The sequence below is a fragment of the Odontesthes bonariensis genome, chromosome 9, assembly GCF_027942865.1.
Source record: "Odontesthes bonariensis isolate fOdoBon6 chromosome 9, fOdoBon6.hap1, whole genome shotgun sequence".
In the NCBI taxonomy this organism is placed as follows: Eukaryota; Metazoa; Chordata; class Actinopteri; order Atheriniformes; family Atherinopsidae; genus Odontesthes; species Odontesthes bonariensis.
The window spans coordinates 22,358,831-22,463,509 of NC_134514.1; the positions used below are offsets into that span (position 1 = coordinate 22,358,831).

Here is a 104,679-nt window from a genome sequence, read left to right on the forward strand (position 1 = left end):
TACAGTTAGTTGGCTTGTAATGTGCAGACTGCCACTTTAATGTTCTTTCTCCACGACAAGCCGCTGTTGTGTAACTGGCTTTGACCCAAAACTAAAAAAAAAGACTGGGATTTGGAAGAAAGTGCCGAGCTTCCTCCAATTAGAGGTTTCCACTGCGACGGATGCTTGAACTCTTTTCTTTTATTTGACAGTCGAAAATGAGAAGAACCTGAATCCTCGTTTCAGCTTCCAGAGCAAATTATTTCCAGCAGCTGACACTCACAACCCATAATGTTCTGGCGCTGACATGTTGCACCACCCATATACAGGGCATGCAGGGAGTTCGAAATCCCTTTCAAGTTATTGTCTGTGGTCCTCCTAGATGTTTCTACAACTTGAATGCACCTTTTAAATAACTCGATGAACAAAGACTCACAAAGAAGCTAAAAGGCAGACATGACAGTCTGCTGGGTGTTTTGCTAGAAAAAGAGTAATTGTCTCTCTCAGATCACAAACATACAAAATAATTTCATGTGAAACAAAGGTTTAAATTGGCTGGAATTTCCTGTGGGGACAACCAGACACTCAGTGTCACCTCTACTCTTAAACACAGTGGTGGCAGCACCGTTATGAGGGAAGTAGAAGTATTCTACGGAATTACAGACGCTAATATGTGAAGAGTCGGACTGCTTACTGAGCACATGATGGGAATGGGATGTTCTAGCTTTATTTCTTTTCTAAAAAGTGAACAAAAACTGAAATCGGCTTTTGCTGTGTCATTGTGGACAGTTAATGTTCGGCGTCCGAAATCTAGTCAAACTGCAGCAGCACCCTCTGCTCGGTCCTGTCTGGATCAGAGTGATTTAGACTTTTTTTTTCCCCCATCTTCAGACCGTTTAATCTCCCTCAATGTAATGCTCCCATTGATCACAAGAAAACGGCTAATTTTCTGGCACAGCTGCAGGGTTTTCTCCACCGGCACCAACCGCACCAGTCCTCCTTCCCACTCTCCTCCCTTCCTCTTTGAACGCCCAGCCTTAAGTAGATAGTAGGGACGATGCGACTCCAAATGAGGTAGGTTCAGAGCCCCCCCTCCTCAGGTGCTCTGCACAGTGTGGGCTGGTGTGTGCGCACGAGAGAGAAACCTAGAGGAGTGGGCTGGTGTGTGTGTGCTTTTCGTCAGCGATCATCGTCACTGTGACTCGGAGACGGACAAGAGCCAATAGCCCTCCCCTTCTCCTCCCGCATCCCTACCTTCCCTCTCCCAGCTTCCACTCCATCAGCCAGTCATTCTCCCTGCGCACAGCTGAGGCTCTACATCCGAACAACCTGCCGCCTCCTCCTCCTCCTCCTTTCTCTCAAACACTCTCACTCACATCTGAGTTGCTGCTGAGCCCAGCCGGCACCAACAGCAGCTCTGAGCAAAGAGGAGAAAAAGAAAAAAAGAATACACACAACAACAAAAGACGGAGAAAAGAAAAGAGGAGAGAAGAAGCCACTCTGAGAGGATCAGGATGTGGATGAGCGTGCCCGCTGTGCCGGCGGCTGCGTCCTGCCGCCACGCACAGGTTGCGCTGATGAGGCTCGCGCTCCCCCTGCTCCTCCTGCTGCTGGGGTGCAGCGGCGAGGCCGTCCCCTCTGCCTTCCAGCTGGCTCCAGACACACCGGCCCCGGCCGAGCCCACCCCGACCCAGGCCACACCTCGTCCGAACCCCTGCGAAGGCCGACCATGTCTCAACGGGGGGCTCTGCTTGGTCCTCCCCTCCGCCGGCAAGCCGGAGGACGCCTGGGAGTATACGTGCACGTGCGGCCAGGGCTTAACTGGACGCAACTGCGAGGTATGAACCCACTGAGTGTTTGAGTCGCGGGGGCTGACGGAGAACAGCTGGTGTATTATTGCCTGAGAGCATCTCACAGTGGACGGTGAGAGGTGTCACCCCCATGTTTACTTACTTTGTGAAGCGGTAAATAACTTACTTTTTGATGTCACCTGTTTCAGTTTGATGTTTTGTCCTTTTCTTTGTTTGTTCTGTTTTGAGCACATGATTTCCCCCGGAATGCATTGGTCCCTTTTATCGTCATATGTGTGAAAATGGAAAAAGCCACTCTCCATCCTGAGTGATGCTGGCGAACCTGCAGCCCGCCTAGCACATGTGTTTCGACACGTGCACTATGATAAATGAATACGTTCAGCTGTTCGCAAATGGCTTTTTAATGGGAGCATGTGCTGTCAGAGACATGGAGTCGAGTGCTGCGTTGCTGTGGCAACAGGAAGGAAGAGCAGCAGCAGAGATGCAGAATGAAACTGTATGTGTGTCAGACTGTAGCCTATATATCTGTGATTCACATGCCCCCCCCCCCCCCCACCCACACACACGTTATGCATAAACCTAAAGTAGTTCAAAGATACAGTAAATGGTGCATCATTGTTAAATTAATAACTGAAGCATCGGCTCTTACCTGTGTTGTGCACTGTTTTAAAAATGAGCTGCAATCCACAAATTTCCATCTAAGCGCCTGGAAACCCACCCCCAGTGTTGCTAATATTTAGATATCCCATTAATATTCAGTAGTACCTCAAATCTCACAGATATTTGTATTTATATCGGTGGAGTAGGTCTGATGTTTTTTTTTTTTTTTAGCTTATTAGTTTGAAGGACATTGATAGTTCTGTTGCAGTCCTCCTTTATTCTGATTTAGAACTTCATTGATCTTCTCATAAACCTGCTTTACTGCTCCCAATTGTTTGAGCTCCATTTGAGGCTCAAAGTAAATGGAGTGTGTCTGAGCGTCAGAGCCCTATGAGTCATACTGGGGGTGAATGAGAGCATCCGCCCGCAACACGAAGGATAAATGAGTCTACTGCAGCATCAGGGAGGGAAAAGCCAAGGTGACTGGGTGAACATGAGCAGAATCACCAACAGGTGGCAGCCACACCGCCCTCCCACTTTGAGTTTACTGTACATCTGCATACATGTCTCCTCACCTTGTGGGCATGCGAGTATGTCTGGCGGTGGAAGCAGCACCAGCTGAGCCTGCTGGTTGTATGCGGGCAGGACCGAAAGGGTTTAGTGAAGCGTTTAGTCGGCGGCCTGATCACCGTCTCCTTGGCTGTCCTGCTTTTATCTCTCAGAATAGAAAGCAGCTGGGGTTTGCTACCTCTGCAGCCTGCTCTGCTGCGCCCCCTGCAAACCACAGAGGATGGTGTTGTCACCCAGCATCCCATGAACTCTGTGGGCATATTTTCATTCAGCCAGAGCAACCGGCACGGCTTGAGCTCGCTTCCCGCAGCTCTCTCCTGCTGTAAAGCAACAAATTACAACATCCACTCTTGCTTTATCCCTCTCTAGAAGCCCGAGTCTGGCAAAAGCCGCAAGAAGGGACAAGAGAGGAGTCTTTGATTTTTTTTTTTTTGCCTCACTCCCCTCTTGCTGGTTTTGTCCTCTCTGTGGAAACTGGAGCAGCAGTAAGTTAAAGTTTGGTAAATGGCCTGAATGCCTGAGCATGGTGCTGGTTTGCTTGTCCCGTTCTCTCCATGTGTCACAACCCAGATGGTCCAAGAGGCGAGGAGTAGGAGGAGGAGAGACTTATGAGGGAGATAGGGAATTGAGGAGCAGAAAATAGAATGGTGGGGTAGAAGGGAGGATCTATAGATCTCTCCTCAGTGGAGGGTACACTCAGTGTTGGTGCTGGCTCATCACCAGCTCTCTGTGCAAAGTGAGGAGTCAGTGAAAAACCTGAGCGGAAAAGCATGAAAACTATGGTTGGTTCAAACTCAATAAAAGCCTGTTGAGTTGAGGACATTTTTCACCATATTTTGCAAATCCTGCTTTGCGGCTTACCTCCCAGGCTGTGTTTTTTTGTAATGCAGGAATCAAAGCTGCCCGTTGCAAACCACAGCAGCGAGCATCAAGGGGAGAGCAAACCCACACTACTTGTTAAACTCACTAGGTTTTAATAACTGCCGGTCCACCTTTTCTGGATGGCAGCCTGTAAGCTGTCCTGCTGGAATTCAAAGCCGCTGGCCTTTCTGTGAGTTATTAGCTACTCAGGCTTTCGGTTATTCATTATTGAAGGGCCTGTTGTGCGTCCTGATGGATTTGGTTGCTTTATACTACCCAGCAGGGCTGCAGCAGCACAAAGCAGCCATTAGTCCTAAAGCAAGTTCCAGTTTTTTTTTTTTTTTTGGCTAGTTTTGCTCAGCTGGTCAGCGGGCTAGTTCTGTTAAACACGCCTGTGTGACCACATCAGTTCTGTGCAGAGCCGGAAGCTTTTGAATCCCTCTAATGACCCCTGTTAGATCTCAGGAAAGAAGTTTGCTAATTACCAATCCACATCTCTCTCATTCCATCATCTAGTTTTGCTTTCTCATTCACAAGTCCCTCTGTTTCACTGTTACATAAGCATCATTTAAGCCGTCGGGCTTCTTGCCGTGGCTTTTGAATGATTTCCCTCTTCTACCTTTAGTGGTCTTGTGTAACAACATATTTAAGGAACGGTTTGACATTTTGGGAACAATACAGCCTGTTGAACTACAGCCTGCAGATGGTTGGATAAGCTTAGTCTGGCTCTGTCCAAAGGTAACAAAACCTCCCCACCAGCTTTTCTTAAGCTCATAAATTGCAGCATTACTTCCCATTTATTCAGTTTGTACAAAAGTTGCCGTACAAAGAGGAAAAAGGAAGAAAAAAAACAAAAACAAAAAATTGAAAGGCTTTTAACCTTTGGACAGAGCCAGACCAGTAGCTTCCCAAGTACTTTTTATGCTAAGCTAAACTAAGCTAATCTCCCATTTCTAAAGCAGCACATTTAGCTAACAGACATAAGTATGTTTTATCTTGTTTGGTTACACAGGACAAAGCCAAGATTACAAATTGTGTGCTTTATCGGGGGTTTGTACTGCAACATGGACCCAGCCTAATCTCTACACTCATGGACTCGCATGAGACCCGATGGCATGCTGCTAAATCCATGAGGGTTTAATGTTCCCCACTGTGAAATCATCTATAGCAAACCCTGCTTTGATGTAGACTTTACTACACTTCCATGCTTCCTTTTTTTGAGCTCACCCTTTCCCCACAGTTCATAGCAAAATTGGTGACGTATAAATGTGTTATTTTTGTGTGTGTGTGCGTTCTAATTGTTCCTCTGCAATTTGAGTAGGTAGCACCAGTTCTACAAATTTTGTCATCCTGGGAAGACACTTTTCCATGATGAAGGCACATTTTATCTAGCTGGTTGCTAGTCCAAGGCTAATATATCTAGTAGACCCATTTATAGAATTTGAGTGTTAGGGATGGGGTTGGCTTTTTCTCTCTTTAAAAACTCAATCCTACTGCGCCATGGAATTGTGATTTAAGACCTAACCTAAAAAATTGCTGAAAGACTTAAACAGCCCAAATCCATAATTCACGGTAATTAATTTCAGAAAAACACTGTTCTTGACCTTTTTCCAAGTTTTAAGCGTCTCTCTGGATTACTCATCCACTCACAAATACACCCAGTTAGGAGTTCCTGTATCCTTTATAAGATTACTTTTTTTCCCCACACATCTGGAAAATAGTTGGCCATATTTGTTTCCAAAGAGAGAGAAAAAAGTTTTGTAGACTTGGTAAACAACATACATCCTCCTAAAATGTCGCTTCAGTTTCAATGTGTTGTAATGAGATCTATGCACTTCAGCAAGATTATTCAAATGATTTTATTTGCATTTGAAACCAGTGAGCTTAAATCATCTCACATTTTGCAGCTTTTTTTTTTTTTTTTTTGGCTCCCTCAAAAATTTCAGAAGCAGACTCGGGTTGAATGGATGTTAATACTGGGTGACAGTGAGAAACTTTCCATCTAAGATTCATTTTCTTGCAACCTCCAATTAAGTGACGCCCGGATGTTAATGACAAAAAGAATACTTTCTTTTCCAGTGAAGCAAGATGACAGTCCAGTGCAGAAGTTGCGCTAAAGAAACGCTCCCTCCTGACAAGAGTCTGAATATAAACAAAGCTGAATTCTGAAGTTCATCATAATTGTCAGAAAGTGTGTGTGTGTGTGTGTGTGTGCGTGTGTGTGTGTGGCAGTTGGCTCTGGTCTCCAAGGACCATCCACTTTGGAGCTACAGCCAATTAAGCAGAGCTCAGAGCTCATCACCAGCCTTTGGTCTCTTTGATATCTTGGCTTGTTAGTCAGAGCAAAGTTAAAAGCCGCAAGGAATATAGTTTTATTTAATAATACACTGAAGAATACAGTATTTGTGTTTCAATAGACTTCTGTATCTCGTCTTTATCAATTGACGCACTTCTGCGGCTTTAGGCTTTTGCCACGATGCTTTCTGAATGGTAACAAAATCAGGCCAGGCTGCAAAATAGCACAATGATAGAAAGAAATATCAATAGAATTCTAGCTGGATCTTCTGTTGCTGCGTGAGATACAGATTCAAGAAGATAATTGGATATTGTACTAAAAATCAAAAAGTCTAGATGTTTACAAGTAAGTTTTTGGAAGGAATTATTGTGGCTCCAAACTCTGCTTTTTCACCAAAAATAGCATTGATGTACAGTCCAAATTGAACAGAATTAAAGCATTTTACACTTTAACTATAGAAGCAACAACCTACAACAAGATACAATGTCTTGTAAAACAGAATGTCCCCTAAATAAATATCTGTCTTTATAACTTTGACCTTTTTTTTATATTCTTACTTGATTTATTATTTTCATTCCATCTTTGCTGCTTCGTTTCTCTTCTTCTGAACAAGGATACATTATTGAATAGAAGTAATTCTCTCCCTCGTTGTTGCATTTCAAAATGCTCACCAGGCTGAAACTGGAGTCTATGTTAAGAAACTGACAACTGCAGCTACATTGGCAACTCCAAGAAGCTGCAACGTTCAGAATGTTTCACACTGTAAATTCCTTGAATAGAACATTTATTATCATATTTTGCAGATAGAAATTGCAGAAAATACATTTTCAACTCATATGAAAGCTGCATTAATACGAAAGGTAATTCAATTCAAAAATACTTTATTTATCCCAGAGGGAAATTAAATGTTGATGTAGCTCAATTAAATCAAGGAGTTATTATAGATGCTGATAGCTGTGGGCAGGAATGATTTCCTGTAGCGGTCTGTTTTGCATCCAAACTGAAGAAGCCTTTGACTGAAGAGACTCTGTTTTCCGATAACAGTCTCATGGAGAGGATGTTCAGGGTTGTCCATAATTCTCTTGATTTTATGCAAAATCCTTCTTTGCATTATTGTCTCCAGAGGTTCCACAGTTGTCCCCAGAACAGAACCAGCCTTCTTTATCAGGTTGTTGAGTCTTTTTAGGTCCCTGGTTCTGATGCTGCTGCCCCAACAGATGACGCTCTCAACAACAGACTTGTAGAATATCTGCAACATCTTGTTGCAAACTTTGAAGGACCTTAGCTTCCTCAAGAAGTACAGTCTGCTCTGTCCTTTCTTGTAGATTGCTTCACTGTTGTGTCTCCAGTCCAGTCTGTTGTCCACATGAACACCAAGATATTTATATTCCTCAACCACCTCCACTTCTTCTCCCATGATAGAAACAGGGTTTGATCTGACCCTGTTTCTCCTGAAATCTACAATCATCTCCTTTGTTTTGTTAACATTCAAGATGAGATGATTGTTCCCACACCATGCCACAAAGCGGTCCACCAGCTCTCTGTACTCAGCTTCTTGTCCATCTCTGATACACCCGACTACTGCAGAGTCATCTGAATATTTCTGTAGATGACAGGAGTCTGACTTGTACTGGAAGTCTGAAGTGTACAGAGTGAAAAGGAATGGTGAGAGTACAGTCCCCTGTGGTGCTCCTGTGCTGCTGATCACCTGGTTAGACACACAATTCTTCAGTCTGACAAACTGTGGTCTGTTTGTCAGGTAGTCATTAATCCAGGTGATTGTTGAGGCCTCCACCTGAGTCTTCTGGAGTTTCAGACTAAGCAGATCAGGCTGGATTGTGTTAAATGCACTGAAGAAATCAAAGAACATGATCCTCACAGTGCTGCCTGCTTTGTCCAGATGACAGTGGGTTTGTTGAAGCAGGTGTATTATAGCGTCTTCAACTCCAACTCCATGGCGATAAGCAAACTGCAGGGGGTCCTGATATGTGCTGGTTTGCTTACACAGGTGGGTCAACAGGAGTCTCTCCAGGACCTTCATGATGTGGGATGTCAGGGCAACAGGTCTGTAGTCATTGATGTCTGAAGGATGAGTTTTCTTTGGTACCGGAACCAGACAGGATGTCTTCCACAACAGTGGTACCTTCTCTTGGGTCAAGCTAAGGTTGAAAAGGTGTTGCAGAATCCCACAGAGCTGCTCTGCACAGGCCTTCAGGACTCGGGGGCTGACACCATCTGGACCTGCAGCCTTGTTCCGGTTCAGTCTCTCCAACTGCCTCTTCACCTGACTTCTAGAAACAGAAAAGTGGGAGGGGGAGGCAAAGGGGACAGCAGCATCTCCTGATTTGGTTGAAGACAAACTAGTGGAAGCAGAAGAATCCATGACTGAGGTGGAGGTGGAGATGTTACAGGAAAGCTGTGGGTCAGAGGAGGGTGGGATGTCTCTTTGGCTGGGAACAGGAGGGGAGGATGGTGAGCTTGTTCCTGAACTGAACCTGTTGAAGAATGTGTTCAGCTCATTTGCTCTGTCCAGACTTGCATCCATCCGATCCTCTCTCTGTTTGAGGCCTGTGATCTTCTTCATTCCTGACCACACATCTCTGATATTGTTCCTCTGCAGTTTACTCTCAAGCTTCTTTCTATACACCTCCTTGCTCTCTCTGATCTTGACTTTGAGCTGCTTCTGTATACTCCTCAGTAACTCCCTGTCTCGCTCCCTAAAGGCTCCTTTTTTCTTGTTCAATAGTTCCTTTAGCTCACTGGTGATCCAGGGTTTGTTATTAGGGAAGCATCTCACTGTTCTGGTGGGGATGGTGTTGTCCACACAGAAGTTTATATAGTCAGTCACACACTCAGTCATGGCATTAATGTCCTCTCCATGTGGCTTACAAAGAGAAATCCAATCGGTTGCATCAAAACAACCCTGTAAGGCTTCTTCAGCTTCCTGTGACCACTTTCTAACAGTCCTTTTTGTGACAGGTAGTCTCTGGACAAGGGGTTTATATGCTGAACAGAGAAAAACAAGGTTGTGATCTGATTTACCCAGGGGAGGTCTTGATTTGGAAATGTATGAATCCTTGACATTTGTGTAAAACAAATCCAATGTCTTGTTTTCTCTGGTAAAGCAGCTGACAAACTGTTGAAAAGTTGGCAGTGTAGCAGAGAGTGAGGCATGATTAAAATCACCAGATATTGCCACAAAAGAATTGGGGTGTTGTGTCTGTATCTGAGCAACAACGGAACTGATGACATCACATGCAGTGTCGGCAACAGCTGAGGGTGGAATGTAAACAGCCACCAAAACAACACTGGTGAACTCTCTTGGCAAATAATATGGACGAAAACTTACTGCCAATAGTTCAATGTCAGGACTGCAGAGACGATCTTCACAGTAACATGTCCTGGGTGACACCATCTGTTGTTGACAAGCACTGCCAATCCACCCCCTTTCCTTTTCCTGCTACTCTTTAAATCTTGATCTGCTCGTACAGTCAGGAAGCCCGGCAGAGAGACGCTGGAGTCGGGGATATGATCCTGCAGCCATGTCTCAGTAAAACACATAATGCTACATTCCTGATATTCTTCCTGAGTCCTTGTCAAGGCTAGAAGTTCATCCAACTTGTTAGCTAATGATCTTACATTGCCCATGATGACGGATGGCAGAGATGGTTTGAACTTCTTCTTTCTTTCTCTTCTCTTTGCTCCTGCTCTGCATCCATGACGCCTCCTTTTCAATTCCAGTGGGATTTCTGGCTTCAGTTGTCGAATTATTTCTGCTTTTCCAATGTTAATCAGCTGCTCCCTGTTGTAAACCACCTTGTTGCTATGGTTATGCATCATAACAAAAGAGCAAAATAAACAAAAGTATTGGGAAAAATCAATCCAGCTGCACAGCATCCAAGGCAGGAAGGAACAGTTGTCCAAAAAATGCAATTTCTTCCAAGAAAAAACAGGAATGAAATTTAGAAAAAACAATAAATCTCAATGTGAGGTACAGAGCTAATCCAACGTGCTGCCACCCTCAGCAGCGCATTCTAGAACATACATAAACATACATTTTCAACTCATATGATAGCTGGTGAACAGCAGCAGAAAGCTGCATTAATACGAAAGGTAATGCGCACTCTTGTGAATTATGGTTTGATGAATGCAGCAGCGACGTGAGAAAACTGTTTCTTACCCTGCCGATAGCTTTGCTTTAGCAGCTGCCCCTCAGCTTTTGGGACTTTCTTTGCCCAATTATCACCCAGGTTTCACTGCTTTTCATGTTGATGTCCCTAGACCTTTCAAGGCGGACCTTTCTGCCTTTAAACTGAGGTGTTTATGGCTAAAGACATGGGTCATTTCCATATCACACATCACCTGGTCTTTTGATCTGTGCAAAGCGAATAATTGCTGTGCAGGTGCTGGTGTGATGGGTTAGAGAGGCCAGATACCAGTCCCAATTGCAACAGCTGTACGTATTGGATGATACCAGGTAGCTTACTCAATAGCACTCTCATTCTGTGCAGTCTATTTGCTTTTCTGGCACTCTGGTCCAGACTCAAAGAATAATGCAGGTTTAAGGACCTAAACGACCCGATTGTTTATATGCAAAGGTTAGGTCCATCTTTTACATGGTGTGTCTGGCTCCATCATAAGGCTACAATTTAAATATACAATGCTGTGTTTCAACACCCCCTGAGCCTCAGCCCTGCTTTCTGAGTTTATGCTAACTAGCAGACATTAGCTTCAAACATGTTAACATGGTAAGCAAAGATGTTAGCATTATACCCAGTTAAAAGCAGCAGAGGAATATCTAAGCATACTGATGTTAGACGTTTTAAAGCCCACTGAGCTGTTTATTGTGTCACATATCATCAATAACTAAGGGAAGAAGTATGGAGCTTCACTAAATGGTGCAAGGAAAACAACACCCAAAATAAAGCTAAGAGATATATGTGTCCAGCCAGCATCCCACAGGACATAACCTATTTACTGCTGCCATCTGGGAAATGCCACAGGTCTGTCTGCCTGTATAACCAGACTGAAAGACGGGTTTCTCCCCTAGTGTTATGGTACCAATTTAGCATTATCTAAGATATTTCTTCATATTCGCATTGTATGATATGTAAAAACCAATTTAGATTTTTGTAAATCATTTCAAATGTTTATAAACTCTAGGCAGCCTTAAGATATACCTATATGTTGTACAGTCTCTGTGTGCCAGGGAACTTTCTGCAGCTCTTTTGCCTTTAAAAAAAAAGAAAAAGAAAAAGGTTTTTATATCAAACATAAATCTTACCATTTCCCTTTTACCAGCCATAAATCCCACCCAAATGCCACGTGTATTAAAAGATATCATTACAATTCAAAAGACAGTGGGTTCCAGAACAAGAACGGAATTAATTTTCAAGAAGAAGCACCCAAACAGCCCTGCCAGCAGTGATTTAAAGATAATAAAATCTGTCAGACTATGGTCACGTTTCCTCTTTGTTTCTTTTAAAATACAGTCTAATCAGCCGCTGCTGTTGAGCATTTTTCAACCACTCCCAACTGCCCCCATATCTGGAGCCACTTGTCTTTATATCGCTGACGCTCATCATGGGCACAGCTCTCATCTCTGCGCCTCTGACTCTTTAACATTCCTCGATTCTAGGAGTGAAACGTCTGCTTCTGGCCTGGTTAGAAAACTACTCATTTAACTTCTTTTAGTGGTTTACTGAAGCCATTTTTTTTTTGTTCATTTGCATTTAGTCTGCCCTCATTCATGTTTTTCTCTTTGATGGGGCAGTAAGTTGTGTCACTGCTTACTGTATAATGTAGGAAAAGAAAGGGCAGAGCACCCCTCACGCAGCACTTCTGCACCCTGATAATAATAACCTTCCTCTGCAGCATGATCGTAGAGCTGTCTCTTCTAATTATTAGCTTTGTTGTTGCTGCTGTCGACGTGACAGGTGTGTGAGATGGGAGCGAGGCGTGGGAATGTGTTTGGAGCGGTGTCACACGCATTGTTTTTTTTTTTGTGTGTGAACTTGTAGATGCTCTCACTGTCCTCCTTATCCCCCAAGTGGCAGCACACACTTACACGTACGTGTATGTGCGTGCTCGGATTTCTTTTGTGCTCCACACAAAAATGCTCGATAGAATAAATGAATGCAGAAGCGGTGACATGAGTTCAGTGCAGTTTGTCTTGTTTATAATAAAAAAACACTGAGTTGATCGCTCTGGGCGTCTGTCAGCCGAGTGCGACGACAGCTGGATGGATATGTCACTCGGTTTCGAGTAGGTTAGGGCAAAAGAGAAGAAAAATAGCACCATTTCGCAAACGAAAGTGACTAAGATGAACACAGTGTAGCCTAAGGGAGGATTAATGATTGGGGAGTTGAAGAATATCAAACTGCTCCCTTCTTATTTGAACATTTTCTCTTCTGCAAACCACAGATATTACACCAAGTGAATGATGGCTTCAAAGACATTCTAAGAAAAAATATAACAAGCCAATTTGAATCTGTGTTAAAGTGCGATTTGTATTTAAAATCTCTTCATCCTCCCTTTGTTGGGGTATTGGTTTGCAGAGATAACACGACTAAGGCTCTGATCCATACAAATTTGTTGGACGAGGGCCTGACAGCTGAGCCGGTGCACAAATCGTCCTCCGCTCTGGTGCCCGCTCTCTTCCCAAGAAGACTCGGAAACAGATGTAGAACTGACTCCTGCTGTCTCCCTCTAAGACACTCATAACTTGGCTGTTACGTTTATGTGACAATATGTTATTTAATGGGGTCCAGCTGGGAGACGAGCCAGAACACTGTGGCGCATCTATACGTGTGTGTGTGTGTGTGTGTGTGTGTGTGTGTGTGTGTACTGGTGCGCATCACAAACAGCGTCTCTCAACTGCAGACGATAAATGCCAGTTTAATCCAAAGAAATCCCAGAGACGGAGACAGTCACCAGTCTTGGGCGCTGAACACCGAGATGAGCTCGCATTAGAAGCTAGGCTTGCTTTCAAGTTGATTGGAGAGACAACGGGGCCAGTTTGGTTGTCTGTTTGGGGAATTTCTTTCATCAAAATGTACAAAAAAGAAGATGTAATTCCAGTGGAAGGAGAGCTTGATCTTCAGCACATTATTAAGCTCAAAATGTATACGAATAAAGTAGTTTCTCCCTTTAAATTAGTTTTTTTTATCACAAACAACAAGTTGGTTTTAAACTAGATCGAGTTTTTTTTTCATCCTTAAATCTAATATCCAAGGTGGTTTTCAGTCTCAAACTGCTCTTTTTTTCAGTTTGATGTGGCCTGCCTTTGTCTCCATTCAAATCTTGACTTAAAAGATGAGACCATGAAATAAGGATTCATACGATCTCAAGTTGTTTTTCGGTAACTACAGGCTGAAGTTCATGATACTTGGTAAAGGAAAAACGTGGATGGTCTATGTTCACTAAGTCCCCTTTTAGTTTGAAACCATATATTCTGTGTTTGGTTGCCATTGAGCAGTGCAGAGTGTTCAACTTGAGTTTGAGTGGTGGAGGGGAATTGAGCTCTCTGCAGGGAGGAATCAATCCTGTCTGGACCTTTGTCTCCGCCTGACTCGCCCACCTCCAGCTGCAACACTCTGATCAAGTCCAACCTCATTGATTAGCAGTCAGGCGCTGGTTATCAGTGGGGTTTATCAGTGTGTGTTTGCCACAGCTCATTCAAATAGTGGAACTTTTACAAATAATGTTCGTCTACTTGTGCGTTTTTGGCCAATCTTAAGAACACAAAATCCTGATTCTTTGTGACGATCAAACATCCAGCTGTGTGGTAAGAGGCTGAGTCAATCGTGTCAATTCTCCAGAGCATTTACAGAGACTTGTGTTCATCAGGTGCCATTCTGCTATTAAAACAAGAAGAGCAATTTCCACAGCCATCATGTCCTGCCTCTTGTGCCACCCAGGCACCACTGAGATGTATTTCTTGTTGTGGGAATGCATGTCCAGTAGAGAATGTCAAGCTGGCTGATTGCGTTTGACCCATGGTTTCCTCTGGTGTTCATGTATGAAAACAACTTATGAATGAACATACAGTAATTAATCTAATCCCTGAAAACAGCTGGATTTGGAGACAGAACTAGAAAGCAGGCAGAGAGCCTATACCAAAACCAAGACTGTGTAATAGAAATGGAGAAAAGAAATAGAAAACATTCTGGATATTCATAAGAAATAATACTACTAATAATAATAATTAAAAAAGTAAAAATACATGTAATTCTATACAAGCTATACATAGCTCAAGAGAGTATGTACAAAGTCCTGAAACTTCTCCATGTTAAGCCCTTCTACATCCTCTCTGGGTCTTAGTTGTCCTCACTGGCTTCGTTGGCTGGCCCTGTGAAGGTGGGAATAAGGCTCGTCTGCTGTTGCTTGCAGGGAGATCACCGCTCTTGCTGCTGTGCGCATTGGTTTTCCTTAAACCCACTTTGTTGGTAGTGTTGTTTTATGATACATTTCCTTACTTTTTCCCAAACCTGCGTGTTCAGTCTCCATCTTATGCGACCCGGGTCGCTATTTCGGACATAGCCTCCTCTGTCACAGCTGGGGCCAGAAACATTAGCTCCCTGCTGAGGGCAGTGCTTTGGGTTGTGATTCACTGAGAATCAGTCCCACACATGTACACCATCTGTTACACTGAATATTCTTTCTTTGGGGAAACATTGACTAAAATGTGAAAGTACATTTCTCACTGATTGATTTCCACATGACGGATGTAAATTGTTGTTGTGAGAATCTATGAGCTGAGATCAATAGGGTGGGAAAGTCCCCCAAAAAATGAAACAAACATACCTTAAACATGGTTTCTAACACTGCAGGCTCTGACGTGACATAAAATGAGCTTTGGGGAACGATGCCGCCATGTTTTTTGCATCAACAAAAGTCACTGCTCCTTTTTAATATGGACAAGCTGAACATTTCTGTCAACCTCAGTTCTTTGATAACGTCATCCAAATCCAGCTCTGTTCAGAGACAAAATCCCCTGGATCATATTTGGAAAAGTCAGTTTAGAGCTTCCTTCCCGTCACTATTCCCTCTGCCTCCGTCGTCAGTCGAACATGTTTTGTAGATGTGCCTTTGTAACTGTCAGATGCTCAAACTGACACGAGAAACCACGTCTTCACTGCTTCAAACAGCATTTACTCGCTCTTTCAGGGACAGAGTCAGTGGGAGAAGAGCGATGATACATGTCCAGTGTCACCTCCTACTCTGAGGCCCAGTTTTCTCAAGTTTCTATGGCAACCGAGCAGAGATGAGGGGAACGAAATGATCAACAGGTGGAAGAATATGTTAAACTAAACAAAAAAAAATGTTGAGACCACTTACTGTGTACAGCAGCCTCCCTGCTCGTTCACCGGCAGCCTGAAAATCACTTGTGATCATTCACATTTGAATTGTCATGACAATGGGAACAGGATGTTCCACTTCCACAGTTCCTCTGACTAATTCCCCCTTGGCAGCAGGACGAGCTCCAGATCCAGTTTTAGCATCACATGACACAAAGAGGGATTTCATGCATTCTAACATCTGCTAAATAGCTCTTTGAAACAATAAGATGTGACCTTAAAATCACATGCGCAGTTTCTAAAACGACAAATGCCTCAGGACATTGTCTCCGATTCAGCTTCAGAAAGCGTTTCGCTTTTAAGCCAGCACCAGTTTTAATCATGTCAGCGGTAGGTGTCACCCTTTTTTCAGAGGGTGGATATCTTACTTTGTGAGGAGCCCTCTGTGTATGTAGGTCAGAGTAAGCAGTGGGCTTGTAGATGACTGCATGGAATGGCATCCATCTTGACCAGTTGTGGCCTGAGAGAGACACACAGCTTTGTGTTGCACCTTGTTGCGTTTCTCCTGCAAAAGAAGAAGTTTTTATTTGAGGTTGCATTTATGTTTTTTAAAGGCCTGGTAAAGACTCGTTGTTTATCACATCCTGCTACGTAAAACTTAAGAAAATGACTGTAAGTACATCCAGATCTAATGCACTGATCTACCATAATGTGGGGTAGTGTTTTCCTGCTACTCAGAAAGTTGGCTTACTGTTGGTAGTAACTTTTTAAGCAGAGGCTCCCAAAGAAACCATACATTTAAGCGCCTAATAAACCTGTAGATGGGTTTCTATCCGGATCCAAAGGTCTTCTTTGTTACACATCAAAGACTCCATCTGACGCAGAGCTGCAACAAAGGGACTGGAGATGAAGCTGCTGATGCACTGGTGTTATGCTTGAATGCCCTTGATACCCAAATACGGTACCTCCACTGTGCTGTGAGGAGAGATGAATCTTTCTCATTTCTTGTACTGACAAAACACTTCTGCGGTCCAATCATCTCCGGGATCGAGATTCAAATAAACATGCTTAAATGATGCACGGATGCTGCGAGCATACTGATATACCGATCCTCTTCCCTCACTCCAAGAATACAAATTATTATCTTTCTTTTGCCACCTTTCATGGGATGATCTAAAAACCTGCACAATTTACATGGTCTATAAAAGGCAGGATGTGACTGTGCAGAATCCAAGTGAAGGTAGGAGTGGACTCTAGCTGTGTTGCTGTCGATCAAATGGAGCACTGGGAGCTGCGGTGTTACAGTTGGAGTCGAAACTAAGAGCCACGTATGAAAGTGTGCTTGATGTTGCTGGGAGTCTGCTTTTGGTTCTGAAGCAGCCAGGACGCCTCCGGAGAACTGCGGTCGAATAGCCTGAGAAACCTTCTCTCCCAACGCCTTGCAAACATTATTTCGGCTCTGACTATGAAAGGATGTGACAAGTCAAAACAAACAGTTCACTTGAATCAGATGTAATCTATGTAAACTTGGCAAACGCAAAGCAATGTCGTAGAATGGGTGTTAGCAAAATCAGCAAGCAATGCCAAGATGTGTGATTTATTTTTTTTAACATATTCATGCCACTCTGTTTTATCAAGCAACAAACAAGGGCCGTTTGAGAGGCAGGTGGGGTGTCAGCTGCCCCTAAAACACTGACTGAGTTCAACTCCTTGAAAGTCCCCCACTCTTTTGCCTTGGATATCACTGCTTCGCTCATAGGTTAGTTCCGTAGCTGTGCTTTTTCTCCTCTTTTCTAAATACACAGTTAGGGATAGGAATTAGAATAGCTGGTTAGCGTACTTGCACTACAAATGTCTCACCGACCGTCAGTACTGGTCAGGTGGCGGCAGAGACCTCGGGCTCCATATTTATAACGCAACATGAGGCATAAAGTGCTTTGAAGTTGTTTTTTTGTGGAACCCATTTCACAAACCAGTTAAACACGGGAGTCTGGAGAAACACATTCACACTAATCAATATCTCTTTTGCCCCGTAGCCGAACAATACATCAAAGTGATAAACCGAGTTAGTGTTCGTCACTCTGTCATGTAATGGCATGATGAAAATGGCAACATAAAAAAAGAAGCCTTGGACTGTAAGATAATACATCACACACTTAAGAAGAAAGAGGAGTCGCTGCTGGGAAGGACAGCTGTAAAGCTTCAGCAGTTCAAAAGGACTTTCATGTGTGTTTGTGAGTGTGTGTGACTGCATAAACCAACACGAAAAAGTTAGAAGAGGAATAATCTGCACACAGAAGAAATATTTCACTCTTCATCGAAGTGCCTATTTGTTTAAGTGTTTGGCTTTACTAGTCGCGACAGCGAAAAAATCGTGCCGGTCTCAACACTGACACAGAGCCGATATTAAAGTCACAGCTAATCAAGAGAAGTGGTGTCGGGCCTGTGAAGTGTTTTCACTTCAGAACTTATCTGTCAAGCAGACCGACTGTCACTGCAATGTGGAAAAGCTGCACATGGGAAATGTTTCACCAAACAAAGACTCGTCTATCTGTCAACGAATCCTCCGCACGAGAAGCTTCAGATAATTTCACAAAGAGCCTCAAGCGACTGATCCATTTTAGCTCTCGTCTGATGGAATCAGAGGACGGACAACAGTGCCCCAGTCCTCAAGAAGGCACGCCTCAGTCCCCTGCAGCCTCACTTCTAAACAGAGCTTTGCAGCACCTCCTCTCTTCCACCACCCTCATCACACTTAGTATTCTCCTTCTCTGCTCCTCCTTGCCATCTTGGTCTCATCTGTCACTCTGTCTGGTTTGGCAGTTGGTAAAATCGAGCGGTAATTGTCTTTTGGGGGATGATGTCAGACAATCATTGCAGCTCATTTAGTGCCATTTGCATGGAAAACCTAATGGGCCTAAGAGACTGTCATCCTGCCGTGAGTTTCCTTTTGAGAGACACATATGCAGAAGTAAAGATGTGTGGAGATGGAAGAGTGTTACGTTTGACAGGAAGAAAGATGTGTAGTGATGTAAAACATATGCTTCAGATGGGAATTCATGAGCACGAATGGCAGTTTCACCTCATTAGCTTGTCTCCGTTCCAGCTTTCCTCTGCGTCTGCATTTGCATCTATTTATGCATCAGTGCAAGACTGAAATTTATCAAGGTGCTCGGCCATGTTTGTGTGGGCCTCACGGATCCAAATTTTAGGAGAGGAATTGCTCTTTGAAGCCCCGGGGCCAGGAAGTGATGGGGAAGTTTGTAAGAGAGGGAGGGATGGCAGTGCTTTGATGTGCAGAAATAGATACCATTAAAGGCCCGCTGACAAAAAAACAACACCCTTTCTGGCTTCAGCATAAGCTGCTTCCCTTTTCATTGATGGTGCAACAACTTGGATGATTATGAAGCAAGATGGCTGCAGATGGTTTTTATCCCAGAATAATCTGGGATAGATTATTTTGGAAAACGTAGATGTACTGTGTATGCAAGGACAATAATATTCAGGAAGCTAGAGTTTTTGAGAAATTACTAATCCTCTTTTGAACTGAATCACATGTATCAGAGATGAGAGTGAACTTGTGTTGTCATTGCATGTTTTCGGTCACAGAGATGTCACTCAATTGGTAAGTGATATCAGTAAAATGTGTCATATGGCCAAATGTCATAAAGCCAGAATGTGTATATCAACAAAAAAGGGGTCTAGATCATGCCCATACAATAACGTGTAATTGGGATGCAAGTACCATATAGTTCTCTTTAGATTGAGAGAATAAGTATTATCTGTAGCACACTTTCATTGTCTTGTATGTATATAAATACAACTATAATGAATTTGGCTCATTTGGATGGAACTGGACATTGATTGGATAAAATTGGACTACAATTAGAATTATTTGAACTTGCTTATTGTCAGATTAAATTGATTTGATATGAATATATTTGAATGAGATAATATTATGTTTTTTTCAGAGGTTGCATGAAGGTCTGCGTGAACTTAATGGGAGTTTGGCTTGTTTTGTTTGTAGTGTTTGGTTTCACTCTGATTGGTTTTCCTCACCTTTCTGTAGGCCACCTGCAAAGGTAAAGCCCTTTTTTTATTTAAAACATTGAATAACCAACATTCATTGACTTGATCCTAAGAAAGAAAAGCTTTTTTTTTTTTCATTCAGACATTGGTCACATTTATGTTAATGCTCATCGCTGCTTAATTGTAAAATACCAATGATGGAGACAGGATGAGCCACGGTGTACATTCAATATTTGCAATCCACCTATAGCCCTAACAAGCCTGTGGTCATGAAAAATGAAAGCTTTAATAATGTCTCCAGTTATGCACATGACAAGCTATCAAAAATATATAGATTTTTACAAGCTTTAAGCACGTTGAAGAGATGGTGCAATGAAGGACTCTCATTGGCTTCTTACTCATGGAGGTTTTACTGCACTTGCAGTAATGAGTGTAGTATGTTTCCTCCCAAATGAAAAAGCCATCCTATCTTTTTAATTCCCCAGAGTTCCCCAGCTTCTCGCTGTGTGTCGGTCACACGAAGAGGAGAGGCTGTAGCATGACTCAGCCTCCATACAAAAGCATCATACAGACAAACAAACAGATTTTTTTTTTAAATCTGCAATGTAAAAGCCTAATTTGGGAGTCAATAGCAAAAATGCTTACATCCCATGATTTCCAAAAAACTATTTTCTCACACTGTACTTTGCTGCACTTTTTGTATCCCTCTGTTTGAGAGTTTTTTTTTTTTTTTTTATCTCCTGGAGAGGCGCACTTTGCTGACTCTGCTCTGTTCTCATCCAGCACAAATTTAGAGTGCAAGGCAGGTGCTCATTCTTGGTTTGAGGTGTGCCAAACTGGCCTCAAGACAGGCATTATGCAAAGATTTATCACAGTGATGTTGCTGCGTGAAGGAAGAAAAAGCCTGGAAGGTGTTTCTGTCAGCTCTGGAGGAGAAGGTATCATCTGTAGAGGACAATAACTGCCTTTAGTCTATACTTTGGGATTTGTGACTGTAGATCTCTTTCATACACAATAAAAATATGATATACTTTCACACTGAAGGTAAAGGGGAAACCAAAAAAGCTTAAAATGACCTCTTCAACTGATGGTTAATCAAGATAAGCAATAGATGGCACTAATACTTCAGTGGTGAGCGCAAGATGACATAATAAAGAGCACCAGTCAATCCTCAATGACAGCAAAACAAAACAAATTAGTGGAGAACTTAGCAGCTATATAAAGTGAAAGCCTGTTGAGCTGGTGGAAATCCAAACAGGGCTAAAAGGAGACAATGACTTAAAATTAATAATATTTTTATAGTGCGTAGGTGTTCACCATAATGCAAGTTTTAGGCTAAATCTGTTGATGGTTTGACCACTTAGAGGCAGCTGTGCCAGCCAAAAAGTTCTCCAACTGAAAGAGTCACATGAGCATTCCCACATCAGACAACACTTCCTTCCCAAGTCTTTCATTGAAGAAACCACAGAATCCTCACAAGGAGGAAGGAATGGTGGTATACGGAACAGTTAAATACTTTAAACCGTTGAATAACTTGACATAGAGACCAACATTTGTTCAGTTAATAACTCAACTACACTTTACTAAAACACTTTTGTCACTTCCTGGTCAGACTTTTTTTTTTTTTTACAAAGTGACCATTGTTATCATGTTTGCCGTTTTGCTGACTTTAGAAATAAGCACAACTTGGGTAGGGTTAGAAAATGATCATGGCTGGGACTAAAAACATTCACAATGCGACCGTGATCACCATGGACGCAGTTCCTGTTAACCTCACAATCACTGCAGGTCAGATATATGTTTAAACAGGCCTTATTGACCATATCTGCCTGTATGACCTATCGCCACATGGGCATGTTATTTGGACGATCATCTTATTTACTTGATACAATAGTCACAAGAGCACAAGCATTAGATATTGAAATATTTATTTAAAAAAGGCTTCAAGGTCAAAGAACAGGAAATGACAATAACCATTTTTTATCTATAAAGCCAATAAATGTAGCTTAATTATCTCACATATCAGTTGCCTTTGGTATCAGTGAAGTCACCATCTTTTCCTGCTTTAGCTCAGTCAGAGGCTTGTCAATCATCCCACTGAGAGCAGGACTGACAGCTCACACCCTTCATTTCAGTTTAACCTCAGACCCAAAATGGCTCACATCATAAAAAAAAAAACCCTGATGAAATGCATAATGAAACAAGCCGATGACGACTGCGGCCTCATTGAACCACGAACAGATGAAGATGTGCTGTGCTGCACATCCGTTCTCTCTGAGGAGAGGAAAACAGTGTTTATATAAGATCAATGCTTGCTGGGTTGATGGTTTGTGGCGTTGAAGCAGAAGAGCTGGATTTTCACAGGAAGTAAGGCTGCTGCTCAGCTGGAATATCTGAGCACTTGTAAAAACGGCTGTGTTTGAGCCCCCGTAAGAAGAAAGTCTTGTTAGAGTTTATTAAGCTCATCTATGACACTATACTCACACCAAAAAAAGGGACCTTGTTTTTAAAAAAAAGCTTTTCATCTTCATGCTCCATCCCCCGTTTCCCATTGGAGATCATTAAGCTTGCATTAACTTCATTTGTCAGACGCTGCATTTCACCAGGAACGTCTGTTTCCTTTAGTTAAGTCTCCTTTAATTACAATATTCATTATACCACTTTGATCCTGTCTTCATCCGGTTGAACTTTTTTTTTTAGCCCAACAGTCTCATTTGCACCTCAGCTCTAATATCGTTTGACAGCTGTCACTCCCTTCTAAGCTGAGGATTTGATCCATGTCTGCCTGCTTCGCATTAAACAAGCAACGGCCTCAAGATTTGCGCTTTGTTCTTCACACTGTTCTGTTTTCTGTTGCGCCTCCATCTGACAAAAGTTTAATATATCTCAACGAGCCCAAAACGCCATCTTGATTATTTAGTTTCATTGAAAGGCTTAAAAGATGAAAATGTTGTTTTGTTTCCGTAGAAAAAAGACTGAAGGTGAGGGTGTCTGTACGCTCGCTCTTACAAAAAAAATTACTAAAAAAGAAGCATTAAAAAGGTGCTTTTGGCCATTGCTAAGTACTTATAAAGTTCAGTGTTGATGGTGGTAGACGTTTGATGTTGGCCCTGATTAGAGAATTAAAAAAAAACTCTGAAAACTGAGCTTGTACTAATCAGATACTGACTATCCATGAAAAAGAAAATGTCTTTAAACACCTTTAAAGACAATGATTTTGGGTCTCGTTGCTTGCAGTTTTCCCAGGGTTGCTATGCCTCATTTTTTGAGAAGAAAATCTGAAGTGCGACTTCACTCTGGGTCTCTGTCTCAAAAGCTCTTTTTGTCTGGCCTCAACCTCTCCTCTGCTTTGTTCCTGTTACACTCCAGTTTTTGGTTTTGTTCATGCGTCATTCGGCCTGTTTCCTCTCCTCAGCTTTATTCTGTCGGCCACTCCACTCGAAGAGGACTCGTTTTTGGGACTAACTATGTGAACAGCATTATGTAACTCAAAAAAAGAAGAAGGAGCTGAACATTTGGCACCTGATTAGTTAATTATGTACTGGCAACAATTTCTATGATTGCACGTTTGGATCTTCTTAGTGTTTATATGCTGTGTGTATATATATATATAACCATATACACTAAAACCTCATGAGAGAAGAAGGAACAGGAGAGAATGTTGCAGAGGGAAATGACTCCACTGAGGGATGACTTCTGAGTATTATTTTGTCCCTATCATGAATTAAATATTTTGTTTTAGCTGAATTGCGGGCGCTCATTACGCACTGCACTTTTCAGATAAGAATTACTGCCGGCTATATGAAAGTTTAATTTGGTTCATCTAGCTAATTGCTGTGTGATTGATGATATAATTACACAGTGTTTGTTCACTGGTTGTTATAGTCCCTTAGTTGAGGTTGTAATTCCCAAACTGTGGCGATCGCAGCGGGTTTAACAGCTGCCGTTAAGTGCTCCAGCTTTGTGCGTGCGTGCGTGCGTGCGTGCGTGCGTTCGTTTGGGATGCAAGGTGCACATCCTGTATGTTACAGGGTTGTTTTTTCTCTTCAGCCTCATGCTTCCTGATATTTGTTCGGCTCCTCTGAGATCATGCACAGTGATGCTCCAGTTTCTCTCTCAATTCAGCAAACAGTGAGTCCCTGGAAAAAAAAAAAACCACACATGCAGCCTTAAAAAGCAGGTGGATGTACACCAAGTTCATACATTTTTTAACCGCATCTCTCATTAGTAAATCATGAAATATAAGAATCTTGTCGGGTGAAGTTTTTTGCTGAGATTCCTTTATGTCAGACTGCAGTGAGAACAACTTTACCCGCTGAGATCAGATCTCGATTCTTCACATTGCTGCCTGTATCCATTCTCCCTCCAGAGCGGGGGATTACTGTCACTCTGACTGGAGGAGGTAATACAGTGATAAACAGCCCAGATGAGGAAGTAAGTGGATTAAAAGATGGATCATCTCTCTGCCGCATGATTGGACGCTTTGGGCAAATATTGAGACTGTTTGTGTGCAGAGAACAGGTTGAAAACACTCACATTCACAGTACTGTAAATAGTGTTGTGTGTGTGCTAATTGCTCCCATGTTCCCTAGCTACTGTAGCTATGGAAACACATCTTGATTGTCTAGACAGGAGCTGTAGAACAATTTCAGGCAATTATAAATGATAATAAATGAGCGCAAGCCTGAATTTTTTTCTCTTTGTGTTGCTTGTTGTGTGCTTCAAAGAAAATACTGAAAAGACTGCTTCTTTTTGTAAGTTTCCACTCTTCTTCCCACTCTGAATGGTTCCATTAGTGTGAGATGTTGCTGAATTAGTTCTTTGTATGCAGTTTTTGCATTTTCCCACAAACATCGCATCATTCTTTTTAAAAACTGGGATGCGTAAGATTTTGCAGACGGTTATTAAAACCTTCCAGAGCATCATTGTTACTCATCTGCCAAGCCTCTGTGCTATGAGTGCAGTGAAATGCATGCTGCAGAGCACAAAAGATACTAAAAGACAAAGCTACCACAGCCTGCTCACCCTGCTCACCCTGCTGCAGTGTGCAAGGGATTCAGATGTGTTTGCTGCAGTACCACCGGACTTCAGAGCAGTTTTTTTCTTCTCCTCAGGCTTCATCCTCTACACTCCACTATGATAACAGTCTTGTTTTTCTAACTTGGGTCGTTTATTCTTTCATTATTGGTTTCTGATTTTTTTTCGAGGAATAAGGGACCACATCTGTAGTTTCATTGTACAATCAGTGATTTGCATAATGATAAACTGGATCTTGAAAGGAGGCTTCTGTAGCAGAATATTCAAGATCCCGTGCATCACAGTGATGTTTCCTAGAGGAATGTCTTTTATTGGTTTTCTGCCAGCTTAACAGATCTGGAAAGGAACACAAAGAGTTAAAGTCAGGCCACTTGATTTTTTTCAGCATTTTGACCTTCCACGTCTACCTGCAGTTGGAAACATTATCCACCTGTTTAGCTGGAAAAAGTTCGCCCCTGCATCTGTTCCAATCTGTTTTGAAGGTTCAGCTCATTGTGTGACATTGTGCATACTTTAAATCTGAATATCTTTCCTTGTGGAATTTTGCGTTTCATGATATCTGTGCTTAAAGAGTTAAAAGAAAAAAGGAGTTTTTGTCTACACTGTATTGCTATAGTCTGCACAAGTATTCAGCATATTTACGTGTTTCCCGTGAAACAGAGGCACTGGGATGCTGTGATTGGTCAGCTTTAGTGAGCTGATCGGGCACCACCCACTGATCTGCACCAGTTCGTTTAAGATTCAAAACTTTTTGGAGGCATATAGCTGAACACGACGTAGGTATGCAGTTTGAAGCACACCATGGTGTTTTAATCCTAAAACTCTGAAATTCAGTAAGGGTTGGGTTTAGAAATGTGTACAGAGCAAACAGAGATCACTAATATGTCCCATACATTTCATTCCATTAAATGGATCAGTTTTTATCTAAGGAAGTCCACCTCTTAGAATGCATAGTAGGCTGTTATCACCTTTTTAAAATACAGATGAATCAAATAACAGATTAAAAGAGTGAAATCCTGCAGTTGATTGGCATAAAAAAATAAATTTTTTTCTGAATGCTGACACTGAACACAGTTGTGATTGAATTAATGCCATTATCTGTTCTGGTAAATGACGGATTTCAGCTCTATAGGCAGTTGTCCCTTTTAATGCTCATAACTTCAGCCTCTGACAGTATTCAGCTTTAGTTGAAGGATTACGTTCTGCTTTGTGGTCCGACGACGAACGAGACTTTATGTCTGAGATCTTAGAAAGTTTTTAGTCGACTGCTGTTTGTAGCATCGTTCATAGCAGAGCAGCAGATGAGTTATTACAGGACCAATTTGCTTCATTTGTAATACCAGCATGCTGCAATGCAACTCTGTGCGACCTTTGGAAATAATGATATAACAAAGCCAGCAAGCAGTTTGATACTGCCGCAGTCTGTAATCTTTGTCTGAGCTCATTCTGTACTCTGCCAGAGGTGAGAGAACAGCCTCAGGTCTGATTTGCTGTAATGACTTACTTAAGGACATTTCTGTAAAGCGTTCTATCTGAGTTCCCCAATAAAGGTTTAATTCATTTCTCAGCTCTGTAGCAAAATGGCAGTTCTTGGTGCTCTAAACATTTTAGGACATCAGCAGCTAACTTCGTGTAAGCAGATCTTCAGACTATACACATATGTAATATTGGGAGTTCGTACATATAGTTTCCCTAATAAATTGGTGGTATTTTCACAGCATTTGTCTCAGAGTATAAATAAAATCTAATTATGCTTTTCCTTATCTTCTGTCAATCAGCCAACAGATCAGGCATTATTCTGCTCTGACCACTTGTTTTTTCATAAACGTTTTCCTTCCCTGCTTCTATGCTTCTGCTCTTGTCATACATTTTTTTTATGGTTACCTTCTCAAAGCACATATGGATGTGTATGCGCTCAACTTGTCATATTACAGGCATTCACTCAAACTGACAAGTACCTGATGGCTTTGGAGGTGCTCGCTGCAGAGTTGTTTGGGAATAACAGATGATTTCCCAGAGTTACCTCATAGCGCTTTTCCAACACAAATTACAAACAGTTGAAGCATAAAACAATCTTTTAGATCCTGCTTTATCTACAGTTGTGTCACACAATAAGCGTATTGTGTAATTTTGCTGACATCCTGCCGCAATCTTTGTTCTTTGAAGTCTATTCTCATATTCTGGATCAGATTTGGCTCAAACACGCAGGATAGATTTGAGAAGTTGCCATTTCCAATTAAGAATGGGAAATTTTTACCTATCAGGGTTACGTTTTGTTTTAGAAACATCCACACTGTCAAGAGGATGAGATGTTGCCCATAAACAGCGGGTGCAGTCCCCCTCCTTTAGGAGGGGCCTAAAAAGTCATGCAAAGATGCGCTAATCCAGAAATACAAATCTAGTCCTAGAAATTAGCATACATCCCCACCCCCCCATTCACCACTGTCTCACTTCCTTCAGTGATTTCAAGCTTTTCCTTCACGTTCCACTTTAAATCTGGTCTAATTAAAACACAGTGAGCAGCACTTCATAAGAAAAGTTCACAAGTGCAAACGTGTCTCCCCACTGGGTTTCGCAGCACATATCTCCGTGACAAAGTGTGCATGTGTGTGTTTTAAACGTACAGAAGCAGACTCATCCTGAGCCTCCACTATAGGACAGACCGATGATACCAGTGCAGAAGCACTGTTGCTGTTTCTTTTCATTTGGCTGTATTGATCCTTCCTCCTCAGGGGCAACCATCTCAGATTAGCAAGTGGGCCACAGCACCTTCCAAAGCAATTAATTGAACCTTCGAGGATCTCTTTGTTCTGTTGCTGGAGCACGTGAGGACATTGATAAAGTGGTTATTATCAACTGCTTGGAAGAAATTGATTCACATGCTTTTGGTGGAGCCCAGGGCTTAGAGCTGTTTAGTTTGAATGAACAAGAAGCAAAATGATGCAGGAAGATAGGCCTAAACTCACGGATATTACTCAGAAATTATAATCCCACATCCCAAGTGCTATGCACACTGTGTACTATGTAGCTACATAGTACATAGTACACAGTACACAGTACACAGTGTGCGTAGCTCTCAGCATGCCTACACATCTCTTGAATAAATGTTTTAATAGACAAATAAGTGCAGACATCCATATGAAATGAATGGCACATGCTTTGAGAAAGATCCATATTTTAAATCAGATTGAACTGATTTGCAATTATGAGGGCAGCGGTTTAAACATTCAATCAATGACAAGGGTTAAGCCCTTACATGGGTGATTAATTTCAAAGTGGCTTAAATTCTTTTTTCCTCATTCAATAGTTTTACTGAGAACATACAAAATATGGGTAATTCTTTATTTGACATGTTTTGGCTTAGTTAAATGTTTAAATCCCGTGGAAACCATGTAAAACTTGTACAAGGAATTACATCAGACTCAAGTGTTTCTTCCACATTTCTTTTATGTGTACATTTTCTTTCTTTCTTTAAAAGCATTTTCCATTAAAAGATTGTCCACAGTTTTCCATGGTACACATTGTATAGAATATTTTAGCCTGGTGTGTCTTCCTCAGAGCACGCTTTGTGCTCACTGCTCAGGAGCTGCGAGCTTTGGAGAGAAATCGGGAGTGATGTGTTGAAAATGGTCATGAGTTTGACTCTAATGATTCCTGTAAGCTGGACAAAGCAACAGGGGTGCTCTCTAAAAGTTGTTGAATTCAGTTCCTGCTTCTGTGCGAGGAGATAAGAGCATCAGACTGCGTGACGACTGGGAGTGGCCTGCTGGGACTGCTGAGAGTCAGAACATAGAAAGTTTGACAGAGGCACCGAGAGTGAAAACTTCAGAGAGAGATTAGCACTAATGAGCTGTGACTTGGCTGCAGAGGGAGCGGACTGTTAATGACTCTTTGTTGATCTGCCTCTCACTGTTCTTGTCTCATACGTGCGTTCGTATGCTCACGTCTATACGCACAGTGGGATTCATTACCATGTTTTTTTCTAGCCTGGGCTTTTGCTTTTCTACTGGCTCGATTAAAACTGCATCTTAACATTAAGTTAGACAGCTGGAGCGTCAGGTAACTGAGGCTGTTTTGGTAAATTTCTCAAAATATAAGAGACAGCCAGACCGTAGAAGTTCTTACTCCTAAAACAGCTTAGTAAGCCAAGCAAAAGGCAACTGCATGTCAGGTAGGAAGCTTTGTAAGCTTGGCTTTGTCCTGTGTCACCTTCAACATCCAAACTGGAATGTTTTCTCAAAATATGATCAATTATTGATGGGGGAAACCAGCGTGAAGGAGGCTGTCAGAGTGCATTTTTCTCACTGCTACAAATTTCATTTGGGGACTAAACGCAGGTATGTGTGTATTTAAAGATATAGGTGTGTTCATGGTGTGAGAGGTGGTTTGGAGTATCTCCACATTTCATGAGAAACACGCGGTCAAAATGTAATAAAAGAAGTTTCAGGGCAAAATATGATCTTCTGATTCAAGGTCTTAGATGTGACTGCCCTTTTTGCCTTGTAAGTGGACTGTAAAATAATTGCATATTGGTGCACAGTCTCACTCCAACTAGTGAAGAAAAGAATCTCTGAATTTTAATGTGCAAAAAAACTCCTCCTTTGGAGCTTTGGGAGTTACACACATGACTCCGGTCCAACTCTGCTCTTTTTACACTTTATTTAATTTTGAACTTCACTCTCACTCTCTTTTTGATTTAGTTTGGGCATCCAAACCAACCAGTTAGGTTTAGGTATTATAAACCACTGTGATACATTTCGGTGTGATACAACTTAGGGTGAAAGTACCACTCCATCTGCGAAAAGACCCAAAATCTTGAACTAAACATTGTTTATTATAAAGTTGTGCAGGCTGTCTCATGGAACAGGAAAAAACACATTTTTATTGTCTGTGTGAATAAATTGATTGGAATTTTTGTCACGATTTACCGGGAGACCAGCCCAGGTATGAGAGTGCAAAATGATCACTGCGACTTTTGACCTCTTTTGTCCTTATTGTGCTCCACAATATTCTGAAGAGTTAGAAAAATGAACTGAATAATTTCTTCATTTAAGCTCACATTCACGAGCTAACTTGCTCTCACTCACATCATGAGCCCCTTTCAAGTGAAACTGGATCGTCCCTTCACTTTTTGGGCTTTCATCGGGAAAACTGCCAAGTGTAAAACAAGGAGCCGAGTCAGAGTGGAAGACAGCAGTGACCAGCGCTAAACACATTGAGATAATGATGCTTTTCTTCTGTTTCCTTCTCTGATTCCTACTCCATTCCTTTCTCTGTAATGTCTTTTCTTTTGTTTATTTTCTTCATTATCTCAGTTTTTCACAGACCCCTGTGCCAGCAGCCCCTGTCTCCATGGAAACTGCAGCCGGAGCGACAACGGGGAGGAGGGGGAGCCGGCCTACACCTGCGACTGCACTGAAGGCTATGAAGGAGAGAGGTGTGATCAGATCTTATTGGACCTGCCGCCCGCAGACTGGGACCCTGCCACTCCCTCTGCTCCTGAACTGGCTACCCCCGTCGCCTCCACGACTTCAGCCGCCACTCAGCCGCAACAACCAACCACACTCCCCTCCACCACAACACCAGCATCTCCCACCCTGCAGCCATGGCAACCCAAACCTGGGCAGAGGCTGCTGGTTGTGCCGTGGGAGGCAGACAGAGTGAGACTTTTATCACTAAATTTCATTTTCAGTTGGGGGATCTTTAACATGAACTGAAAAAGAGCTGATGCTCGTGCTGATGTGTGTGTTTCAGGTGACTGAGGGTCTGCACTGTGTGAGCCCTGAGCTTTGTGAGCTGACGTCAGGAACTCTGACTCTGTCTCTGGAGGTGCCCGAAGAGACCGCTGTAAAGTAAGAGCCGACCGTCGCCCCCTAAATGCAGGATTAGATTAACTGACAAGACCGTCCAAGCAGTCTAACAATGAGAAGGTTTTCTTCATGCAAAGGACAAAAAATATGTCTGGTGCTGGGACATTAGGAATAGTAGCATCCGTGTCTATGGCAGGATGGAAGTTTTCCCAGCAGAGCATTGCATTGTAAAAAGAGGAACAGTGTTATTCACTGTCAGTGGTCATAACAGTAACAGTAAGTCAGTTAGTTTGTGGTAATTTCACTAAATCTACAGAAGAATTCAAATTTAAAAAAAAGGAATGAGTGTTCCCAATCAGTGGATAGATTGTGTCTCAATGGTGTGTGATTGGCAACTTACCACAAACTAACTTCTGCACAGCGACTTCCTCGTCTCAGAGGAAAAGACCAAAACAGTTTTCAGAGTATAAAATAGGGGCTGTAATCGAAACCACCCACTACCCAAGCAGAACACTCTGATTTGGACAAAATATAGCATGTAGCATGCCAAAAAAAAAAAAAAGGAAATCTGCAGTATGGCAAAAATCCCCGAACCTGGCACTGATTTGGACACATTTTACAATATTAAACCCTTTGTTTCAATGTGTCTCTGAATGCAACGTTCTGTTGACACAACTTTGGAAATGGCGGACAACTACACATCTGTGGACAGAAAAAAAAAAAAGGAAAAACAAAAACTAGGGCATCAGAAACACCAGGAGAACTGGTCCCAACCTACATTACATTGGCATTCAAATAATGTAGGTTGGAAGAGTTCAAACTTCTCATATGTTATCTATTTCACAGGCTTATGTTCATGCTTTGGAAAGTGATGAAAATCCATTGTTTTCAACCTCTCTTTTTTCCACAACTTAAAGAAGTATTAAATTAATTTCTGGCAAAGCCTGTATGATAATGCAAAAGGAATATTTTAGCCTGTTTGCATATCTAAAAGGTGCCTCTGGGATGTTGTCGAATTAACCCAAAAAGCCCAACATCAACAATGAAAAGTTTTGCTTACTGATGGCTAAACTCAAACCTGCGCTTCACCCAAATAGGTGTTTACATTTCTGCCTGATTAGATCTCCTCTCTTAAATTTGAGCATACGTACATATTTTTTTCTCAACTGGCAGGTAATGCACAATGAATCTGTACATAAGGGACAAGAATTTTATATCTTCTTTTGGTGCAGGGACCTGTCTGTTTTCAGTCTTGCAGTCTGAGTGCTATTGACCTCATCTTTGAGTGGGATTTGATTGCACGCAGCCAATTATGTGGAAAGCAGAAGAGGCTGACCACCTGGCTGAAATATCGGTGCTATTGTCTGATAACAATTTGGCATTGTTATCAGCCTTTTAAAAATTGATCCGTATTCAAGCAATAACCGGTGTACAGGACAGGAGGTCTTAGCCTGGGATATCCATTATCTGTAAATCTGCAGGCTGCACTGCAAGCGCCAAAATATTGGTCCTGAACGAAATTACCCTGCTGAATCCTAATCAGCTTGAAAACCAGCAAAGTCTGCATAATTGTTATTTGGAAAAGATAAAAGATAGTGCCGGCTTTGTGCCTCGTTTTATCCGCACACTCACCATGCAGCAACTAAATAGCCTTTTATTCAAATCCCACCTCTTACATTGTAATATACCGGGTGTGCTCCACGTTTTAAGAACATATTCCCTTAAAAAACAGTATGACAATTACCCCGTAAATAGGGGTCAATGAATAATGCAAAAGAAATTGTCAAGGTGAGTGTTGGACGTCCTTGATGTTGCCTCTCATTAAGGATGGTAGGCACGACTCAGGGCTCTGGTCACGATCACAGACAAAGCGTTACGAGCTGTGAGTTAATCAACCTCTGCTGCTCTGTTTTCATATTGTATAATTACACATAATACCTGAACGCCCACCCACATGCAGCAGGTAAAGGTGACTCGTACAAACTCATGTGCAGCAGCACTTGGAAATGAAGCAGTGATCCACGAGTGACATCAATTTATAGATGCTTATAGCAATGTAATTAATCTTTGGAATTCTCTCTGGCTGGAGAGGGTGAGTGACAGAGAGCGTGGCTGACATAAAGATACTCTTGTGTGCGTGTGTGTGTGTGTACACAGTGGCGATGATTGTCACCGATGAAAATATCCAGCCTTTTAAGGTAATTGTTTAAAGAAAGCCTTCCAATTTCACATAAACACATAAAATGGAGGCAATTTACCGAGCCATGCCTCTGTGTGCTATCACACAATTATAACACGGCTCATTTAAACTTCAAGTAGCGGCCGTTCCCCAGATATGTCAGCTCCTCATGTTGTCCCTTCGGCTGAGACACCCTACGAAATGAAATTTAAAAAAAGAAAAAAGAAAAACTAATTTCACCACCATTTTATTATCACATAGCTTCACGCTATGCTTCAGGGTCAGCTCCATCTGTACCGCAGCGCTCATGGACAGCTTTTGTGTCGCTCCACCTGTGATGCTCCAACTTGCCGTCTCTCTGCGATTTAACCTCAGAATACACACTAATATATATCCAAGCAGCAGCCACCCTTTTTCTTTGAATATCAAATTAAGTTGCTTGTAGTCAACACTTTTGTGTTCTTCTTTTTGATGTTAGTTATTCTCCTCAGAACAGTAGAGCCATTTTCAGCCACAGCTTTCCCACATCTCCTATTTTTAATCCTCATTTTCTCTGTAGAGCACTTTAAGCTGTTGTATAAAAACTGCTGTGGAGGTAATAGTGATAATCACTGCTCTTGTAAGTTGTAAGCACTCATTACACCAAATGCACAACAGCAAAGGTTGAGAGGATTATCACAGGTTGTTTTATTAGTTTGGTTAATATGGGAATGATTAATTCCGGTGTGGGAGTGAGGTTAGAGGGGCTCTCGATAGCATTTAACCACGAGCAGCTTCAGCGAAGCTGCTGAACTTCCCTTCTAAAACCATCATCGCCAGATGTTATTTTGTCCCGTGTCTGTCTTGAGAATGGTTTTTACTGCCTCTTCAGCAAGCAGCTGGTAGAGGTTAGTCTGTGGTGTGATATCTGGCTCATCCAGCCCTTATACTGAAGGATCCTTGGGAAAGACACTGAACCCTAATAGCCATTGATTTATCATCGGCCATGAACTCAGACATGCCCGATAAATTCTGTCTAAGATCAGTTTAACATAAGCCTTTTTCTTGACAACTCTAGCTGTGCTTCTCAGGTATTGAACACATTTGCTGAAGTATATATCTGTGAAACTTTAGACAGTCTGAGAGTTGGTGCCAAAAGAAAGCCCATGCAGAGTCCACACTTTAAAGGCTTCATTCTTTGGTAGACAATTTTGTTTTGTTCCGCGGGAGGCAACATCCCAACCAACAAGTCTTATTTTCCAGCTTCCACTCTTGTTTTTGGTTGCAGAAAGATTGATGTACGGTTCACCTGGGAAGCCATTGGGATGTACATACAATGTAAGGAGTTGCATGTTTTGGTTCCCCTAACTTTGACATTCCAATCAACTAAGAAAACCTTGTAGCAACTTTACAGTCAGGTTCCCTTAATGTCAGGCTTCAAGTCCCCAATCACAATCGGAGCAATCAAAGTGCTCATTTTAAGGACTTGTAAGGACTTATATTTTAGGGACTCACAGCTCCAGCTGGGAGCCAGAAAATATCAAGCTTTCAAGTGCGACCAGTAACGGCATCGGTGGCAGTATCATAGTTAACAGGCTGAAATGACAGGATGTGCGGGCTCTCTCCACTGATGATCCACTGATGATTAGAGTGGTTTTGTGTAAGAAGTTCAAGAAATCCTGAAGAAGATCCCTTTCAGGGCCCGTGATCATTTGTTCAAAAAGGGGTAAAAGGTTAATTTAGTTGGTATTTGATAGTACTACCTTATATGTGGCAAGATTGATTACATTTTCATTGTTTCAGTGCATTTCTTTGATCATAATCCATTATTTACACTTTGAAGACTGACAACCCGCAGCACGAGCTGAAAAGGCGGCTGGGAAGAGTCCAGTTGAAAGTGGAGCACAAACTTGTGTTTTGGATCAAACTGCAAGCCGAGTCCACATTCATTTAACACTCCTTATTCTGCCTCCTCTTTCTCACTCGCCTACAACCAGGGTGGTGGTGAATGCCAGTGGAGCTCCAGTGCTGTGGCGTGTCAGTGAAGATGGTTTCCTCCGCTCCTCCATCCTAAATGGCACGACCCTGTGGTTCCTGCAGGCCCCTGATGGACTCGTGGTCCCGGATCACCTGCTGCCCCTGGGACAGAACTACTTCCTCAGTAAGCTTCTCTCCTGAGGAAATAAAGAGCAAAATGTGAAAAGGACAACCTCATAAAGCATTGTTGAAGATACAATAACCGTGACAAGTCATTACCCAGAGGCAGCTAACAACCGATCGTTTAATCGTTTATGAAAGATTTGCTAAACTGTCATGTACAGTATCTCTGGCCTCCACAACTGATCACACAGAGCAAAATCAAAGTAATGAAAAAGTAATGAATGGTCTAGAAAACGAGACAAGAAAACAATACTTTTCTTGTCAAAGTTTTGGTTATTCAATGAATTTGACGGTTCGTTGGACAACCACAAAGAGGCCGACTTAGAAACATTTTGAAATACCTCCAAGTAGCTCATATAAAACTGGGCCAGTGTATTAATGAACTTGGGTAGACTGTCGTAACAACGTTTATTCTTCATGTCAGTGGGGAAATTAGCAAACATCCATGACTCAGAACATTATACTGACATACTGAACAGACTTTTATGCTGATATTCCCTCTCTAGCTTGATATTGAAGCACAAACTGTAAATATTCACATAAACAGTGGTGTGAGCTACAGAGTGCTGCAGGTGGTTAATTGGGGGCCGGTGGGCCTCTGTGTGTGCTCCACATACCTGAGGCTGTTCAATGTACTTCCTGTCTGCTGACCTTCACTTGTCTGCTACCTCTTTGGCAGCCGCTGCGTCTGCTTTACAAAGGAGATGACATTGGGGAGTTAAATCAGAGGGGAGAGAGGATAATGGAGGGTGGGAGAGAGGGGGAGTCAGATAAGGAGGAGGAAGGACGGGAAAGCAGAGAGGGATTAGAGGGAAAGAAGGAGAGAGGAATAAAGGTCGAATTGTGAGACACGAGTAGCTTATGTCACGTTTTTGTCGTCAGACGTCGACCTAATCATGCATGACTAATGTTCCCAACAAGAGCAAACTCACATATCCGCTAAATTTCTCGTGTCTCATGTAAGCATGAAGGTGACTTACACACGTGTATGTGTGCTGGGAAAGTCTTTGCAAAGCATCCATTTTTTTTATCCGTTTTTTTTCCCATATGCTTTCGAAGTTTAAAAGAGCAATGACAGTGCAGGTTCAAAACTGGGCTGACGATTATTTAGCAGTGATGACAGAGGAACATGCGCAGCTTTGTCACTGCTCCGATTGGCCGCTGAGCTTGCATCATTGCCCCCGTCATTGGGGGCAGTTGCAGTTCGTTGGCTCTGATCAAACTCTAAAAAAATAGCACTTGATATTAACTATGATCCTATTTTTATGCGAGTGCCAGTGAAACTGTCTGCTTTGACTGAGCACATTAGGAAGAGGTGTTTGGAATTTATAGATCGAGAGAGTGGAGACACAGAGCGAAACACTTATTTTAGGCCACATAAAGACCTGCCTGCGTACCAGGAATTACTTCCAAAAGATAAATGTGAGCCCTATCTATGTTGTTATTCTATAAAAAAAAAAATCTCTCTACTATTGAGCCACCTAATCATTCAGAGGACATTGAGTTTGTGTGTTCAGTGTGAGCCACAAAAATGCACAAACCTGATTTACGTTTATGTTTGTGTTCTATAGATACAGATGCTACATGAATAGTTTATAAAACTCCAAATCTCTTTGGTAGGTGTGATGCGTGTGGGTGCTCCCATGGCTCCAGAGGTCACCCTGCGTCTCAACCTGACGGTCAAGGCCAGCAGCTGCGTTGAGCCCGGCAGCAGCTTCAGTGACCCTCAGTGCTCTGGGAAGGGTAAATGCGTCACACGGCCATCCGAGGTGAGACTTTCAGCAATGAGCGTTTCTTGTCTTTCAGCAAACTCATGGATACAATTAGGTCAGGAAAAGGTACTTTTATTTCCATAGCTCACTTAAAATACCAGCAGTTCGCCCGAAGGGCTTTCCCTTCAGGACAAACAAAAGAAATGAAATCAGAAATATTAAGTCAATGTGCACTGTATCAGAAACATAATATAAAGATCACAACATGATAGAGTAAAAATGAAGGCAGCAACTAAACCAAAATCAGTCGGTAAAACAGTACAAACAAGTATAAAGGAAAACGACTGAAGCGAAAAATAGATTAAAAAACAATAAGCTGCCCTTAATACATCAATATGGGAATATTTTCTTCACGTTGACATTGTGACAAAGCAGATCCCAACAAAATAAAGCAGTTGCAGAGAGGCCTATAGCAACGACAAGGAAGGAGTTACAAAGGTTCTTGGGTTTTGCTAACTTTTACCATTGTTTCATCTGGAACTACAGTGCCCGCCCACTTCATAGCCCTTCCTAAATTGCCCACTGCTGCAGAAACTGTAGATCTGTTCCCTGTTGACGTTGTCAGTGATACAGGACCCCAATTCACTTCTCAAGTTTGGAAATATTTTTAATAAGGCCTTTGGTGCCACAATTAGCCTTTCTTCTGGTTTTCATTGCAAGCGAATGGTCAGACTTAAAGACTTAACCAGGAGTTGGAGTCAGATATTTGTTGCGTCACTGGATCAAACCAAAATGCCTGGCGTGAATTCCTTCCTGGATTGAGTATGCTCACGATTCGTTGATCAGTTTGGCCACCTTCTGAGCGCCCCTTAGGTTACCAACTCCCATTGTTTCCTTCGCAGGAACATGACCTACAGTTCCCTCTGTTCAATGTCACCTTAATCGCTGCCGCAAGTTTTGGAGGGAGATGCGCGCTGCCCTATTAGGAGCCGATGAGAAATCTCGTTAATGTTTGGACCCGCATCGTTCACAGGAACCCTCCTATGGTCCTGGGAATCAAGTCTAAGAAACTGTCTCCTTACTTCATTGGCCCTTTCGTGATTGAGAGACTCATTAATCCCATTGCTCTCTGCCTTAAGCTACCTTGTCCTGTGAGGATACCCCATACACCCCACTTTTCATGTGTCCCAGATCAAACCTGTCATGACCTCTCCTCTGATGCCTTGATCACTTATCGTCCTCATCTGTTGCTGATCCTGTGGTTGATCCTGAGCAAACGATAACACTTGAAACACTTTTCTTTGACCTCGATAACGTTGTGATGTCAAGCAAAGAGAATCTGACTTTACTTTTATTGGCCTGTGGTGTGGGTCTGTTTTACAGTGTTTCGAAAATGCTGTGAATCCTAATGTGATGTGTTTTTCTGTTACCATAAAAAGGGGAATGTTGAAATGAAATGAAGTGAGAAAAATGCTTTATTTATCCCAAAAGTATATAATGGTGTTGTTTTTCACATAGAGAAAGGTTGCTCACCCAAAAGTTGTGTTTTCTGTTTTCTTGTCGTGTTTACTTAAATTCTGCGGTGCTGGTTTGGTTTTTGGCCAACAGCAAATAAGAGCAGCGCTGAGAAAAAATAATTTTGATTTAGATTTATTTTCATTAAAGTTCTTAACCATCATCTGATGCTGACTTTTAAATATAGGAATGGGTCTTTAGGGAAAATAAGTTGATCTTATCCTCTCGATGAAAGAGAAGAAATGGCTGCAGTAGAAGTAGAGTGTAACATCTGAGCCCCGCTGGTGATCCTATTTCCTCAAGAGATAAGATGCATCAACAGATGGAGATGGAGATAAAAACAAATTCATTTTATTACCAGTTTCTTATCAAAACACACTTTCAAGTTGAGAAAACCAAACTTTGCCACTATCACTTGTAACAGCAATGTTCTGTCACTGACATTTTTTAAACCCATTCCTTCAGTTTCACAAGTTTTTCTTTTCCGTCCTAATTTGTAAAAAAACTTCTGTGTGAATGCCCCCTGCAGAGTACTTTCTTCTGCGAGTGTGAGGATGGCAACACTGGCATTTTTTGCGAGGAATTTGACGCCTGCCACGACCGACCCTGTCGCAACAACGGCACCTGCACTGATGTCAGGCAAGGCGGTGAAGGACACAACTTCTCGTGCAACTGCCAACCAGGTGTGTTTGTGCGTATTTTGCCCTTTTAAGTGGCCACCCCATCCAAAGTGTGTGTATTATTGGTTCCGTTTAAAAGACTCACTGAAGTCTGACTGTTTGTTCTCTGACGGCTCGATTCGATTTGAAGGATGCAAGTCTTGTCCTCTGCTTTAGAAAATGTCTGAATGAGACCAAAGGATGAGCGAGCATATTGGACCTTTGATCTTGACAGATTCGTTTTGAGGCAGGGACTTCAAAACAAGGCCCTCTGGCAGGACAGAAAATGTCACAAGTTACCATTGATAGCTGGTCACTTCTCATTGTGCTAACAAGCCCTGTATGATTGACTGAGTAGCTTAAATCAGTGTGTTCTGTGGACAGTGAAGGCTTATTTGTATAAATTTGCATTGTGCGTATTAAAATCCAAATTAGCAGCTTCTTTTACCTGATACTTTGATATGTTAAACATAATAAGCACAAAAATGAACAGCTTTTACAATAGCATCTAATAAATAACATAATATTTCACGATAAATCGCATCTTAACAATAAAACAAACAAACAAAAAAAACAACCCAACTATATACGGGCAGAGCATATGTCTGTTAGCTAAGACAAGGATTAGCCCTGTTTGTAGCTTAAACACATAAAACAGCCTGATAACAAAGCGCGTGTTTGCCAGGTTATGAAGGGGAGCGCTGCCAGTTGCTGGTGAACCACTGCCTCTCTGAGCCTTGCAAGAATGGAGCCTCCTGTTTCAGCAGCCTGGCCGGGCCCAGGTGCTATTGCCCCGAAGGTAGGAAGTGATGTTTGTGTGTTTTTGTGAAGAAGCAAAGACCAAGACAAACATACAAAGATAAGTCTGTGCCCCCACAAAATTCGGTGTTTTTCTTTTTTTTAAGAGTTCAGACTGTGTCTGCTGCTTGTTTAACCGTATCTGTGCCACCGAAATGCTTAATTTAAACCTTCCTCCTTCATTTTAATTAGCCTTCATAGACTCAGCGACCTGCATTAGCGTCTCTGGGGAAATCTGTGACCGCAAAACTTCTGCATCTCACAGAAAGAGCACACTGGTTTGCAGTTAATTCAAGCCACGCGCACAGACTATGTACGTGCAACCAAAATGCAGGGAGAACATCAGGTAGCAAAGCATATGGACAAAATTAAACAGGAATTGGAATCCAGGAATGGTGAATTGTTTTGATGTTCCAATTTAACTCCCAACAGCCCCTTCATTGTTGAGCTGGGAAAGGTTTGCTGAGACTGCAACACCTGGTCGTATTTTTAATCTACCGCTGCCAAGAAAACAAGGTCTCTGATGTGGGAAGAAATTCTTTATTAACCACGTTTACATGTATTCACTTGAAATGAGACAGTCAAAGCTGATGAAGTGACCGAGGACATGATAGATTATGTCATGAAAGCACAAAAAATTTAAATGGATTATTTGGCAATTTCTGTGTCAATGTGATTGGTTACAAGTAGCTGGTTATTCAAGAAAAACAAATCTTCAAAGATAACACTCTGAAAAGGAGAAACTTTGCAGTAACGCAACCCGTTTCATGATTCTTAATCAAATTAATTCTCATAGAAGATATATATGCACTTGTCCAATTTGATGGGTGGATTCAACTTCACTGATATAAAGTGAAAATGGCAAATTAATTAGAAAAGGCTGTTTAATTATAGGACTTGTTGCGAGACAAGTCATCAATCAATAACTCAGTAATTAGTTAGAATACTGAACAACGTTCACATAAAACCATACTTTTCATAACATGCTGGGCTCAGGTTGAGCCGCTTTTTAAAGGACTCCTAGATAACTCCAGGGAATTCACAAAACTCATTTAAATCTCCATCTAAGTGGCATAAATAAATTTGCAAATGAGAAACACAAGTGAAGAGAGATCTGCATCTATAAGACATCACTGCCAAAGGGCAAATAATTGCAACCTGTCTTGGATACTGGATTCTTCATAGAAGGATAAAATATTTGTGGGTAAGAAAATATTAGATTTTCAAATATAAAAAAATCCAAGAATCCTTTAGATATCTTTTGTGTGAAACCTTTCCATGTATAGAGGAGGGATAGATAACAAGAGTGCAGGGCGAAGACAAAGAGAATAAGAAGTACAAAAAGGATCTGCTGTTCTTTGTTCTTGGAACAGAAGTCAGTCTCTTTGCGGGGGTGTTTCGGTACCCCAAGTAGAAATGCTCTGCAGGACATGATAATTAACATGGTCATTGTGTAGTTGTGTCCTCAATTGTTAAATAATCAGGGAAGCATTTGAACAGACAAATAAATATTTAAATGGTGCTTTTATGCCGCTCAGTGCTAAATCAAGATCTACCCTCCCATCCCTATAAATAGTTCCCAAATGATCTTTCTAGTGTTCCGCACAGATACTAGCAATAAAGGCATGGCACCTCTATCACTGTTGTCATCTGAAATACATCAGCTTTGTGATCGTTTTGCCAACCATGACAGCAAGAGCTGATTTTTTTCTGTTTTTGCCACAGAAAATGTGAATTTGTCCTGCGGGGATCACAGTATTTTCATTCCAGTTAGTTTTTCTGTCAGCTGAAATTTCTTGAAAAACAACAAATTTCCATAAAGAACCTGAGCCAAGTAAAAAATGAAACAGAGAGTAAACATGAGATAATTTGCTGCTACTTTTGTCAATGAAGGCAGGTTCACTCCAGTAGAAAGCTTTAGCTATAAACAGCATATGATGCCAGTTCTTTGAACAGCCTTTCTCGCAACATATCTTACGACTATGTGTCTACAAAGACCTGACCAACAATGTCCCTGTTGTAGTCAGATCTACTCCTTTAAATTTATTAGAACTACCGCTGTGTAAAAGCAAATCTCTGTCTGAGCCCTGCACATGCACAACGTATTACATGAATTTCTTTGACAAAGGCCGACTAAAGGCATCTTCAGAAGCCTCCAAAAATGTCAAGCGACAAGGTAGGGTAATGTTACAGGACCTAACAAAAATATGACTCCGGTTTTGTTGTCAACTGATTTGTATTTATTAATTTAATCATGTGTTTGGTTTGTTTTGTTTAAATAACTGATTGTTATTTGAGATTGAGTCGACAAAGTCAGATGACCTTGTTGCTGTTTACTTCCTGCTCTGCTTTGTGAGGCATTTCAAGGTGGTAGTGGGATGGAGTGATGAGGTTTTGCTAACTGTTTAAGATCAAATACATTTCAAAGGCATAGCTACAAACTCTTCAAACTCTCTCATTGTTAATATGTTGTGAAATTCACCCATGGACACAAAAGGTAACAAACTACATTACATTATGGAAAAATATGGAAATGCAGACACAAGGTTTCTGCCTGACAGTAACCAAAGTATAGAATTAAGTAACTATAGTTTACAACTAATTCCCAATACTATAGATTCAAGATGAAACTGACAGAAGGGTGAGATTGAGATAAAAAACAATACAAAAAAACATAATTACAAATCTGTCCGCTGCTTCAGCACCATGGACAGCACCATGTATTCATCAATACACAGCACAGCTGACTTACTGATGTCTCAGAGTCACGGTGAAGGCTGCGGATTCCAACTTATTAAAACTTAAGTTAAAGACATCAGACAGTTTGGAAAAACAAACTCTGTCCTGATGTGTCTCAGCTACAAGAGGACGGAGATGCATTATTGCCATTTTTCTGATTGGTGTCACGTGGGCTCCTGACTATAATTTGCTTATCTGTGATCTTTATATACAACAAGGTCTTACCCTTACATCCCTGTGTAAGTTTTGCTTAAGATAAAGCTGAAACTGAATACATCTAAGAAATTATTCTGAAAAAAGGAGCATGTGCAATTAGTTCAAATCAAACACAAGTGGAACAGCCTGTAAAGATGCAAACTTGTTTTCAGGTTAGCATTAGTTCACAACCATTCCTCCTATATCTGACATCCTACCACACAGTGACATTCCTGGGATAATAAACTTAAAACAATTTTTTTTTTTTTAAAAGAGAAAAAAGTCTTATTCTAACAAACATAAAAGACCAGGACCTGACCTTCAGTCAGAACTCACCGCAGCACATCATTTCATTTCAGTATTTGTTTAATGTATGCTCAAATTTAAAAGATACATATATCTTATGTTTGTATCTCAACACGTCAACTGTGGAATAATATTTTCATGGAGCCATGTGTCCTCTGACTGTCTTCTACTTTTTATTCTTACTATTTCAGGTCACAATAAGGTGATGAAGAAACCATAATTGAGTATCATTGAGCTGAACTTTCTGGATCAGCACTAGTACATTTAGAGCTCTTCAACAGAGACTGCCACATCTAGTAACGTTTCCAAACTGACAAAAAAGTGTGAAGTATGAACAGAAGCTGCCTCCAGTCAGAAGAAGAAAGGCAGATGAGGGAATGGGATGGCTAAATTTAAGATGTTATGTCCTTGATGGGTTGAATGCTAGCAGCGGTGTGTGTGTGTGTGTGTGTGTGTGTGTGTGACTCCAGATACTGTAGGCCTGTAAATCTAAGAATATCCAAAGACAGAGAAAGTAACTGAGCTCAAGCTTTGTGACAGTGCACAGAAGCAAACAAAGGAAAGCAGGTAAATATACAGCGGTAGAACAAATCCAAGTCATAAATCTAATTTATGCATGTGCATAGCTTCTGCGTGTTTGCAAGCAGAGGAGGTAGAAGGGATGAAGCAGAATGTGACAGTGAACAAACAGAGAAGGAAGAGCTGTGATGAGTCTCCTCCAAACTGCTGCACATTGCTCCTGTCCCCCGGCTAAATGATAAATGTTCTCCTCACGGTGAAATACAGTCTTGCAGATCAATGGCTGCTAGTGTGAGATCTCTTCATTAGTTCAATGGAGTGTGCTCTCTGGCGCAGTCAGCACAGGGATTTAGTGCTGTGTTACTGTAAATCAGAGGGCCCATATGCACTATACCATGGACAGGTATGTGCGTGCAAAGAGCAGGGACTTTCTCTCCTCTGCAGCACAAAGGCGGCTCTCGAAGGAAGTGAAGACAGAAGTAGCAGAAGGGGTGAAGAAAAGGAGTTATTTTTAGAAGCAGTGGATAGGTGACAGGGGCAGAGGCTCACAAGATAATAAGAGGAGGTGAAGAAGGAAGCTGTAGCGTCGTCACACAAACCCCAATTTGAAATGACACACACACACACACACATCAAGTATAAAGTCTATAAAGGAAGGAATGAAGGAAAGACAATACAATGGAAAAGGCAAAAATAAAAAAAAATAAAGACAAAATTCCAAGCAAGAAATAACAACACAACAGAATTATGAACCTCATAAATCAAATACTTTGAGAAGAGATGGGTCTTTAACTGTGGTTTAAAACATCCTGGAGAGTTTGTTGACTTGACTCCTGTTGGCGAGACCCAGAACAGCAAATGCACAGAATCACCATGTTCTTAGAACATGCGAGGTCCGGGCCCTGCTCCCAGGACCTGAGGGCTCTGGTGGAGATACAAGACCCTAAAAAAATCTGCTGACATATCTCACGGGAAAATGGAAAATGGGAAAGAAACAACAAACTCTGTTTGTGCGCAGATGGACACAGATTCTTTATTTTTGTTATGCAAGTGCGCCTAGTATGACTTTCTTATGCTCAATTTTAACAATGTAATCTTTTTATTGCATAAAACCAACAAAACAGTGGCTGAAACCAAAGATGACATTTCAAAGCAAAGTTACGGTAAAGCTCGCTGGCTGGAACAGGACACGAACTCTGGTCTACATCTGTTCAGTTATGTGTGTAACGCCACTGTCGAACCACTCCAGCTGAATGTTGAATTATTTGCCGGGTTAAATGTGATACAGCCATTTCATGACAATGTCATGAAATACCAACAGATTGCATCAAAACTTCTCTTCAATCCAATCCGCCAATCCTGAGCATGGAAGAGGCGTGGAAAGAAACCCAACTGTGGAAAGAAAAAACATCCCTTTAACAGGAACTAGACTCAGGCTGGACCGGCTGGAGACTGAGAGGACAGAAAAGCTTGGTCATTAAAAGCTTTATATGTTCTTATTCCCTTCTATCAATGACGAATAATAAGGAGTTCTAGCTTTACGTAGGGCTTTCTTATATGCTATGAGACTAATCTTTCCAGACTAATTGAGCTATATAATATAAACTATTCTAAATCAGAGGAACTCCATTCTCTGTCCAGCTTTCTTGCAGTCTGCTTTAAAGCACGCAGCTGTGAATTATACCAAGGAGCCAACCTCTTCTGACTGATTACCTTCTTTTTCAGAGGGGCAACATTATCCAATGTTGTACGCATTGAAATTATGTTGCTGTCAACAAAACAATCTAAGTGTGTGGGGGTACAGTTTAGGTAGCTGTTCTCTGTTGTATTTGCACATGGTCGTGTAGAAAACGATAATGGAACCGATTCTTTAAATTTGGTCACAGCAAGTTCAGATTTCAGCAGAGGTTTTTCTGTCCGGAGTTGCTCAATCTGTCATTAAGAATTGACTGCAGGTGTCATGCTTGTTTACCTTCTGCAACAGAGCATAAAGGTACATGTTGTCCATGGGGTGCAGAATTGTTTTTTCTAAAGTACACACAAAAAGGGAGAAAAATTTACTATTTTTAAGGCACAGTGCTTTCATACTTCAGGTTTGTGCTCTAAGGGTTTTTCACCTTTCCTAGTATATAGGGACACATGATATTAGTGGCACAGCTAGAAAAACCCCTTTTTTTCCAGAAGTGCTTCATCTTTGAGTTTGAAAGGAAATTGCTTTTCTGTTGGTTTAATATTTTCCTTTTATTTTCTTCTTTGTCCTTTCATAATGCACCATTGTCTCACAGGTTACCAAGGTGCCACATGTGAGCAGAAGGTGGACCCATGTGTTTCCAGCCCTTGCCATAATAACGGCACATGCTATGCCCAGGGCCCTGGCCCCCTGGGATTTGGCTGTAGCTGCACAGCAGGCTTCACAGGCCCCACATGTGCCCAGCTGGTGGACTTCTGTGCCCTGAATCCCTGTGCCCACGGGGTCTGCCGCAGTGTGGGCAACAGCTACAGGTGTCTGTGCGTCCCAGGTGAGCTGCAGTGTTTTGAGAGCCCAGTAAAAGCTCTGCAAGGCTGTGCTGTAGGCTTTATAAATCAAGTCAGTCAGTTACATGTGGCGCAGTTCATCTTTTTGTTTATTACAAATCTTAGTTAAAGCTGCAGTCTGCAGGATTTGTTGTTGTCATACGTAAAGTCCTAATTTTTGGCATTTTAAGAGTTTACATGATCGATCAGAACGCTTGAAGTTGAAAACGGTGACCTCCATAGTCGCAAAATGCAAGAAATGCTTATTTTTTAACCGAAAAATAAAAAGTTATTCAACTTCCTGTTCCGCCCCATCAAAACACATGAGAACTCGTGCACGTAGACGTGCACGCCAGATGCGCCTACACGACTCCTCATTCATCAACTCACCTGTCATTTGCGATCATGGAAGACACAGTAAGTAGACTAGCCCGTAATGAAGTTCAATAGTCCAGATAAATAAGCGTGGGGACGAGCCTACCTTAAATCGCGCGTGCACAATCGGTGATTGACAGGCAGCAGAGCCCAGCTCGTAACCTGATTGGTTACCTTTTACCGGTCCACCGGCAATTTTGTAAACAAACCTGCTGGCTTTGGAGGGACCTAGCGGGACATAAAGGGGACCTAGAGAACTCTTTTTTTTTGTATTGGGGTATTTAATGTACTACTTTCAGAATCCCCAGACAGTTCCAGGCATTATGCTTGAAAAAGAGTAGCAGACTGCCGCTTTAAATAACAGAGAGATGGCAAATTTGAATTAAATGTGACTCTTTTCAGAATTTTGTTTCAACCCAGCTCATAAGCTTGATCCTCACTGTGCAATATGCTGTTTGGCATCAGAAAATGTCCGCCAAAGTTTGAGCATGGTCTTATTAAATCTGTTTTTCACATATCTATCACTTTATCTTGAGAATTCTTAATGACACAATCAAAAAGTGTTAAAACCAGATACAAATTTGGCACTCCAAGCAGCGCATTCTCAACTCTCAACAGAACCTGAACTTCTAGTTAGTGTTATAAAGAAGAGGCTGTCAAAGTCTTTCTCCCAGGGTACTGAAAATCAAAGAAAAGCTGCGCCGAAGGTCCTGTGTAAGCATCCCACAGTTGTTTCATGAAAGAGAATTTTAAGAAAAGATGAATATACCCTGTCATTACAATTTAAACTCAAGTTTCACTAGATAAGTGAATTTGAAGTTAATTAGTTTTTTCTTTATCTTACTGAATGTGTCTGTAGAAAACAGAGTATTCCTATGACTGTTCCTTCTTAACTTTCCAACAGAAATAAAAATGAGGAACTATTGCCTTTAAGCCCCCCTCAGCCCTTGGGTGCTGTGAGCCGTGCTTGATAATGTCCCCCAGAAATCTAATTTGCGTTTCGACATATAATTCAAATTCTGATTTGGCCTCCATCTCCACCCCACATCAGGCCTTAAAGGCAGCAGATGAAGCTTTGTCACGTGCAAGAGGATGTTGGGCTGTAGTGCTGTTTTAGATTCTGTGGCAGTAAATATGATCTGACTCTGTTATTTTAAGATGGGATGATCGAGCCACTGGTGCTGATGATCAAATCAATAGGGCGGAATGATGGCTGATCATTATCCACTGTCTTGCAATTACGTTGCTGGGATGGTTAGATGGATGACTCTCCCAGTGGCCCATCAACATAATTTGACACTTTGCCCCTCCTGCTCTCTTAATACGAGCTGTCATTAGCCTGACGTCAGTCACCATCTTTATATCCTATTTGATTAACTTATTTGTCCTCAGTACGCTGTGTTATAGTGTTAGTGACATGCCTCGCCTGCAGAAGCATCATTCTTTGATAGGGATTAAAAGTCTCAGCAGGACACAGATGAACTGTCGCATTGTCTGCTCTCACACTAATTTGGACACATGTCCAAGTCGTAATGGTTTGTATTTTTCTTTCATTTTCTCGTCTTGGGAAACAATGAATGAACTATAAAGATTTTAAGAAATGAAAATGATTGATTAAGTTAATAATCCATTATTACTTAATGTTCCCCAATTATTCTGATCCCTCCATCCCTTGTCTTAACCGCATCCCTCAGATTTTATAGCTCTGCTTGTCCTTTTGCCCTTCCTCATCTTCACCTTCCTTCTGTTTACCTGAACTCATTTCCCTCTCATCCTCTGTTGTCTGGTTGCCATGGTGAAGCAGTTGGCTTACATGCATGCCCGTGACTGTGCTGCTTGAGCAGATGCTGCTATTCAATCAAATGCCTCTGCTCAGGAGGCCCTCTCTGATGAGATTGGTGAAATTGATGATATAATTAGCATTCCAGACATTACGATAACTACACACTCATAGGATGAGGCAAAATTGTTTCTCCATCTCGTCCGATGGTCAGATGCAATTTGAAGTTTGAAACTGAGTGTGTGTGTGTGTGTGTGTGAGTGCTCGAGCAACAGTTTTTTGCGTGTTTGTCTCCCTTGTGAATGTGTGGGGATGAGTGGGGTTGTAGTGATGCCTGTTGGTTGTTTGAAGGCAAGCTGCAGGGGAGCTGATACGTAGAAGGAGCCGTCCTCGAGATTCCTGTAATCCAGCTCACATGAGAGGCTGCCAGCCCACAGACGGCAGACAGAGTCCTGGAAAAGCACTTGACATTTCACTGGCATTTCACAGAGAAGACTCCAGAGGCTCCAACTGGGCTCCTCATTAAATTCTTGTTTCTCCCCCCCTAAAACACACATTCTCTGTGGCCCAATGAAAGTTTGTTGAACCATCAGTTAGCAACGGTACCCAGCTGAGAAATGGATGTGATGAAAACTGATTGCAGGAACTCTAGAGACATCTTTCCTCTGGCAATTTTTGGTTAATAGATGGATGCAGGTATGCAAAGGCACAGCAGGTGTTAGATCAGTGCATGTACTGACATTGAAGCTTTTTTATCAGCTTAACTGCCGACGATTTAGACACACTTAGAGCCAAACTAGGCATAAGAGAGCATTAAAACACATTTTAATCAAAAAGGCATTCAGACAGCAGAACGCCGTGTCTCTGGTTAAATCAAAGTGATCTCCTTCTCTTCCCATGCTCTCCTTGGTAAGTTAATGAAATCTGATTTAATCTTGTTGATATGAAAACGCAACTGGCTGTTCCACTTAATGTTGTGTACCTAACAGCTTGTAGAAGTTATTGAGAGGTAATAGTTGTCTGTTATTCATGCAGTGATTATTTGTATCTGTTGTTGGCTTCTTCTGCCTCAGTACACAGCTGCCATCCTATGGAGAGCACAGAACACTGCATGTCAGTTGTCTGCGTCTCACTTATGTCCAATCCCATTGACACACTGGCAAAATTCTTTGTTTACCTTTTTTTTTTGCATGATAAAGGCCTCCTAAAGTCATCTGGTAGTAGATCAAGGGTGGTTTTCTCTCTCTGCTAATATTTTAGTGACTTAAAAAGAAAGATGACAGTTGAAGGCTCTTATTGTAATGCTGCGTTTATTAATGTCTCGCAGATTCGCTGTTAAAATTAGAATCTAAGTAAGACTGAATGTTTGAATCAAGTTAACGTATGCTTTGGTCGGACAAGGAATTTCTTTTCCTGGGATGTATTTATGTGAGCGTTTTACTTGCATCAAGCTCCGTAGGCCTTAATTATCTCAAAAGATGTTCTAACTTGTTACTGCGAAGGACAAACCTGAGAATACTTTATTGAAATGTAATCTTTGCAAGACATGCCCTTGACTTTTTAGTCAAGTCACTACAGTCTCTGTGGTTATTAAGTTGTACTTGTTTTAAAAAAAAAATCATGGGAAATGATATTCTATTATTTGTTTTCAAAGATCATTTTGCTTATCCTTGTAGCACCCACAGTTGCAGATATGCAACAAGCTTTTTATTTATTTACATTATTTATTTACATTATATTTTTATTTATATTTTTATTTACATTACATTATTTGATTTTTTTTTAAATTGACATACATTATTTACATTCATGTGTAATTTTTTTTTACATTACATTTTATGTGCTGACAGTTGTCACAGCAATCGTTTTATTGGGTCACTGAATTACACTCTGCTTTGCGGTGGTCTGTTCTAGTTCGTTCTGGTCTCGTTTGGTGTGTTCTGCTTTGTCCACCTTTCACTATACCTTTTTTGCCAAACGATCTGCAGAGAATGACTTGGTTTTGTGAACAAAATGAATCAGGAAAGCCTACAGTTGCAAATATGCAACATTGCCTAAAATGATCAAAAATAGCCCAATTCCAAAAATATTGCTTTATTCCCACCCAAAAAGATGCAAGAAGAGCCTAAATGACTTTTTTTCAATGATTATTCATATGCTTGGGTGCTACAAGGTTAAATATCCCCACTATATAACACTCATTTCTCTTTTTTAATTTTTTTTCTTTTTAAAGCCGTGACCGTGACTAACGAGGAGCGGCACTACTTTAAAACCTTTGAGATGCTAAAACACGCTTCGCATTAAACTGCCCCTGCTAAAGCAATGCTTTCAGCTTCAGCAGTTATGATGGTGCAACATAAACCATATACACACCATCCCAGTCTTTCCTCAGCGTCAACAAAGCATCTTCCCTGAGGGTATTATCACTGCAGCTGTATTGCATGTTTGTAAAGACTCATTAATATATGAGAGATTAATATAGACTCATCTGTCCCGTTCAGGCTACCACGGCCTGTACTGCGAGGAGGAGTATAATGAGTGTCTGTCTGCACCCTGCCAGAACTACGCCACCTGCAGGGATCTCATCAATGCCTACGAATGTGTCTGCACACCACAATTTGAAGGTACGTGCACTTGCATGTGGAATAGTGTGTGATCTGTAACTTCGCCTCGATCGCTGCAGAGTCACAGTAGTAAACTGGCAGCACAATGGATTATTACAGGTTCCCTCTGTATGTGTGTGTGTGCAGGCAGACACTGTGAAATCTATAAGGACCCATGTCTGAAGATGCAGTGCCAGAATGGAGGGCACTGTGAGAGCGCTGGGCTTAACGCTTCCTGTGCCTGCCCACCTGGATACCTGGGTGAGCACTGATGCCAGTGAACAGATTACAGAATAGGTCTTTCAGGTAATGGTTTAGCGGTCCAATGAGTCAGGGGGCCCAGAGATGTAATATTCCAGAAAGAGACACAATGCAACCAAAATGAGATGCAAAAGAAACAAAGACACAAAGACACAAATGGAAACAAAGAGACATAAAACAGTCAAAATCAGACACAAAACCCCCATAAAGTGGGACTACAAAGATTTACAAAATGATTACAAACAGCAGTGAAATGACCAAAATGTCACATTACATGTGACACAAAGTTGGCAGACACACAAAACAGGTAAAACTGGTTCACAAAACAACCACAAAGAGACGTATTACGTGACAAAAAAAGGGACAAAAAAAAAAGGAAATTACTAGAGACATTTACATGAACCACATTATCCACTGAATAAACACAGATAGATGTTATACGATCAAACTGAGACAAAGAATAGCTGTAATGAAACAGAAAAAGATGACAGTGGCAGAATGGGCATGATAAGATTTAAACGGCAAAAATGAACAAAAATCTAGCAATGCCAAATGTTTGCAAAGAGACTAAAAAAATTGGCGACACGATACTCAAACAGATCAAAATTGCACGAAAAAAAAATCCAAAGAGAGTACGAATTACCACAGAGTAAGACAAAGTTATACAAAACATCTGCAAGATGCACAGCTGGAAACACATGAATAGTATCTGCATGCTCTGAGATTGTCTCGTGTCTGTTCTGGTCATAACTGATGCATCCTTACCTGTCTACTCAGGGGAGAAGTGCGAGGCCGACATCAATGAGTGCGAGAGCAACCCTTGTCACCATGGTGGCACCTGCATCGACCAATCAAATGGCTTCACCTGTCACTGTCAACCTGGATGGGTGGGCCCCAGCTGTGAGATCTGTAAGTCGGCCTGTCAGAAAACGTCTCTGCGGCTATCAATTTAAAATGTGACACGCAGAAAGGTGAATGCCTCTGTGTGTGTGTGTGTGTGTGTGTCTCAGATCTGCAGTGGAAGCCAGCACACACTGAGGACACCCTGACCAACATGCCCCGCCACTCCCTCTACATCATCATCGGAGCTCTGTGTGTAGCCTTTGTCCTTATGCTCATCATCCTCATTGTGGGCATCTGCCGCATCAGCCGCATCGAGTACCAGGGCTCGTCACGCCACGCCTACCAGGAGTTCTACAACTGTCGCAGCATCGACAGCGAGTTCAGCAATGCAATAGCCTCCATCCGGCATGCTCGGTTAGTAAGAGTTCCTGTAGACTTTGTGACACAGCACAGGGTTTTTAAAGGATCTGGAACAAGCCATTAGAAAGCCTTAAACTGAGAGTGTTTCATCGGTTGCTGTTTACAGGTCCAAATGCGGAGAGTTTCACTCCACAGAGAAGGCAGATTATCAGCTGGAGTTTATTTTGACAGACAGTCGGACTTACAAAGAGTGGATGCTGAGTTTAAAACACAAGCTAAAAGACAGAAATATTTAATCTTGTAAACTGCCCTCCACTCAAGTACGTTCCTGTGGGGCAAAGAGTATGTGGCCTGTAGTTTGCGAGAGCAGCTGGGAATTTTAAAACTAGCGTCCGTGAAGGTGGCAGTTATGGTTGAATTGTAAAATTAGTCCTAACCGTGACCGTTTTCCATTTGCTAGAAATAATGAAGGTGTTTTATGAAAGAGTTGTTGTGTTATCAGCTGAATGTAACTCAGAAGTGCAAAAGTTGTTGTCATATGCCGCTCTTAAACTGGTGTCATGGATGAATGAGCCATATGAGTATTTTGTGGCTTTTTAAACAATAGGCTGGAGAATGGCGTCCGCTCTGATGTCGAGATGCTCTTGAGTACAATTTCTCTCCAACCGCATTACCTTACAGGACTGTTAAGGGTCGTATTTGAGAGGTATCAACAGATGACCTTAATGGTCATGTTGACTGAAGGATTTGCGGATATCTTGAAGCATTTTCAGGCTTTTTCTGTCTGTGCTTCGTGCATCCTCTAAACTTTGTAAACATCAAATGCTGAATCACAGAAACATCCCTCCAGTGACATTTCTTTGGCATTAACCAAAACCACTGTTCTGCTTTCTTGTTAGATTTGGAAAGAAGTCGCGGCCAGCCATGTATGATGCCACTCCCATCGCCTATGAGGACTACAGTCCTGACGACAAGCCTTTGGTTACCCTCATTAAGACAAAGGATTTGTAAAACACAGCCATGAATACAACCGAACATGTAAACATGCACATACACACACGGACACACACACACATCAAGTCAGTACTAAAACATTTAATTATTTCCTAAGAAAAAAAAAGAAAAAAATGCAACAGCAAAATAAAATTGAATGTAAAGAGGATTAAAAAAACAAAAACAACATACTGTAGTTTAAAAGGAACAAATCTGGAATTTGATACATCTATTTTCCTGTCAAAGTCCAAGATAAGGCTTTATTGTAGCATAAGAGTATACTTTGCATTACTTAAGTTAAAGAAGACAGGCAACACTACCAATAACCCCTGCTGTACAATAGAATAGTCCGACTATAGTCTGCACCAGACTGTCTGTCTATCTGTTGGTGGGTTCAGAAACCCAGCTTAAACTCAGCAGACAGAACTGACAACAGTCCTTAGAGGTGTAGTAGAAATAGGTGCATCACATGGTGCATTCACTGTAACTTTTTCTATATCAAACACTAAACATCGGCAGTAGGTTGCCTTATTTTGTGCATGGTTAGATTTGATGTTCTCTGCAATATTTTAAAATCCTTTGTACTTGGTTGTTGGTTGATAGTTTTCCTCACTGCAGCTGTATTCTTCTCTGTCGAGATTGTGCCAAATGTTTTCTTTGTGTATTTTGTGGTTCGTAGACAAAATACATACATGCATAAAAGACTAGTCACAGAATTTTCCTCCTTACAGTAGAACACACTCAGTATTGTCCTGTTGAATAGTAAAGAAAGTGCGCGTGCTGGAGTTATGTGACCCTACCAAGCTTCTGTAAGTATTTCAATGATATTTAGGATAATAGGAAGGTATATTTCGCACTGCACTGAAAAAATAGCTGGTTTAACTCGGTGTTCCTCTTTATCCAATTCACCTCAATTATTGACAGTGTTGAATAGTTTCAGGTTGCACGTTTCTTTGTGAGAATGTCTGGCTTTGGGGTGGAAAAGGAGGAGGCGGACAGGGATGATATCTACTCCAGAATATACTGTACGTGCTTCTGTGTTCTGCCAGTGGAAATCTCTCTATCTGTGCAGCTGTGTTGTTCCCCTCAAGGTCAAGCAATGTTTTACCGATAGGCTCAGCTGATCCTATTTTTTTCTCTCTCAATTTAAACACAACAACGACATGGTTACCTATTATCTATGTTGGATTATGTAAACAATAAAGACTCAAGTGAACTCATTGTGTCTTGTGTGAATTCTGGCCACAATTTCTTGTTCTCTTCCTATGACCATAGGCAGGAGACTACTTTTTGTATAAGACTCATCATATTTCAGACAGTGTTGTTTGAACGTCTTTAGTACTGGTGCTAATAACAAAAAAAATATGTTTAGCTTTGAGGAAAATGAACAGTAAACAAAATAAACTGATTCTAAATCTTTTCCTGCAACACACAAGCAGGAAGAAGTTTTTCTGTCCTGGGGTCGTACCCAGCAGACTGAACCATCAGCCGTGGGAAAGGCCTTTTATGGAGTGTTAGTGAACACCCTCGGTGACCTAAGGCTTTATCCAGATGTTCCCCCATGCAAACATCGCTAAATACAGACTGTGACTGTGGTGTCGCTGAACACTGCTAAGTGTGTTATGTCTGTACACACATACGCATGGATTGCAGGACCAACAGATGTCATTGCTGGCTGTTACCTTTGCTCAGGGTCTGCTGGAGACCTTGTGCTTGACTCTTGCCCTATAAGTGGGGGGGTTGTTTGGTTTGTTACTTAAAAAGAATCTTATTTAGTCTTTACCACAGTTCTTGGTCGACCTCATCAAAAAAAAGTCAGGCGAACTTAATCTTTTATTTTCAATACAAGCAAAAGAGGTTTCAACGTGTTATTAATGTCTCTAACCACTGAAATAATGCTCTGCTACTCATGTTATGTTTTGTTTGATTTCTGGCAGGATGACCAATTAATACTGAGTTTGTATGGGGACGATAGGTGGAAACGAGACACGCACCCCAGTGGGAACGGCCTCGATCCCCATGTTAGAATGCCCAAGTTTAACATGGAATGAAGCAGTATTAAACATGTTTACAGCCCTTTATTTTAACTCTGAATGGGCAGAATGTTTACATGTAATACACCTGTTCAAATTGTATTGACGCTTGAGATTATATATTTTCACTGCTCAGGCTTCTTTTAGGCGGGAGTAGTGATCCACGGAAAGTGTTTAATGTTCTAGCCCCAGCTAAATGACACAATCATACGGGTGATGACATAGTATCTACATCCAATCAATGTGATCATATTAAGTGTCTTTACTTTATCTTGTAAAGGTATTATGAGAAAACGATTAATACAGAAATATATCAAACAGTACCATCACCTTCAGCTGATGATACGTGTATCACACTAAACCAGTTTAAATGATGTGTGGAACTTCCTACAGAACCTGGAAGCAGCATGAAGCCGACATGGCGCCAGGCAGAAAATTCAGGTAGCTCCACCTGCTGGCGCGAGTGTTAACTACATCCAGGCGGAGCAAAACATCCTTCATTTGCAGCCCAGAGTGAAGGGGGACAGAGAGGCAAGCTGTGAGGGCGAACAGATGTGAACCGGACTACGACAAGACAACAAGCTGTAGTAAAGACGGAGAACCAGTGACTCTGCTAATATGTGGCAACCCGCGTCGGAGCGACTGCAGGTAGGACCCGAGCGCTTTGTGAGCCGCTTCTTGTCGACAGAGCAGCGGGTAAATGAACGGCTGAGCCGCTGTGCGTGGCTCCAGCCTGGAGAGGACTCGCTACGGTTTCTCAGCAGCTAGAGATGTTTGTGTGCGCTGTCTTAAAGTGAGAATGTCAGTAGTTCAATTGATATTTCAAACGAGCCGCTTTTTGAAACTCATCTCTCTTGTGTCTGTGCGAGTGTGTCTGGCTTCACGTTTTAACGCACCATCCACGTTATGCAAGCAGGGGGTGCATCAAACTGTGCCTCCTGCGCTGCATTCCTTCGCTGATGGAGATTTTTTTTTCCCTCTCATAACGGCAAAGATATTTTGAAGGTATGCGCAAAATGTCTACTTTGGCCCACTGGTCTTTTCCATCCAGCTCTCTACCTTCACACTGCCAGCAGGCCTTATCCTCCTGTTGTCACTCCACATACTCTCCGTGTTGCCACATCAGGATGCTTCCCTTCCAGTTTCCCCTCTTGATTTACGCGACAAAACCGCTAAAAGCATCCTGTAACCTGTTGTAAAAATCCCGTGGATGACACGTAGTTTGATATCCAGGGGTAAGCCGAGCACCGACCCTGGCTTCGCGTCTCCTGCAGGCGTAATGCTCTCCAGATGTCGGCCTGCGGACTGCCTGCCAAGTGAACTTGCACAATCCCCTCTCCTGCCCGGGCGTCAGGAGGATGGAAGAACGAATGATTAAAAGCGAGAGTTCCGGCGTTTGTCTTCCAGTCACACGCGGAGTCAGGGGCCACTGTAAATTTCCCCGTTAAACACACATCTGGGCCTTCAGGTAAATTATAAACATGCACTGGAACTGGCTGGAACCGCCATGATAGGCTAACGTGTCGCCTAGCAACCGCGTTTCAGAACGTGGCGGCTAGAACTCCGTGATTTATAACTGTCACTGATTCAGGTTTATTGAGCGCTACGCAGAGTTTTTTTTATTTTTTATTATTGGATAAACTTGGTGTCACGCTCCTACAAGTGTCATAAAGCCAGTGTCACATTTTCCGGAGCTGGTTTCTCCAGCAAAGCTCTGGAACCGCAACTGAGCAAGTGAATCATTCCGCCTTCTGCCAACCAGGACTACACCAAACGGAAAATAACCACACAACCAACCGTGGGGTGCAGGTTTGAACCCACTTGCATGTGAATGCTTTTTTTTTTTTTTTTTTTGCCTCTGTCACAACACTAATACATTTATCAAAGAGCCAGTTTCTCATGCTGTGGTCGTATTTAGCACGTCTTTCTCTGCCTTTGCAACAATGTTACCTGACACAGGGGGGTGTAGCCTACACAAAATTTTTTTTTGATGTTTTGCTCCAAAACTATCCAAGAGCTGGAGTGAAGTTAGCTAAAGCATAGACATTGTTGATACCAGTGGAGCTGAGCCTGTTAAAAAAAAATGAGGACAAACTTGGGTTGGGACGCTGAGAGGTTGAAGAACCCACCTGAGAGCACAGCCTGTACCAGGGTACACGTTGTGAGCTTCGGTTTTCAGGTTGTTTCAAGTCTTGAATACAAGGGGCAGACAAAAAAAATTGAACTTTGAACAAAAACCTCCTGTTGCGCCGTCTGATCCAAGCTGACCACAGCAATACGCTGCCCTCCCTGCCTCCTCTGCTCAGGCCCATTTCAGTGTTGCGCCACCAGATCCAAAACAAGTTCAAGTTGTGCATAATAACACAGAGCTTGATCAGGAGATGGTGTTTAAGAGTTGTGATATTGGTTCTTTAATCCACCCCCACTTTTTTTTTTTGTACTTCCAGAAAATCCAACTAATGGCCACTTTGTCTTTTTTATTCTGACTCAAATTGTGCCCACAGCAGCACTGTGTTGTGTTTAGTTGGCTGCTAAATCCGTGACGTTACTGTCAGTGGAAGGAACTTGGCCAGTTGACAGCCATTGCAGAAGGAGATGGCAATAAACCAGTGTTCAAACTCTGGAAAACTGTGTAGGAATAGTGTTAAAAGCGCCATTCTTGGTACTGAAAGAAGCCGGGTGTAAGAATGAGGCTAAATGAGAAGTATCGGCATTATCTTGCACCCTCTCCATGTAACCGAGCAAAAATAACTTAAAAAGCACTTTTGCAACTTTTGGATTTAGATTATGGCATCTGTGTGCACATATAAAACTGTGGGTCTCCTTCCATGGCGCAGCCTGCTGATTTTCCACACAGTTCACTTCTTCCTACGAGGACAGGTGGAGGGAAACTCTTTAAAGTCTGAAAAAGAAAAAAAACAAAACCTTGAAGATATTATCAGGGTTCTGTCCCGGAAAATCCGAAGAAAAAAAGCTCTGCTCCACCATTTTGCGTCATTTGGAGTCACTGCAATTCTTTGATGCTGATTTGTATATATCGCGTTCACATCAACATCCAAACTCTGAAAATCAGATATGCGTGTTTCAAGATATCGTACGTTTGATGAGCGGCGTTTGGCTCTCATCAGCTCGCTTTATGGGGACCAGCTGTGGAGGAATGCAACTGTTTCTCGTGTCCGTTGCGAAAACTGTGCAAAGCTCGGTCGCGGTGTTTAAATCGATGGGTAACTTTGGAGGAGGACCGGGTGCATTAGAGTGTTCCCAGTTATCAGTTAACTTTGATCAGTTAATACCGGCTACAATTCAAAACAACAGTACTAAAGACTAAACAACCCTTACAGTGAAAAGCCATTCCTGGCAATTGCTGGCTTTGTAACCATGGCAACATCATCTTTTTAGACTGGCATCCTTCACCTGTTCGGAGGCAGGAATGGTGGGGTTTGTCGAGCTGAGTCTCCCACTTCACTGTCATAGATTTGGCTTATTATGTCTTTTTTTTGCGTGTGTGTGTTTTTCTACAACGACAGCATATATCCACACTATCCTCACTGGTGCTGTCCTTTGTTGCCATAGCAACACCTGGTGTCTTGCTGCATTTTTGTCTCCCACTGAGGCAGGAAGAGGAGGGTAAAGACAGATAGATGGAGGTGTGGGGGTGAGAAGGTGCAGGGAGCTGAAGGAGCTGTGCTGGGCCGGTGGCAATGTGTGGCGAATCCTAACCCAGATGTGGAATACGTGTTCCAAGGCGCGTTGGGGCTGCATCACGCCTCCATGTTTTTCCCCTCCCTCCGTCTGTGTCCATTTCCCTCGCCGACCACATCTCTGCGAGTTTCGGGGGCCCTTCCTCCCCAGGCAGGGGCCACGTTAGTTCACCGACAGATTGCACAACATGCGGCGGTCTGGGAACCACCACACATATAGACTCTCATCGCAAGTTGCAACGCAGGTTACATGTGCACACGCACACAACGGCATGCTTCCTTTTTGAGCTCCCAGACATATTCCCTTCCTCTTTTGGCAGCTCTTTCTTTAGCCATAGCTTCAAGTTTTTGACACTTCAGTGCGACAAACGGGGCCGATGTGCCGACGGGAAGATGTGACCTGACAGCGCAGAAATAGCTGACTGAGGTCAAACTGTCGTTGCTGTGCCCATCTCTGTTGGTCTTTGTTTGTTTGTCTGAGGTTGCTTTGTAGGCACAGCGATGTTGAGTGTGGTCTCGGTGTACTCTGTACTTGGTTTCTTTCAGCCAGCTCACACTTCCTTCCTGTTACCAAATAGCTTTTGGCTCAATGATTCTGATGAATAGGCACAAATCTCTGATTGTGAAAATGTGAATTTTTTGGTTTCTATAGAGTTAGATTTTTTCATAGGTCAGAAGGATTTTTTTATTTGTGTGTGTGTTCTTCTGCTTGTGCTTTTTTCTTTTTTGTCCTGGAACAGAACGGAACACCTCTCTGTGTTGCTTCCTTATCTTTCTATGAGTTCTGAATTTCCATTGGCACAGAGCTTGAAATGATATTAAATCCGTAACTAACTAAATAAAAAAAAAAGCCACAACTAAGAGTGTCCTACTAAAAAAGTGTCCACGACATGTTGCAAGCAAATCTCCGCCTAACCAAGTCAAACACGATGGTGGCTGGTCGATTTATGACTGCGCCCGAGTTTTACTGCATTTTTTTCTGCAGGTTGACAATTTACCTGATGTTCTGAAAATGTAAAAAAACACCTCTCTTAGCTTCATCAGAATGACTTAAAGGAGACGTCACTCACTCTCTACCCCTCAAATTCCTGTTTTGACTGAATGTGCTACAGATGGAGCCTCCAGAGATAATGTTGATTTCTAACATGACTGTTCGATGACTGAATGACAGACACTGGACTCTGTTTTCCACCTGACAATAGGTGACGAGTTCAACTTGCACATTTAATTTTCCCATGTTCTTGACTCTGGGCCCTGTTTCATGTCATCAGCAGGCCCTGGCTTTGTACAGGCTGTTAAGATGTTGTGGTGGGCTCATTGTTTACGTCAAAGGGTGGTTGATGTTTTTACTGCCAGCCGAAGATAGCTACCCTAAGGCTCTGTGGTTTGGGAGCTTTAATGCCTACTTCTTCCTACAGCGGTAGCCCACCAATCACAATGTCCTAACGCAGACCTTCTCCCTCCTACGGGCTGTAGTGCTCCAATAGTTACAGAGAAAAACAGGTTTTCGTCACCGTAGGGACCTCCTTTCGGTCCCGCTCAGAGTTGAGCTCGTTCAGACACATTTCCACTTGTAAACTGTCCCAGGACCAGAGGGGGGAGGCCGTAAACACACAGAAGGACAGCTTCGATAGTTACCCTGCTCAGCCTCCACTCTGCGGGGAAACGGAAGAGGTTTATCCTGCTTTTGGCTTCAGGGAATAACTGCCAACACATGCTCTACCAGCAGATCCCAGCTTATTCCTAAATAAGTTGACTGGAGGAGGCATGTGTTGGTGTGTAGAAATGGCATCTGAGGTACAAACAGGGGCCGGGATGAGCTGTTTGCCAGTCCACATAAATGCAAAGCTTAAGCCCAAAAGTAAAGTCATTGTTTGGAAAGAGGTGGTTTGTCGGTTTTTCCTGACCCCATATTGGGGAACAGATTCATGAAGGATCCATTTGATGTGTAACTTTAGCTCACGTCCTGTTTACTCAGGAAAAGGCACAACTGAAGAAAGCACATCTCTCCCCTACTCCCTGGCAAAATGGTGTGAATACTGCGCAGTTTTGGTCCACTTTTGCCACAGTTATATAACGTGCGTGACAGCGTGCACATTCTTACCAGTAGTTTCCTTCTATTCCACTGATCAACAGCTGGTGGTAACGTGACAAGACATGTGGCAATGCACCAGCGAGGAGGAGAGAGAGAGAACATTTAGCGAGCGGTCGTGGATGTAAACAGCACAGGAACCCAAATACTCGAATAGAGAGGCTTTGTGAATGTTTTCTGAGGAGGGAAATAATTAATCTTCTTTGTTAGTTCCCAAACACGCTCAGTTCTCTTTTTGTGGCGAAACAAAGCTATGCCGTTTCTACTGGTATTTTATTATTAACGAGTTGCTCAAGGTGCTTTTATAGCATTCGAATATCTCAATATTGGATTTTCTTTTTTGTGTGTTTGGGGACAGTAAAATGATTGTAATCTGCGTCTGATCCTGGAATTTGTTAACACGTGAGCGTTGGTTGATGTCCGAAAAATGAAAAGATGAGCTCCAGAACAGCGGATCCATCAGCCTACATCCAGGTCTCATTGTATAGTTCCATCAGCTGGCACACTACTCTGCGTTTGGGTCGTCTGCAGGTGTTTGGGGTTGTGGTATGCAGAAAGCTTGGGACACAGCCTAAAACTGTTGTATGTTGTTGATCTTTAACCGCGCTTTGGGTTTCAGAATGAACTAGTCGCCATTTGTGCATCTGAGGGGTGTATTTTTTCCGATTATCATGCCTTTGGACACACACATCTGTCCGTTTGGCTTCTGCTGGCTTCTTAACATCATTTCCAGCTGTTTTGTCTTTTTTTTTTTTGTCTCTTCACCATTAAGTTACTCTGTCTCGTGGGGGTGTGGCCGAGTGCCTGCCTTTACCCTCTTATTGAGTATCTTACCATGATATTGACCCAAGAACCTCTTTCCTGTTAGAAAGCACCCTCAGGGGGCCTTAACTTTAACTTACCATCTGTGACCTGTTAAGCTCATCACTGCAGGAGGCTGACTGCACAAAAGGCTCTCTGAAGCCTGTCTGAAGCTTTGATTTCACTTGGATTTAATTGTTCTAGTGCTGCTTCTGTTTTCTTCTTCTTCTTATTTGCCAATTTTTAGTCTAACAATTATTTAATGTTGGACACTCGAATGAAAAACACTCGTGATCTCCAGCAGCAATCAGAGACATACAAGAGGGAGCAATCATTCAGCGCTGTTCGGATTCACCTATAAATAACCTTGGTCATCCTCTGTGATTCAAGCAGTTGGCATTTTTTGCAGTGTCCTCTGAGTCAGAGAGAAAAAATAAATAAAATTATCCAGACTACTGGGACATCAAGTATTTTGTGACTGGAAGAACTCACTTTAGGTACATGCAGATTAGTTTGGTGCTTAGAGCCATGACTTCAGTACACATGGCCAACTTTTTGCAGCATTAAGGCCCATTTATGCCCTACGGAACCGGACGAAATTCGTCTGTCCGGTCCATACGTTGCTCCCGGAGCTTCTGTTTATGCCTCCGTCCGTATTGCGCACGTCCGTAAGAAATCCTCTAGAGGGCGGTATATATTGAGTCATTGTCGGCCGCGGGTTTGAGAAACATGGCGTCAATTGAGGAAGTTGCAGTCATACAAATGTATATACCCCCTGACCATCTCACAAATCCTCTCCTCCATTACCTGGCATTTTTAAATCTTAAAATTTTTTAATCTCCTACTCTTCGTTCTTCTTCTTCCTCCATAACTTCCGGAGCCAACACGCTCCTGACTCTCTACTGCCCCCACGAATTCCTCTGGTATTGCTCCGTTTCGCCCGGAGCTCACCGGATTGCTAAGCTCTTGACCTACGGACAAACTGACGGATGAAACGCCCCCCGGAACCGGGTGAAAGCGTCCGTTTCCTTAGTTAACGTAGGGCATAAATGGGCCTTTAGGTGTTAGGTGTCTAAAGATGTCTCTAAAGATACGCTTTGATTACATGGTTACGGGCAGCAGAGTCACTTTGGATGCATTCAGGGTTAAGGGTCACGTTACTAAATAAGTCAAAGTTCTTCATATCTCATTCGTGATGGAAATTTGAATTTGCCAGGAATGTCCACTACTTGCGCTTTTTTTCCTGCGTAACTTACCATATTCACTATCTGCTGTATCTTAGCATTATGAGTGGAAATCTTTCTGACATCCAGCTGTTGTGCACAGCCTGATTTGTACCTCCCCAGATGTAACCCGTACACTGCCTCTGTACTTCCATCCGTTTCATTTTACATTCCTCTCTGACACCTTCCGTCATGCTTTGATTTAACAGCAGCAGTGATTGCTTTATTGTACAATATTTGTTTGGCTACATCTTGAGCTACTGAGCTGCTCCTGAAATTGTGGTAAAATTCAGTAATTTTCCAGTCCCGATATTTTTTGTCCTTGAAGAAAATCAACTATGTGGCATTGAAAAACACCTTTGTAAGCTAATGTTTTGGAAACCTGAATGCAGAATTAAACAGACGCAACGTTGCATGGGTTTCGGTGTTCACTGTGTTGATCTGATCAACCTTAAAGGGCTAGTTCAGGCTTTTGGTAGTGGGGTTGTGTGACCTACTTATGAGTAATTAGCACCTTACCTGCAGTGAATTGCGGTCAGATCGCCGTCTTTTTAGGGGAGGAGGGAGAAATTCTGATGGGGGGCGCCAGGCAGACAGCTACCGAGAGCAGGGACAAATTTTATTTCGGCATGCAGAAGGGTTCACCAAATCAAACATTTACATAGTATGCGTGGAGGTCAGGCTCCTGGGTGATTGCTCAGGTGTCACTCTTAAAACAACGCTGTTTTTCATATCACTTGAAGAGGACCGTTGTTTGGAGATTTGACACGGTCTTCTGTAGGCAGTGCAGCCAGCACCCCCGCCTTAAGACCAACCGGCCCACAATCGTTCGAGGTGGAGACCAGAAACCTCGCCGAGTCAGTTCACAGTAACTTGGTGACGAGACTGTTGGGACTTGGAAAAAAATCACTTTAGAAATCATTCAGATGTAGTGAAAATATTGTGAAAAGAATTCCAGTGTTGCTCCAGGAGCGGCCCCCCACATAGTTCTTTTGCTCCTAGCAGGGGGGCGAAGGGGTCCCCCGCTACCCTCCACGCAGGCCTCCCCCTCCTCCCCCCTGTCACTCCGTACTGGAGCCAACCACAGGAATGTGAGCCACTGTCAGGAAGCTGTAAAGTGCTGACGCGGAGGTCAGCGTGCGTTAACACACGTGGCTTTAGTTTCACAAGTCCATCTTGCACTTTCTCATTCTCTCCGTCATCTTTTTTTTTTGTCCATTCTTCCTGATTATTCCTTCTTTTTATCATAACTTTCTTCACGAGAAGGTCCACCGTGGTTTTACCGCAGGTTGGGAGTTGCACTGTCGAGCATCACTGAAATGTTGACATTGACCAGACCCCACCGAACAGGACCGGAGAAGACGCGATTAGCGTCATCATTTCACGTATCATCAGATGCAAGCGTTTGAGCCATAATGAACAAAAGATATAATAATGGCTCAATGGAAGAACAGCTCGTTGTAATAAATAAAGTAGAGCAGATTCTATATTTTTCTTTCCATTAGATTTAGGTGGATACTGAAGAATATGCAGTGTTTTCCATGTCTCGTAAGTGGACACCAAAGTTGTTTCTGTAATTTGATTGAGGATGTTCTACTTGGCTTTAAAAAGCCACATTGAAGATTGATTAAGACCTTTTTTTGGCAGGATTGGCTGTTTTCATCCCATAAAAATGCCGACCATCTGTTGCATAGAAAAATGTGTGTGCGCAGTCCAACAATGTGAAGAGCTTTGAAGTTCCAGAGAGTACGGCAAAAAGTTAGCGAAAGGAACGTCTTCAAGTGACGTGCATTAGAGATAACTCGTCACATATAAGGTCGATGTATTAAGACGGGGAAGGTGTTTTCTACATGAGGATGCATTTGTGGGGAAGATTAAAGAAAAACTTGCTTGCTTTGGCTTTTAGTTGAGAGGTCTGTGTAAGGGGGGAATATACAACCCCAGGAAACAAATGTCAGCAGCATCAATTTTGACAGCAAAAGCCTAAAGGGAAACCAGGGTTGCAGCCTTTCAATCACCTTATAAATCTGTCTAACTTAATTTAAACTAGGATCATTTCCCTCCCTTTGTGGGAGATCAATAAGACTAGACTTTGGTTAACAATCTTGGGTACTTCATGTACTTAAAAACAGCTGGGATATCTCTGTGATACTAAAGCACGGCGAGCGAGACGAGGCCATGTTAGCAGGTAAATAGCTTGTTGACATCATACATTTTGTTGGATATAAGTGAGACAACCTGTTTTAAACATTTCATGCAGCTTTGTCCAAACTTTGTAAATGCTATGTTAGTATGTACAAAGATCTGAGGAAATGTGGGAAAACAAACCCAAAACATCCCATATGATTTATCTGGGCTATTGTGTATTGCTTGTCAGTTCTTGGCTAGGAAGATTTGGTGGGCTTTGTTGTGTTACTTTTTGACTCTTTTGACTCGGTCTCTGGGAGCTGCTGGGAGCTGCTGGGAGCTGCTGGGAGCTGCTGGGAGCTGCTGGGAGCTGCTGGGAGCTGCTGGGAGCTGCTGGGAGCTGCTGGGAGCTGCTGGGAGCTGCTGGGAGCTGCTGGGAGCTGCTGGGAGCTGCTGGGAGCTGCTGGGAGCTGCTGGGAGCTGCTGGGAGCTGCTGGGAGCTGCTGGGAGCTGCTGGGAGCTGCTGGGAGCTGCTGGGAGCTGCTGGGAGCTGCTGGGAGCTGCTGGGAGCCACCCCAGCTGCCATCGTTGGCAGCAGCGGGCAAGCTGTGGCATTTTTTAGCCACAGCTTTTTAGTCGCGCTGCAATTTCTCCTGGAACTGTAGTGGGAATGGCTATGTGACCCTATGTTCCTCTTGAGCCCGCTCTTGTGAAACTCTTCATATCCAAAAGCTCCTCCGTTATGTTTTGACTATTTCAAGGAAACCCCAGAAATTCCACAGGGGTGCAGAGCCGAGAGCCGCAACGACCGTGTGGTTCTGCTCGGCTTCAGGAAGCGCCGGCGGCGGAGCGTGGAGTGAGAGCGCGCCGGCGCTGTTGTTTTGATGGAGACAGCGAGGCCAGAGTGCCCTTCATCTGCTCCTCACATTTCATGTGGAGCATAATCAACTTCTCACACCATCTTGCTTTCAGTCCTCATTTTAAGTTTTCACGGGTGATTTTGACATAAAACAAACGTAAAATTCAGGTGTTCTTCAACTGTTTTCACCTTTTCAAGTGAAATGGTTTTTTTGTGTTTTTTTTTTTTAGCAACCAGCAGCGTTTCAAACTCTGAACAGTAAACCATAATAATCGTTATCTTGTATCTGTTTGGTACTAACTGTACGTTCGCCTAAAGCACAGTATCTCTCTGTCTCCGTCAGCACTTTCAGACGATGCTGAAGACCAAGCTAAATGTGCTGACACTGAGGAAGGAGCCATTGCCCACGGTGATCTTTCACGAGCCCGAGGCCATCGAGCTCTGCTCCACCACACCACTTGCAAAGAGCAGGACCCACGCTGGATACAAGGTAGGATCACATGAGCACGATAATCCCCAAATCCAGCCCTGTTCCTGAAAACTAAATCCATAATAGCATTAAAAGAGGCATAATCCAAATGTTTTTCCTTTTCTTGTTGCCCACACAAGTTTAATTCATTTCCACCGTGGATTTCGCAACACTCTGAGTTTTCAAAGTTTGCCTCTGCACCACAGCCTTCAGTGATTACATCAAAGGTGTGTGTGGGTGTCTGCGTACATGTGTTCTGGCTTGAGTTTGTTTGTGTTCCTCCTCTCCTTGGTTCTGCTAAGTGTCAGGTGTAAAGTTTGATCCCCTGAGCTGTTTGACCTGGAGCCTTTTCCTTCTTTTCTCCGGCCTTAAAACAGAAAACAAAAAAGAGCTGCAGATAAAAATAGCAGCAACTTTTAATTGTTACACCAACCGCTTCTAAATAAGTAACCGGGGGCACCTTTGTGTATTTGTTTGCTTTAAGCGACTGATTGAGCATGAGGACTTTGTTTTGTTTTGTTTGCTAAAATGCTTTTTTTTTAAATTCTTTTAATGGAAATACATCAGGAGGCGGTGATGCATTATGGGAGATGTGTTTCTTTATTTTCCTCCTGTGTTTTTCGGTGGCCTCGGCCTGCTTCGAAATTTTTGTTGTGAGCCGGAGAGTGAATGCAGCTATTGAGAGCAGCAAACCAGAGTGTCTCACAGCAGTTATGTCAGAAAGGATGAATGAAAGCGTTACACCTCGGCACAACCCCCGAAGCGACGTGCAACGCTGGAAGAATAGGCGTGACTGCAACTTTACTCTGGGTCTCCACTGCTCTGTCTTTGTACTGTAGCTCAGAGTCGCCTGTCAGAGGCAGGCGGAGACGTTATTTTCGAACGCCAGGTGACTTTGGTCTGCCATGGAAACACAGGCATGCAGTTTGAAAGAACTTTTTAAAATAAAATGTAGGCCCTTGGACTAAAATTGCCGAGTCTTTTCAGTACAAATTCAGCAATAAGCAACACACACCACACGGCTAATTAACAGGTTATCTAATACAGTTTTTCAACATATTTTTCACTCTGTACAGTTGAGAAATGTTTGAAAAACATTTGACAGTTTTTTGTGTGTTTCTAACACATATGCACTTCACCATAACACAAAATGCCTTAATAGACCCTCAAACCCATTAATTCACCCATCTCTGTACCATCCCAGCAGAAAGCTGCAGTCATTATGTTTGTGTTTTACATCATGGACCAAAACCGTTGACAGACAATTTAGCAGCTGGGAAATTAGTGCCATGTTGCTTTTCACAAATGAGATGAACGCTATCCCGCGTGCTTATAGTCTGCTCTTACACGCTTCTTCTTTTTCTCCTGGGTCAGTGCCCAGTGCAGGAACTGTGGAGCACTCACTGAGCGTTTAGGCCAGTTTGAGTCCCATTGAACGTATACACGCAGGAATGGTTGGAAGTAGACTCCCAACACACATTATCTGACTATGTCAGTCCAACTATGAAAAATGGGGTTTGCTCAATTTTCCCATTTATCTGCCGTGGCTGATATATCACGAGACTTTGCACGTTCTGGTTTGGTGAATACATTTATAGAAAAATGCGGACATTGAGTCATTTTTCGTCGGTGCGAGTCACTGCACATTCTATGCTGTAGGAATGTAAAAGATGAATGTTCACCCAAGACAACAATTCTTTTTTTTTGCCGTTTGTACATGCAGTGATAATTGTGTCACAAGTTACTGACTCATCAGCATCCCGCTGTTTAGTGAGACATTCTTAATTTCCTTGCTCATCACTGCTTTTAATTACCCTTCATGCATGAGCAATGCTTTGCAAACATGGCATTACAGAGCGTCCAGATCTGGCCTGCTGTTTATCCAAACATAGCTGCCGGATGATGCACTGTTTATCAGCGGGAATCAAGCCTGCAGCAGCACAAAGCAGCCTCTTTTTTCATCCCTTTGCCCGTCACTGCTATGATTGAAGATAAATATTGATGTATCGTCTGGGTGAATGCTGCACCTAGCTAAACTTGGTATTCCTCTCCGTCTAGTGTGAATCCCAGCATCCACTCGTTGCCTTTTCCTCTACTGTACTTGCTGCTCTTTCTAGTGTTACTGAGAATGCCAAAGCAACGATGCCTTGGATACCACTACGTCTTTTCAGCCGAATACCAGACACACGCACAAAAAAAAAAAAATTCCTTCCCTCATCTGTGTGCAACCTCCTTACATGCAAGTCTGTCTGCCTCTGTGTCTGCATCTGTTGGCTTGTGTAAGTTCCTGTCTGAGTAACTACCTGCCTGTCTGCATATCTGTCTGCCCACCTGTTCCAGCACCTCTGCTTTCACCGTTACTTCTCAAAGAGACTTTGTCTTTCATGGCAGAAAACTGAGGAAGCAGGAGTCTTTTTTTTCTTTCTTTGAGTCCTTGCTTTCCTGTCTGCTTAGCTTTTATATACTACAACACAAGAGGATAGCATTTATTACCCTCATCTTTCTCTTTCATTTCTCCTTTTCTTCCATCTCCGTTGTGCTCCCAGTTTACAGGAAAGCAGGACGTCTGGCTGAGGGCTACTGTCAGCCTGCCAAAGCTAACAGCTAGCAAGGATGAAAGGCCACCTCTCATTGCCCTGCCATCCCGACTGCTGTCCACTTCACATCCATCAACAAGTTGTCTGAAATGCTCTGCGGTGCAGCCACGCCATCCCTGTGGTCATTCTTTATTGCAATAATGAAGTTACCCTTGAATCTTAAAAAAGAAAAGCAAAAAAAAACAACAACCCAGAAAACAGCGCAGTTTCTTGCATATAATCTTGTTGGGTTTTAATTGAATTTCTTCCCTATTTATAAGGAGTAAAAAAAAGAAAAAGTCAAAATTTCAGCGACCTAAAATGTTGTAAGTAATAATCGATCATTAATTCAGCTTTCCAGACATGCCATTGTTGCAAGTTTGTTGCTTTTTTTGCCAAATATGTTTTTGTATGCCATTTTGAATTAGAGGGGAAGATCAATATCGAAACCAATCCAAGTAGATGTCCCTGCTGTGTGGTTATGTCTCAATCAGTGGATGTTCTTTCACAAATAGACGTGATTTGCTAATTGAAGCTGGACCTTGTATGTCTTGATTCAGTGTTGCCAATGTGGCGGGTTTGGCAGTGCTGTCCTTCAGCTAGCTTACTTTAAATGCTAACAGGCCCTGTCCCTATGTAGCAAAGTAGTGCTGCTGTGAAAATTTGGAATCCAGTTTACTATCATGCAGTACAACTATTCATAATTTGTACAAGTCTGCATGAACAACAACCAAAAAAAACCACCAAAATGAACAACTTTACTCCTCATGTTGGTTTAACAGACTCTGTCCATGATAGAACACCATCTACTTCTTTATAATCTTCTTTTCTCCAAAAACCGGTTTCTGAACCTAGCACAAACAAAGAGGGATTCTATCCAAGTATATCTTGCGACGGAAGACATACTCGGATATATTCTGTACTCAACCACTCTCATGTTCTGTTGGGAAAATATGATCATACAGCTAGGAGCCAGTTAGCTTAGCTTCGCACAAAGAGTGGAAACAGGGAAATGGCTAGTGTGGCTATTATATCTCCTAAATTTACCTCTAATACTTACTAGTTAACACTTTATTTCTTATTTGTTGTTCATGTAACATACAAATGATAGCTAGGGTTTCACAAGACTAATTTAGTAGGTTAGGATCCGTGTCCACAGTTAGCATCATCCCCCAGTGAGAAGTTTAGTGAGAAGGAGCTGCACACAGTGTCTTTATTTTCAGACATTTTGTCTCTCTCTTTTTTTTTTTTCTTGGCCATTTGGAGCACTTACAGCTAAAAACCCCTAAACTGAATGTAGCTTAATGTTAAGTATACAGGGGTGTGATAAGTAGCCCTCGGCAAAGAAGCATTTTTCAAGTTAAATGTTAAAGAGCCATTGTGAATATATGACATTGCTGTTTTATTAGCAGCAAATGTGCTTATAGGCCAAAGGTCTGTTATCCGTTCAGACCCCTGGTTCTCCAGCTTTTGCTGGTCATGATTTCACTCATAGTGAGACCAAAGGCAGCAGTGACAGCGTGTGATTCTCCCTCACAGTCGTCAGTGTAGGACAGACTGGTCCTTCCAGGCCTTTATCTAATCAGTGAGGCAGAGGGGCTTTTTGTCTCTGTGTACTTTGTATTCTGATGTCAGTCAGTGTGCTGGACGTACCATCACTTCTCCTCCTGTAAAGAGGGAACAGAAAGCACAATGACGTTTTTAGATGATGAGCAACCTCTAGGTTCAGATCACTGGTGCTTCCAGTTCCCTTTGCAGTGTTCATGTTCAAGGCGGCATTTTGTAATCAGTGTTTTTGCATTTATATGTACTCTATGGTATTCTCTTGGTTAATAGATAAAGTTGATAAAATAGCTGAAGTGCTAGCTTTAGCTTTTTTCTCAAAGCCGTCCTCTGGCCATAAGGATTCATTATGAACATTTTGTTAACCCACCCGACAGCTAACACTAGACGATGATGATGAGGTCAGCAGAATTGTTTCCGGGGAAAAGTGCACTTTAATTTTCACCACGGTGATAGATACAAACGCACTGAATTTTGTTGTTAATGATGTTTTATAGTTTGGTTATTGGAGTTATTTTTGTCAGTCTTGACAGAGATGTGTGGATTTACATGAAACACATCGTACTAAAAATGCTGTTAATATGTGTTTTTGACAAAGGGATTGAAAAGTGTGGGGGCTTTTTTTGGGATGGAGGCTTAAGTGTTATGGAGTAAAAAGACAGTCTGGATTCTGCTTCAGGTTAACTAGTGTATTTTTCTGTGCTGGCACTGCTGCTTGTCAGTGTCGGAGCCAGACTGGGCTGCATTTCAGGGCTTCCATCAGATCCACACTCTGAGCCAGGCTTTGTGACTCCTCCAAAAATAAAAGACAGTATTCGTGGGATAGTGAGGCCAAATGTTTTCCCTGCTAGATAGCTGGAATATCGCGAGCTCACAGGATCCCGATTGCATGGAAATCCATCTTGCCTGTTTGTAAGCTTTGTGTTCGGGGCATAGCTTGCAAGTTGAATTAGTTTGGTGGACAAGACGTTTTCATTCTTTTCCGAACAAGCTGCAGCAACAGTTTGTCCTTCCCAGAAGACCCCACAGATGGCTCCTCTGATAACCTTCTAAGTATTTTATGTAAGTGCCCGCCATTTTTCAGACATTTTCCACAGACATTTTCCACAGACATTTTCCCCCACATTGTTTTGTGTTTAGAGAGAAAAGAAAAAAACAGAAAAAGAGGACCCAGATGGAGGCTTGAGGCAGACAAATGAAGAAAGTAACAAACTTTATCAAGCAAAACCGAAAGTGAGAGGGGGGGCAGAACGATACTTGGCAAGGAGGACAACATGACCACACTCATGATAACAACAGCACGGATCTGATACCAAACAAAGGAAATCTGGTTGTATATATAATGAGGGAAGTCTTACTCATTTAAAGGGATAGTTCGCCTCTTTTGACATGAAACTGTATGACATCCCATATTAGCAACATCATTTATGAACATCTTCTTACCCCCTGCTGCGTCCTGTGAGCCAAGTTCCGGCCTCGTTTTGGAGTTGATGAAGGTAGTCCGGCTAGTTGGCTGGGGACACAAAAATAAAGCGTCTTGCTTCTCAAAACAATATGCGTTCAAAAGAGTAATACATTTGCATCACAAAATTGTTGTCCAGGAAAAAGTCAGACCTCACATTGCTTGGCGCTATTTTTGCCTCCCTTGATATCAATGCATCCAATGTAAACTGTGCAGACCGAAGAGCAGACCGAGCACTCCCCTGCTTCCGAGCAGTAAACACCGTAACAGGTGCGGCTATCGCTAGGTGGCTGGACGCATTGATATCAAGGGAGGCAAAAATAGCGCCAAGCGATTGTGAGGTCTGATTTTTTCCTGGACAACGATTTTGTGATGCAAATGTATTACTCTTTTGAACGCATATTGTTTTGAGAAGCAAGACGCTTTATTTTTGTGTCCCCAGCCAACTAGCCGGACTACCTTCGTCAACTCCAAAACGAAGCTGGGACTCGGCTCACAGGACGCAGCAGGGGGTAAGTCAATGTTCATAAATGATGTTGCTAATATGGGATGTCATACAGCTTCATGTCAAAAGAGGCGAACTATCCCTTTAACGCACGAGTGTGGCAGTTAGTCACTGAAACCTGGTATGAGACAAGGGCAAGAAGCAAAACCTAATGAAATACACGAGGGCTGACATATTTTCAAAATGAAATAGTTAAGGGGACTAAAACACGAAACGTGAAAATGCAAAGATCAAACGCTTAAAGAACAAAACAAAACCCGTAGGCCGTGATATCTATTGATGCTTCAACACAGTTAATGCTGGTTAAGTATATAGCACCCTGAGCACAAAGTTTTTAAAGAGAAAAGGAAACCTTGGTTACATTTACATGCGCTTCATCTTACAGAAGCCCTAAATTTCTTGAAACTAAACTTTACTTTGGCTCACATCCGTTAGAGACAATTTCTTTTCTAATAGGCGTGTTAAAAGCCTGCTTAAAGAAACCAAAAACACTGGTTTTGAGGCAATATTTTGTGGCCTTGAATTGATTTCAGTGTAAAAGGTTGCATAGCTCACAAATGAAACAAATGTTGTGACCATCTCTGGAGGAATCTTGAGGCTTTAATGTAAATCTGAAAGCTCCTTTTATCTACACTGAGATCCTGTCGCGACATTAAAACGCTCAGACTCTGTTTTGTACTAGCACCCAGCAGCTCGGTCTCACAACATAAAGAACCAAATGCGCACTGCACTTTGAAAAAAACCCCAAAAAAAACCTCATCCATCTTTACATGCCATGACAAGCAGAGCCAGCTGTACTGTGCTGATTCAGTAGGTTTAGAGGAATTTTAACAACCTCTTCAGGAATGCTGCATTCCCAAGCAGTAGATTCCAAGCCATGTTGGGGGATCCAGACACAGGGGCCTACTGAGGGAGAACACCAGGTTAGCCTCCACCTCTGACAACACAGTTATGCTGCATGAGGCAACATGATTGTGCTGCTCTGTTGATCTTTATCCCACCAATACAGTACTGACTACATTAGCAACCCAGTGCAGATATTATTTTTGGGAAAACGAAGCAAATCAACTTTAAAATGTTGTAAATATATGTTTTGTTTTTACAGAAGCCCTGAATAAAGTTGACCTGCACACTGCATGTCCTGAGCAGGACATTGGACAGTTTGAGCTTGATCGCGTTGGCCAGTGACCGGCAGATCAGGCACTAAGAAATCCAATTTTTTTTTACCAGTCTATGAACACATCATAGACCCGAAAACCAGTCAGCCACTCTCTCACATGTAAGCCTGTTTTCAGTGTGGAAGCAGCTCACTGTTAGTGTCCTGGTGCGTGTTGGCTAACACCTGTGGCCCCTTCAACAATAATAAACTAAACCTCATTACCTCAGAAAGTCGTGGCCTCATCACAGCTTGAAGAAGACAAATGATATCCTTTCCTGTTGTAGTAGTTTACAAGTTTTAATCCCAGGGGGAAGGTGCAGTAACTGGACATAACTCCAGTTCTGAGTGTGTGGGATGCCCTCAAACTGTGTGTAAAAGGCAAATGAATCGACTGCCTTTTTCAATAAATGGATTTTAAAAAGCCATTAGAAGGAAATTCATTGAATTTAGGACACAGATACTGTTGCATTCTTTTGTTCCTTCGATGCACTCGTGTAAATGTTGCAGTTTATTTTTATTTCTCAAACTATTTTTCATGTCTTTAGTGTTGAGGTTAAGGCATCTCCTGCGCATGGGGGAATATGCAGATTTTTCAGTTTCTGTAAATCTGAAAATTCTTCCAAAATACTCGATCTGTTGAGGCATGCGAAGGTGGGCACAGACTTTGGGTTTTGTCTTCACCGCCTCTTTTATCCTTGGACCAGTTTGTGGGAAAGAGCCTTAAGCTTGAACGACATGTTCCGGAGACGTTTGCTGACTGTTTGTACTAGTGTCACATCACAGCCTGTTCCCAGGCCGGATCCAACAAAACTCATTGCTTTCCACAACAACTGCCCCCCTCATTCTGGTTTCAGTGTTAGACCTCGTCTTTTTCTTCTTTCTTCATACTTCCAAAGTCTCTCCTCAGGGTCAGGTATCTCCTCGGTGAGTCCTCTAAGTCCTTCTTCCTCCTCCCGCTTTTTTCTCATCCGTTTGCTCCCTCTCCTCTGTTGATAGCTGAACCAGCTGTTGCTCCAACAGCAGCAGCTGCCCGAGCGGTACACCTCTCAAGCACATATAGTACGCGTGTAAATACACCCTCATGCTGACATAGACAGATGAACAGGGTGTGTTGTGCGTGAATGGACCAGGATCTTCCTGTCTTTTCCCCATCGGCTCTCTTGCTGAACGGCGGATGTTTTTCCTGCCTCCCTCTGTGTATTTATTCTTCACTTTCTTGTGTCCTTATTTAAGATGTTGTTGAAGAAGTGGCCTGTTGAAACAAAGCCTGGTGTGCTCGCCCGATTGGTGCGGTTCGTCTTGGTTGGTGTGAAAGCTATTAGGCAAACACTGAAGCAAGCAGCAATCATTTGAAAAGTCCTGTTTCTTTTTCCAAAGGGAGTCTGGTAGCAGGTTTTTCAAAATAACAATAAAAGCAAAAATCAAGCGTTTTAAACTGTTTCGAGTAATCAGAGATGATCGCATCGCTCCATGCTACCTTCAAATCGCCCCCTAAAACTGTTCTCTTTGAGAAAGCTGCAAAGATGCATTATTTTACACCCATTTTATTTTCGTGTATCAGCCTTTCAAATCCCTCTTTGAAGAAGTCCCCGACATCCGACTTTTAGATGCTTTCAGAATTTGCTTCATTAGATTTCCCTGTATAGAGATGAGGTACATATAAAAGTCAGGGCGCCCAGTTTCTTTTGTTAATGTCCGTGGTCCACACCTACTTATGTGACAGGTTGCAAGGATCCCCGTCGAGACCAACAGCCTTAAATTTGAGATGATATTAATTTGTAATTCTCCCGGTCCCACGACCAGTGGTGGCAGCCATCTTAAATGCTTTGCAACTAAGGGGAGTCAGAAAAGAGACAGCTGTGCTCTCTAGTTTTATCTAATTTCACAGCAAAATAAAAGCATTAGCACAAAGTCACTCTGCCCTGCTTCGGGTCAGAGTCTGAAGCACTTGCAGATTTGAATGGGTTCAAAACAAAACCTGCCATTACCAGGACATGCCCGCTCGTAGTTTGGGTGTCTCAAAGATAAAGTGCTTTGTAATTAGTTTAGCAGCCAAAACTAGCTGCATATTTGAACTACGACGTGTCCAAATAAAATGAATCCCCTTCTGTTGAAATTGATCATCTTCTTTCTTCTGCTGCCTTCTCTATCCGGCTTTTGCTAACTTCTCTAGCTTGCAGTAGTTCCTCATTTCATATTTCATAATTCCCCCCAGCACATGCAAAAATAGCTACAAAAACCCCACTCAGGACGTAGTCAAAATAGGTTCCTCCAAAATTTTGCATTCGGCTTGCAGGAGCTCAGCTTTCTTAGATTGCAGATTCAAAGTAGTGATAGGCAGAAATGGTACCAGTGTGGAGCTGGTTTGATAAATATTCCTAGTTTTCACTTTTTGTGGCAGTAGCTTCTAGCTTTAACAGGCATCTAAGTGGCTTCTTCTTGGCTGACACTATAAAAATGCTGCTACCTACAGAGCAAATTTCCAAGTTGGCGAAACCACAAAAAAAAAAAAGGCTGTAAAGGCTGCTGTTGATCATGTGGCCTTACTTTGCAGGTGGCATCAAGTCTCCCTTTGTGAGGGGGAAGTATGGGGGGGTTGGAAAAGAAACAGACAGTACCTGGCATAAGACAAGAGTCGGTAATAGTGGCCAGATGTTTCAGCACACATGCAAATGTTTAACCATGCTCCTCCTCTATCTCCGTCACACTCAAACATTCTCACCAGCTTTCTTTGTTTTTGCGTCTCATCTACAAAGTAGGTTTACAGACACATTTCGTGTTTTGTCTAAACCAGCATTCCAGTGGATAGTTTAAACTCCAGTTACTTTTTAAGAAAAATGTTTTGGTTTGTTTTTTTCCCTCTTTCCCGCTCAGATCGTCTGTGTTTCTGTCTGTGCTTTAATTCCTTTTAATAGCATTCCTTTCACTGCAGTCCCCAAGGACTCCCACTCCTGTAACTGATCTTTATTTCTGTCTCCATACTGCTTCACATCAAGTCAATATGTTGGGTCTGATGGCATAGAAAAGTTGTCCACAGAGGGGAGTGCAGTACAGTAGGGGGGACATAAGGATAGGGGAGGTGAAAGGGGGAGAGAGAAACACATGATGGGAGCTCAGGGCAGTAACGGGTGAAAGAGAGAGGAGAGACTGGAGTGGAGATGGAACACATGGAAAGTTGAAACAAAGGGAGGGCTCTGTAGTTCTCTGGAATGATTTAAGCCTCCTGCCTGACTTGCCAGCGCTGAGACGACTGGTGAGCAGACTGTCAGAGTGGAGGACAGCAGATGTGTTCTGGCTGACGATGGATGGATTGATGTATCAATTTTATCCAGAGGCTGATGAGTAGATAGCCAGAACTGCTTTTTTTGTCTTCACGCACTTCGCAGTCCTCGGCCAGGCATCTGCACTTTGGATCGGAGAACCTGAAATCAGCTCAGTTCTGCTCCGTCCAATCTGAATCACATCTCTCTTCTGTCTGCAAAATTTACAATCCTTTGAGTCAGCGTGTCTCTCAAATCCTGGCTTGCTCCGACTGTAAGCCATGATTTGTACCATTAGAAACGTACTCGATGCGCTCATACGCTCACTACAACTTTTAAAAGGCACACTCTAACCGGTCTCAGATCCACATCCTCAGTTCACGTCCACGCACACCGTGCACAGACCCACTTGTGCTTCCCTTCTCATTGGAGCACTGCTCCGGCTTGGCTTTAAGTCAGCGGATGTCAGATGTCAGTTGAAAATATGTGCTTCCAATTCCAGTGCGATCCTCCAAATGTCTTTCTGGCTTCTCACCACCCTTTCCAAACTATTCTTTTTTCTTTGTGTTTGCTTAAAGAACCACCCTGTGCCCGATTATCTGCCTGAGTAAAGTATTTTATGCGTAAGTTCAACAGTGGTTTTATCAGTTTACAAGTTTACAACATACGCCTTTGTTCATTATTTGGGTAAATCAAATATTACATGTAGGAGGCCTAACTGTTGAAGATACAGTGCTTGTCCCCTAAGAGATGTATATATATGTAATCACTTCTGATATGCATTTCCCCTCTTTTTAAATATCTAACGTATACATCACTTTGATTAATTACCACTGAGAGCTTGTGACTGACAGGACTGTCCACAGAATTACTGTCCTTGTGCTATATTCTTCATTTTCTCTGCATCACGCTAAAAACACATTTCCATGAAGGTTACCGAAGATTCTACTTGACGAAACTTTATTGTCTCATGAAATATGGTGTCTTATGATGTTTGGCGCCAAATCCCAACAAATGTCATCTCAATGCACTTCAATGATACAGTCCAGTTCAAGCCAATGAGAGTCCAATTCATTGTAATCATAATCCAATCAAATCCGATTTATTAAATTCAAAATTAGTCCAAAATAATGCGGAGCCAATTAAAAAACAATGAGCTAACTACTAGCAACTAGCTAAGGAAACCAACAGATTGTACCGAAACTTTGGTCTTCGGTCCAATCTCGCATCCTGAGTGTGTACGAGGCGACTGTGGAGAGAAACTCCCTTTTAACAGGAAGAAACCTCTGGCCAGAAAATTGTGCCCCTCCAGAGTTTTACAGGTGTGTTTGTTTTTTTTCCCAGAAACACTGCTTTATTGAGCAGTTTTGTGAGCTATGTTACAATTTCCTCTTCATGTTGTCTCTGTCTCCTCACACGCTCACTTATCTTTTTCTACATTTTATACGCAGACAAAATAAAGTACGGCTGGTGCCAAAGGCTTTTGACAATCCATTTTGAGCTTTCGGCACTTATCAGCGAATGTAATTGCCAATACTGAATATTTTTGTTTATTCCGAGTTCTTTTTTTTTTTTTTTTGGTCTTTATCTGAAAACTGCATGTTTTTCTTTGATAATCTACCTCTTCAACATCCCTTTGTGGTGATCAGATGAAGATTCTTGTAGTTAAAATCATTTAGCTGCAGCATGTACATCAGCCATTAAAGACTTGCTGGGACAAAATAAGCAGGCAAAGCTGGCACTCTGTGTGTGGATCGAGAGGAAACCCTAACTTTCTTTTTTGCGATTTGGTCTAATTCAGGCAAAGCAGCCTCCCTTCATTTCACTAGGAAGCAAGAAATCAGCCAAAAGCATCTCATTATAACCAAGTACCTCAAAGTCCAAATAGGTGACATAGAGAAAAAAGGCTCACAATGATTCTTTGTTGCTGTTTCGCATACAGAGTGCACATTGTGGATGGGTGATGTATCTTGGCGCAGTCTGTGGATTTGTTGGCTGGCTGAGTGACTGACCGCCTTTTGGCTGGAAGAGTGTGTCAGCGTGGTTGGCTATCAAACCACCGTGCCTCCAGGCTGCTTCTGCAGCCGGTGCTGTTCGGCTCTACGATGGGCCGGTGCAAAAGGCTGTATGTCCCACCGTGTGGTCGCTGATGCTAATGAAAAACAGGCGAGGGGAGGCAGCTGCTTCTTCTTTCTTGATCTTTCAGCGTTTGCATGAAACTGGGAATCAGTGAGGCTGAGGTGGTGGGGGGGTCGGGGTGTTCATGTGCCAGAGTGGTCGGGAGGCTGGTGTTTGCTTATATACTGAGCAGAAACAGATCCGACTTTTATGCAACCCTTTCAAAGCTTCTTTCACAGGAGAATTATGCTACACTCGTCTTTTTTTTTCAAGATGTAGTTGCTTGAAATACCCCACTATTGGTCCAGTTTGCTACATTTTGAGGTGTTCACAGTGTTCTTACCTCTGAATTCTTGTGCCTCAGTCTCAGCCTCATAAGGTCTTGGTTTTGTCTTTATGTGCTCTGGCGTTGGTCTCGGTTTAGGTGGTCTTGACTACAACACTAGTATTGATTATACATTTGAAAGCAGGCAGTGAGAAGTGCTTAGCTCACAGGTCTGTAGAAACAGTCACAGTATGTGCAGTAATTACCCCTTAAACCAAAAATTGTCATTACTTAATTTCCGTTTGTGCACGGATTGAACAAATTAGATGCGGAGAAGTGATAAAGCACGAATGTTAGAGGTGTGTTCGGGCAGACCCAAGTTGGCAGATACTTTTGAAGTGATCCGCCCCTTGGTTCCATCTTTATGACATTTGCGTTGAGATTTTCCAATATTTTCCGAAAAGATATCTACGCCTGCTTTGGGTTTGACATTTTTTAAACCCCGATGGTGAATGTTACACCCAACTGCTACACCTACCTGGGTGCCTTACTGAGAGCCTGAGTGGCTGGCTGCTTGATCTCCAGCACGCTTACGCTGAAAGGTCCCATTCAGTCAAAGATTCAGAGAATGAGGGCACGTAGACTAAACAAATCTTGTGATAGAGAAGAGGCTGTCTGATCATGTGGTGGATGAAACAGAACCCAAGCCGCTGCCTCATATCATTTTTTGATGCTCTTTGTCAGTCTGGAACACATCTGTTTGATTGGCCTATTCTCTTATCAGAATGTAAAAAACAAAAACATTGTAGAATAGTTTACCAAGCGTTCTTGTGGGAAAAATGTTATCAGTAGCATAGTCTTTAGTTGCACTGAGCCGTGCTTGCAATTCACATTTTGTTGCAATTCACGTTATCTGCATCCATGTGTCAAATGTGCATTTTATAGAGGCTAGCTGTAATGAACTCCAGAGAGTTCATGAGTATTGCCCCAGCCCCTGAATAAACACAGACCAGGAGAGAAACTCTGAGTGTTTGAGGCTCCTCCTCTGTGTATTTTTACAAAACCATAAAGAACAGCATGCGGAGAAGTGCATAAGTCAGCCATTATTCCTGGGTAACTTTCAAACCGGCCACACTCCCAAAGAAAACTTCTGCTTTGTTCACTTTCTAACTCTCTGCCCTTCTCCTTCTCCATCTTCTCAGTCTGTCGCTCTCCTGGTATGCAGTGTCATTACTATGGTATGCTATGTTCCATGAAGCTAAACTCAACATACAGTAGTGTTTTTTTGTAACTCTTCTTTTTGGAAAATGACACACACACAACACACACACACACACACACACTCCTGCATTTCAGGACAATTGCCACAAAAAATTGAACAAAGCCTCGTCTCCATTGTTGGCTGTCAAAACACAACCTTCTCTCAGAAAGATTTAAATCACCCTGGATTTTAGGATTGTATAACTTCAAGTACGACACTGAATGTGGAATTAATTAGCTCACTGGGAAGCATTAGTTTAAACTTATTAGCTCAGAGTATCTTTCAAAAAAGTATTGAGAGTTGTTCAGTCGTGACCATCCTCTGTCCTGCCTCTGCCTCTGCAAATTGTGGCAGTGACTCACTTGATCACCTATTCGAAAGTTGTAAATTTCACTAAGCCAGTGTAATAAAGAAATGGCGGTCTGTGATCGCTTCACTCCATAGGCTGTATAAATCGAGGCATCAGACCGTTGGAAGTTGTTTGCCATGTGATTCAGCAGAAGGCGCTCTAGTATTAGATTTGAATACGTTCAAAGAATTATCTGCTAGTTTCAAATTCATTCAAACTTGATCTTTGGAAAAGTGACTCCTCTGCTCAGAACCTGCAGAACATCTGAGGTGTAATGCTCTGTTTACCTGTAAATACTGAAGTGTGGATGTGTGAGAATTTATTCTGTGGAGTTCCTCAGAGGTCTACTCGTGGCCCACTGTTCTTTTTAGTTCACACGTTTCACCTCAGTCAGTTGATAGGAAACCATGACAACCTGTTGGCATCTGCTCTTGTAGGCACAGTGGTGTATTTGTACCGAACTTTACATTTACATTTGTCAAATGCACTGTGAAAAAAAGGACCAGTCTAAGCTCTGCATCTGTGTGTCTTCTTTGCTGCAGGTGACGTACCTGGGCAAGGTGACAATCTCTGGGACCCAGTTCTTGTCCGGCTGCACAGAGTCGGCAGTGGTCGGCCTGGTGGAACGCCGTGCCCTGGCCCAGCAGGGCACTTCCCCCGCAATCCACTCTCTGCTGGAGATCCGGCCCTTCCAGGTACGCCTTCACCACCTGGATGAGCGTGGCGAGGCCTCAGTAACCATGGATACCTACCAGGTGGCTCGCATCGCCTACTGCACGGCCGACCACAGAATCAGACCCAACGTGTTCGCGTGGATCTACCGGGAGATCAATGATGACCTGTCCTTTCAGATGGACTGCCACGCTGTGGAGTGTGAAAGTAAGCTGGAGGCCAAGAAGCTGGCGCACTCGATGATGGAGGCTTTCCGCAAGACTTTCCACAGCATGCGTAGCGACGGCCGTATCCACAATAGTGGGTCGACGGACGACTTTGCTGAGGACTCATCCACGCCTGACGACTCGACCCCAGACGATGGTTGAACTGAAGCTCACTTAAACTCCTGATCCCCATCCTAACAAATCGAGGGGTGGCTGGAAGGACAGATTACCAGATTACCTGCTCTCTTTCATTCTCCCCTGCTGTCTCTCTCTGTTATCAGTTTGGTATAAAATTAACTGACTCTACGAACCAGTATGCCCAGGATAATGAAGTAACTTAAAAATACAGTAAAATGAAGGTAGATAAAACAGAATTACTAAAAAATATATACATTTACACACGGGGGTGGCAAAGTGCTGCCACTCTGAGTAAATGCCCCTTCACAGACCGTCTAAAGGTGTTGGGGGCTCAAGTTCCCCCGTGATCACCCTCAACAGATTCACTCATCACTTCCATATCAACCACTGTTAACTCCTGCACCCATCAGAGACTCCTTCCTAAGCTTTTTCATCGATGAAACAAACACAAGAAAGTTTACCCCCTTGCTCATCTGACCCCAGTCGATAATAAACTATTGCTCTTCTTGCCATGTGGGGATCCAGCAGAAATATGCTGAGACCTATTTCAAGTCCAAACCTAGAGTTTACGAGACTCTCGAAGCACATAAATTCCTAAAATTGGCAATTATGTGGCTCTCTGTTATATTGCCTTCAGCCTTGATAATAGCAAAAGTGGATGTGGGCGTGAAGTCTTTAAGCACTGCTCTTCACTACGGTACCTTATCCAACCCCAAAAATGATTCACTGAGCGTGGATGACACAGCTCCCCCCTCTGTCCATTTAATAGGTACTGAAAGATTCAACGTATAATCAAGGCACCTGGGAGAATATAGGTGCTAAATAGGTTACATTTTAGAAGTTCTCTCGGGGCTGGAAGCTTTGGCATGTCTTAGACACCTTCATCATCCACATCTGACTTTTGTTTTAATTATACCAAAATCCAGGCTGCGTTTTGCCTGTCAGACTATGTGCCTCACTTTCCTCTTGCAATCCCAGCGTTTACATGTGGCCATGTGTGCTTTTATGTTTTTCTCCGTGTGTGTAGGTGTAATTGCTTACTTCTGTACTACGTGTATGTGGATATACATCTGACTGCTCGCATCTTGGTGTACTAAAGAGAAAACGAGGCGGAAGATCAGGGAGAAAAACATGCGTTCAGCTAGAAGCGAAGACTGTACTCTGCCCAAGAAGCATTGCTTATGCTTAAAGAGATGTTTTAAAATCAGACATGGTATCGGACTGTGATCATTTGCCACGTTTTCGTACTTTTATCCCGTTTGAAATGATAACACAAGTGTGAGTCAGAATGTGCCAGTCGCTGACGTGGTGGGACCATAAATCACAGCCTTTTACATAAACAACTCACACCTCCTGGCCTCTGCTGAATGTACGAGTCCAACGTACTGTGAGCGCCTCGTGTTATGTCCAGTCACTTCAGTTTCCCATAATCTCCTCGTGCTATCGCAGACAGCGGAATGGAGCGACTCTGCCCCGGAGGCAGTGAGAGGGTTTTATCTGCCGCCCTGCACCGACGCTCCAAGGATCCGAAACTCCGTCTTTTCTAACAGGACTCTGCTGAACAGGCTGGACGCCATCAGTGGAAGTGATCTCCGGTTAGACATAATGATCATGTGGCTCTGATCAGCGAACTCAGACTCATATACAAACATAGATACGACTATACAAACTGTATGTAAACAAAATTGTATTTGAATCTTGCTCAATAAGCTTATGTAAATACAAATGTATCACTTTCAAAATATTACAGCATAAATATTGATAGCTATTTTAATTAATAAAAAATGTTGAGAACCATCATTTGATGCCAGAACAATGTAATGAAGCCTACTGTGAATTATAAGTTGAGAGCCTGGTTGCAAGTCTGCGTGTGTGTGAGTGTGTGAGTGCGTTTGGACAAAACTGAATGTGGTGTGGTGCGTTGTGTAAGGACAGGCCAGAGAGGGGAGAATGTTTGTAAAGCTGTAGATTACTGTGCCATGTCCGTCTGACAGCTCAGACACGCTTTAAATGTTCGGGAAAAAAAAAAAAATTGTTACCATAAGTGTTTTCTATACAGTGTTTGCAAAGATCAAAACGCAGTTGCATATAAAGTATTTACCAAGACCAAGACGGTGTGGTCTGTTTTGTCTCGAATCCACATCACAGCTCTCTTCCTTCATATATTCCCCCACAGTCACCAGATCTGGGTTAAAAGAGGTTTTTTATTCTGTACACCCTGCTGGATTCGAACTGAATGGATTCCCCGCAGCTGTGGCTGCGTGTGGGAGGATAAACAGCAGGCATGTTCAGTCTCAGAGCAAACAGAATGGGCCAGACTCATGATGTTCTGAAAAGGTGCCAGCACAGATGTAAAGCATATCCTCTTGGTTTCCGCATATCCGCCATTCATGGCACAACTGGAATCTGATTCCTTAAAATCACTCAGGTTATAAAAATCTGTTTTTGGGGTATGACGCAGCCCCTCCACCAACCCAGCAATCGCACCATTTCAATAGAAGCCGGCATGCAATCAGCTTTGACCATCTCACCCCTCTGGTACAATCACTCCTCTACTGCGTGTGGTCACAGTGCCCAGAACAAACTCATAAACATAGCTTTATGGAATTTCCAAACATGCTCCAGGTTTAAGTGTGACACAGCCACCAAGAGAGGTTTTACTTTCCCATTCCTCACATTCCTACGGCTTCCTCAGATCTGTCTTTTATTGTGTTGTTGTGCTCCTCTCGGCTGCCAGGACATGGCAGCCCTTCTCTCTTCAAAATGCCCACATCAGTAACAAAATAACTGGCTGCTCTCTGCTTGTATAACTGGCCATCATTTTGCAGCTTAAGAGCTGCAGAGAATTAGATGCAAAATGGATGCTGTGAAGGATGTTAATGTGTGTTGAATGAGAACACTGCCTCCAACTGGCAAGCAGAACTACTGCCTCCAAACTTTTTTTTTTTTTCCTTTCACATTACCACAAACAATTTAACTCCTCGGGATGATAATTATTGCTTTGTATATGACTGGTAGGAGACGGATGTAAATTCTGGAAGGACGCTGCTGCGGACTGTCTTTACGGCCGCAATCGCTCGATGTTTTACAACCGTGTCGGCAAAGCTTTCTGCCCCTGTATCTTCCAGATCACTGTACACAAACGTCACTGTTTACGCTTCCTTGACTTCGATCTCTGCTGAGTGTACATCCTCCGATTACAATCGACTGTGCCCTTATGTCTGCCTGACCCACTTCCAACAGTGCATAAGCACAGAGAGGTTCTTTGGGGGCCCAGAAAGAGGCCACCAGGCTGCTTGCGTCTCCACTGGGGCATCAGTCAGTCAGTGAGCTCACAATACCACTCTGTTGCTGCTCCAGCTGGCTGCCTTTCCTTCACTGAGTCCTGCAGCTGCCAGTCTTTCCACCCGTGAAAGGCCCACACACTTGAGGGGAAAGTGCCAACATGGCCTCTGATCAGACTCCTCTCATTCTCTCACTATCTCTGTCTTACTCCTCTTTTCTCTCAGCCGCCTCGATCCAAGCGGCGGGCCTGGGCCTCTCAGAGTGAATGCATGGTGGAGTACTGTAAACATGTGTGAAATGGACCAGGACCTGTCCGCATTCTTTCTGCCTGTGGCTTGACTGAAACAGCGTGATTTTCATTGCGTGGGACGCAAGTTATGTGGTTAAATGTGGTGAAAGACCTTTTAACATTTCAAACATAATGATAATAATAAAAAGAAACAGCTGATAGTGGGAGTAATAATAGTTTCCTGATGCTCAGGATTATTATTGATGATCATCTTGACAGTGTGCTTACCACAGGAACAAGAGCCGTTTTTATGTCCAGGCTTTGTGTGGGCGCTCGTGATTTTGATAAATGTTTTAAAACTTTTGAGCATATCAAATACATTGTAGACTGGTTATGTCAAAGCATGCCATGTAAAAAGAAGGTGAACGATTTTCAAAGGGTTCTTAGATTAAATTTGATCTGAATACTCATGAAATAATAGGAATAATGTCCAATAAGCTTTTGTTGTTGAATACTTTGCACTAATGATGCTATTACAGAGAAATCATTTTTTTATCTGGCTGAAAAATCCCCAGTTTACATAGAATGATAACTCAATTACTTAAGACTTTTTTCAACCAGATTTGGATCCTGTGCTGTCATTTTTATTTGACTGCACAGAAGGACTTAACTTCTCCAATAGAGAAGTTAAATTCACAGGCTGTAATTCAGTTATTTTACTTCACACATGAATATTTACAATATCAACTTCTATTTAATTAATTCCTGTTTATTGATTATGTAAATATTTGAGTAGGGTGACATTCCAGAATGAATTACTCCTTAAATTTCACGTCCCACGTATATTATTCATGTAGCAAACCTTAATTGCTATCAATTTCCTGACTTAGAAAGCTCGTTGAAAATGGATGTTTTGTTATGAATCATCATCAAATAAGGCTTTACGGTTCGCTGTTCAGTGCAAATCTCAACCCCATCCAAGTTCTGACAGTCAGTGCCAATAAATTTCATTCAAAACAGAAAAGAAAAACATTGTTCACGAATTGCTGAATTCTCCTTTGAGCACATACAATCATGTGAAAAACCTTCCCTGGTCCGTACCAAGCACTGATCCCCGTAAGAACAACAACACATGATAATCTACACGGTGTCATTATTTATTTAGCAGAACCCAAAATGCAGAGGCAGTGCGTGTATTGCCACCCTAACTGCTTCCATATGAATTCCGAGGGTACGTGTCAACCAGGTGCTGCTAATCGAATGAACTGGTGCTGACCATCAGCGGATACTACCGGTTAGCTATAAATAACATGAATCAGTTGTTGTTTTTGTTCAGTTATCTGTCTTGACAACACTACAACTTGATTCTTTTCTTTTTCAGTCATTCTGTTGTAGATCTGCTGCTGGGATCATTGTCCAGTTTCTGCTAAGCTTTTAACCCAAGAATACCTTGATATATAGTGGATTCGGTGGTTGACTCAATGACCGAAAAAATGACAGTTCTTATGACTCTTATGAATCTTGACAGTTGGTATGACGTCAGTCCTCATTAGGGCTGTCACAGTATCCAGTGAACGTTATCATCACGGTCAAAAGCATTCATAATGAGGATATAAAATAAATGACACTTAACACAATAATCATATTTCATTCTTTTAATGTCATAATTATCATTAATTTGAGCATTTTGCGAAACACTCACAGTCCTAATGTAAAATCATTGAACTGAAGGAGGGTTTTTTTTTTTTTTTTTTTTCTTCACATGACAGTATGTCAAATTGTACATTTGTCTAAAGACAAATTAGCATCTGTCTCTATCTTCCTGTCGCAACAAGTAGTTAAAAGTCGCACAGTTATTTCAATAAAACTTCCAAAGCAACTACTGGGAATTTATGAAGAAAATGCTACGTTTTTCTTTCAGCTCACAACACGAGCAGGAAATTAGTTTAAAAACTAAAGTGCAGGGTAATGTATCCACCAAACCTGAGGATGAATGATCTCTTTGAGACATAAAAAGCATTTCCTCTGATCATGTCCAGATCTTCTCTCATCCCCGCTTGTTGATGGATCCCTCAGGCCTTCACATGATTTAAGATTCCCTCTGTAATGAAATGTGGAATGGACTGAGGAGGTTGTGTGCTAGCCTGCACCCGAGACTCCAGACTTTATGTTTACCAGAGCCCGGAGCATTCCCTATTGTAAAACACAAAAGGTCACAAAGAGACAAAATGCTGTCCTGAATCCCTGTGGGGACAGGAAATGTCTGGACTGATCCAAGAGGAGCCTGTTTGGACACAAATGAAGGTCTGAGAGAAGACTAGAACAGATACTGAGGAATGTCAGTGACTCTGCCTATAAAATCTTGTTTGTTTTAATACTATTCTTTCTGTTATTGTTCAGAGGATAATACGGGTACAGTTCATATGTCCACATTATGAACACGACAATAAGCCTGTTTGCTTGTCCAACATGTAAGAACCATAAGGTTTTTTTTTTGTTAAACTGGAAAACTGCGTTCTGAAATGTAAATAATCCCTTCTTACATAGTGTTGGCGTCATCTGGACTTCAAGGCTATCTTCTGTTTATACCCAAAGTCTGTTTCGCACAGTTTAATGCCAAACTTCATGGCAGGAAGGAAGGAGCCAGGAGACATAGACGATAACAGATACAAAGAATGAATTGCGAGAGAGGAAAAACAAACAATAAGTAGGTTGCAGGAGAGAAGACACGGCTCATCTGGTTGGGCATGTTGCACCCAGATGTTGAGGGAAGAGTTGGAAAAATCCATCCTCTGTCGCGTGGCGGCTTAGCCTCGCAGCTCAGAACGAATCAGAGTCAAGGGACGGATATCCCAGACAAACAATGCAGATATACTCCTGAAAAGATGAAAAGAAAAGTTTTTCTTGACCTTCTTTCAAACAAATCAAAGCTGATCGAATGTTACCTTGTTTGTCCACTTGGTGTCATCATTGCTCAGCACTTGCAAACAGATTTGCAGCCCAGCTCTGGCAGTTAAAAAGAGGAATATGACCAAATTTGTAGTGATATTTGTTCTAGAGAGTCAAAAGACTCTTTATATTGTCATCAAAAAATTAGATTAAAAAAGATGCAATTTCCTCTGTTTTCCTCTCTTCCTTTGATACAATGTGCCCACATTTTCGAGAAGAATGCACAGCTTCCTCTCAGCTTCCCATTGGAATTAATATAAATGGTGTCAAGAGGATATCTGAGATGTCTCCGTCTCTCCTCAGTCACAGGGTTTCTTCACTGTAAATGTCATGCTTTCCTTTGGATGGATGCCCCTTTGCAGTTGCTTCTGTCCCCATGTGTCACAGTCTTTGAAAAGGAGCATCAAGATAAGATCACTGAACACTGAAGGCATATTATGGTGGCAGGTCAGGCTGCTGCACATGGTCCCGAATTAATCCAAAGTTCAGCCATCAGTGACTTATATACACAGGAGAGAGAATGTTTGTTCTTTTGGCCTCGCTGTCAAGTTGAAAAGCTCATATCAATTCAGTTCCACCTATCTTTCTTTCTCTTATCTATCCTTGAAGGCATATATTTATTATAAGGTGTCAACACTGTGTCTCAGCCTCTGTCGTTCTGGAGGACAGAGCATCGCAGCCACGACATCTTTCTCTGCCCTCTGAAGTCTAGGGCTACCTGCGTGGCTCAGCTGGTCTGATCCTAAAGCCGACGAGCCCAGCAGGCTGTTGGGAAGGAGGAAGATGGAACATTTAGCTCATCTTTAGAACACAAGACAGATCTCCCAGCACCGCGTTATCATTTCATCTGATGGTGTGTGCGTTTGTATGCTTGTGTGACAGGAACTCATATCCTAAATCCGAGATGGGGGAAGGTTTGTTATCAGCGATAGGATCAACATATATATTTTATACAGCGGATATCAAGCACAGCATGACGCTCCCATTTCAAGGAAAAAGAGGCTTATGGCAGAGCCAGTTGTGCTGACAACAAAATAATATTGTGCCTTTACAAGTACAAAGAATATATGAAGTATAGTAACTTGAAATTACTTACCAATATTCACTTTCAGAGCAAATAAACTAGATGACACTGGCTTTGTTTGCTGACTCTTAGCCGAGGTTACGTATTCCTCCTTTAGAATAGCCTAACATCAATGTTGCTTTGAATAATAATGTTGCTTCGAGTGAACCACCTTTGAAATGAAACAAATGACTGATGTCAATGTGAGAAATTAAAATCAAGTGGACCTCAAGGTCTGTCTTTTTTTTTTATCATAACAATTCAGATTTATCTTACAACTGCATGATAAGACAAAATGCTCAAAAAGTGCTGCACTGCCCCTCATTTCTTTATATCTCACCCGAAAACAGTAAATAGGTGCAACGATTTCTTGAAACACGTGCAAACATGAATAAAAATACGACATATGAGTACAGTTCTACTGAGCTTGAAATCGATAACTTTATTGTTCAACTCAGGCTGAACCACCTTAGACAGGCATTCTCATCACCTCTTTAAGTAGTTTTCCGGAATAGTTCTCCAGGACTTTCCAGAGCTGGTCTTTGTTATGTTGGCTCCATTTAGCTCCCTTCTCTGTCAAAATGAATATATCAAGTTATGTAAAGGCAACTGGTTTTTACTCCACTTCTTGTGTCATTTGGAATAGCTCAGCATTTCTCCCTGTTTTATGAAAGGCCTCCTGACAGCCACCCGTCCATGGAGACCATCGCTGATGAGGCTTCAGCCAACAGTAGATGGATCATCTGAAGGTCCCCATGTATCTCTCAGGTCCTGTGTCAGGTATGTGCTGGATTTTCTATTTTCAGCCCTGCCACTTCAGGTTTTGTTTGTAAATAAGTTCACATTATTGGGTTGTATTGGTAATATTTGCAGGAACATTGCCAGAGTCAGTGTTGTCATTTAACTATCTTTTTTAAGTTTGTAAGTGTAATTATTATTATGTGGCAAACTTGAACACCAAATTTAGATTTTTTTTCTGTTACAGATATTCTTTATGTAATCATGCTTCTCCTGAAAAGAGCGTCTTGAAGAAATAATGGGAAGCACTTATTGCTGTGACGTGAGCTGACACAGCAGATGTTTTAACTTGTCAACAGAGGTACGGTTATGTGAAACGTATCAGCACCATTGGTTTAACTGTCTGTCAGCATTCATGATAACAAGATCCTGAAACTGAAATGGCCACACAGAATTCAGCCATCTGCGGTTTAATCAAAGTGCCACAATGTTCACAGTTTGAGAGATGATTAAAGCCAGTAACAGTATATCTGACTGCATCGATGGAGCTGAAGGGAAACTCATCACTTTTTACTGCTCTAATTCTCTCTGACTGCTAACTGTTTTACTATGAAAGGAGGGGTACACTGGCATCGCAAACGAATCAATCCGCTCGCCGTATTATTCCCAAGATGTACATAAAAAAAAAAAATCAGAGAGAGGGTGGAATGAGCTTTTGTGGGTCACACTTGGTCCTGTGTAGCAGCATCAAATATATAGCAACATCTTTGAAATCAGTTGCCCCACATCTGCTGTCAGAACAAATAGCGGAGCATTGCAAGCATCTCTTGTATGAAAAGGTAGAAATCTCACACAAGGACCCTTCTTCTAAAGCCGTGTCTACATCAGTTAACTTGGAGTCTCATCTAGCTTCTTTGCATCTCATCAGTTTTCTGTCTCTACTCTCAAGGTTTAGTCAGCATGTGCATGATAAAATATGATCATAAACCTTTATGGAGACCATTTTTTCTCTCTTTCTTCTATCTTCCGCTAATGCAATACCTTCTAAAATAATGGAGAATTAGCCCTAAATGAAAATAAATTACCGAACAGAAAAATTCTGCAGTCTCAAATGTCATCCTCAGTCTTTTGCTTTTTTTTATCAAATCCTCAGGTGGCCGGAATTCTTCACAGATGATCTCTCTGCACGTCGTCCGCATTCCCATTTCATGTGACTTACAGCACAGCACAGCCTCCACTCGTATGGAGATGCTGTACAAAAGTGAAGGAAAGCCTCAGAAAAACTCTGGGAGGTGAATTGAGGCCCACATTACTGCAATACATCCGGTTCAGGAGTATGGTTGCACAAAAACCCTAAAAAGAAAAACAAGAAATCCTGTGTTTCTGGAAACCAAAGCTCCAAAACAGATAATATTTGAGGTTGAGAAACGTGAGACAGAAGTGTGAACTCTGAGTAGGAGGAAGGTCACAGGTAGGAACACTGGGGCCGGAGCAAAATTCTTTTACTTTCTTTCAACATAATCTACTGTTTTTCTTTTTAAATGAGTTTTCCTTTACTTTTTAACTCAGCTGATAAACTGGGGAATTGTTATGCTTGAGTGACAGAAGACATTCTTATTTGTGATTGGTTAGACAGATGTTGGCCTGTTTACAACACCAATTCCAAAAGAGTTGGGTTGCTTTGCAATTAAGTTCTGCACAGTGCTGATAATACTGTGACCCCTACATGTGGGAAACAGCAGGTAATCATTTAGTATATTTAAAAAATGTATCTGTTAGACACACGATTTTTTTCAAACTGACCGTTACATTGATGCTACATTGTGCTGACAAGATTTCAGGCTTGTACTGAGACTGAGATTTAAGGTGAGCTTTGTGTTTAATGACACATCGGCAACATTAAAGTTAATGAAAGCTAAAGAAGAAACACACTGATGGACACCGTCCATCTCTGTGCTCCATATAGACATCACATCAGGTCTCACAGACCAACAAAACAAGTGACAAAGAGATACTTAACCAGCTGAGACAAGGTCCCGAGCCCCAGGGAAATCCATCAAAGTGAAAACACCTCAGCCTGAGACATCTGACACAATTGAACTTGCTGCTCGGCGTACTTTCTTCCTCTTTGGTGCTGTCTATGCTATAAGCCCTTACTAAAAAGTACTAAAAGATGTCCTGTTGCTGTTTTAACTGTTAGTATTTAGATTAATTAGTTAAAGGTTATAAGTTACTGCTTTACGTGGACAACATTTTAGCTGTAGTGACTGACCCGCTGTCTTTACTGCGACTAGCAGACACTCAGTAATATTCTAAATGCCTAACAGGAGTAAGTAAGTACGAGGCAGGGCATTGTCAGCATTATGCCACATCTGGACACACTGACCCATTCAAAATAAATGAGACGGTGTACCCTCACAAAACTGCGACCAAGTGTTACAAACATTAAAATAAGTTTGGAGAAGTGGACAAAGATTTAACTTACTATGCAGGCAGTAACATGTACACAAAATGACTGAAACCCCTGAAATTCTCCGTTAATGATGCCACCTATCACAACATCACACACATTCTTAGGTAGTGATTACAAAGAGTTTTCATGGGAAGGTGAGAGAGCCAGGACTTAATTTAGCAAACTATGTGCTCGGAAGAAAAAGGAAGGGGTGAGGGGTGTCTCCGTTTCCCAGATCAATATTATATGAGCTATCTTTAGAAATAATTAAACAGGCAAAATATTAAAAACTGTGTAGTTGTAGTAGGTGCAGTGAAGCAATTCCCATGACTCCTGTTCTGTCTATAGAAACAAATCCTAAGATGGAAATGCATCTAAAACTTAATTTTCTCTTGTCATTACTGGGTTGATCCCAGTTGCTCGGATAATTTTGAGACAGTGGAAAACAGCCAAATCTCCCTGAAACACACGCGTGGTCAGCTCAAAGGCAACGAATGAACAGGGACCACACCGCTACATTATTAGGCATCACAAGAAGACTGCTGGAGACCCTGTCGGAACATTTTGCGAAAGTCTTGGATTCTCGAATGACAGTGGCTCACTTAGCTTGCAAGATGGAATTTCTCGCTCCCTTTCATATATCTCATTTTCATTTGTTTGCACAGGTTACAGTCCCTATCTTATCTTATCCAGATACATCTGTGCCGGAACATTCATTTTTTTTTCCACTTTATGTTAACTAATAAAAAATTCAAAAAGCAAAATCAAACACCTGTTCCTTGACATAGAAAATACTCTTGGAAATGAATCACAAAATAAACAGCACAGTGGCATCGCAGCTGAGCTGCAGGGAGGGAGGCAGAGCAGTCGGGCTTGGAGGATCACTCCCAGGAGAGGGTGTTGTGATGTCTGAGACATTACTGTGCCTTAGTTTTTGTCGTTGTGTTTTGTAACTGTGGGTATAAATTAGGTCAAGCTGATAATACAGCGTCCTCTGCTGGATATAAAGGTCCAGTCTCATGGTAGAAATGGTGTCTCCAAAAATAGCCATTTATTGAGAAATTACAAGTAAGTGTAACATATCAGATGAATTAATGTTATCCATAAAGCTCTCTGTGTGAATTGGGTTAACTCATGCAGAAATATTAGTTTTGTGAGTTTTATTTATGCCTTATCAGTTTATTTATATATTTAACAAGTGCTACAATCAGTGTGAAGCTAACAAATTTTGTGCTTGGCTAATTGAAAATGCAAACCAATAGCCACATTGGCTAATAGCTTTTAGACCCCTTCGGGGCCCTTTAGACCCTTTTCTATAGTAAATGTAATTCATATGAAGAGAAGAAGGGTTGACATTTCTTGTCACAGCTTATTAAGTCACAGCTTTTGTTGTGTGACACATAACATACAGAACAACAAATCATAGGGTTAACAACTGTGCATTATAACTATTTTCATGGCTTTGTTTGAATTACTAGCCTAGCAAGCCAGACCTGTACAGCAAAAAACTGTACAGAGGTCTAGTGACGCTGGATAGCAGTGTGGGCGGGATAAACGGTTGTCTGTTAAGTTGCCTCTGCACTCAACGCCACGCAATAGGATGGCAGGACAACCAATCTGAGCGTCGTCCCACCAACGGAGCAAGCTGGTAAATTAAACTTTTACCGTACCCGGTGAGCAAAACTCCGAAAACGTCCTTTTTTTTCAAGAAAAACTTAAGTGCAGATATCTGTTCGTCTCGCAAAGAAAAATGTATATTTAAATCTTCTAGAGTCGCTGCCAAAGCCAACTCGAAAGACTGTTTGCTGGGCGCAGCCATTGTTTACCTCTCTCTGGAACTACACACTGAAACGTAGCACCTCTGTCGTCACTAGGTAGCCCGGCCTCCGACCCCACTCCTCACGATTTGATTGGCCCGATTAAGTTTCGATTTTCAACCTCGCAAAATGACCACAAGTGACTAGACTAGCCCCAGAGCAAATTCAATTTGCGGTCGCTAGGGGCGTCTAGATTTCTAGGCTATTTAATTACCTGAGCTCTGACTAAGGGCGTATTCAGACCAGGAAAGTCCGATAGTTCACTTGCTTTGGTCCGAACCTTTTTTTTTCATTTTGGTGCGGTTCGCTTTCAGACTGTACATTTCAGTAAACGGACCAAAATATGTCATCAAAGCCACGCGCCCTGAAGTCGTTCGGCTATTGGTCAGAATCGACACGTGCAACACAAAGTGCTAAGTTCAAAAGTGAATGTAGTCACGGACGCTTTCCGTGCCGTTATTGCTTTTAATATAATCAAAACTATATGTTTTTTCAACGTATATGATATGTGGGCATCTGCCCAAACGTCCACAAGAGCACGGGTCTCCTCTTCGGCCCACGTTTGTCCCCTACTCATTTTCGGTCTAGAAATATTATTTCCGGTCTTTCGTTAGCTTTACCACAGCCGGTCTAGTAATTAGAACAACGACGCTCTGTTCTGTTACCTAGCAGCAGACAAACGACGGATGCTCCCGAGGTACAAAAAAGCAAAAAGTCTGGGATTAGGTCCGGTCTGCTTTCACACCTCCAAAAGATCCGCACCAGGGTTCGTTTGATCCGGACCGAGTCCGACCTTTCAGCTCGGTCTCGGTCCGCTTGTTTGGTCCGGACCAGAGTTCGGTGGTTTGTATTCAGACCATCCCAAAAGGTCCGAACCAACAGAAATCTGGTCCGTTTGGTCGTTTGGTCCGGACCAAACGAGGTAGGTGTGAATACGCCCTAAAGGTGTAGGGGCCTGCAGTGGTCATGCCATTAGTAGCCGTGGAAACATCAGGTGCTGCAGGCAAATGTGTCCTGGGAGAATGTATCGTTAATCTGTTGGCGTTGGTAAATTAGTAATTGTAAATGAGTAAATTTCGATTGGAAAGTTGCTGAAAAGCATTTTAATATCGGAGCTAGCTAAAGAAAGAACCTGTAGGACAACTAAAGAAGAAGGAAGAACCCCAAGAAAAGATGGTGGAATCCCGAGAGGAACACCCGGTTGAGGAGTGGCCACGCCCAGATGGTCAGTAAATGCCAATGAATGTTTTTCTTTCTGTTCCATCGTGAATTTAGTGTGAAAGAGTATTTTTTTTTTTTTTAAAAACACCTAAACATGAGCAAAAAGTCAGCAAGATGCTAAATTTCTTCTAAGTTTGAAACCACAATTTGAATGTACGTTTAACATTTTGTGGAGGAACATATCAGTTGATTTGAGACAATTGCCATTGTGCAGTTATTTGAACTGTTATGTCAACTTAGTTTAACTGTATAAGATTTGAGTTTTCTGCTGCAGCGGCACGCGTCGATGAAGTCATCCCAGTAGACGCGTGTGTAGAAAGCCCCCTTAAGCCCAGGATAACAACAACACAGCAGCTATGAGCTATGAGTGCAATAGTACGTGTTCATTCATTCAGCTTAAAGTATTGGTGAAATAAAGACAGATAATGCCTTATTTAGAGGCTGTATTGTCAATGCCCCGTTCTCTCCCGTTATATGGATATACATGGATCTCGAGTGATCTATATATCGCCCGAAGGACGCCGACTTTCACCAAACTATTATCGGTGAGTAGATGAACGTATTTTATCCCAGAAATAAGGTCCAGATCTAAAAAAAAAACAAAAAAACCAACTTCCCCTTTAAGAACGGCTTGTTTCACGTGCATGGAGCGCTCCTCTGACCACATGTTGTCTGTTCACTGCTAAATCTTCCAAATGCAGGCACCACACCTCAAATCAACTCCAGGCCTTTTATCTGCTTAACTGATAATGACATTATGTAGGAATTGCCCACACCTGCCCATGAAATAGCCTTTGAGTCAATTGTCCAATCACTTTTGGTCCCTTTAAAAAGAGGATGGCACATGTTAAGGAGTTGAAACTCCTAAACCAGTAGTCTCAAACTGATCCTTGAAAGGGCCGGTGTGGCTGCAGGTTTCTGAACTGTCTGCACTGAAGGTCTGAACCAGTTCAGTTGATTGAATGAAACAAGTCAGCTGTGATGCTGCAGGGTGATGCTGCAAAAATCCTTTCAAGGATCAGTTTAAGACCACTGTCCTAAACCCTTCATCCAATTTGAATGTGGATACCCTCAAATGAAAGCTGAGAGTCTACACCTTATGTCCATGTCCATTATATGACTATAATTGGAATATGTTTCAATAAACAGGTAAAAACACTAAACTTGTGTCAGTGTCCAGATATATAAAGACCTAACTGTATGTTTACCTCTGTACCCCTGTATTTGCTGCAACTTCGCAAACAACACTGGCTTATTTTCAATTTTTGTCTCTGCTGTTGTATTTTACATCTGAGAGCCATCATGGAGAAGCTAATATATATGAAAAAAAGGGCTAATTTCGCTCACAGATGCAAACAGAATATAGTGATGACACTGATTAAGTCCAACATTTTTACATTAGATCACACTGTACTTTCTATGGAGGGACCTTAAGAATATCATGGGAAGTTAAGCCCCTCAACGTCCTCATGGCGGTTGCAGTCTCTCAGAAGCAGAGTTAATCAAATTTGTGTCATGTTTTTCTCTGTATTTACTGTTAAATCATAGCAACATCAAGTCCTTCAAGTTGAGGCCTTTCCTCATGTGATTCCACCATTTGATTCTGCTTCATCTCTCATTTTCAGCATCTTTGCATATAGTTCATCCCTCAAAAATGTCTTTGACTGTGTCTTTACATACTTGAACAGATCCGAAAACTGTCCAAATAATTTAATCTCTTTCATTCGTCGATCAGTGTGCATCACATCAACCTCAATATTTGCAATCTGCTCAGCAGCAGAACCTATACTATATTCTTTCCAATGTCATGTTATAGATCGGATAAATGATATGGATAAAAATGTGTTTATTAAATCTATTTAGTTTATTCATTGAGTTGTTATGGGGGGGGGTCACAACAAATTCTCGATTCGAAATAGTAATTTGTAACCTTACATATGACCCACAGTTATATCCTGCAATCTAAATATGGATGTTTCCACACTGGAGCAGATGTCTTTCTCAAGGCGCAAATTCATGTGATGCCCAGCTCTTTCAATCATTTACATGAGACATCTGCATGACACACGTGTTAAACACAGATCAAAAACAAAGCAAATGCAACCCCATGAGGTTGTATTTGGGAGGACGACACTCTGGGAAGTCAGGAGCTACTGTTTCCATTTTCAGTCAGCAGAAGGCATACTCTGTTCGTCTGTAACTGAACACCTTATCAGATGCCTTAATCATTTATTCAAGGACATCTTTCTAAGTGCGTGTGTGTGTGTGTGTGTGTGTGCGCGTGTGTGTGTGTGTTAGTGCATCGTCACCCCCGGTCACTCAGACTTGACCGGCAACATGTCACATCATGCTACTCCTCTCAGAGAAGAAAAAGTGCATGTTTTTCTGAAGTCGAGGTTTCTAAAGGTGTGTGTGTTTGCATGTGTGATCCTGGAATCTCTGTAACCTTGTCATTATATTACTGTACAATTATCAGCAATGTCCTAAACAACCAGCGATACAGTTCTACAGATGCATTAATTTTTGGGCTTCGGTTCATTCAACTCGTGTAGACACTTCGTCCATGCTGCAGCTCTGTTTCATAGTTTAAATCTCAAGCCTGACAATGGTGTTTAAATGTGCACTTTAGAAAATGGTTGAACTAAATACTTGATACTTGTTTCTCGATATACTGTGAGACATTTAGGTAAACTGTATTAGGTCCAAATATGAACACAACTCCTACTCCTCTGCCACCGATCAACAGATATAAGAGTTGATGTATTCGAATTGAGTCCTGAAACTGCACGTGTCCTTGAGGAGTTGCAAGTACATGTGACTCTTTAATGAAACGTTGTCCTTGGACTTGGCTCCAGGTGTCATAGTTTGTTCGACACCTGAATAAGTAAGTTATGGAAACTGCTTTGGGGGAGTGGACAATAAGAGGAAACATATAGGGGAAAAGCCTAATCCAAATGGACTTTTCTCATGAATAATAATATTTCTTCGTGAATAATTCAGATGATGCAGGCAAAGACAAATTTCCCATCAAACAGTACGGCCCTCCTCACCTCTGTAGGTAATGAGAGGCTTCAACAACTTCAACTGAAGCTAATCACAGAGCTCTGGTTTGAAAAACACCTTCGCCAAACTCTTGTTAGGAGAGCCAAAATTAGGCTGCATGGATGTCTAATTATGGGTCGACCAATTTTCTTTTTGTGACTCTTGGGCTGACAGAAATTAGGCATTTGTCCAGAACACTTAAATCTGCGGGAAACTTAGCTTATGATTACTCCAAATGGAGCACATATACAGCTATGTCCCAAGGTATTTATATTGTAACGTAGCTTTGATAATCTTGACTGTGTATGACACTTTTATAGATTCAAAATCAAACAATCAAAATCCAACTGAAGTTCAGACTATATGATGTAACTCTTTGGCTTCATCACAACACATGAAATACTTATAATAAAAGTTTTTAGAGCGATTTTTACCATTAGTCCCTTTATTTTCAGACTAAAATATAACTGACCGAATAAACCCGATCATAGCAGACATTTTTATTGTCAATATACTGTAGTGGATCCTTTGCAGTCTGATGTCTGATGTCTGGAACACAGAAATTTATTCTGTTGTTAAGAAAGTGAAATTCAAGTGAAGCAGGTTGAGATCAGATGACTGACTTCCAATGATCTGTAAATATTGTGACTACAGTTGCACTGGAAGACAAACAGGCCCATGAAATCACACTGTCTCCATGTTGTACCGGTGATATTGTACAATAATGCATCAGATCATGAGCTGTCTCAAGACCTTTTCTCAAATTCCTCTGGTGCCTGACCTGGTGAGGCTTTTTAAGATGTTTTGTGCTAATTGATGGGATGTTTCACTTACATTTAGAGCATTTTGACCTCATGTTAAGATACACTGCAACAGTTTAGAAAAGCCACATTCAAAATCTACTTTTCAAGTCTGGAAAAAACTCCCAGAAAGCCTCAGATCAGCTGAAACACTCAGTGTATTTAAGTCCAGTTTGAAGACACACCTATTTTCAGCTGCATTTGAATAAAGCTCCAAATCTGAAGCTTGAGTTTCAAAACTTAATCATATTTTAACTACTACTCGATTGTTCTTATTTCTTTCTTTTTTGTTTAAAATTTAAATCATGCTTTTTATCTCTACTGTTTTAATGTCTCTGTAAAGCACTTTGAATCACCTTGTTGTTGAATTGTGCTATACAAATAAACTTGCCTTGCCTTACAACTTTGATCGGCTAACTGTATTTTCTAAAATAGCCCACACCTGTCCATATACAGCTTTCAAAGCAATTGTCCAATTATAATCGATCCCCTAAAAAAAGTCCAAACTTTGATCCGTCATTAATTATATCCCTTCAAGTTGAATCTGTTTTGTAAGCAGTTGAAATGACAGTTAAACTGATTTAAATAATTGGTGTCAGTGTGCAGATATTTCTGGACTAATTATATTTTAATTCAAACAGAAGGGGTGAATGCAAACTATGGCAGTCCAAACATGCACTTCTATGTAAAAACAAGGACATGTTGAAGGTTGACAAGTGGCGTCGCTGGTCCGAATGTGGGTACGATGCAATAAGGATGCATAACCTTTAACTGGAACATCTACGTGATTCCCTCCTTTGTTTTCTTTTGGTTGATGGGCAATCTCTAACCCTCAGTCTCACCATGCTTACTCAATAATGCTTTCCATGCTTCCCTCCTCCTGACCTTTCTTTGCGATTACATCACAATTTTCCATCAGTGCTCTGACATTTCCTCACCAACCCTCTGTGTTTATTACAGGCGTCGTGGGAGCACACAACAAGGCCGGGGAGTTCAGGGGCCTTAGCGGGTGGCTGGTCTGTGTTGGAATGGTGGAGCCGCTGGTGAAAGAAGGAGGTGTGTGTAGCAGTCACAGTGCCGTGTGGATTAAGAGTTTTCAAACTTTGACAAAACCAACATTCCTGTGGGGGATGTTTACGTATGTGGATATAAACCAGATCTTCATTTTCTTTCCACAAAGGAAAAAGAGACAGAAACTGCCTAATTTACGTTAACCTTCTACCCTCTTAAGAGCTTTTGGGAGTGAAAAATAAGCAACAGACACTTGCCATAAAAATTGGAAAACTCGAATGAACAAAGGATCTCTCTGTTGGAGATGTTGGAGACCTTACTATCTTATCTTCACCATGAATCGAATTGACATGTTAACACCCTCTTCCCCTAGAGAAAGAGACCAGATGGCTACACACGAACTGAGAAGACTTCACTAAGACTCACTTTTAGTCGAATCTTAAAACTATATTAAATGTGTTTGATAACCGTATACAATTTCTTTCAGGTTTCCAGCTTGATCACAAGACGCATATAGAGACAATTTGTACGATTCTGGCTTAAATATTGACAAAGAACTGATTTTGGTGGAAAATGCCCAACCTGCCTGATGGAACCACATTGCCCCCTAGTGGTCTGCAGTGTTGATTAGTTGAACATTTAAAGCTGCAGTCTGCAACTCTTTTTCAAGCATAATGCCTGGAACTGTCCGGGGATTCTGAAAGTAGTACATTAAATACCCCAATACAAAAAAAAAGAGTTCTCTAGGTCCCCTATATGTCCCGCTAGGTCCCTCCAAAGCCAGCAGGTTTGTTTACAAAATTGCAGACCGGACCGGTAAAAGGTAACCAATCAGGTTACGAGCTGGGCTCTGCTGCCTGTCAATCACCGATTGTGCACGCGCGATACAAGGTAGGCTCGTCCCCACGCTTATTTATCTAGACTATTGAACTTCATTACGGGCTAGTCTACTTACTGTGTCTTCCATGATCGCAAATGACAGGTGAGTTGATGAATGAGGAGTCGTGTAGGCGCATCTGGCGTGCACGTCTATGTGCACGAGTTCTCATGTGTTTTGATGGGGCGGGACAGGAAGTTGAATAACTTTTTATTTTTCGGTTAAAAAATAAGCATTTCTTGCATTTTGCGACTACGGAGGTCACCGTTTTCAACTTCAAGCGTTCTGATAGATCATGTAAACTCTTAAAATGCCAAAAAGTAGGACTTTACGTATGACAACAACAAATCTTGCAGACTGCAGCTTTAAATCCCAGAGGACTCAGTAAAATGGACAAGATATATGCAACTATTAACTTCTAACGATGTCCCTTCGGTATCTATTTGGTATTTGTTTGGTGTCCCCATTGTTAACACAGAAAATTAACATTGTGTGGTTCACTATTCATGTGTCACGATTTCATAGATATTCATCTGAATTTTGAAAGTCATAATCATCAATTACGTTGTGTGTTATTTTGATGTCTTTATATTACAAGTCTATGTTATATCTTTAATCTGCATATCTTAACAAGATGTGGTGTTTTCAGAATCACCGAGACAAATGTTCTATGAGACGGAGTAATGGAGAAATAAGCGTTTCTTTGTCTAATCCAGAAATCCCCATATAGCACAGATCACCTTACACAGAAACCCGGGCAGACATGCACACAGTTCAAGCATATCATTGGCTGAAAAAGTAGTGTAAGCTTACGTCATGCCCCGCCTCCGAGAGTCAAAACCCGGAGCCCGCGAAAAGCTCTCTCTCTCTCTCTCTCTCGCTCTCGTTCTCTTGCTTCTTGCCTCTTGTTCCAGAAGAGTTCCAACCCAGAGTTTCAGAAGGAGATTTGAGCAGAGAACAGCTGCTCAGAGAGTTTTGGAGATGGTTTGAGCAGAAGAGAAGAGCTCACCAGAGTTTGGGAGTTTTCCCATAATCTCAGGAGAGAGCGGAAGGACGTGAGGATAACGATGCAGCGGACGACCGGAGGAAGCCCTCCAGAACCCAGTGAGACCCCGGAGACGAGAAAGAAAGACCCGAACAAAGATAAGAACAGAATGAAGTTTTCCTACCCAGAAAGCCAACTCCAAGCAACCTTTTATTAATCTTCTGTGAACTTAAGTTCACTTCATCAGAGAAGCAACGGACCCAATGACACTCAGAAGATTCGATCATCTAACCACAGCCCTCGGCACCATCGTTCCCGTTTCCCAGTGAAAGAAGCAACTGAGAAGTCCGCTAAAGTCAGCCACCACAACCAGGAAGGCCCAGAGAGCGGAAGAGAAATCCCCTCGGACCCCGCGTGGCCGCTGCCGTGTTCCGAGCTGACTAAGCAGAACTTCAGCACAGTAAGACCGACCCGTTTTCACCTTAAAGTGGGTTTGATGGATGTCTCGAGGCTCTCACAGAATGATACATTAATCCGAAATGTCAGTATTTAGCGTCAAATAGTCAGCCAACCTAAACTACTTGAATACATCCAGTATCTCCCCATTCCCCATATTTTATTTTCCGTTCACTAAGTGTTTTATATAATCACCCATATTCAATGCATCTCCTGTTTGTTTTAAAGGTTCATGTTTTGGTCATATCATTTTAATAAATAGTTCATATATCTATATATATGTTATAATCACAGATTGTGTCGTATGCTTTCTTTACGTAATGTCTGTCCAACCAAACGAGAACTTCACGAAAGTAGCGAGATATGAGACTGATTATTAATTGATTATTAATTGATTATTAACTGATTATTAATTTAACATACCAGGATCGTAAGATTTTAACAGTCGTCCTCCCTGGACTGTAACTTAAAGCAAGTTTAAACATCAGCGAGGTGGTGCCCTAATTTCGAGGTTTAAGATAAATCCTTATATTTGATATATATAATTGCCCCGAGCACGCTACATGTGTCTGTTTGGAAGCCTAGATTTCAGGGAGCACAGTTCACGTGTAAAAATGACACGACAGTTGTTGGCGTGAAAGTGATGCAGCCAATCGCAATGTTTGAGGACAATGTTCTCAATGAGCTATGTATAAATAATGATACATATAAAGGGCATTAAAGGACAAGACCGTTTTTTTGACATTGGGCCCTTGATTTCACATTATAACATGATGTTCTACTCACCCCTGCTTGTTGTTGGTAATTTGGAGCTGTTCCGAAGATATTCGAGAGGCGTCTGGCTGCTCTCTTGAGATATTCGGCCATGAAACAGTTTCCTATGGGCAACGTTATACAGGCACAAACTACGCTGTTTATAATTTATTAATTACTGTACACTAGCACTGATAACGTGGAGGTGCGTCGCTTACTTAAAAAAATCCGGGTTACTGTAATTTTGAATTTTTGTCGTAAAGTCTGTGTGTGTTTGTCTGTGGGCTGTCTGTGGTAGTAGCACGACGATGACGTCAGTAACACCCACTTTACGACAAAAATTCAAAATTACAGTAACCTGGATTTTTTTAAGTAAGCGACGCACCTCCACGTTATCAGTGCTAGTGTACAGTAATTAATAAATTATAAAAAGCATAGTTTGTGCCTGTATAAGCTTGCCCATAGGAAACCGTTTCATGACCGAATATCTCAAGAGAGCAGCCAGACGCCTCTCGAATATCTTCGGAACAGCTCCAAATTACCAACAACAAGCAGGGGTGAGTAGAACATCATGTTATAATGTGAAATCAAGGGCCCAATGTAAAAAAAACGGTCTTGTCCTTTAACATTTACCCAGTTTTTAAAGTGCATTTTTCATCCACAATTTCTTCAATCTCAAAGTTTGTGGCAACCGTGGCTCAGTGGTTAGAGTGTTTTAAGCAGACTGTATCAACACAGTCCTACAGAACAGTGTCAATCTAACAAACCATGACAGACCAATCCCTTTCATTAGCAGAGTTCAGTATCATCCAACCGTAGTTAATTATGTCTTAAATTACTGCACCATGCAGGTGGATATTCTAACAATTTCATTTTAAATATCATTTTCAAATTTCAAGACATTATGCGGATGAGTTACGAGTTAGGACAGCTCTGATCTTCACAGGAATCATTTCATTCATTGTCTGATACTGAGCTAATGTGATTCATAGATTTAAGGTAATTATCTAAAATTACACTGAAATGGCTGAAATGATCTTTTACAACATGACCACTCCGTCTTTGTCACTTAGCACTAGATCTGTGAGTCGCTGTGTGTTTTTCCACCTCTGTGGACACCTAGGGAAAGGGTGTGCTAAGATTCCTTTGTTCAGTGTAAACCACATGGCATACAGCAGAAGACTATCGGGCCCACTGCAGGTACCATGCACACGAATATTTTGGCAGCGTTAATTAGTTGGCACAGGCGGTGGAGAAGTGAAACCCAGTTGATGAGTTTAAAAAAAAAACAAGAGAAGAGCTTTCAAGTTGATATGTACTTTCGAAGCTGAATTTGTCTCATGCAATCATGGCAAATTGTTTAAAAGAGTTTATTGCCCT

The 104,679-nt window shown here is 42.1% G+C and overlaps 2 protein-coding genes across 3 annotated transcripts; both read left to right on the forward strand.

The window, feature by feature from the left end:
- Positions 1–1,191: 1,191 nt before the first annotated feature.
- On the forward strand, positions 1,192–53,998 carry dner (delta/notch-like EGF repeat containing). 2 transcript variants are annotated; one of them, XM_075473649.1, is made up of 13 exons: positions 1,192–1,817; positions 29,798–30,142; positions 30,237–30,334; positions 34,448–34,611; positions 36,231–36,379; positions 38,367–38,520; positions 39,182–39,295; positions 45,339–45,572; positions 50,224–50,346; positions 50,473–50,586; positions 51,364–51,495; positions 51,597–51,843; positions 52,689–53,998. In XM_075473649.1, the coding sequence occupies exons 1-13, from the start codon at positions 1,494–1,496 to the stop codon at positions 52,798–52,800; spliced, it is 2,310 nt and encodes a 769-aa protein (XP_075329764.1). In that variant the 5' UTR covers positions 1,192–1,493; the 3' UTR covers positions 52,801–53,998. The 2 variants fall into 2 exon arrangements, with proteins under 2 accessions (XP_075329764.1, XP_075329765.1); XM_075473650.1 differs by lacking the exon at positions 39,182–39,295.
- A 1,114-nt stretch (positions 53,999–55,112) lies between these two features.
- Positions 55,113–83,727, forward strand: pid1 (phosphotyrosine interaction domain containing 1). The gene is made up of 3 exons (XM_075473651.1): positions 55,113–55,463; positions 65,962–66,108; positions 81,148–83,727. The coding sequence occupies exons 1-3, from the start codon at positions 55,434–55,436 to the stop codon at positions 81,643–81,645; spliced, it is 675 nt and encodes a 224-aa protein (XP_075329766.1). The 5' UTR covers positions 55,113–55,433; the 3' UTR covers positions 81,646–83,727.
- The last annotated feature ends 20,952 nt before the right edge of the window (positions 83,728–104,679 follow it).

Coding starts and splice junctions, on each gene's coding strand:
- dner (XM_075473649.1), top strand. CDS start 1,494: ATGTGGATGAGCGTGCCCGCTGTGCCGGCGGCTGCGTCCTGCCGCCAC. Junction 38,521..39,181: donor CTCGTGCAACTGCCAACCAG/GTGTGTTTGTGC, acceptor CGTGTTTGCCAG/GTTATGAAGGGGAGCGCTGC. Junction 50,587..51,363: donor CTGCCCACCTGGATACCTGG/GTGAGCACTGAT, acceptor CTGTCTACTCAG/GGGAGAAGTGCGAGGCCGAC.
- pid1 (XM_075473651.1), top strand. CDS start 55,434: ATGTGGCAACCCGCGTCGGAGCGACTGCAG. Junction 55,464..65,961: donor CCGCGTCGGAGCGACTGCAG/GTAGGACCCGAG, acceptor TGTCTCCGTCAG/CACTTTCAGACGATGCTGAA. Junction 66,109..81,147: donor GGACCCACGCTGGATACAAG/GTAGGATCACAT, acceptor TCTTTGCTGCAG/GTGACGTACCTGGGCAAGGT.